A 127,037-nucleotide genomic window follows, 5' to 3' on the forward strand; every position below is an offset into this window, starting at 1 on the left:
CTGAGATCAAAGAAAAGCCATATGAACTACAAGCAGATATAGGAAATGAACAATAACTTTTAAAGTGTTGTAAAATGAACTTGAAATGACATAATGTTCAGTGCATTAGGATGAAGAGAGAAAATATTGAAAGCCCTCTCAGAAAACAGCAGAATGAGAAAAATATCAAGAAAAAGAAAATAATAGATAAAAATAATCACAAAAAAATCAAATAAAACCAGTTACAAAATACAGGCAATTTGTGTTTCTTAAAAAGAATTGGAAGCAATAGAATAGAGAGCCACATTTAGTAATATCATAAACTAAGACACAGGGTTGGCTAAGTGCCAGGAAAATGTGATGAAAAACAACTTTTAAAACATCCTCGTTGAAATCTCAAAAGGTTTATGTTCACAGGTGGGATTTTGGACAGTACGTGGATCGAGGGAGTGTTAAACTCGTCAGTGGATTAACCCCACTGGTGAGTTAATACCTGAATGCACTATCAGGAGCTGGGGCCTGCTCGAAGAAGGTGTTGCATGGGGCATGTGACCCAGAAGGGTGTATTCTTATCCTGGTCCTTTCTTTCTGCCTCATTGGTCCCTCTCAACAAGCCAAGACTATTTAATGCTATTGCAAAAAGGGAGAGAGATTGAACTCAACTACACTAAAATGAAGAGCAGGAATTTTAAACATTTGTAATGAGCAGAAAGAAAAGTACTGGAGGATTTTAGGGAAGAGGCTTGTGTGCTTAGGACATCTGTATTTGGTAATTGACATCTGTCTAAATTAGCCTCTTAAATTACCACAAAGACTGGAATATAGGAACCCTATTTTTCTTGATAATTCTGTTTCAAACAAACGGCCCCCAGGTCCTTGAGAAAAACTACTAGATTGCGATACTGGCAAGAGGCTGGGAAAATATTTACATCTCAGAAGGGCAGAAAAAGAATTTTCAATTGAAAGTTTTCTAAAGTAATGTTCTAAGACAGAAGTCAGACGAGTCAGGAAGAAACCAATCTAGAGTTTAGCCAAGCAAATTGGAACTTGAAGACCAACTTAAATATAAAATGCTTAAAATTTCAGATTTCCACCCATAAAGTATAGGAAAATTGAAGTTTGTGTAGCCTTGTGTCTAATAACAAAAGATGAGAATCTTGAATTCATAATATGTCCCCATAGATTCTTGCCTGTCACTTCTGCAATGTGGCCAGTTTGAATCACTCCCTGTTGATGATCACAAAATTCTGATTTGCTCTCTTTGACTTTTTCAAAGACATCAAGTTGTCACCTCCAATTGGAGTCTTGGTTTGCTTCCAACCTTGAAGTCTGTGAATTGTTTCTTCCTTGTTGTACACCAGTATTCTGCCTTTCTTTTGTTCCCTGTATGTACAAGCAAACACAAACTCCTGTCTTCATTGCATGCTTTAATCCTTAGAATCAAGGCATCATCCACCATCCACTATACTTCTGCACGCTGCTCAGCTTGTGTTAGACATGGCAAAAAGTGAATACATGAAACTAAGGTTTAGCAATCCATGAAACTCAGGCATCTTTGTTTCTAGCAGTAAATACCATTTTCTTCCCAGGGGCAAAGTGCCTTGAAATAGAACTTGGAGTGAAACGCTGTGAATTTAAGGGAGAAATATAATTCTCCAATTTAATGTCTGCAAAATCTTCCCCGTCACATGCTTGTAAGAGATGAGGCAAACACATGGAACAGTCACCTGGCTATAAAAACATTTCGGAAGTAACTGACAGAAAAACAAATGTCTTACAGCTAGACTGAAATTCTGTCTAGCAATCTGTGCCTTCAACTTCCATAAAGGCATGAATGCTGCTACTTTTTAAATTCCCAGAAATGGAATCTATGGCTGTTTATTCAGTTATATAATAAATATTGTATCATAAGCATGTTACCTTTTTTTTTTTTTTGGTACTGGGGATCGAACTCCGGTCCTTGCGCTTGCGCAGCAGGCGGTGAAACCACTGAGCTAAATCCCCGGCCCAGCATGTTACCTTTTTGAAAATGGCATTTATCACTTACACACCTGTATATGATACAACTGTCACTAGTTCCAAATAAAACACAACAGCTTTAACAATTATTGCTATGGGGCCAGGGATTTAGCTCAGTGGTTTCGTCGCCTGCTGTGCAAGCACAAGGACCCGACTTCAATCCCTGGTACCAAAAAACAAACAATTATTGCTATGTTTGATCTTTAAAACTGTTAAATTACCACACACATATATATACATATATTCACACAGGGAGGGAAACAAGTGGTGACTGGCTCAAGTGCCTTCACTGTCAAACACAATTCATCTCGTTATAGAGAAAAAAGTAGTTGTCATTAATATGTTTTGAAAATCATAAATGGTAATATAATCACTTAAATCAATTTATAATTTATTTTGTTCTCGAGGGTATTTTTCCTGTGTAACACTTTGCTTTAACTTCTGATACCATTAAATTGATGTTAACATTGGGATTGCTGTTACATGTATATTGCTCAGAGTAGGTCACTAGAAACAAACTTCAGTCAGTTAAAATCTTAGACCTGGGTCTGGATGCTGTTTATCCAGCTATCACACGTGGAGGCTGCCACCGCCATTTTCTCCTCGCCTGCTCTTGACACAGTCTGGTCCTGGTTTTAAGTATCTTCTGTCCTTACTGTTGCTAAGGGATGCTATCTCCTGTTTTAAACTCTTAGAATCTAGCAACATGATTTTTCTTTCAGGAGTTAATGCTCAAAGGGTTAACGTATACATACTACTGGCTCAAGGTTAACCCCATATTCACAGCTCTCCTTCTAGGGCATAATAAAGCGTAGAGACAATTCGCATTATTGGGGCAACGCTGCATATTTTGAAAATCTTACTCTTATAACAAGAGATGTGCACTTTTGGAGCCCACGTGCCTTGGAGACTCCGTAGGCTCTGCGCCACCAGCCAGGCCCCAAGCCTTACCCATGCAAGTAGCGGAGAGCTCTCCGTGCTTTAGGACGGCTTGGCCAAGTTAGCAAGGCCTTGTCTCAGAATAAGAAAAGAACATTTTAAAAGGCTGGGGCTGTAGCTCAGTGCAAAGGCCCTGGATTCAATCCCAAGTACCAGAGGAGAAAAAAACCAACGTACACCAACTCGAAGACCTAGAAAGCGACTCCTTCAGTCCGGGCACAACGTGAACAATCAGGAAATGTCTATGGGACATTGCTGAACGTCAGCAATCACTGTGGGGCTTTCTGAAGAAGACGAGCAATCAACAGACGTGATTTTAACACCCGGAGCCCATAGGTTTGTGCCCACCCTAATGCGGATTCTGCCAGCCCTGGTTTTGGAAACAGCCCAGGCCCAGCTTCGTCCCCGCATCCGGGCGCGGGCGGGCGCGAGCGGGCGCGAGCAACAACAGAGTCCGCACCCGCCCACGGTTCCGCGCAGAGCACGCCGGGAGCGGTGGAGCCTCCCCAGTCACAAGGGCAAACGGCCCACGCCGTCGCCATAGAGACCCGCGGGCGCCTCCGCAGGTGTCCGAGCGGGATGCTTCGCCGCAGTTGTAAGGCGTCCGGCGAAGACACCTGAGCGACAGCCTCAGCTGGCAGCAGGACCAGGCGCTGAGCGGCAGCATCTATCTCCTGCGGGAAATTGGCCCCACCAGCTTCCTGCTGAGGGAGGAAGAGCCGGAGAACGGGGATTTCCGAGTAAATATACCGGCCGCCCGCTCCCCCTCGGCCGAAGGCCACCCTGCCACTGCCCACACCAGCACCACGAATCACAAGAGAAATAGTGACTACTACCAACGCTTCTTTTTTGGAGAGTGGGACCTCCAGTTGTATCCAAACTCTTGGAAAACGACGGCCCCTTTGTGGGGAGCGGTGTCAGCCAAAAAGCTTCATTTTAATTTTACCCTTTGTTATAAATAGCCAGGAGACTATGTAATGGGGAACCGTGTCTCCCCTAACTCCGATGTTTCCCTTTAGAGTTTGCCCTAGCAACAAGGTGAACCTTCTGTAACCCCAGGAAACAAAGTAGCCCATGAGGGCGAGGAGTGTCTAGAAAACTAGCAAACAACGAAGCAGGTGTTTTGGATAAAGGTCATGGTTAATGACCTAATTCACTGAGTGTATAAAAGAGAGGTAAAAATAAACTTGCTTGCTTCGTCTTGGGAGCCCTCCCGACTCTGTCTCTTCTCTTGATTTTTCTCAGTCCTCCTTTCCCCCATTCAGGAACCTTTCGACTGGTGACGGCTGGTCCGTCACACCCCTTGATTTTAAGGGCTGTAGTTTGCATGTTGTGCATTCGATCCATTTCTAGCAGTCGCTAATCCGTAAATCAAACAGAAAGGAAAGCCTACAGATTTACAGACCGTAAATATCTGCTCGATAAACAAAATCAGTTTTGCTTCTTTCACTTTACAACATAGCAAGGCCCCATTAAAGGCTAGTTTAAATGGTGATGCCTTGGAAAGCTCTGAATAAAAAACCTTTTATTTTGCTGAAAGACTAGGGACAGTTTATGTTTATAAATTCCATTCTCAGCAAAAATCAGCCACTGCACCCACTTCCTATGAGTTGACTTGGAAATTTTTAATTTGACGCTATGTGTTTTACAGTTCTGAATACAGTTTACTTGTCTGTACCTTTTTAAAAGACTGTTTATCCCCTTGTTGCTTACAAAACTCGCTTTAATAAACTGTGTTAGCCATGCAGTCTTGGTGAATAAGGTTACTCCTCTTGAATTAGATTAAATTTTAAATCCAAAACAAACAAAAATCCAAAGTGAGCTACCTTACAAAAGTCCTTACAGTAAGACACGTCGTTTTGAGAGTTTGTTTCTTGTTTTTTCAGCTTTTAAACTTAGATATATTTGCATCTGCGTAAAGATCACTCAAAACTGTCTTAATTCATAATTCAAGTGGTTAACCAAGGCAAAGAATAAGGAAGTGAAAGTCTGAGGTGCAATGCCAGGTCAGATTTCCCAACAGGCTAGTCAGTACCAGGCTCTGCCTGCACTCACCTAAACCAGATGACCTCTCTAAGTCTCTTTTAATCAAATTATATAACAAGTTAGTTACATAATGTCAGTGCTCTAACATTCACGGGTATTTTTTTTTTCTTTTCAAGGTTTTCCTAGGAAACCCTCATGTTTGTAACTGTTCCACATTTCTGAAAGGAGGGGAGCTTTGTAAGCATATATGCTGGTATGTGATTTTTTATTAAATTTTTATTTTTATTAGTACTTTTTGCAGTACATAATGATTACATTCCTCATGGGGAGTTGGTGCAAAGTACATACCACGTCTTCATTCTCTTTTCATCCTTTTCCCTTCCTCTCCCACCCTCACCCTCCTTCTCTGGATCCTCTTCCCCTTTACAAAAGATCTAGCTTCTCACTTCTTATTATTTATCTTTTATTTTGCTCTTTATTTATACTTTGGGTTTCTCACACAAGAGAAACTATGCGATATCTAAGCTTCTGTGTCTGATTTATTTCCCTTAACGTTATGGTCTCAAGGTGCTCCATTTTTCTATAAATAACTCAAGTTTATAATGAAGATCTTTCACCAAAGAATGTCTTAATGGGTTATATATTTTACTTTTTCTTGGTTTGAGTGCAACAAGATCAAAGAAATTTAGTGTCGGAATGTAAAGTATAAATGCCCATAGTTTACCAATGTATTTTATTTTACTCTGGAAACAATTGAGGAACATTTTATAAAGTTAATGTTTTTAAATAAAAACATCCACCTTTAGATTCGTTCCCATTCTATGTACAAATGTGATTCGCATCAGTGATATTAACTTTGTGGTTCATTTTGAGACATTACTGTGCTTCAACAACTTTCTGTTGGGGCCAGGCCAACAGTGGCTCTGCCTCCTGCCTCGCAAGTGCAAGGTCCCGAGTTCAATCCCTGGTACCAAAAAAAAAAAAAAGAAAGAAAGAAACAACTTTCCGTCTCTAAAAATACATTTTCTTGCAATCTAGTGTTCTATTTTCCACATAAATACAATGGAATTGAAAATATTCACCTTATTATACTGGCGATGTTGGTCATTTCACAATTTTTTTCTTTTTGATGAACCCTTTGCTATGAATCTTTCAAGATAGAAATAGGACTCTATTGAAGATTACTTTTCTGAAATTTGAAATTATTCCTTTAGATCTTTTTTATTAATCCCCAGAAAGAGAAGAAAAAAAATCGCCATTCTGTTTAAAACCCCAACTCCATTCATTTTGTTTTGACTACTTATCTGTACAAATACCAGCAAATTCTTCATTATATTATTAATTTATAATTGATATTTGAGGGGAAATGAAAAATTTAGGAAAGACTATGTCATTTCTAATGCTGATCTTTATAGGTATAAACGAGTATAGTATATCTGTTATTTTCTAATGCCTTTACTTACCAAGTTTTTTATTATTTTGGTTGATTTTTATTAAGCATCTATTAACACAGGTTATTTGTTCTGTTCCCATAAAAATAAAAAGATGCTTCTTCCAAAATTTGTAATTTGTTCTCATTATACTTATTAGGCTTTTCCATTTTTATTGAATATCAGAGCAAGAGCAGTCAATTCTGATTTTAATGTGATGTAACTAAATTTGTATTTTAAACCAATTAAATGGAAATATAGTCCAAGCATTTAATATACTAAAGTATATTTAATATATTTAAATAGTAACTAAATATGTATTTATCACTTTTAAAATCACATTTTATTTTGATGAGATTTGAAAATATTTTTCTATTATACATTGAAGTTGTTATATCACTTGGTACTATATCTAGATGCTTACTTCATTTCCAGGAAAATCAAAAAGAGAGTACTACAAATACCTAAAACCCTCATTAGCCTCTCTCTGAAAGCTATATGCCATAAGAAATACATGGACTCTCTCTAATAAATTTCTTTCCTACAAATGTATTTTGTTTTCATTAATTATACTTTTACACATTTATTTGAAAATGTAAGTTTATTATAGAAAATTGATGTTTTAATTTTCTTCATAGCACTTAATAGTGCAAACTATATAATGCTATTTCTGTTGTAAAAATTTTTAGAAATATCTTTTGAGGTTATATAAAATGTAAATTTTTTTTTCTACTTGTGACTATTAGGATCTTATTGAAAAAAATTCAAGCTTCCAAGAAATCATGAATGTAAGTTTTACAGTTTTTATTTTGGTGTTTATTTTTACTAATTTGAAATTAACATTGTATTTGTTGAATTTTTAAATTTAAATTTAGTCTAAATTTAGGTGTTTATTTTTCAAAAGAATACAATAAGTGGGGTCAGGGATTTAGCTCAGTGGTTCCGCCACCTGCCTTGCAAGCACAAGGTCCTGAGTTCAATCCCTGGTACCAAAACAAAAACAAAAAAAGAATACAGTAACTATCTATAGCCCAGCTTCTTAAACTTAAAGTTTGAACATTTTTCTTCTTTGATTAAAAAAAAAACTTCTTTGATATGTCATTTTCAAACTCAAAGACACTTAAAAACAAGGATGAAACAATGGCCAGTTATTTGGTAGAAAACAATATCTCCTATCGTGAGCAAAACTTCACAGTGCTTACTGTATCTAAAATTGCTTTAATAGTGAGAAAATTTTTAAATGCAATTTTTTAGAACCCAGAAATATGATGGCACATAATTTTATCCAAAAGCATTTACTGACTGAAATTTTTTTGAAAATAAAAAATGTTCCTAGAGTAAAATGCAGTAGTTTTATGTCAGTACTTAAATTGAGTTTAGAGTCAGGCATTGTAATTGTAAGACTTTAAATTCCAGAGTCCTCAAAAATAAAGGGAAAAGATAAATAGTTCTATTATAGGTCATTTAAATGGGTACATTTTATAATAAAGATACTACCATTATTAAAGTGTTGCCTGCCACCAAAGAGTTGTTGGACCAATACAAGACCCATCAATGAGCTGTATTTTAAAATTTATTATAAATGTATGAATATTATGAATGTATGAATATTATAAATATTCATAAAAATTATAGTAATAATCAGTTTTCAATTCAAAGATTCTATTTAGGCAAGTTCATCCCCCCGAATGTTATACAAACATATTTAAAAGTTATACTACTGGATAAAGAAGATGTGGCTTTTTTATAAAATGGAGCACTACTCAGCCATAAAGAATGAGAAAGTAGAGTCATTTATAGCTAAATGGATGCATATTGAGGCCATACTCTTAAGTGAAATAAATAGGACACATATGTGTAAATACCGAGTAGTATCTCTAGTGTGAGAAACTGAAAGTATAAATAAGGATAAAAATGATTAAAATGAATAATTGACAATTTGAAATAGGAAAAGGTCCAAAGGGGTAGGGGTGGTGGGAGGGGAAGGGGAAAGGGAAGAAAGGAAAGGAAAAATTATGAGAAAAAAAAAATGGAAACAAAGTCTATGTAAATAGGGAAGGGCGCACAGGTAATGGGGAAAAAATAACAAAGATACATCATGTTCAGGTACAAACACCCAATGATAAATGTAAATGAACTGTATACCTAAAATGTACCAATTAATATATAAATTAAAAAATAAATTTAAAATAAAATAAATAAATAAAAGTTATACTAAAAAATAGGTTAGTTTTAGTGTTTCATGGGGATTTCCCTTTTGTTTTCTTCTCTCACTCTACATAATCTTTTGAAAACATCTCCTGTTGTTTGTATCTCCAGTGGTGAAATCTACACCATTGATTCTCACAGATCAGCAACAAGACAGAGTTGCTTTGGACAGCTCAGTTTTGAGGTCAGACAGCTCAATTTGGAGGTCCCACGGACAGAGTAAACACCAAATTCACACCTGCTTTTGTTTTTGTTCTTTTTAATTGTTGGTGGAGTTTTTTGTTGTTGTTTTGCATTTGTTTGTTTGTTTTGCAGTACTGAAGATGGAACCCAGGACCTTTGCTTGCACTGAGCTACTTCCCAGCCCTTCTTTTTCTTTCTTTCTTTAGACAGAGATCTCAGTAAATTGCTCAAGCTGGCCTTGAACTTGTGACCTCCTGCCTCAGCCTCCCAGAGTGCTGGGGTTACAGCCATGAACTACCTTGCCCAGCCTGGTTTCCTCTCTTTGAATCTCCGTGTCACATTTTGGCCTTCCTTTTCATTTCTGCTCCAAAGCTTGGAATTCTTTTTTGCTCACATCCTCTTCTCCTGTCTGTCTGTGTTTATTTCTACAATTTTAAAGAAATCATGCAAAATGAGAAAGATGTCACATACAAATTCAAACTAATCTATTCATGCCTAGTAAACTAAATAAGAAAATTGTTTCCATTATGCCATATATCTAATATTCATCTGCCATGAATCTAATATTTAAATTCTCCCCAAAACCTTTCTTAAGTACAAAAAGAAATAACACAAGGCAATAGTTCAACTCCAAGACACAAAGATGAGAAATGAATGACTCTTCGGTAGCCATTACTGATATAACTGGATAGCAATAAGGAACAAACTAATTCAGTTCCAACCTCCAACTTATACCACCAACCACACATGGATGACATAATGAAAAATAAAAACAACAGAAAAACCAGCAGAAAAGAGAGCTCTAAAAGACTACCACTACCATAAGAGACAATTTTGAATGGATTGATACACATGAAAGGAAGAATGTCAGTATTAACACAGAAAATTCATGTGTATACCAAAATTTAATAAAGCCATTGAAAAGATGATTATTATGGATAAGGAGAGCATCAGCAAAGGGGCAAGCTCTATAATATTTCAGAAGAATCCAGTTTTACTGCAATACATAACCTAAGTATAATTCACACATGAAGTTCAAATAGTAAAGAAGGCATGGGGGGAAGCCACACAGATTTCATTAGTGTCAACAGAAGTGAGATAAGAGGGAAATGAAGCACCATGCTGAAAGCCACCCACTAAACAAAGTTCCATTTGCCCATTCTCTGAGATGATGCTGTGTTTATTGTCTGTACAACACCTTGTCATGTCAGACACGGTTTGCTGCTTTGCTCTCCTCCTTCAGAACATTCTTGTTTAGTTCCATACATTCAATTTTTCCACACCAGTGTCAGAAGAGTCGTTCCTGCCTTTTATTTTCCAGTTCCTACTATGAACCACACAGAACAGCCTCTTTGCTGAAGCTGTATTCTTCAGCATTGCCGCTGCCCTCAGGCATCTTCATGCCCAGAAGCAGTCTTTGACTCTTCAGTCTCCCTTTTTCTGGAGAGCAGACATCTGCTGTATAAGAGGAATAGAATGTATGGGATGGATAGCCGTTAGATATGGGGAAGAGAGGGAAGAGGGGAAGGAGCCTAGGGGTAGGCCAGAAAATAAAGAATGTAGGGTGCTCTGGTCAAAACCACTGCCCCATAGAACGCAATTTCTTATAAAGACAGCAAGATGGAGAGAATTCAAAAACAAGAAGGGTGCAGGCAACAGAGTGCCGAGCAGAGCGTCCTGGGGAATGCAGACCGAGTCTGTGTAGAGCGCAGTTCCCGAGACACTTGGCAGGGACACAAAACTGAAACAGGAAAATAGGCCCCATGAATTAACTCTTGGTCCCCCACTGGACACTGGACACTCTTCATTTACTCATCTAACAAATATAAATTACGCTCCTCAGATGTTCTCGTTTCCCTTTTACGTACTTAGGCCCCTGTTTTTTAATACTCTTGTTTGTTGATAAAATATTTTCTTATGGACAAATGAACAAGTCAAAATGTAGAACCAACGTAGAACCAGAATTATGACACCAATCCAAAAATGAACACCATCATATCCAAGACCCTTACAATGCACTATCTGCACTTTTTTCAGTAATGAAAAAAAGAAAAGATAATTTCCATTCTTTTTGTGACTTTCTTCTGACCTTTTGGCTCTGAAAGGAATGCCAAGAAGTGGTCACCGTCGGTATATAATTCAACTAAAACTGTCCTGGTACTTGAAAGAAAATTCGAACTTGCAGCATAAATTTTTGCATGTCTATATTTCCAGTTTTGCCTCTGAATTTTAATGCTCTGGGGTTTTTCACTAGCTGCTTTCCAGTTAGGCCTTACGGAAGGAGAAATAAATGACTTGCTGCGGGGGTTACATAGAGCTCCAACCCTGCAGCCAGACACGCGGCCGGGGAAGGAGCCAGGTCTGTTCCACAGAAGGAAGTCGGTCCTGAGGACGTCTGCTCCATTTGTCAGGAGGGGCTCCTGGCGAAGAGGCTCCCTGTCACCTTCTGCAGATGATGGGTTTTGTCTTCAGATTCTAAAAACTTACGAAAAAGTGTAATTTAACTTGTTAATAACTGATTAGAGTAGGACACGTGTCAATAGAAAAAAAATAGAAAGTTGTAGCAATGGGCGATTTATATTTTAATGTTCTTTTGTTTCCCAACATGTATCTTGTGAGAGGTCCTGCTCTCACTCTGAATATTTCTAGGCTACATTTCAAGGATGAAAACTAAAACTATCACCCCACAATTATTTTCCCTCCAAGTTACATAATGAAAGTAAGATCGTTTTCATGTATTTGTATTTTACACATGAATAAATGACATAGCTTAGGGTAGTTACAGAGTTTTTTGAAAATAAAGATGATTTTACCTCGAAATGGAAACATTCTTTTCAGTTTTTAAAAAATATTATTTTTAGGGCAGGGATTTACCTCAGTAGTTTCGCCGCCTGCTGCGCAAGCACAAGGACCCCAGTTCCATCCCCGGTACAAAAAAAAAAAAAAAATCTTATTTTTAAACCTAAATAGTTCAAAATTTTACTTACACAAAAATGGGGAAGAGTTTCATATTCTTCGTGGCTCTTTAAAATTGGACTTCAGACCCTGCCGAGGTCCCCAGTCGCGAGGAACACATGCCGACTCAGCCCGCTGCAGACAGGCAGATCTGTGCACGCCCTACTGAGGTCCTGAGTCACGCAGAAGACGCTGACTCGGACCGCTACAGACAGGCAGGTCTGTGCATGCCCTACCGAGGTCCTGAGTCGCGTGGAAGACACCGAATCACCCCACTGCAGACAGGCAGCCACCTGATTCCACATTACAAAGACACAGAGGACACCAGACCACCAGACCAAGGTACTGAGTCCCACTGTTCCCGGCCCAGAGGTAGGGGCTTCTGAGCTGTCACCCCACTGCTCCTGGTCCAGAGGAAGGGGCTTCCCGGTCACCATCCCTCCCGCTGCTCCCAGCCCAGAGGAAAGGGCTTTTAGGCCTGCTTCTGTCCCGCTGCTCCTGGCCCAGAGGAAGGGGTTTTCCGGCCACCATCCCTCCAGATGCTCCCAGACCACAGGAAAGGGCTTTTGGGTCACCATCCCTACCGCTGTTCCTGGCCCCTGTCCCACCTCACACACCTCAGAGGAGGTAATCCATGCACGAGCTAACAGCCCCCCGCCCACCCTAGTCGAAATGAGAAAACACGTAAATAAGTCTCAAAACCAGACTTCCAGATCACCTACAGCAACCCCAAAGGGAAATGAGATGGAACACTCTGCTACTCAACCACCTGGACCCACTGAACTGGCAACAAAAAGGGATCTGGAAAAAATGAAATCAGAAATAATTTCTCAGATAACAGGAGAAATTGTGCCCCTAGTGCAAGACATGATTAATAAATCTACAGAGGAGCTCAGGAACATGATGGAATCCCAACATAAGAAACAAATGGAATCCATAAAACAGATGCAAATAGATTTCCAGGACATGAAAAATTCCATTGAAAGTCTACACAGCAGAATGAGCCAGTGTGAGGACAGAATTTCAGATATAGAATATAAGATTGCAATTAGTGACCAGGAAAAGAAAAACTGCTTCAAAATTATAAGGGAACATGAGAAATCAAACCAGCAGCTTCTAGATGATGCAAAAAAGAATAACGTAAGACTGATTGGGCTCAATGAAGAAAGAAGAGAGAGTGGAGATGACATAAAAAATCTCTTCACAGAAATAATGGCAGAAAACTTCCCAAGCAGGGGAAAAGAGCTTGAGATACAGATAAATGAGGCATATAGGACTCCAAATAGCCTTGATCAAGAAAAATCTACCCATAGGCTTATAATTGTTAAGATTCCAGAAACACAACAGAAGAAAAAAGTTCTCCAAGCAGTCAGAGAAAAGAAACAAATCACATACAAAGGAAAGCCCATCAGAATCACAGCAGACTTCTCAACACAAACCATCAAGGCAAGAAGAGCTTGGAGTGACATATTCCGAGCCCTAAAAGAAAACAGCCTCCAACCCAGATTGATATACCCTGCAAAACTATCTTTCAAAATGGATGGAGAAATAAGATACTTTCATGACAAAGAGCACCTTAGGAACTTCGTGAATACCAAACCAGCACTCCAAAGAATTTTACACAATACCCTAGGAACAGACGTTGAGGATCACAACCCCAGGAAGCAAAGGAGAATGAACCCATCTGGCATGACAAGAAATTAAATGTAAAGGGGGAGAACCCAACAAAAAGAAAAAGTCATGGCAATGACAAGTCAATACGTTTCAGTTATAACCATCAATGTTAATGGTCTCAATTCACCAATCAAAAGAAATAGACTGGCAGAATGGGTCAAGAAGCAAAATCCAACAATATGCTGCATACAAGAAACACACTTAATTCAAAAGGAAACTCATAGACTGAAAGTTAAAGGGTGGAAAACAATACTGCATGCAACAGGAACCCGAAAAAAGCAGGAGTAGCTATCCTCTTTGCAGATCAAGTAGATTTCAAACCAACACTGATTAAGAGAAATGAAGAAGGACACTACGTCCTTGTAAAGGGAAGAGTCCAAGAGGAAGAGATGACAATCATAAATATCTATGCACCAAACACTAGTGCACCCAACTATATAAAACAAATACTAACAGACATGAAAAGTCATATATGCACTAATACAATTGTAGTGGGGGACCTCAACACCCCACTGTCACAAATAGATAGATCAACTAGACTAAAAATAAGTAATGAAATACTAGAACTCAATTGAAATCTTGAACAAATGAGCTTAACAGATGTTTACAGAGTCTTCCACCCCACAAAATCAGAATACACATTCTTCTCAGCTGCACATGGGTCATTCTCCAAAATAGACCACATACTCACACATAGAACATGTTTAAGCAAGTGCAAAGGAATTGAAGTTATCCCCTGTATATTATCAGACCATAGTGTGATGAAATTGGAGATCCATAGCAAAAGAAACAAAAAATTTCATAAACACGTGGAAATTGAACAACACACTTCTGAATAACCAATGGGTCACAGAGGAAATTAAAGAAGAAATCAGACAGTTCCTTCAATTAAATGACAATGACAATACAACATATCAGAATCTATGGGACACAATGAAAGCAGTCTTACAAAGGAAGTTCATAGCAGTGAATACGCATATTAGGAAAACAGAACAAGCCCAATTAAACAACCTGATGCTGAACCTCAAGCTTCTAGAAAAAGAAGAGCAGGACAACCCCAAAGCTCATACAAGGGAGGAAATTATAAAGATCAGAGGAGAAATCAATGCAATGGAGATTAAGAGATCGATACAAAAAATCAATGAAGCCAAGAGTTGGTTCTTTGAAAGAATCAACAAAATTGACAAACCTTTAGTCAACCTTGTCAGAAAAAGGAAAGAAAAGGCCCAAATCCATGCAATTAGGAATGAAAAGGGTGAAATTACAACAGACCCAGCAGAAATCCAGAGGATCATCAATACCTACTTCCAGAACCTATACGCCAATAAGATGGACAACACAGAAGAAATGGACAGATTCCTAGATACATATGAATTACCAAAGTTGAATGAAGAAGACCTAAAAATTCTGAACAACCCAATATCAACCAATGAAATCAAAAATGTAATTAAAAACTTATCAACTAAGAGAAGCCCGGGCCCTGATGGCTTCACTGCTGAATTCTGCAAGACATTTAGAGAGGAACTGCTGCCACTACTGTTTAAACTCTTCAATGAAATTGAAAGGGAAGCAATACTCCCAAATTCATTCCTGGAAGCAAGCATCACCTTGATCCCCAAAGCAGAGAAGGACCCAACTGAAAAAGGGAACTATAGGCCAATCTCACTAATGAACATAGATGCAAAAATCCTTAATAAGATACTGGCAAACAGAATGCAGAAGATCATCAAGAAGATAATATACCCTGATCAAGTGGGATTCATCCCAGGGATGCAGGGATGGTTCAATATACACAAATCAATCAATGTAATACACTATATCAATAGAGCCAAGGACAAAAACCATATGATTATCTCCATAGATGCAGACAAAGCATTTGACAAAATCCAACATGCATTTATGATAAAAACCCTACAAAAAATTGGAATAGATGGTCTCTACCTCAAAGTGAGAGAAGCCATCTATGAAAAACCAACAGCCAATATCATACTAAATGGTCAAAAACTGAAATCCTTCACACTAAAATCAGGAACAAGACAAAGATGTCCACTATCACCACTCTTGTTCAATATAGTTCTGGAAACATTAGCCACAGCAATTAGACAAGAGAAAGAAATAAAAGGAATAAAGATAGGTAATGAAGAAGTCAAATTGTCATTATTTGCAGATGACATGATACTCTATATAGAAGACCCCAAGAACTCCACCAAAAATCTTCTAGACTTAATAACCAAATTCAGTCAAGTAGCTGGTTACAAGGTCAACACACAAAAATCAATAGCTTTCCTCTACACCAATGACAGACTCACTGAGAGAAAAACAGGGCAAATAATTCCTTTCACAATAGCATCCAAAAAACTGAAATACCTAGGAATCATCCTAATGAAAGAAATCAAAGACCTCTTCTCTGCAAACTATGGCACTCTGAAAAGAGAGATTGAAGATGATATCAGAAAATGGACAGACATCCCCTGCTCCTGGGTGGGAAGGATTAATATAGTGAAAATGGCCATACTTCCAAAACTGCTATATAGATTTAATGCAATTCCAATTGAGATCCCAGCAGCATACTTCATAGGCCTCAAGAAAACAATCCAAAAATTAATTTGGAGCAAGAAGAGACCCAGAATAGCAAAAGTAATTCTAGGTAGCAGAGACATGGCAGGGGGTATCACAATCCCCAACCTGCAACTCTACTACAAAGCTACTGTGATAAAAACAGCATGGTACTGGCAAAGAAACAGACCTGAGGACCAGTGGAACAGATTAGAAGATGCACAAACAATGCCAGACACACTCAGCCATCTCATCTTCGACAAAGGAGCCAAACACCCTCACTGCAGGAAAGATAGCCTCTTTAATAAATGGTGCTGGAAAAATTGGGCTTCAACTTGCCAAAGATTAAAACTAGACCTATATCTCTCACCATGCACTAAACTGAAATCAAAATGGATTAAAGATCTAAATATTAAAATAGAAACTCTGAACCAGTTGGAACAGAGGTTAGGTAGAACCCTTGAAGACATCGGTGTAGGAAAAGATTTTATGAACAAAACCTCAGTTGCCTGTGAACTAGCACAAACAATCAACAAATGGGATCTCTTCTTATTAAAAAGCTTCTGCACAGCAAGAGAAACCACCAGCAATGTGAAGAGACAACCCACAATGTGGGAAAAAATCTTCACCTGCTCTTCCTCAGACAAAGGTCTATTATCTCGAATCTATAAAGAACTTAAAAAGATCAGATCTCCCAAATTTAAAGACCCAATCCAAAAATGGGCATCTGAAATGAACAGACATTTCTCACACAAAGAAGTAGAAATAGCAAATAAATACATGAAAAAATGTTCAACATCACTGGTCATTCGAGAGATGCAAAGGAAAACAACGCTGAGATTCCACTTCACTCCAGAAAGAATGGCTGCTATCATGAAATCAACCAACAACAAATGCTGTCGGGGCTGTGGGGAAAGAGGAACCCTGCTCCACTGCTGGTGCAAGTGTAGACTGGTGCAACCACTGGGGAAATCAGTATGGAGATACCTCAAAGAACTAGGACTGGAAATCCCATTTGACCCCGCTATTCCACTGCTGGGGATCTTCCCCAAAGAATTAAAAGAATCATACCACAGTGATATATGTGTACTCATGTTCATAGCAGCACAGTTTGTAATAGCTAAAACTTGGAAACAGCCCAAATGCTCATCAACTGGAGACTGGATAAAGAAAATGTGGGGTTTTTATAAAATGGAGTACTACTCAGCCATAAAAAATGAGAAATTAGAGACATTTATAGCTAAGTGGATGCACATTGAGGCCATACTCTTAAGTGAAATAAATAGGACACACATGTGTAAATACCGAATAGTTTCTCTGGTGTGAGAAACTGAAAGTGTAAATAAGGACTGAATGTATAATAGGCAATGTGAAATAGAAAAGGGGCAAAGGGGAAGGAAGTGGGAAGGCTAGGGGAAAGGATAGAAGGGAATGGGATTAATATGAGAAAATGGAAAAATAGGAACAAAATCTTTGTAAATAGGGAGGAATGGAGGGGTTGAAGGGAGGGCTGGGCAAGGGTGAAAAATAAGAACCAAGAGAGACTATGTAAAGGTGCAAATTTCCAATGATGAATGTCATTATATTGTATACCTAAAATGTACCAATGATTAGAATGAATAATCGATAATGTAAAATAGGAATAAAAGGTCCAAAGGGGTAGGGGTAGTGGGAGGCACAGGGGAAAGGAAAGAAGGGAAAGGAAAAAATGCTGAGAAATGGAAAAAATGGAAATAAAGTCTTTGTAAATAGGGAAGGGTGGAGGGCGTGAATGGAGGGCTAGGAATGGGGAAAAAATAAGAACCAGGATGCATTATATAAAAGTACAATTCCCAATGAGAAATGTAATTGTGTTGTATACCTACAATGTAGCAATAAAAGAATTTAATACAAAAAAAAATAAAATAAAATAAAATTGGACTTCAGAAAACTTCAGCGGCAACTTGCTACATTTTCATTGTTATTTTTTCCTCCTGATTATTTGCCACAGTTTTGTACTTTTTCATATGGCTGCTTCTACTGCACACTGTAAGATTATTAACGACTTCCTGAAATATTCTTTCTCCCAGCAAATATTTCTTAGGTATTTATTTTAGCAGAGTGTGATTTCTGAGAAAATTCAGTGGCATCGTAATAATTTTTCTTTGTGTTGAGACTATATTCACTATCATTTTACAAATAAAAATATTTTATGGTCCAAAATCTTTCATCATTTCATTGGAATAGGAAAAAATTTATGTGTTGATTCTGAGATGCCAAATTAAATATGGTAAATTAGATTTGTGTGTGTGTGTGTAATCAAACCATATCCAGAAAATCAGTTCTAAGTTTTTTTATGGGAAATAAAGGTGTTAGAACAGAAATTCTTATTTGTAAAGGTGTTCATGATATATAAACAGTTACAAGGTGTATGTAAAACTTCTGTACAGGAATGGTAATCTTGAACTTTATTCCTGATAGATTTGGCTGTGGCAATAATGTTCACATAAAATGCATGAAGATCTTGGCTAACTATCAGAACATGATCTCCAGCTCTTCCATGGTGAAATGTCCTCTGTGCAGGAGAGAGTTCGCACCACTGAAAGTGATTTTGGAAGAATTCAAAAACTCTAGGAAACTTGTGGCTACCGCTGAGAAAGAACAACTGGACAAACACCTTGGAATTCCCTGTAATAACTGCAAACAGTTTCCAATAAAGGGAAAATGTTATAAGTAAGTGCCACCAGTAAGATTACAAGGTTTAGCCTGTGATTTAGCTCAGTGGTTCTGCCACCTGCCTTGAAAGTGCAAGGTGCTGAGTTTGATCCCCAGTACCAAAAAAAAAAAATTTACAAGTTTTTTTTAACTTTTCAATTTTTTTTTTTTTTTTTTTTTGGTACTGGGGATCGAACTCAGAAGGAAGGCACAGTGCCACTGAGCTAAATCCCAGCCCATTAACTTTTCCAAACTTTGACCATTAAAGTACCTGCCCTTCATTCAGGCACCTTCCTCCTGCATAAACTGTGATTGCTTCATTTGACCACAACTTCTGTGGGATTTCCACACCAGTGATCTGATTTTACTCTCTTCCCTTTTGCAAGAGAATCGGCCTTGCATTGGAATTCAGGTTCAGTCTCCAGGAGCACACCAGGCAAGAAGCCCTGGACACAGGCTTGTCCCATTGTCCTAGATGAGAACCAAGCTCGGAGTCTCCCTGGATTTCTCACTTTGAACAACCTGTCAGGTCACTGGCAAAATCCGTTAAGATTAAACCAATGGGATGTTGACTAGACTGTCTGAATTGCCCATCAGTTTCCAAAAAGTCTTCAATACAATAAATGCGAGTTTTGTTTTCTCTCATATTTTATAACTCTGCAATAACAACAAAAGGATATAATTAATAGAGCAGTTTCCACTGCTTTCCCACCATTGTCACAATTAAAAATCAGTTTACTGGGCTGGGGATTTAACTCAGTGGTGCCTCGAAAGTGCAAGGTCTTGAGTTCTATCCCCAGTACCCCCCCCCAAAGAAATCAGTTTATTGTCTGGGAAATTATGTTTTGTTAATTAAAATCTTAAGTAAGAGAATATTTTGTTTCAATTTTTTAAAATTCTTGTAAATACTACATCAGTTTACTTTTCAGTTTTTCTAGAAATACATTATGATGAGCACAATTTAAATTATGCATGTTAAACTTTCTCATAAGACCATAAAACTTTTCTATAATCCTCAACAGCAAATTGTACCTTTCACCTCTGAATTTAATTCTCCGTTTCCTGTATGTGTCACACAGAGGGAATTTAATCATTAATAAAAAGTCTTAATCCCTGGTAACAAAAAGAAAAAGTCTTAGGAAAATGGCTGTGGCTGGCCTGAAAAAGTTCCAAAGAAGCACATAACTTGAAGAGGAAGCGAGTTTTTGCAGATGTTCAGAGGGAAGTGATCAGCTGGTCTCAGGAAGATCGGGTGGAGAGAGTTCTAGGACAAAGAAGGACTTGGCCCTTGGCAGTAGCAGCCATCGTTCGGGTCCCACAGCTCTGGGGTACAAAGACACAGTACCAAGTTCTCACCCTTGTGGGCCTGTATTCCTCACACGTGGGTGAGGTGGATTGTACCAAAGATAGTAAGGCTTGCTTTAGGTATTTAATGCTAACAGTGCCCTCCCTCTTCTGTTAATAACAAATAAATTAGTACTTAACTGTAAAATGTCTGAAGGACATATTATTCCTAAATTCCCATTGGAAATAACCTTATAAATCTTTGATAATTTAAATTAGAAAAATAAGTTTATTTGACTGCTGCTCGGGTTATTGTTTGGTAAATTTTACAGCAAGTAAATTAAAATCCTATACTTATGGCAAATTTTTATAAGCGATATAAACCTGACATTGGAATTTTTAAGGAAAAATTAAATTTTAAAAATTGTATCCATTGTTTTTTATTGAAACTTTTTCAATCTTTACCTATTTTCATTCTGTGGGGAAAGAAAAGGAACTCCACTTTTTTTTTTTTAATTCCACTTTTAAGTCATAATCTGTTAAGCATAATTATAGCATTTGTGAAACAACTGGAAAGCAATGCTGGATAATCAAATGAGAGAATATTGTTGTTGATCCTTTAGGAATTTAGAGGAGAATGTTGTTGATCCTTTAGGAATTTAGAGAAGATGATGGCAAGCTTATTTAGTCTAGGGAGGCATCCAGGAAAGGGAATGGTGAGCAAAATAATGGTCTTGTGAGGACTGTACGTCTACACCCTTGTGTGCAGACCTGTGTCAGGCCACAGGTCATAGGGAAATGAGGTGGCAGATGGAATTAAGGTTCCTAATCAGACGACCTTGAAACAAGGAGGCGATTCTGGTCTGGATAAGCCCAGGATAATTGTTCTTAAAAGTGGAGGCCAGAAATTCAGAGGGAAATGTGGCAAGGGAAGAAAGGCAGGGAGACGCTACATAGCTCACTTTGAAGGAGAGCAGAGGACCACATGTTGAGAAAGAAATGCATCTCCTCTCTAGAAGGCAAGCAAGGAAATGGGTTCTCTCTTGGAGCCTCAAAAGACTACCACAGCCCTGCTAACCTCTTGTTTGTAGCCATAGGCACATGTAAAGCTTTTCTTTGCAGAACTGTAGGATAATAAGTTTGCATTGTTTAAGCAGATACATTTGTAAATTTTACAGCAACAATAGGAAACCAATGCACAATGGGACCTGAAATGGGCCATGTCATGTTTGGTTCATTCCCAGAAAGTTTGGGTCAGAACTTTTCATCTGAAAACACTACTGTAACTGGATTCTCTCTCACGGGTTATGGCGGTTTGCATTTTCAGGTGCACGGAATGTACAGAATACCACTTATGCCAGGAATGCTTCAATAGCTGCCGCCACGCTCCTCATACATTTGCATTTCGCGAGGTACAGTATCATCTTGACTCTAACAGAGCGTTTGGATTTGTCTTGTTGTAAACCTAAGAGTATGAAGAATAGATAATGCTTTGGAACAAAGTTGGTTGATTCTTTTGTTTGTTTGTTTGGTTGGGGTTTTTTTGGTACCGGGGATCGAACTCAGGTCCTTGTGCTTGCGCAGCAGGCAGCGAAACCACTGAGCTAAATCCCTGGCCCCAAGTTGGCTGATTCTTAATGAAAGCCTATAAGGATATTTTTAGAAGAACTCTTTTTTGTGTAGGTGCATAAGGCAAGCAGTTCTTTCACTGGTAATTTGTAAATCCAACACAGTAGCAACCATCTGATGATATTATAAATAAATCTTCCAAACAGGAATTATAGGTAAACTAGCAAATTAGTTATAAAAGACCTCAACTTTATAATTTGGCTTATCAGAACTAACAATCATTATGCTTTTCTCTTAAAATTTCTTCCACCAACAATAATTAAACATGGAACTTTATTGATATCATTTGAACTATACACTTAAAGTACCTTGTGGGCTGAAAAATAATGCTGTTTGTCTAACTATACAATAGAAAATAAAATATACACAACTATCATTAATAATTTTATTTTAAAAATAATATCATTATAGTAGCTATACAATAGTACATGAGACCTGATAATTATTTGATATTTTCAATGCAGTTAAAAAGGAATAGGGTGGGGGATTTAGCTCAGTGGCTCTGTGCCTACCTCACAAGCTCAAGGTCCTGAGTTCGATCCCTGGTACCAAAAAAAAAAAAAAAAGGAATAAGTATGTTTAAAAGTCATATTTTCACATTATTATATAATTGATAAGTAGATTATTATTTTTTTAATTCACAAAATAAAAATGTTCATGATTTTCAAAGTAACATCTACTTTCTACCTGTTATAGAAGAGAAAACAAAGATGGAGATCACTAGAAAAAGAATCACATGAAGATGTAAAATATTTAGATATTAAAAGTCAGATAGAAGAAAAGATGCCATGGTATCAAGAAAAGCAAGGGTGAGGTTCTAGGTAAAATTTACATTTCTTGTTTAACTTGGGATCTTAGAATAATTGTTCAGTTTGAATACATTATTTTATTCTTTGATTTAATACATACTACATAAGGTTATAGAACAGAATCAGACTGCTTAGATCCAATCTAGTCCAAACACATGCTGTGTGTGTGTAACTTTGGGCCATTTACATCACTTCTCTCTGCCACATTTGTTCATCTTAAGCATGAAGATAACTGTAAAACCAACCTCATATGAACTTTTTGAGTATGAAATGAGTTACTACATATAGCAAATATTCAAATAATCTCCATTATAATTTATTCCATTAGAGATAGTAGTAGGTATTGGGGATTCGGTATTTTCTTCAGTAATCAGTTATCTAAATAATATCAAGTTAGAATTAACATAAGTTAGATAAACAAGAGATACAGGGGGTTTTGAGACTCACCTTTGCGATAATTGGCCTCTAGCAGAAGGAAGTATTTACTGCTTCATTTACCCCTCTTAAGCTACTGTCCATTTCACACCCATGGAATAAGAATACTGAGTAGATTGGTCACATTTCAGAGCCTTGATTGGGTTGTTCATAGAACTTCAGTCTTACTCCTTGTCAATTACAGAAAATTAAATGTGTGTTAATAGATTATATGCATTATAAAACATGCAAAAGAGACCATTTTAAGAGGATGAGATAAAACTGAAGGTTTTTTTTAAAGTTTTAATGAATTAGCCAAACAAAAACTGCTTGTGCTCAATAAATGTATAGACCTGCATGCAATACACCTCCATACCACACATATATAGGTTTCTATCCAATCCTAGTGGATGTATAGCCCATCCCCCATGGTACCTACACATTTTGGAGATGGGACATGAAATGAGTCTCTTCAAAGGCTCTCCACTTCCATTTTTCCTGATGAGGAATCATACTGCTTTCTATTAAAATAAACTGCATAACGAAGAGCCGAATTAGGAGACCTTGACAGGTGGAGAGTTGGGAGAGAAACATCAAGGGAAGAAGGAAATAAAGAAAATGAAAGAAACAAGGCAAGAATTTTAAGATAAAAAAGAATGGATAGTAACCTTAAAAGTACTAAAAATGCACATCTAATTGAAATTACATGACTTTAATGAAAGCAAAATTTGTGTAGCCTGAGGATATATTTGTAGAGCAATGAGAAATACAAACGTTTCTGAAGAGTATCTGTGAACTTTGTTCTTGAGTAACCTTTGAATATAGAAATGCATCTGATCTTTTAATCAACTTTGCTTTTGATACTTTTTTAACCAGTTGCTGATGGCATCAAATATGAGTCCGTTCACACTGTAACATCCTTGCTTTGCTGGTCAGTACTTCCAAGGTTACAGTGAGGTCATCTAACAGTGTTGTGGTGAGCACATACCCCAGGGAAAATGGATTTCCTTAAGATTATGATTTGCCAGCCGCTACCATAGCCTGAAATAGTCAACGTGGCTTACCATGACCTCACCTTCTACCAGTTGACAAAGGGAATTGGATTGTGTTTTTCTAAACACTAGCTTAGAAGTTTGACCCAGACTGAAATAATTTGAGAATATAGCTCTCATCAAAATTTTGTTCTGGCTTTATTGACATTAAAATACAAAAAAATATACACTAGTATTTTCATTTGATGTGACCAAATTAATATTTACTGTCTGTGAAGCTGGATCTATCCTATGCACGGTCGATACCATAGTTTCGCTTTGTAGTGAATGACATGGATTATCTTTGGTTCAGGAAAGCTGTACCTTCAGCTGCTTTACATAGAAGACCATGCTGTGGTTTCTTCTAAATCTGTCATCACGCGTGAACACTCATGTCTCTGTCACTGTCTTTCAGCCAGGTTACACACCGAAACACGTGGTGAGCTCCCTCCCTCTCCTCCTGGTTACGAAGAACAGCAAGCTGCTTGCTCCAGGCTGCCAGTGTCGGCTCTGTCTGAAGTCATTTCATCCTGGTCAACATTCAATACTGCTGCCATGTTCCCACAAGGTACAAGTCACAACGCTTTAGTGTGAATTTCCCTAAACGGCCAGTTTCCAGAAATGAAGTAACAACTTCAGTTTCTCCTTCCACTTTGTAGTTGTGCCCTGTACAGAGTTCAGATTATGCAGCAGATGTGAACAAGCAGCTGTCAAGTTTAGGGCCCCAGCTCCGCCCCATGTCTGTTCCCATTGGTTAGGGCTCTTTTCTATACATAGAAAAGACAGATCCTTTATGTATTTCTCTACAAAAGAAAAGGTTTGTAGAACACTTTTTGGTATGTATTTTTAGATGAAAGAGAAATGCCTAAATTGCCATAATTATTTCATATGAACTTACTAGAATCAAAGTCTAACATTGCTTGATTACTGTATACTTGATAACTAAGCTTTTGCAGAAATAAAGCTTTCAATAAATATTTTGTAGCATTAGTGTCACCCTTATTTGTAGTAGCTGATAGTTCCTTTTATTACCAAAACTATGATTTATTTTATATCTCACTGTCATCAGATCCATTTTCAACTTTAGTGTTTAATTTTTTAATAATTTTTAACCCCAGTTTTTAGAAAGCTAAGACAGGAGGATCTCAAGTCCAAGGCCAGCCTAGGCCACTCAGAAAGACCCTGTTTCAAAATAAAAAGGGGTAGGGATGTGGCTCAGAGAAAGGGTGCCCCGGGCTTCAGTACCCAGTACTACAAATAATGATAATAATTTTCATTTGTTAGAAGCAATTAGCATGAAATTAATACCTTGACTACGTAGTGAATGTTTAATAAAATTACAAAGGTGATATTAACATACATGTCTTTGCATTTTAATGTTGAAAATGGTGATTAGTCCATAAATCTATTATATTTATAAGTGAACTTCAAGATATTTTCGTAGGACTTGATAGATCAGAATTACCTTCTATTTTACTAAATAGTTCTAATACACAGTTTTGAGGCTGGGAAAATTTCTGTAAATAACACAGATGAAAACACGATCACTGTATCTCTGATTAACTTGTAAAATTTTCTCCAGTTTCATAGGAAATGCATTGATAATTGGTTGTTCCACAAGAGCAACTCATGCCCTATTGATGGATTGGTCATTTATAGCCCTTTAATCTGGAAAAGTACAGCACTGGATGGGCAAGCACACCCGCCAGCTTCAAACATGGACATCACACATCTGTCAAAGCAGGAAGAACCAAAACTTCTTATTCCTGGTACTGGATTAATTTTAAAACAAAATAGACCTGGAATTTTACCAAGCATTTCTCAGAGTAATTCTGAAAAACTGAACACACTTCAAAGTCCAACAAATACCTATCAGGATATAACTATAGATGACCTGTGCTCTGTCAAGTTAGATGATTCAAAGTCAAGAAAATTACTCTATGAATATAAAATCAGCCAGCATTTCCCCAGGTATCTTCAAGATCTGCCCACTGGATCACTTCGGAAAATACCATCGCAAACATTTCTCCCTTCCCTTGCTCCTAAGAATATGAAATGTCAGACTGAAATGGAAAGCCCACGTAGTGGTCAAAAAGACCACAGTGGTCTGGATCAGAAGGTGACAAAAGGCTTTAAACATGTTAACCACAATTGAAAGAGGACTCATGGTACTAAAGTAAGAGAAGACAATAGGAGATCAAATATTTTACTCCCAGAGGATTTAAATCTTGTTGTTAATGGGAATATGACTAATCTTAGTGTGTCTGAAAGATGTCCTAATTATATGGGGAAAATTAGACAAAAACGTAGTCATCTATCAAGACAACCTGTGTCTGATTCTTCAAATACAAAAAGAACTGCACCATCTTTAATAATGGAAGGAGTGCAACTGTGAAAAAGTATTTTTGATTACTATCAAAATATTTGGATATTGAATATAAAAATGATTTATTTTTAGAACATAAAAACATAAACACTCTTGATAAATGCATATGAAATTCTGTTGTTATTTTGCCTACTTGTCTACGAATAATTACTGCACTTAAAATTACCCTATTACTTCCACAACAAAGCAGCTTATTAGAGCTTCCATAGCCTATTTTACACTTAATTAAATTTTTTCATAAAGATATAGATTTTTCCTGCTTCAACTCTCTGCGTTCAAATATTTCACTTAATAACATATAATGTAGAGCTGGGCACGGTGGCTCACCTCTGAAAACCCAGCATTTGAGAAGCTGAGGCAAGAAGATTGCTGCAAGTTCAAGGCCAAGAACCTGTCTTAAAAAAACAAAATAAATATGTATATGTGTGTGTATACACACACATATACATATATGTGTGTATGGATTATTTCCAGATAACTGTATAGTTTTGCTTTTTTTTTTTTTTCCACAAATAATCACCACAAGCCTATAGGAAAATCCAGATGGTGGATTTCTTTTATTTCTTTAAAAGGACTTTTCTTATACAGGAAATGAAAACAAAATACAGTGCCATAAAGTTTGACACATTTATGATGGTTTTACCTTTTTATTTTCCAGGCATTTTTATTTTATAAGTCCTACCAAATTTCTTTTTTTTTTATTAAGTTTATTGGTACATTTTAGGTATAAAATACAGTTACATTCCTCTTTGGGATCTTGTGCCTTTACATAAGTATCTTAGTTCTTATTTTTTTCCCCATTTCCCTGCCCTCCCTTCCCTATTTACAAAGACTTTGTTTCCATTTTTTCTTTTTCTCATATTTTTTCTTTTCCCTTCTTTCCTTTCCCATACCTAAATTTCTTGAAAGAATCACTCTTAAAGGACTTGTTTTTTACAATTTGCTGTTTCCAAAGTAACCATTACTTCAAAATGTTTGTTTGAAAATTGTAACCATTAGATGCTTGTTTATTTTAAAATTCTGTACTATTTCATATATTATTTTTAAACATCATTTATTTTTATTATTTTTAACAAAGATAAAAACCACATGAATTATATTTTTGACACGATGGTAATAGAATACATAGTTCTGTGAAACAAATTTTGAAGACATCAGGTAAAAACTTGCAAAAGCATTTGAACTTAAATGATTAATTAAATTGAGGTTAATCACAAACTGAAAGTAATTACAAAAATGTAGTTCAGAAGTAGTAACCTTCAGTTAATTAGAACATGAGCTGTGTTATAAAATTGAATGGAAGTTTGGCTGATTTCTGATGTACAAATGGATGACAAATACATCTGTCATCAATCCAGGATTTTATCAGCCTGATTGTTTTGAAAAGTAATAATTTTTAAACCAACCAAATGTTATTTATTTTGTAATAGGTATTGCAGCCTTCTTTTTAAAATCATCTTTCACAAAGGATTTAAAAATGTTTTAGAAAGCAGAACTATGAAAGAGCTATGAAAGAATAATAATTAGGGCGCCAGCCAAGAAAAACAATGCTGTAAAGTTTATTTTAGAAGAAAGATACAACAAGGACTCTATACTAGTCAACTTTCAGCTTTGTTAATGATGATTCTCCAATTATTTTATTATTTCCGTAATATACTATCTAAAATATACTATATAAAAATAAAATGCTACAAAGGAGAGTAGAAATTATGAGCAAGCTTTGTCTAGTGTTAGGCATGTGATTAGGTGACTCAAAGAGGGAAACTTAACCAGTTTTTTGTTTTTTCTTAGACTAAATTTCACAAACGGTGTCTTTCCATTATCAAGGAATAAGAAATGGCCTGAGATTAACATAAGAGAGGCCCAGTGGCAGCAGCAAAAGACCTCAGCCGGGCAGGGCTGGGAGGGTCAGACTGCGGACCAGGGGAAAGGGCTGTGGATGATGTCCAGCCGAGCACACGCGGAAAGCGCTGCTCTTTGGGTAGGGCTTCTATCGCCACTGTTTAAGGTGAAGAGCAGTTGCCGTCCATTTCCAGTCTGCACGCACATCCCCAGCTGACCCGCCCAGAACCCAAACCTCCGGTTCTGCCCGGGCTGTCTAGCCTCGGATGTGAGCCTGAACCACTGGCTTGAGGGACTGAGCGCCTGCTCTCGGAGCGCGCATGCGCAAAACCCAACGCGCGGCGCCTGCGTGGGAACGGGTTGCTGCGGCGCCACCCAACGGGGCTGCTGCTCCTCCACTGCCACCTACCAGAGCAATTCCATGCCCTGGATTTTGGCAGTTAAATGCCGCCAGCTGGCTTTTTGGAACTACATCCCATCATCCCTGAAGCTATCAGTGAGCCTTGCACCAAGAGCTCTCTGTCAGCCTTGGCTTTCTCCACCGCGCGTGTGGCATCAGGTACCCCACACCAGCACATGCCCACGGCCTTGCTAGATGTGTTTTATAAGCCGCCGTGGAACAGAAGTCCTGCAAAGTATGAGCCAGCACCAGTTCGCATGGGTTTTTTTAAATCCATCTGCCATTTGCTATAGGACGCTGGCGTTTTGACCTCCCCTAGCATTGGGCAGCCTTTTCTCATGCTTCTAGGAATCACAGTGACTGTGCGCCATAACCTGGAGTCTTGACCTCCTTGCTAAATCCTGCATCACGCGAATGCTCTGGAGTCCGTACACTCTCCTCTGTCCAGTGTTACACTCAGGGCTCGTTGCGTGAGCACTCTCAGAATTCGGACTCGCAAGTCCTCTTCTGGTACCTGCCAATGCACAGTGGCCGGTATTTGCACCTTCTTCAGGGCGTTAGACGCTGTTAGATCCAGCACGTCCCTGGCGGGGCTATGCTATGAGCTTTAACTCTATGCTACTGGCCATAGCAAGGGGTAAGGGCAAATCCTCAGGGTGAGAGCATGATTTTTTGTGAGGAAGAGGACTCAGCATCCCTTCAAGCAAAGAAGATGGCCTGCATTTTCAGTGATCAGAAGATTCTGGAGCTCAGAATTTTTAGAGACATTCACCCAGATGTTCTCTTTCCAAATGTCCAGTTCCCTTCTTTATTTCCTGACAGGCTCTTACCTTGGTATAACTGCCAGTGTTGATTGAGTGGGTACCCTTATCTGGAGTTCTGTTAAATCCTGGCGCTCAGCTTCCTCTGCCTGCCTCATATGCCATAGTGTTTCTATAAGCTATCAGGAAATCTGTTACTTTCCCACTTAGTGCTTTAATGGCTAACAGCTGTTCATCATCTCCTTTCTAGGTCAGCTGTGGGTTTAACAGCCATCCATTCTCTTTGCTGTTATGATTACTCTTTGCCCAATTTATCTCAAAGATCTGCTACTTCACAACAAATAATCTATATCCTCCTTGCCCCAAGGCATTCCTTTCATGACTCACCAATGGATTGTCAATATTAGACATCTCCTTATGGCCAGAGATGTCTGTGTGCCATGTCCGGTGACAGGACCCTCACTGTCACTATGCTGAATGTGACCCAGCTCCCAACCCCAAGCATCAGCTGCTTCCCCAGCCCTCTCCCTTTAGCAGCTGGCCTAAATTGTTTCTTCCACATTCAAGGCTTAGACAGAATCTGGTGGTCAGGCTCTGTTTTAAGCATTAACATCTTTAAAACTGGTATTTTGTTCATCTATCTTTACCTTATTCCATTCTCTGGAGAAAGCAAACAGGATTTGGTAGAAGGAGAAGGAAAAGGTCAAGCCTTGGTCATCTCCCCACTGCAGTCGATGAGAGGACATCGGCCATCTCCGCCAGGGTGTGCACTGGGGTTCAGTGCTCAACAAAGGAGCAGAAGCGGAAGCTGACCCCTCTGTAGCACCCTCCTCACTGACAGTGCCCTCAGCAACTGAGGCACCAGCCTTCCTTGGAACCATGTGGCAGTGCAGCTGCCATCTACCCTAAATAGAGGTGGAGAGCATTAGACAAATCAAGGGAATATTCAGGAGGGAATTGCTAAGGCCAAAGGGGAAAAGGAAGCCTAAAAAGCACTTTTTGTGAGATAATATTTGTGCTCACTAATACCTGGTTCCTTTCCTGGCATTTGAGAAACTGAGCTTCCAGCCCTGATGGAGTCAGGCAGAGCCTTAAGACCAACTCTGACCAATGACATGTGGGACAAAGTGCAGATGCTTGCTGCTGGCCAGAGATAGGGACAGTCTCCAGCACATTCCAGTCTCTCCTCCCAGCCACAGTTACTGGGGAGCCACATATTCCAGACAGCGGGGCCCCTGTCCACATGCATCCTTGGGGTAAACAGTTAAATACGAGGTGAAGAGTGATTGTAAACTATGGTGAATGTTTAAATTTTAGAAATGTATTACAGTAAAAGACATAGTGCACTGCCATTAATCCTCCTTAAAATACTCCCCCTTGCTTCAAGTACACTTACCCCATCATTCTTGGCACTTTCTGAAGCACTTCTAGAAGTCTTCTTTTGTGTCTTTCGTTGTGCTGTCATGGCTGGTTCAATGTCCTCAGTCAGTTCAAAGCGTTGACCTTTCATGGTCATTTTGCCTTTGGGGAAGAGCCAGAAGTCACACGGTGCCAGATCTGGTGAATAAAGTAGAAGAAGACCCAGTGTCATGTTTTTACAAGCCTGCGTTCACATTGGATGGTGCTCAGCAGCATTCACTGTGTTTTTTATTAACACCTCATAAAGATACTGATGGAAGAGGACTTCCAGAACTGCTTCAGAAAGTGATAAGGATGATGAGATAAGTGTGTGCAAAGCCAGGGGAAGAATTCTAAGGGGAATATGCCTTTTACTGTAAGAGACTCCTTTTATTTTAAACACTTGCCATATATTTTAATCACCTCTGTTTAAGTTTAGAGTTCAGGGTGGAGGTTTGAGGTGCAAATATAAATTTAGCAGTCATAGGCATGTAGGTAAAAGCTGTGGAAATAGGTGATGTTAATCAAAGAGTGAATATTGAATAAACAGGGCTTTGGACAGAGCTCCCAAGAACTCCAACGTTTAAAACTCAAGCTTGTGTGCTAGCAAAGAAGGCTGAGTAAGAATGAGAAGTGTTCCAATTTGGAACTGAAGAGTGCAGTTTTGCTTGAGCAATATAGGAAGGCATCAGTGATTCTAGCTAGGACATTTCAATGAACAGATGCAAGTGTTAGCCAGATTGAGTTGAAGAAAAAAACCAGGGTAGAAAATTTGAAATGGGCTGTGTATATAGTCAAGATGGGAGGTTATTACTGAAAGGAGATAAAAAATTAGAAGGGGAAATATTTGTTTAAATTTTTTTGTTGTTTTTTTTTGGTACTGGGGATCGAACTCGGGACCTTCTGCTTTGAAGGCAGGCGGCAGCACCACTGAGCTAAATCCCTGGCCCATTTGTTTAATATTTTTAAAGCTGTGACTTGCCCTTGTTTATATGTAATCGAAGATACAGTTGATGTGTGCGGTAGGATGCACTGACATTCATGGCACAGGAAGCTTCCACAGCACGGGCAGCGGTGTTGTCTGCTCCCTTGATTTGACCTAGCCGCCCATCATACCTGGTGTGAACTGCAAGAGGCTTCGGAGATCACTTTATCTTTCCAAGGAAGATGAGGATTCGTGTGTTTTGAAGTCTCACTCAGGGTCACAGCAAGTTGAGCAAAGCTACAAGAAAAAAAATGAACATTTTCTTGCTCATAGTGTGACGTGCTTAAGAATTCTTGGCCTATTTATTTTAATCCAATACATGTAGATATTAATAACAAAAATGTTAAAAATCACTTCTTATTTCTATGAAAAAAATAAAACAAAATTTCATAACTTAATCATTAGAGAATAATTGAGGGAGTACTATCCCATTTTATTGTTGTTGGGGTTTTTTTGGTACTGGGGATCGAACTCCGGTCCTTCTGCTTACGAGGCAGGTGCCGAAACCACTGAGCTAAATCCCTAGTCCTACTATCCCATTTTAGACTAATCCTTTTGACAAAAATTTTACCAGAGAAGGTTTTCTGGAGCTCACAAAGGCAAAACACTGTTTTGAACAATGGAGCGCAGTTAGGCCATATTTTTAGTCAAAATGACACTGAGCGAATATCTTCATAACTATTATTATGATTGCTACCTCATCTATAATGTGTGTTGCTTGTACATATGGTAATAAATATTTTATTCAGAGAAACCAATATAATGAAATATTCAGAAGTACATGCTTACAAGAGGAGTCCTAAATGCAGCTAGAGGATTAAAAACTAAAGGAACTGCTTTTTTTCTAAGTGACAAGGCCTATGAAACAAGTTCTACTCTTAATGTTTTATTTGCCATTTTCCTTAAGGTTAAAATGCCATCATAAGAGGGTAAATGATTTTTCAAGGTGAAGAGAGCGTTTTATTTTTTTTTTGCTAGCTGATTTATGTACCTTATCTTTTCTTTAATCATTACAACTCTAGGAGACTGAGTTCTCTCCTATCATTTTATAGATGAGGAACTTGTGTTTCAAGCAGATAAGAGAGCGTTTTTCAAGCTACACGTAGCATTGATTCATATAAAAGGCAGTTTGGCCTATCACGGCCTTCATCGTTGAAGAGCTCAGTATTCGAAAGTATCGCTTGCGTTCGGAAACAGACTTCGCTGTTTTGTGGGCTTCTGTCCTGTCATTGAAACGCACGTCCAGTATGTTGGCTTCCTCAAACTTGTGAGACTCTGAAAGCGAGAATGGGAGAAGTGGCTTCCGCCTTGGGTGCAGCCTAGGTAGTGATGACTGGCTGGTGCAGGACATTCTTACAGGGAGGGGAGCAGAGAAGATGTAAATATTCCCAGTTGCTGATTCAACTTGCAAACTGTTAATAATAGACAGGATGAATGTTTCTGTGATATTTCAATCATACCTAAACAAGATCATCAAGGTACAATGACAAAAACATCTCCCTTTCTCTGAGTTTTAACTGAGTCACAACTCTAGGACAAACACCCAAGCGAGAATTAAAGGAGCTTCCTTTTACATTTTTTTTTTTTTAGCATTTAATTCTCATTTATATTCTCAGGGATACTGGTATAATTGTGCCCACTTACACATGAACACAAATGTTAAGTCAATTTCCCAAGTTCATATAACTGGTAAATGACAAAGCAACATGTTTAACTTACACTCTCTAATAACAAACCTATTTTTGAAAGAGCCATACTAATTCTTAATTTTACTTCCATTTCCATTTAAAAAATAATTTAAAATTTTTCTACATGCACTAATATTCTTTTAATCAATAATATTATTATTTATTGTTTGAGAATAAATACATAATGCTCTATTTACCACAAATTAACTTTACAGAGGGCTGGGGATTTAGCTCAGTGGTTCCGCCACCTGCCTCACTATTGCAAGGTCCCAAGTTTGATCCCCGGTACCAAAAAAAAATTAACTTTATAGAGCATATTTCCTCCATAAAAATTATGAGTCATAGTTTTTTGTAAAATACAATTAAACATCCTATTTCCTTTGAACTGATATTTTGTAGTGTCCCTACACTCATCATATCACTGTAGTATTTTCTTCTTCTACAATTTATTACCAGTGGGTATTTGAATCATTAACATTTTCATCTTCATCTTTTAATTCAGTGACTATAAATTTCCCCCTTAAGACAGATTTCATTGTGTCCCATAGATTCCAATATGTTGTATTGTCATTGTTATTTAATTGAAGGAACTGGCTGATTTCTTCTTTAATTTCCTCTGTGACCCATTGGTTATTCAGAAGTGTGTTGTTCAATTTCCACGTGCTTATAAAATTCTTGCAGTTTCTTTTGCTACTGATCTCCAATTTCATCACATTATGGTCTGATAATATACAGGGGATAAGTTCAATTCCTTTGAACTTATTTAAACATCTTCTATGAGCGAGTATGTGGTCTATTTTGGAGAACGACCCATGTGCAGCTGAAAAGAATGTGTATTCTGATTTTATGGGGTGGAAGACTCTGTAAACATCTGTTAAGTTCATTTGTTCAAGAGTTCGATTGAGTTCTAGTATTTCATTACTTAGTTTTAGTCTAGTTGATCTATCTATTTGTGACAGTGGGGTATTGAGGTCCCCAACTACAATTATATTAGTGCATATATGACTTTTCATGTCTGTTAGTATTTTTTTTATATAGTTGGGTGCACTAGCATTTGGTGCATATACATTTAGGATTGTCATCTCTTCCTCTTGGACTGTTCCCTTTACAAGGCTGTAGTGTCCTTTTTTGTCTCCCTTAATCAGTGTCGCTTTGAAATCCACTTGATCTACAAAGAGGATAGCTACTCCTGCTTTTTTTTTTTGGTTCCCAACATATGGAGTATTGTTTTCCACCCTTTAACTTTCAGTCTACGAGTTTCTTTTTGAATTAAGTGTGTTTCTTGTATGCAGCATATTGTTGGATTTTGCTTCTTGACCCATTCTGCTTGTCTATTTCTTTTGATTGGTGAATTGAGACCATTAACGTTGATGGTTATAACTGATATGTATTGACTTATCATTGTCATGACTTTTTCTTTTTGTTGGATTCTCTTCCTTTATATTTAATTTCTTCTCACGTCCGATGGATTCATTCTGCTGTGCTTCCTAGGTTGTGATCCTCATTGTCTTTTCCTAGGATATTGTCTAAAATTTTTTGGAGTGCTGGTTTGGTATTCATGAAGTTCCTAAGGTGCTCTTTGTCATGAAAGTATCTTATTTCTCCATCAATTTTGAAAGATAGTTTTGCAGGGTACATCAATCTGGGTTGGAGGCTGTTTTCCTTTAGGGCTTGGAATACATCACTCCAACCTCTTCTCTTTTTTTTTTCCAGTTTTACTAATAATTTTATTTAAATAAGACACAGGAACTTCTATACTGAAAAAATACAAAACAGAAGCCACACTTTCCTTGTGTAAAGCCATATTGTATGATAACTCAAACACTGTTCAGTGCAGTGGCTAAAATTAAATAGTACAATTATATACAAAATTTAAACAATTTTTGACAAATTTCTACAGCTGAATGTAGGATACATTTGATCTCAACAACTTCTGGGAAATTTACATGGCAAAGCATAAGCTTTAACACATTTGGTTCAAAACTTTTAATATATGCTAAGAACAAATGTACAACAGAATATTTAGTTTCTCATGAGAAAATAAAAGCACATCACTATAAATATCGTACATCAGATTTCATCACCACAAAAGCATACTCAGTCCATCTTTCTGAAATTGATATTGATACTATTGCATCTTATTTGGACAAAAGCACAGTGTCAGATCAACATACCATGTAATGTTAAACAAGATATCAGAAGTTAAATGGAGCTCATATTTATCTTACAGAACTATGAATTCTCTCCCTTTAACCATAATCTACAAAACATAGTATTTTCATCAAGGCCTGAGATTATTAGAGTTAAAGGTGTCTGCTGCTGAAAAGGTTGTTTTAAAAGGTTCCCCTGTGCAAATAGCAAAAGTAAACTGAGTCCTTTTCTCCATGACAGTCTCCTATAATATAACACTGACTAATTTAAAGGAGCTAGAGTGCACCTTCAGGAGAGAATATTACTGCAAACTTTGGTGGAAAGAAGAGATTAGGATCATGACAAAATATTACACTGAATGCACGCACGCACACACACATATACATATATATATATATAAAATATTTCTTTAAAAAAACACTGGTGCTGCATTCTTCTATATTACTTCATCCTTCTTCAACCTTCTCAAAACAACAACAACAATAACAACAACAACAACAAAAATCCCAGGAATGACTGAAGGGAACTGAAACATTCTTTTAACTGTAGGCACCTTGTTCCATGAATTCTTAAAAAAAAAAACTTGTGCCATACATTTCAGGTGCAGATGAAGACAATTCTAGGTTTATTGAGCTGAAACAATTGAATAAAAATACAAAAGCTTCTCTTTACTTTTGGATACCCTGCACTACAGATACTCTGTCCCACTAACCAATTAAGAATATCTAGGGCTCTCTTCACACTTTGTGGGGAACTTATGTCAAGTCTGCAAGTTCAAGGCTACTTGGGTTTATGCTCTACTTCGTACATCCAAAATTTTAACAAAACTATTCATGATAGTATTATGTGAGGCTTAAATGAGTTTGTAAGTGACTAAATAACCTACTTATGTTGCATCAATTCTGAGACCATGTGTTCTATGTGAATGTAACTCATGCACCCAAACTGCACAAGGAAAATAAAAGTGTGTCATGCCTTAACCTGCAAATTTCCAAAACAAAAACTAAACATAAACGTGTCTTTAGAGAAAAATGGTAGCAATTACGATCCTGATGGCCAACAAAAAAACAAAACAGGGCCAGGGATTTAGCTCAGTGGTGCTGCACCTGCCTCGAAAGCACAAGGTCCAGAGTCTGATCCCTGGTACAAAACAAAACAAACAACCCTCAACCATCCCCTGTGAAATTTTGCTTGTTTTGAAATTAAACCTAGACATTCTTGTTTTTAAATTTCATCACACATGATGTGGAATGTTTTATGTACAATCTAGTACTGAACACTTTATTTGCATCATTGTACAGTCATTAACTGAATGCCTGAACTTTTAAAAATGCCACATTTACATGTGTTGAAACAGGGAATGCAACAGCTGTTTGACTCGTAACCACATGACGAAAGTGATGTCACACACCACAGATTGCCGGTTCTCCTCAAGTTCACCATGTCCAGGGCTATCATTCACATACGGTTGAACACACTTCTTATTCTAAGAATATGGAATGTAATGAGGAAAGGGAAATCCACAAAATAAGAAAAGGCAAAAGAGTGATGTTCCCTCTTTAGCTTTGTAGCTGTGAAATATTTAATATTCCAATATGATATACATTCCAAATTACCTGAGTTAGACTTCAACTGAAGTACCTGAAGCTAGGCCATAGGGTGGGCACTGTGCAACTGTTGTGGTCTTTTTTTTTTTTTTTTTTTTGCATTGTATGTATTATAGAAATTAGAAACAAACACCTGGATTGATTGTAAACACAATTCTGAAGTACAGTATTTTCCACAGGAAAGACATTTTCTATTTAGACAGGCAACTTTTTGATATTAGAGCTTACTTATACTGAAGAATTTGGAACAAAACACAGGACACAGTACTAATCTCTCAAACATACTATGAAATGCATAGTCTCCACTTAAAATGCTGAATGACACATACATTTTGCAAGCATTACTGCTTTCCACAAAAACTGCTGGATGGGAGTTCCGTCCCTGCCAAAGGTCAGTGTCAAGAGATACTTTATGATGCTGATAAGTATTTTGTTGTCGGTGGTGGTACTCAGAAAGTTTGTCACCATGCAGATAGGTGTCTGAGATCTTGTTCCCAGCGCTTAGAACATGGGGTGGAGGCCAGCTCCGCCCCTCCCCGCCCCGCTTTAGATGACAACATAGTTCTGAGCAGAGATGAGCTCCTCACCCTGCAGTTCCTGCAGGAGCTGCTGTTGCTGGGATGGCTGCCGGACAGAGGCCTCTATGGAGCCTGTTGTGCTGGCATCATCAGACAGAGACGTGAAGGAAACCTGGGTTGAGAGCTACTCCACCGTCAAGAGTTGCCAGAGCTGAGCTCTGGCCAGAGTTAGGAGAGTTCTTGAGCATCAGGTCAGAGGCGGGTAAGAGAGGGCCTAGAAGTTTCACAGGACAGAAAGCTGATCCAGTTGGGATGAAATTAACCTTGTTTTTGTCAGGACATGAAAAGAGAGGGGCCGAGATAGGCTGACGAGACTCCATTTCCTCAAAGACCTTCACTCGCTCACATCCCTTTGCGGGTTCCCGTTTGAACATGTAGCTGTTGTTTGGTTTGGGAAATGAAGCATACTTGGGTAACGGTGAGCTACTCCCACTGTCTTTATCACGATCATAGAGTAAATCTTCTGTTGAGCAAGGGCTACCATCCTGGGACTCCGGAGGACAAAGTGGAGACACACGAGGTGAATGACAGCTGCAGCTACTGCTGTGCTCCTGAACAGAAGGAGTCTGGGTGTCAATGCTGCGAGTGCTGCTGCTCCGGTAGTGCGCAGAGAGTGGAGCTCTTCTACCATCTGGTATGTCCAAAGGCTTGGACACTTCCTCCTTCCCATTATTTTCTTTAATGAATACCTTTTCCAACTCAGGACTTATTCCTTCTACATTGCAGGGCACACGTGAAACCGATGATTTTGGTACTGATATATTTGACAGTGGCATAGGGACTGACCTCGATCCAGTAGCCTCAGTGTGACTGACTGTTACATGGTTGCCATGGAGAGGTGACTGTCTATCTTTCTCCTTACTGTGCCGACTACTCTGTTTACTGCGTTGTAGCTGCTGCCTCAGTTTGGCAATCTGCTCTTTGAGTTGATCAGCACTGCCCCATGATGCAGAACACTGACGGGACCTCTTCTCTCTTCCCTCTCTGCCCAACAGTTAGGTGTCTGAGTAGCTTTATCTTTCATGCATGAAGGGTACTGAACATGAGGGTCTTGAGGCCACTGTCCTGTTATCGTATCCAAAGAAGAAGTTCGCCTTACTGTACTAGAAGTTTGAACTTGCTGAGATTTTGGCCTCTCCACTGTGCACACGGGTGAGCGGGGGTTCCATCTCTCAGGTGAGCTGCTCTGGCGGTGGCTCTCGGGGGGAGCAGCGCGGGCGGGGGCTGTGTCGGGCTGGGCCCTGGGAGGCTACCCAGCACGGCTCTGGTGGGCAGGCACGTGGGGCTGTGCTGGCCGCACAGGAGCCCCCCCCCCCCCCGCCCAGCCAGCACCGCCTCCTAGGGCTCCGACCCCGCAGCTGCCACAGCGAGCATCCCCCCAAGCTCTTCTTGACTTGAGGGTTTGCACTGAGAAGTCTGCTGTGATTCTGATGGTCTTTCCTTTGTATGTGATTTGTTTCTTTTCTCTCACTGCTTGTAGAATTTTGTTCTTCTGTTGGATTTCTGGAATCCTAACTATTATATGCCTATGTGAAGATTTTTTTTTTATCAAGGCTAGTTGGAGTCCTACATGAGCCTCACTTATCTTTATGTCAAGTTCTTCTCCCCTCCTTGGGAAGTTTTCTGCCATCACTTCTGTGAACAGTTATTTTATGTCATTTGCACTCTCTCCTGTTTCTTCATTGACTCCAATCAGTCTTATGTTATTCTTCTTTGCATCATCTAGCAGCTGCTGGATTGATTTCTCATGGTCCCTTACAATTTTGAAGCAATTTTTCTTCTCCTGGTCACTAATTGCAATCTTAAGCTGTTTCTTTTTCTTTCTTTCTTTTTTTTTTTTTTTTTTTTGGTACTGGGGATCGAACTCAGGTCCTTGCACTTACAAGATAGGCGGCGGAACCACTGAGGTAAATCCCCAGCCCTACTAATTGCAATCTTATCTTCTATATCTGAAATTCTGTCCTCACATTGGCTCATTCTGCTGTGACTTTCAGTGGAGTTTTTAATCTCCTGGAAATCTGTTTGCATCTGTTTTATGGATTCCATTTGTTTCCTATGTTAGGATTCCATTATGTTCCTCAGCTCCTCCCTAGATTTATTAATCATGTCTTGCACTACAAGCGCAATCTCTGCTGTTATGCAAGAAATTATTTCTGATTTCATTTTTCCCAGATCCTCTTTTGTTGCCAGTTCAGGGAGTCCAGGTGGTTGAGTATCAAAGTGTCCCATCTCATTTCCCTTTGGGGTTGCTGTAGGTGATCTGGAAGTCTGGTTTTGAGACTTGTTTTTGTGTCTTCTCATTTCAACAGGGAGGCAGTGCAGGGCGGGCAGGGCAGGGGATGTCTGTGCTGTTGGCACCTGTGCAGCTCACCTCCTCTGTGCTGGAAGTGGTGGCATGGCGGCCCAGAAACCCCTTCCTCTGCGCTGGGAGCAGTTACATGCAATTTCTTGAAAAAAAGTCGATCAGTTCCCGAGGGCTGGTTGTAACTTCAAGGTAGCTTTGATTAAAAACCATGTTATTGAGGAGGAGGAGGAGATTGGAGTGTGGCATGGTGGGGCGAAGAGTCTCACGAAGGGAAATTAACCCCATCACCAACCCAGACACTGGCTCCAGCGGCAGCCACAGAGGCAAAATCCCCACTTCCTTTTACATTTGATAAAACCACCAAAGTATGATAATTGTCCTGTGTTTCACACACCCGATTCTTTAAATAAAAATTTGATTCTTCTGAGTTTTATTTTCTCATTAGAGATAATGAAGCTAATGACTTAGAAGATGTTAAAACTGTGAAGTTTCATTATGAAAGAAAAACAGAATAAAAATATAATGATTACAGCTCTCAAATGTAAAATTTCACAGAATCAGTTATTTTAGAGAAAATGAAAATTATTAAAACATTTTGATCCAGATTATTTTTAATAAATTTTGTGGTACTAATTATGTAATTACCTTAAAATAAGGACACCATTATGAACCTTAAACTAATGAATTTAATATAATGACATTCATCATTGGGATCTTGTACCTTTACATAATCTCTCTTGGTTCTTATTTTTTCCCCCTTCCCCTGCCCTCCCTTCAACCCCTCCATCCCTCCCTATTTACAAAGACTTTGTTTCCATTTTTTCATTTTCTCGTATTAATTCCATTCCCTTCTTTCCTTCCCCCCTCCCCTCCCCTTTGCCCCTTTCCTTCCTATTTCACATTATCTATTATTATGTTTTCATATCTTATGTTTAAGTCTTCACTCCATTTTGAGTTGAATTATATAATTGGCTTAAGAATAAAGACTAATTTCATTCTTTTGCATGTAGATATCCAGTTTTCCTAACACCATTCATTGAAGAAACTGTGCTTTCTCACTGTGTAGTGTGCCTTTGTCAAATATCAGTTGATTATAAATGCCTCAGTGTATTTCAGAGCTCTCTACCCTGTCTTATGGGTCTACTTGTCTGTTTTTATGCCAGCACCATGTTCTCTTATTAATATACTTTTGTAGAGCACTATGACATCAGCTAATATAATGAATCCAATTTTGTCCCTTTTGCTATGAATCACTTTGGCTATTCAGGGTTTAGAATTTTGCTTTATTGAAGTGAAAAAAAATGTCACTGAACTTTTGATAGGGATTACATTGAATTTGTGATTGCTGTGAGCAGTATGGATATGACAGCAATATTAGTATTTCCAATCCATTAATATCTTTCCATTTATTTGTATCTTTAGTTTCTTCATTATCTTATATAGTTTCAGCACAGAAGTCTTTCACCTTTGGCTAATTGTATTCTACATATTGTCCTCTTTTGTAGACATTGCAGTTGCAATTAATTTCTTGGTTTCTTTTTCAGAGAGTTCAGTGTTAGTATATGAAAGGCAAGTGATTTTTCTATGTTGATAATATATCCTACAACTTTTCTGAATTTATTCTCTTATTTGGCAGACTCTTTAGAGTCTTCTATATATGAGATCATGTCATCTGTCCCATTTAGTATAATGTTGGCTACTTGCTTATTACAAATGACCTTCCTTATGGTAAGGTACATTCCTTCTGTACCTAATTTTTTCAGCATTTTTTATCCTTAAGCAATGCTGAATTTTATCAAATTCCTTTTCTAAATCTACTAAGATGACCATATGGTTCCATTCTCTTGGTGTGGTATACTGTGCTTATTGATTTGTTTATACAGAACCATCCTGGTATGCCTAGGGTGGATCCACTTGATCATGATGAACAATCTTTTCAATGTACTGTTGAATTTGGTTTGCTAGGATTTTGTTTCAGATTTTTGCATCTATGGTCATCAAGAGTATTGATTGGCCTGTAGTTCTGCAGGATATTTGCTTGTTTGTTTGCAGTATCCTTATTAGTTTGGGTATCAGGGTAGTGCTGGGCTCCTAGGATGTGTTTGGAAGAACGCCTTTCTTTTCTATTTTTCAAAATAACTCAGAGAAGCTTTAGTAGAATTCAGCTGTGAAACCATCTGATCACCTTTTCTTTGATGGAGGATTTTTATTACTGACTCAACCTCATTAATTATCAGTCTGTTCAGATTTCTATCTCTATGACTTCATTTTCATAAAGTGTAAGTATCTAGGAAATTTGTCCATTTCTTGTAGATTATCAAATTTTTTGGCATAGTTTTTCATAATAATCTCTAGTGATCATTAGTGTTTCTGTTTTAATGTCTCCATTCTCACTTCTGGTTTTACTGAGTCTTTTCCCTAATTTTCTTTGTGAGTCTAGATACAAGTATGTCTATATAGATACCTTTTTTGAAGAATCAGCTCTTTGTTTCATTGATTTTTTTTGAATTGTGTCATTTTCCATCTCACTGATTTCTGATCTGATCTTTACTATTTCTTTCCATTAATTTCAGGATTGGTTTGTCCTTGTTTTTATAGTTCCTCCAGATGCAGCAATGGGTTATTTATTTGAAATAATTTTACTTTTATAATATGGGCATACATTTCCCCCTTAGTACTGTTCTTTGCTATATCCCATAGGTTTTTCCATGTTTCTTCATTTTCAAGAAATTTCCTGTTTTATTTCTTCTTCAACCCATTGGTTGTTCAAAAGTGAGTTGTTCATTGCCATGTACTTGTATCATTTCCAAAGTTTTTTGTGTTATTGAATTCTAGTTTGATCACACTGTGGTCAGAGAAGGTACTTAATGTGGTTTCAGTGATTTTAATTTGTTGAGAATTGTTTTGTGACCCATCATCTGACCAGTCCTGGAGAATGATCCATGTGCTGATAAGAAAAATGTAAATTCTACAGCTGATGGATACAATCTCAGTGAGGTCAATTTAGTTTAGGGTTCAACTTAACTCCATTCTTTCTGTGTTGACTTTTTGTCTGAATGCTCTGTCCACTGCTGAAAGTGGGTAGTAAAGTCTCCAAGTTGATAACATTAAGATTGTGTCTCTCTCTTAGGTCTATTAATATTTGCTTTATACAATAACTTTCCTTACCTCTTTTACTGCTTTTGAAGTCTATTTTATCTGGTAGTAGTGTGACTACTCATTTGCTTTGGCTTCCATTTGCATCACATATCTTATCTCATCCCTTCTCTTCCAGTGCACATGTGTCCTTAGAGGTCAAGTGAGTTTCTTGTATACAAATGTAGTTGGTCTCACATTTTAATCCATTTAGTCACTCTATGACTTTTAATTGAATAATCCATTTACATTCAGGGTAATTATTGATAGGTAAAGTTTTACTGCAGCCTTTTTATAACTTGTTTTCTAGTTTTGTCATAGTTCCTTTCTCTTTCTCCCTCTTGTACAGTCTTCCCTTATGGTTAAGTGATTTACTCTAGTAGTGTATTTTGATTGTTTATTATTGTTTCTCTATTTCAGATTTATTTTTCCTTTGTGATTACTTTGAGATTTATAAAAAAACAATACATGTTTTTTCTCATATGTGGAAACTAAACAAAACAGAGGGTCTACTTTAGGGTCCCCAGACAACACACCTGTCCCCAGGGGCACAGAGTAGTGTGACAGCTCTGAATGCCAGGGGGGTCCCAGGTATCACCAGGCAGGTCCTGGCCAGGTCGTATTGGCCCCGTCCACCAGTGAGACAGGCTGGAACCAACTTGCGGGACTGTATCAGTCTGCACAGCCAAGACCAAGGCCTGCAGGCCTCCTGTTGGGGACAGACAAGTGCGTCCTCCCCTCTAGGTCTATCATTAGGGGCAGGCGTGCTCTGGGTCTATAGCTAGTCCAAGTCTCAGGGCCATCTCAGGTTTCACAACTAAGAACAAACTTAGCAGGCCTGTCATCTGAGGTACGTGTGCACATAACTGCCTCTGGGTCCCCACGTGGATGACTTTGGTAGTGAAGCAACAGCGGTGTGCACAGAGGAAAGAGCCACTTACAGGCCTGGAGTGGTTGTCAGTCTGCTGCCCTTCCACCTGGATGTCCATCCTCCCTCTCAAGCAGCTCCCTTAGGTCTTCAGCTCACCAGTGTTTTACAACCATCTTCATGGACCCCAGAGCTCCTGGGGGGCACCTGTTTGTGGGTGGCTGCTGAACTAGGGGTGCTGAGGGGGAACAGGAAAGGGGGCTCTTTTCCCACCACCGTGCTGACATCACTCTTCCTACTGCTCAAAACATAGCCAATGTTTTCCACTGAACAGGATCAACTGTCATTTCTTCAATCCATAAGTCCATTTATTGACATTTATAGAGCACATATTATTATATAACAAAAGTATTATTGGGAATTAGAGGGATTTTAAAACACAGTTCCTGTCCTTTCAGATCTTATGATCTGAGGAGAAACAAGCACGATGTGTCAGTTCAGTGTAAGTTTGGTACACACCACAAGGCAGTGCATATACAACATGCAGATTTTATTTTCTTTTGAAGTGAATTAAAGAGTCCATGTTGGCACAGATGAGCCTTCAGAAATTCTCTGATTCAGACTGGAGTTGTTTTACTAAGTGTAATTTTATTAGTATTAAATTCTACCTTGGCTTCTAAAAGAAGCAGAATAAACAGGCAGGTCTCTATCAATAAGAATAAACACAGTTCTGTTTTAACTAATTCTGTACAGCTTTTTCTTACATCTCATCACAGAAAAAGAAAATGATAGATTATTTTTTAAGAAAGCAGGGTTTCTCAAGAAATCAAACAATAGCAAATGCTGGTGGGGGTGTGGGGAGAACCCTTCTCCATTGCTGGTGGGAGTGCAGACTGGTGCAACCACTGTGGAAATCAGTATGGAGATACCTCAAAGAACTAGGACTAGAGGTCCCATTTGACCCAGCTATTCCTCTGCTGGGTATCTTCCCAAAAGAATTAAAAGAATTATACCACAGCAATATATGTGCACCCATCTTCATAGCGGCACAGTTTGTAATAGCTAAAGCTTGGAAACAGCCCAGATGCCCATCAACTGGAAACTGGATAAAGAAGATGTGGCTTTTTTAATAAAATGGAGTACTACTCAGCCATAAAGAATGAGAAACTATAGAGACATTTATAGCTAAATGGATGCATATTGAGGCCATACTCTTAAGTGAAATAAATAGGACACACGTGTGTAAATACCGAACAGTTTCTCTGGTGTGAGAAACTGAAAGCATAAATAAGGTTCAAATGGTATAACTGATAATGTGAAATAGAAAGAAAAGGTCTAAAGGAGTAGGGGAAGTGGGAAGGGTAGGGGAAAGGGAAAAAAGGACAAAGGAAAAATATGAGAAAAGGAAAAAATGGAAACAAAGTCTATGTAAATAGGGAAGGGTGGAGGGGGTGAAGAGAGGACAGGGAAATGGGGAAAAAATGAGAACTAAGACACATCATGTAAAGCTTCAGGATCCCAACAAGGAATGTAACTATATTTTATACCTAAAATGTACCAATAAACTTAATGAAAAAAGAAAAATAAATAAATATTAATTAGCAAAAATAATACTAGCTATATGAACTAGGCAATAAACTGGACAAATTAAAAAAAAAAGCAGGGTTTCAAAAAAATAGTATGTGTTAAAGATCATTAGCATAAAATTCCCTTTTAGAATTCTTTTATTTTTCCACTTTATTTGTACATGAAGAAAAAATAATACCAGGCTGGAGAAGGATAAATGTAAACTCTTCCTGAAAAAAGAAACTCCTGAATTTTAAACCTCATCTACTTGATGTTAGCATCTTCTTTTACTGTCAGTATTTAAATTAACAGTGTTTTGGTTAAATAATCTGTGGAAAACAGAGATGTAACTCATTTTTTAAAATTAGAAATAAAATAAACTCCAAATGTAAAACCAGTAACAATGAGAAAATACTTCTGTAAACATACATGTTAACAAACTCATCTGGTTTTAATAGATACAAATCTTTTTGAAGTTATCTAAATTAGAAATCAGGATTTCAAGAGTATATATTACAAAATATTGGGTAATGGAGATAAATTTAAACTAATTTTTTAATTTTAATAAGTAGTTTCTACATAAAACAAAAATATTTTCTGAACTGAAATGAAGTATATAAAATAAAAATTACTCTGAGATATTTATTCCACAGTGCTTAATAGTCACAATTATGCTTTTCTGTATAACATTCAAGAAAGATTTTTAATGAAGTCGTTTGCATATAAGCCCAGAGACTCCTGGGAATGTAATTACCTGATTTGTTTTGAATCAGACTGTCTGCAGTTAGTCTCGCATTTTAATAAGGCCTACAAGGATTAAAGCCAATCAACATATGAATTATGAAACCTCTAGTTAATCTGAACAGAAGGTGAAAAAAACAACTCATGTGGGAAATTGGAGTCTCCCTACAAAACTGAAATACTCTTCATAAGTAGAGCAAACGTTAGGTTTGAAAATTAGGAATTTCAGCGTTCAGTAAAGAAAGGTTTTGTCAGCATACTCACTGCTCCACATGTGAGCCTTCTCAACAGAAACAGAAAGGTATTCATATATGATGGATAATCTATCTTTGACAAACACCAGAGAGTAAAAACTGTGATCCTTAACATAGCTGTTTCAAAAAAGAAAATAGTTATTTTTTCCTAACAAATTCCTCATATGTATTGGGTGATGATTTTCCACCATTTGTGATTATGTTTGTCAGCCTTTTGGTATTTAACATTAAAAACTGTGACTTATTTCCAGGCTATTTTTCTGGCATCAAATTCTGAAGATGTTTTTATTTTTTTAATTTTTTATTTTTTTGGTACTGGGGATCAAACTCGGGACCTTTCACTTTCGAGGCTGGCAGCAAGATGTTTTTATTTTAAAAACTTAATTCAGTAGTCAGAAGTTTATAGTCCCAATATAAACTGAAGCTCAAAGTAAAGGGAAAAGATAAGAAAGAAAATAATGTTTATTTTGATGGAGAAGGCAAATCCAATGTTTCCTCAGAGAAATTAGTCCAGTTGATTTAGAGAGCTTACACAGGGACATAAGCTATCTCACCGTGCACCCTGATAAAAACATCTACCTATAAAAAGGTGGCTGCAAGGTGACTTTTATGGAGTCTGCACAAAGTAATACTACTGTGGTGAAGTTTAACATTTTCCAACATGCAGTCCAAGGGAAGGGTCCCTGTTTATCTGTCGCATTACTAAAGACTGGCAGGGGAATCGGTTTTGAAAGAACAATTCAAATCTCAACTCCACCTCCACCCAACTTCCTTCCCTATGGTTCTTACATTTCCTCTCATTCTTCCCACATTACTCTTCCTTTTGAGATGAGGACAGGATGACCTGCTCACGGACATCACTTGTCTGCAGTCTTGCTTCTGAGTGCAATTCAAAAAACCCATTTACTTGGGTCTCCCATGACTCCTTCATGAGACGGAGGATTTCTGAGACCTCAGGACCTTCCCAGGTGCAGAGCAGGCCCTGGGATGCAAGCAGCTGCTGCCTGGCACTTTCAGGACTGTCATCATGCCAGGCTGGGAGTCACACTGTCGTACTACTGTATTTGCACTCGATTCAGAGCCCAATCCCATCAGAACAGACCAAAGGTAATTACTGTAACACATTAATGTATAAAGATTATAGAAAATATCTAAAATCATGGCAGCCAGGATGATTCTAAAAACTATTCTATGAATAATCGATAATGTAAAATAGGAAGAAAAGGTCCAAAGGGGTAGGGGTAGTGGGACGGGCAGGGGAAAGGAAAGAAGGGAAAGGAAAAAATGATGAGAAATGGAAAAAATGGAAATAAAGTCTTTGTAAATACGGAAGGGTGGAGGGCGTGAAGGGAGGGCTAGGAATGGGGAAAAAATAAGAACCAAGATGCATTATGTAAAGGTACAATTCCCAATGAGAAATGTAATTGTGTTGTATACCTACAATTACCAATAAAAGAATTTAATACAAAAAAAATAAAAATAAAAAAATAAAAAATAAAAACTATTCTAAGCCAGGCATGACAGTGCACGTCTGTAATGCCAGCACTCAGGAGGCTGAGGCAGGAAGACTGCTGGGAGTTCAAGGCCAACCTGGGTTACACAGTGAGTTCAAGGAAAGATTAGAATAGGTAAGACCTTGTCGAAAAAAAAAAAAACTATTCTAAACCTCCCAAAAATAAACTTCTTGGACTTAAATGCTGTTCAATTGGTTAAACAAAGGCCCTTAACATTGCAAGAGTGAGCAGCCTTTGATTTTAGATCATTTAGTCTTAGATCTAAAATCCAGAGAATGTTTTAAAAATGGAATATGTGATTTCATTTAGTTTTCACTTTAGTGTTTTAGGAATTATACATTGTTTTACATTCTATCAGACTAATCTTGTTGGATGGAAAACTACATCTAGATTCAGCTTTGATAGTAAAAATGTGGACTCTGGGGCCATGATATTAAAAAGATACCAAGTTCCTTACATAAACAAAGGGTCTTACTGTGCACAGTGTAATCAGTAAAAAGCAACTGACTGTTTACTAAATTAAATGACACTGATGGAGGCAGCTTTTGTATTTTTCCCAAAATCAAACAATGCATAAGTCCTCTTTCAGATGTCTTATCTTTAATGAACTATGTTTAACATTTTACAAATCTTTAGACTGTTACAGTTTTCAGCAGTAAATACAGAAAGAGTGGCAATAAATACACTAAGATATGAGATTTCACCCAAGAAAGAATACAAAGGATAGAAACACTTGGAAACAAGAGGGCAAAATGTAAACTCTAGATCTGAAATGGAAATTAATACAGTCAAATTCCTTTATGATGTCAATGTATGGAGAAATGAGTAACTCATACTTTATAAACGAATGTGTAACTTTGAGGTTCACCTTTCTGGGAAGTTTTGTGGGGCATTATGTGACCCACAGATCCGTAAAAGCTTATACTATGTATAGATAACCGGAGGATTCGAACACATGGAAAGAGATCTGAAAGTGACTGCCAAAGAAAGTTCTTTTCTTCAACATTTGTGATCTTCGTGGTACACTGTGTATTATAAAAGGGCATCATCCCCATACAACTGCATAAAGTCATAAAAATTGATTTTATAAAGTCTCAAGATCATATGTATTCAAAAATACATACAGCTGTGTTTTAGTAAATGAATCCATCAGTTACATGAGCGATATTTCGCCTGTAAGATATATCCAGAGTATGTTCAAAGATCCACAAATGTTAACAATTTGTAACCAAAATTGTCTAGATTTATACTTGCAGAAAAACTGTTGGTTTTCAATTTAAAAATTTAAGAAAGTAGTGACTATCATTGGTTTATTATCATCGAGTTAAGAAAAAGTAGATGGCTTCAGCGTTTATTAACAGGAAATTTGTGGACTGTTCACAAATGAGAAGTCACACTCTTTTGATCATTAGAAAAGTTAAAGTGCCTAAAATTCCCAATCTCAAACAGCATGTGCAGTGACAAAGGAGGAGGACAAAGATGAAGAGAGGGAGGAATAATAAAAGTCAGGGGAGAAATAATAAACTTTTTTTTTTTCTGAAACCAAACAAGAAGTTCTAGAAAAGCCCTTGGAGACTATCATCTCTTTCCCTTGCACCAGAGTGAAAAAGTAAGCTACACATCTGGAAGGTACAGCTACATACCAATATGTGTATTTCATTTCCAAGCTGAGAGATGAAACATTTTTAAAGGTGAGAAATACACTTAAAATATTGTGGAGGTGCAACATTTTGCTATATACTTTCTAACCTCATTCCAATTTATCAATATGTGCTGAATTTACAAAAAAGATTAAACACAAAAAGAACAGTTACTTACATGCAGAATTCTTTGTTCCAACATGAAACACTGGGGTCCATATTTTTTAATAAAAACTGCACATCTATTTAATTTGACTAAGAGAGAAAATGTACACTTAAGAAAGATGTTATTGTATCTATCCTTCTAATAATGCAAACTGTATCAAAGGCACTTCCATAGAGCACTTAACTCCTCAACCTTTTCCAAATCATCTTTATTCCTCCTGTTTTTAATATATTTCTGTATAAGACCAACAAAAAGCCTCCTCTAAATGTAAACCTTAACACTACTTAAAAAAATAAAAAAGCAGGGACCGGGGATTTAGCTCAGTGGTTCCGCGGCCTGCCTCAGAAGTGCAAGCACTGGAGTTCGATCCCGGTACCAAAAAAAAAAAAAAAAAGCAAGTCCATGTTGACCCAAAATGTTTATTTCTTCTGTGGGTTAGGGTAATCATAGCAAATTATGCAAATGCCTGTCTTTAAGTTCTTTGGGTTAACACAAAAAGGTAGGAGTTATCTGACCAATTAGATGTTTCAGAAGTGATTACAAGGAAATATTGGCAGAAGTCTACTATCTCAAGGGGAAAAGATGCTTTCTTCCATTGTACAGCTATCTACAATTTGACTAAAGCTAATTTTGGTTGTTTCAACTTGTTTAGGTGGCTTGAGTTTCTATGTTGCTCCTGTGTTGAATAGTAGGGGATGATTAAAAAGAAAAGCAATTTAGTTTCATTACTTTCCCACCAAGGGAAAGGGAAAGATGTTTCAGACATGTCTTCTCGGAAATTTTTAGGAAAAATGGAGTGGATTAATTTTAATTTACAAGAGCTTTTATTTTTAGGACATATGAATGATACTTCAGAGTTGAAGATATAATTGAAAACAAATATTGAATGTGTTCACATTAAATTCTTCGCTATGATTAAAAAGATTTTGATGTAATGCTTCTAAAACCAAGCAGAAAAAGTTGCAGAGGCTACAAGTGATATAAGGAAAAATTTATTCTTCTCCTGAAATTGAACCCCTTTTCCTCAAAAATGTCTTTTCCTTTAAAAATGTCAACATTTCTAATTAGTATCCCGAAAAATGGCTTTTTTCTTCTCATTGAGGTGAAACATTTATTTCCTTTATCTTTACATATTTTGTTAACTTTTCAACATTCAAAAACAACTCTCATATCATCTTTAAAATCAAGTTTTCTGGGCCGGGGATTTAGCTCAGTAGTTTCGCCACCTGCTGTGCAAACGCAAGGACCCGAGTTCGATCCCCAGTACCAAAAAAAAAATCAAGTTTGCTGGCCTTTAAGTGACTAAGGTTGGGTTTTTGGAGTATGTCAAAACTGATTTTAACTTACACATATCATAGTTTCATCTTGTGCTGTTTTGTTTTTTGAATTGGTAAAAAAAGAAAACTTCCTTGATAGCTAAGGTCACTTAATCTTTGATGGGAGGAAAAAGAAAAGTTTAAAAATAAAAATCCAGTATCAGAGTATTCACTTCTCAAATTTCTATATAACAACTTGATTCCTTATTTATTCTACAAAGTTATAGCCAAAAACAACCCAAGAGCTGATGTCTCTCTGTCTAATGACCAAAAAGCCTCTTGCCCACCTTGTATGAGTGTAGGGTTTACTTTAGGGTGATACAACACACATGCTATTTATCTCAAACAAAGAAAGTGTTACTTGGTCTTTAAACTGTAGGATAACACCAGTCCAAACTTTGATCAGGTTATTTTTAAGCATAGGCAGAGGAGGACGTAACAGTAACATTTCACGTGGATGAGGCCCAGAGAAGAGTTTCATTTCTCAATGTCCCTGGGGGTAATCATCAAGGCAGAGACAGCATCTGGGGGAGCAGCTTTGGGAGCACACATTTCACTGTCTCACTCGTAGAAGAGTCAGTACCAAATTGCCAAATGGGTAATGCACATCTCAACACTATTTTACATTTTGAAAATTTAGATACTTTAAATTCATCACTCAAAACATAAATGAAAAGAATAGGCCAGAAAAAGCATCTGCCTGAGACATGTCCTGGGACCCTAAGATGGCTCAGTCCCAATTTCTTAAGAAGTTCATACTGAGATTCACAACAAGAAGCAAGAATACACAACACAAGAGGCAGGGACACAGCCAGCCCTGGAACTAATTCATGGGGATCAGTGGGCGTTCCTCTCGCTTCTTCCAGATGTTAGTCTTGCTGTCTCTTTTGGCTAAGGGCGGTCTGGCCCTCTTTCTCGTGGGGGAAGTATTGGCTTCAAAATCTTCAACAGTGCTTTTTCTTCCAGGGGACTCTTCCCCGGGGTGCTCCATGATAACTCCACTCCCTCCTTCCAAGACGTGCCTTAAAGTAGGGTCCTCAGGAGAACAGACAGTGGTCCCACTCTCGCTGCTGCTCAGGTCTAAATCTTCTAAGTACAGGATCTTGGGCTGATGCATGCTTTTGATGAATGTTTTCTCCCTCTCAAGCTTCCGGCTTGAGTGATGCTCATTCATGTCCACCCCAGAGTCTAGACTTGTGTCATTGCTCTGGGTTCTCTTGCCCTTTTTCAGGTCTATGAAGGAGTGCCTCACCTGTGCGACTGGCTTTCCATCAAGAGACACAAACCAAGCTCTGGGGTGAGGGGAGGGCTTTCCTTTGGACAGCTCCAGGAGGGTCTGTTCTGAAATTCCTTGAAGTTCTGATGAAAATGGAGTCATTACGACGGCTTCATTCAGTGTCCCGGGAACAGAGACGGATTCCAGTAAGCTGTTGGAATACCGGCTCCAATCTGAAGTCTGGGATGGCAAGCTCTGCTGACCTTCCAGGACGATGTCCTCCTCCCTGGCATCTGGGGGCTGGGCATGAGAATGCATTGGCATTTTGGGCAGTGTCTGTGTAAAGTTCTCTCTGTTCACTGGCTCCATCAGCTGGCCATAGACTAACTGTCCTTTTCTTGGCAAAGTAGCTGACTTTGCAGTGTGTAATTGCTCCGGAGTGGAGAAAAGGTTGGATGTCTGAAGGATGGCTATGGGCTGGCTGTAGATATGCATAAGCTGCTCTGGAATCTGGGAACACCCAAACCCCTCCTCATTCCCTGTGAAATACCGCTTCTCCTCAAGAGCATCTCCTGATGAGGAAGACAGGTTGCTGTTGATGTGCTTAGGTTGTTTGGTCCCCATATTGGGCTCCAAAGACTGTGTTGGTCTTCTTGAGTAACTATTCGGACTGACTGGTAGAAATGAAACATCTTCATTGTAGATTTTAAAATTATCCCGAGTTTTTACCATGGAAACTCTTTCTTCTGGTTGTCCCTTTGATAGCTCCTTCTTTTGAGGGCTGTATGAGGAGTTATGGGCATTGAATAACTGTGACTCGTCCTCAGACTTTAGTGCAACTTTGACTGAACTAATGTGATTAATGTGTGTTGTTGAAGTTGTCTGGTCTCTCTTGAGGACTTCAAGTTTAGTGATATTTCTTTCTCTTTTTGGTGGAGTACCACACTTGCCCCTATAATTGAAGAGAATACAAAGCTATTTCAGAGTGAAGATCTAGAAGGCTCAGCTTTGACAATTGCATATCATCTATGCAATGCTACTATTAGGATACATTGGTTTTGATCTCTAATCTACATATCTTAAAGACTACATTCACCTCTATAAACTTTGCAATACACAGAATGTACTAAAATGATACTATAATTTGATATTTTCTGTATTTATACACGTTAATCGATGTTCTTACCTGCAATAACAAAGGAGTACAGCAAAAAATCCAATGATGATGACTATTGTTCCTCCTAATATGGCTGTAAGAAACACTGTGTGGTAGGCTGTTATGTCCTTGGAATCTTCACTTAGATTTGAACCTACAGAGTTCAATATAAACAAAGGAAAAAAGAGAAAACACTATTCTAAGTCAAACCCTGGATGAGGCAGCCCAGGTGTACACAGTTTTGTCTGTTTCCCTCCCCGGGCAGCCTTCCCTGTGGATGGAGCACAGCTCCCTACCCTTTGGGATTAATCAAATGCAGTGTAAAGGAGGCTGCACAGAGTGGCTCTGTCCTCTTGCTAAGGCCTACGGGAAAAGGGTACCACAGAGGGTCACTCCCCTTTCAGCCTGGGTTCTGGAATGAGAAAATAAGTTGGACTGAACCAAGCGACATCCACAGTACAGCAGCCAGCTCAAAACACTCGTCCAACACAAAGCAAATCAATGTTTACTAGTATCAGCTGCCGAGGCAGCAGTGCAGCCACTCCAGAAATGGCTTTTTATTTTTTCTTTATTAATGCACATTAACTACCCTACTGGGCTTCCCGGTGGAATATTCATACATGCACATAACATACTTTGATCATACCATCCCATGTTACGCTCCCTTGTCTTCCCCTCCACCCAATCCCCTTCCACTTCCTTAACAGTGTCCAATAACTGCGCATTACAGAAATTACTACGTGGATACTGAGGTGCTACTATAAATCTAAAATCTACTAAAACTCTAAAATATGTGACAACAGCTTCCAAATCAGGCACCGTGCAGTGAGGCAACTGTTTCAGGAGGCACTGAAAACGGTGGCCCAAACTGTCACTGCAAAATATTGATAAACTGGGAGAAATACATCTAATTGGACCTTTATGTAAAGAGGTTTTGAGTTAGATTGTTGGTAGTGAGTATTACTAGTTGCATTTCATTAGAAAAAAGAGAAACATTAAAATCAAAAAGAATTTGCCAATGCAGGCAGGAATGTAAAGATTAGAGAGAATCCAAAAAGTCTGAGGCTTGAAGGATTAAGAGGTGGAACCCCTTCTGCCTGGGTTACACAGTTCGGGGACACCATGATTTCAGATAGACCGAGCCCAGCAAGAGCACAGAGGACTCAATGTCCTATGATGAGAGGCTACGAGGGTCACGTGCACATGCAGGCACACACACACACACACACACACACACACACACATACACACACGCATGCTTGTGGTCAGCTTCACTGCAGTACAAGCTGCCCAGTACAGCAGGATGATCAGTGTAAGCTATTAAGAGTCTGTATAAAAATGAAAGCTGCCTGGCCACCAATCTTGAGGTAATCTGCTTTAATATCACTAAGACTTCGTTTTCCTCAGAACAGTATGTAGTCCACTCGCCACTCACAACTAGACTCGAATGTACATGAGAGACAACTGATTTTCTGTCCATCTCCAGCTGGAGAAAATGTCCACAATTAGGATCCTAACTGCACCGAGGACCTTGGAAGAGAATGGAGTGTCATCAGGTCCTAAGTGTGTCCTTTAAACTTTTCATCATCTAATTGAATAAAAGTAACATAATAATGGTAATATTAACAGATCTGGAGAAGCAGCATTGCGGTTATGCACACAGACTGGAGTTTTGGGGCGGCTTCATGTCTTCATATCTCAGTTCCTCTACTTGTAAAGCAGCAATAAAACTGTCATACATAGCCCATGTGGACCACTGCAGATTATATAAACTAACAATAGTGAGGCATTCATAACTGTCTGGCCTTAATAAGCACTTACAAGTGTTAACAGATGTTGTTACTGAAAGTTTAGGCTTATACATAGGCACTTTTGTATTGGCCATTTTCACAGATGGTGACTGATAATAAGGTGTGCTCTTGGGCCGGGGATTTAGCTCAGTGGTTTCGGTGCCTGCCTTGCAAGTGCAAGGTCCTGATTTCGATCCCTGGTACCAAAAACAAAATAAAAAATAAAGTGTGCACCACATCTCACAGACAAATAAACCTAGTACTATGTAATATCCAATTTCTTTAAGTAAATTAAAAAATACTACAAGTAACTTAATCCTAGCTGGACAATCTCTTGCTGGACCAAGTGCTGCAATAAAGTCTGATTATACAAGGAATGACTGAAAAATGCAGGGGATGTTTAAAAATTTTTTCAAAAAAACTTTATTATAGTAAAAGACACACTTCCAAGAAGGGTGGAATAAATGTGTTCAAAGTGAGGAGGAATATTTTGAGTATTGTGAGGGGAATTAATGGCAATGTGTCTTTACTGCAGAAATCTTTGGTGTGAGGAACCGCCCCCCCACATACATATACATTGTTATCAGAAGTGTTCTGTGATGAATAGAATAGTTTTTTTCCCTGCCCCTAAAATTCATGTGTTGAAGTCCTAGCCCCCAGTGACACTGTGTTTGACTCAGGACCCATAGGAGGTGACATAGGTTCAGTGAAGTCATGAGGGTTGAGCCCTAGTCAAATAGAAGAGAGCTCACTGTATGAAGAGAGGACTCCACAGCTGTCTCTCTTTCCACATGGTCTCGGGAGAACACAACACACAGAGCACACTGCAAGAAGACCACCAAGAGACACCTCTTCAGCCCTGATCTGGGACTTCCCAACTGAGAGAACAGAATTTCTGCCACTTATGCTACCCAGCCTGTGGTATTTTGCTATGGCAACCTGAACTGATGAATACAATAGGCGAGCCCAAGGTTAAAAGCGAGAAAACTAACACTCAGATGGGTACGTACCTATTCAAGCGCACCCCATTAATTACAAGCAAAGCCAGAGCTGCTTGCAAGTTATCTGTACCTCTAGTAGCTCAGTGCTGCTTCAGGATCTGCTCGCAGAATACACTGCTCAAAAGCATCTCTAGAAGGTGTCTAATTCAAGCCAAGCGAAAAATCCCACAGTTCTGTCTGAGTACTGTGGCCCACACAAAATCTTTTCCAACAGATAAGCTGGAAGAGAACTTCTACTTCTTTTAGAAAATGATTTTGGCTTTTGCAATTCATAAAATCATCTTATACAAACTGATTGTTTCAGGTATATTTTTACTGCAAGTATTTTTCTCTAGGGAACCCAAATGCTCCTTAGGTTATTTTTATTAATAAGATTTAGTTGAGTTGAAGTATTAATAAATATTAATTGTGTTTTTTCATGAATATTTCATTATAGTTGCAAATCTAAAATAGAATAAGGCAGGCAGCTGGCAAGACTGTGTGATATTTTGCATTATAAAGAACAAAGGTAACCACCTTCTGGTTTCTGAATAAATAATCCTGTAAGAACTAACTTCAAACAGAAATAAAAAGAATTATTCTTCTTGATTGCATTGGTTAATGGCTCATATTTCTTTTAATGGAATTCTAAATGTTAGTTTCAGTGAAAAAAAACCCTTATTTGGTTGCATGGTTTACAATTTAAAATGAAAATCGAAAACAAACTGGATTGTTAAAAAATTGCTTGGTGAAAACTAAGTCTTCAAAATAGAAAACAGTTAAAGGCGGATGACAGAATACCACAGAGAAATGCATGTAAAATGTCATCTACATCCTGGATCCGGGTGCATACTGGGGCCACCATTGACCAGCATGGAACAGTCAGGTGGCAGCTGACCCTCAGCTGGGAGACAAAGCACTTAAAAAAACAAAAGAGGGCCGGGGATTTAGCTCAGTGGTTCTGCCACCTGCCTTGCAAGCGCAAGGTCCCAAGTTTGATCCACGGTACAAAAAAAAAGAATCAGCTCTGACACATGAGTGAAGACGGAAGAATGATATGGCCCTTAACTGACAATCCCAAATCCTCACTAAATTGACACTAAAAGTTTTGCTTTCTTTTCATTGTAAATACCCAAACCTACAAAGATAAAAGACAATGAGCAAAAAAAATGCTGAAGGCAAGAAAGTTAACTTAGCATAGCTGGTGGGTAGGGAAAGCCAAGAAGCTACTCCATTTATGCCAGAAGACACTCAAAGGGCCCACAAAGTGACAGTTCAGTCAGTTTAGATGACAGCCAGCAGGAGGCTTTCTCTTTACTCATGAAGATTTAATGGATTAAAAATGCAATGTTTGATATTTTTGAGAAATATACTGAATGAGAGTTTCCTTAGGTTCAAATTATCTTAATAATGTCATGCTATTAAATGTAAGTAAATGAGACACTCATTTCTCCTAGAGTATGGGTGGATCATCCCTAATGGACAGTTCTTCGGTTCTGGCCACCTGCTCCCATCCACCTTCTTGTTCCAAATGTCAGGTCAGTTTTCATTTGGTTTATCAACTTCCTTCTCTTCAAAGCAGTCTGGAAACAGTTAATCAAGAGTCTTCCACCCTCTGACCCCGCAAGCAGACCAAGGCATGCGCTCACAATGCAAGGACAAGTCAACCAGACTCAGGTCCCCAGAGGGATCAGAAGAGGATGATGGGAAGACTAGAAAAAGCTGCTGTCAGCCACACCCAGCGGCACCTGGCGAAGCAGCCAAGCCGGCCTGCTCACCTGGCCCTCGGGAGCCGCAGGGATTGTGGCCTCTTTCCATCCAGTTCTTAAGCCTCCCCTAGGATCCTGTAAACTCCCCATGCATTTTTCACCTTTCCAGAAATTACCCAAAACCTGTTTCTACTGCTTGTAAACAAAAAAACTCCAATTGATCTGGACAGAATTCATTTGCATTAAAAGTACACTGTTACGGCTTAGATCTAAAGTGGCCCCAAAGTCTCATGTGTTTGAAAGGTGACTGGATTATGGGGGCTTATAGCTGACTTGCTGTCAGGGGGTGGGGTCTGGTCAGAAGAGGGGGTCACTGTGGGTGTGGCTTGCAAAGGTCTATCTCCCTTCCCACCTCCTTCCTTGACTCTCCCTGCTTCCTGGCTCCCATGAGGTGAGCAGCTTTTCCTCTGCTATGCCCCTCTGCCATGCTGTCCTGCCTTGCCACAGGCTGAGGACTGCAATTGTGGGCCAAAATAAACCTCTCCTCCTTTCAGTTGTGGGTGTTGGGTACTGCATCCCAGCAACAAAAAAAGGACTGAGACATACTCTGAGCAAACATGTGCATGAACAAACTTCATTCTTCATGGACTCATCAGATATTATAGCTACGGGTCCTTAGAGTTCATGGACCTTAGTGGTTTCATATATACATTTTTTGAAAATGAATAAAGAAAATGCAATATATATACACACCACAACATCAACCAACCATCAATAAAAGTGAAATCATGTTATATGCAGAAAAATAGGCAGAACTCAGGTCCATGATGCCAAGAGAAGTATGTCAGATGCAGAAAGTTAAATATCACATGGTTTGTCTTATCTGAGAAACCTAAAAGAAAGATGGTAGGAAACAATACCTTGCTGGAGATGGGGAAGAGTGGGGCTGATAAGAGGGTGGGTAAGTGAATCAAAAATGATCAAGATGTCATATGCATGTACAAGTCCCCAAAATGAGCATCATGCTCTGGGTGCAAACATACACTAATCAAAAAGAAAGCTGGGATTAGAGCAGGGGATTTAGCTCAGTGGTTTTGCTGCCTGCTGTGCAAGCGCAAGGAGTCGAGTTCAATCCCTGGTACCAAAACAAAAAGAAAGCTGGGATTAAATGCCTTCTCCAGTGTCATACTGCCAGTAAGTGACAATGCCTTGAATAAAATAGAGGCTGGATGATATAAACTCCAGCACGATATCTGTATTTATTTTGAAAATAATTTTTTCATTGTTAAAGTACCTCTAGTTCCTGGAAGTGGAGCTGCAACCCAGTAGCCCAAATGCGGGGCATCGTAAGTCCAAATTAAATGATTATTATGTTCTTTGATCACTCCTCGGCCAGAATTCACCCAAGCACCTAAAAAGGAAGGTGATTAAAAATTACTAGTCATAATTATTGACAGAATACTTTATGAAGAACTCTTTGCAGGACTTTTTGAAAGACTATGAAAACCATAACAATATATGTCATAGAATAATGTATGTGAACTATTACACCATTATTTATAGTATAGTACGTAGTATACAACATAGAACAATTGGAATGATTTGTTATGACCAAAAGAAATAAAATCATTATAAATGAACTAAGGATGTGACATGCTTAGAAAAATCATTTCTGTCTAATTCATGTTTAAATTGTGTATACTGAAACATCTCCTAAGGATGTGAATAGTGAAATTCTAGTTCACCTCAGGTGGTTATCACCTGTTCTGGAATTTTAATTAAATTTCTACAGTGTTTATTTTTATAGCATTATTAGTTTATTGAACATTGTTTTCATTCTAGTGCTGCTGATGTAGTTTATTAGAATTAAACTTTTTTAAACTGCAAAAACTGCTATCTGGTTCAATAAAATCTTGCCCCTCACAGAGAAAAGAATTCAGTAAAACCCACGTATTTTATGAAGTTTTTTTTTTTTTGGTACCAGGGATTGAACTCAGATCCTTGAGCTTGTGCAGCAGGTGCCGAAACCACTGAGCTAAATCCCCGGCCCCTTATGAAGTTTTATAAGCAAATAACAACAGCTATTTATAAGTTTGGTATATATTTGTATTTTGGCTTATTGTTGTAATAAATTATTTACAGCATGTAAAACTGGCTTTTATTTTTATTTAACACATTTGTATACGTATTTTGGGGTAAAATATAATTTGACATGCATATGCAAGATATAATGATTAAGTCAGAGTAATTTGCATTTCCGTCTCAAACATTTATCATTTCCATATGTTAGGAATCCTTGGATTCCTCCCCTTTCTACTTATTTTGGAATATTTTATATATTGTTGCAGACAATATTACCCTAATAATTACGGTGCTACACAACACTAAAACTAATCCTTTCTATATTTCCACTCTCTTCACCACATAATGTTTCTATTTTTATGAAATTAGTCTACATTATTTAATTGCTTTAACTAAGCTTTTAGATAAGGGTATGTTGCCTATCAAAACAAAAACTCTTAAAAGGGTAGATTTTTAAAATTTTTTCTGCCTTAAAATGTTGGCAGTATAAAAAATGCAAGACACTGTGACTCAAAAACACTATTTTTTGACATAATGTATAGGTATCATATCTGCCCATAATTATTTTTTTGCTTGTTTGTTTGGTTTTTGGCACTGAGGATCGAACTTGGGACCTTGAGCTTGCAAGACAGGTGGCGGCAACACTGAGCTAAATTCCCGGCCCCATATTAATCAAAATCGGGTCCATTTTGGTTACTAACAAAGTGTGTGAAGTCGTGTCACTGGAAGGCTAGAGCTATATCAAATTCTAAAGTGGAATCTTCAATTACTCAGAGATGTCTGCCCAGCCAACTCACCCATGTTCATGTCGAATGTCCAAGCAGGAATGCGATCCCCGGCACTTAGATGATTCGCGCTCAGAAGAGGGAGAGACACTTGGACGGAACCATCCACTTTTAATTCTTTTCCTCCAGAATATATTTTCACACATATCGCAGCGAGAGGAGTCAATTCAGTGTTTTCAAAACCTAAAATAGAGGACAATATATTAAAATGATACATAAACTATAATTACATAAAAATTATATGGGTCTAAAATATCTAGCTTCTCTATTTTCCACCCATTGTTATCCATTTTAATATCAAATAGTTACTGACTTCCCATTAAAGATTTTTTCCAAAGTAATTTCAAAATATTGCATAAATAAATAAAAACCATCTAATGTAACACTGAAAAATCAGTCTAAGCTTGAGTTATCTAAATCTCACACAGTTAATGATTAAGGACACTGGAATCCAATTAAATGTTTTTAAAAACTTAAAAACACATCTCACTACTATTCCCAAATAAAGGCTCTACCATCTCACTTGGTCCATGCAGATATGGACCTGAAACACCTACCTTGTTTCCCACAACCCATGGACTCAGCTGCACTCCGAATGGAAAAAGTTTTCTTATTAAAAATGGAAATCTGGGCTGGGGATTTAGCTCAGTGGTTTCGCCACATGCTGCGCAAGCACAAGGACCCAAGTTCAATCCCCGGTACGAAAAAAAAACCAAACAAACAAATAAAATGAATGAAAACATGGCTAGACTGTTTAAATTATGGTATTTATTCCTATGAATTGATAATTTTAAATTTTCTAAGTAATTTGCTCACATTAGAAACAGAGAAAGTATACTTTCCACATTATTATTTGCATTTGTCCAAAAGTAATTTTTGAATCTTTGGTTTCAAAGCTAGAGCTTTATTCACTCATTTAACAAATATTTACAAAACTCCTACTGGCCCCACATCCTCATATGGCCTCCAACGATACACTGAATGCACACATATAAAATTACTTATGCTAACAAAAGTCCCTGTTTGCTGGGTGTGGAGGTGGAGACCTGTAATCCCGCACTCCGGGAAGCTGACTCAGGAGGATGGCAAGTTCAAGTCTAGCTTGGGCAGCTTAAATCAGCGATCTTAATATCAGTATTTGTTTAAAATTATGTCTTGAAATACACTTATTCGTAATATAATTGAGAAAAAATAACCAAGATACATGATGTAAAGGTACAAGATCCCAAAGATGAATGTAACTGTATTATATACCTAGAGTGTACCAATAAACTAAATGGGAAAAAAAATACTAAAATTGAAATTAAAATATAAAAAAGGCTAGGGATGTAGCTTAGTGCAGAGGCTCTGGGTTCAATCCCCAGGACTAAAAAATAAAGAGAGAGAGAGAGAGAGAAGGGGAGAGGGAGAGGGAGAGGGAGAGGGAGAGGGAGAGGGAGAGGGAGAGGGAGAGGGAGAGGGAGAGGGAGAGGGAGAGGGAGAGGGAGAGGGAGAGAGGGAGAGGGAGAGAGGGAGAGGGAGAGAGGGAGAGAGGGAGAGAGTATCAGCCAGTCCCTTCCCATTTTTCTTCCATTTCTTCCTGCACCTTAGCCCATGATCATCTAGAAAGACAGTGGAACCAGGCAGGGTCAATAGAGTGTCCTCTCTGAAGGACATCTGAGCTGTGTCCAAATGGGAAGGGGCTGCCCTTGCCAAGACTGCAGGCAAGAGCCTTCCAGGTAGAACAAACCAGTACAAAGCCTCCAATCGGATGTGATCTTAGGGTTGCCAGCAAGAAAAGTGGCCATGGGCCAGACAGCAGCGGAAGGGAAGAGCTGTCGTGCAGGGCCCGGGTGGCTGTGGACAGCTCCTGATAGTGCCACTATGGCCACCGGCCCTGCATCTTCAGCCACCAGTCAGGGTCACAACTGGCTCTCACTGAAATCTTTCATGAAATCTAAGAGAACTCCCTATAGTTTGCTGCAGCAGTCACAGGTATGTGCAGAAGAGAAAAGCTCTGTACTCAGGGAGTGGGGGTCACTGGGGGAATCGCCACAGCAGGCTAGAGAAGATGCCTGCCTCACCAGAAAGACTAGTTTGTCCTTACTGCTCTCATTTCTGGCTGTTCCCCAAATGAAATGTTAAAAAAAAATTTCAATTTATAGATCAACAAAAGAGAGAAATGTCCAAAATCTTGACACAACCGAGACCATCAAAATTACACACTGTGTGAGATGATTTTAAACAGTGGACTTGCAGTTATGTTGCATTGAGTAATAGAAATGGTAGAACAATGTGGATGTGTTCTGAAATAAGTGTAAAATCCCATCCTTCCCTTCAATTTTAAATCACAGCTTAAAAATCACAACTCTGTTGGTGTAAGGAAAGACATATAGATCAATGGAACAAAACAGAGAATCTAGAAATAGAACCACACATATATGGTCCACTGATTTAAGGGGGTGGATTTTCCAATGCTGAACCAACACTGCCATCCCTATAATAAAACCACTTTCTACATCCTGCCAGATCTGACTTCTAACAGTTTGTTTTGTTAAACAAATTTTTATTTATGTTCATACTTTTCTCTTCTATTGTCTTTATCTAGTTTTAAGATTAGCACAATGTTGATTTCCTAAAATGAGGGGAGAAGTGTTCCTTGCTTTTTCTGCTTTAAATGTTTGATTTAATTTATCAGTTAAAATGTATATGGGCCTGTTGTTGTCATATGGGTAGGTTTTCAAGCTAGGAATATACTTTCTTTAATAGGTGCTATTCAAATTTTATTTCTTCCAGAGTCAATTTCACTAATTTGTCTTCCAAGGTACTTCATAGGCATTGTCAAATTTATTTCAAAATAGATTTTTGTAATATGCTTTCTATATCCTTTTAAATTCTGAAAAATCTGTGGGAATGTCCTCTAAATCTTGATATTGTAATTTTTTTAAAAAAATGTATAATTGATATTGTGTAACAGGAAGAAAAGGTCTAAAGGGGTAGGGGAAGTGGGAGGGGTAGGGGAAAGGAAAGAAGGGAAAAGAAAAAATGTGAGAAAAGGAAAAATGGAAACAAAGTCTTTGTAAATAGGGAAGGGCGGAGGGGATGAAGGGCGGGCAGGGGAAGGGGGAAAAACAAGATATGTCATGTAAAGGTACAAGATCCCAATGATGAATGTAACTGTATTTTAATGTACCAATAAACTTAATGGAAAAAAAATCACAACTCTGGACAGCCAGACATCATGCAGCATGCCAGTAATCCCAGCACTCCAGAGCCTGAGGCAGGAAGATCCCCCAAGAGATCATGGCGAGCCTGAGCTACATAGTGAGAACTTGTCTCAAAAAAACAAAAAACAAGGGCCAGGGATTTAGCTCAGTGGTTCCACCTCCTGCCTCGAAAGTGCAAGGTCCCGAGTTCGATCCCCAGTACCAAAAACAAACAAACAAAAAAAGCTGCTGACTCTGGAAAGCATATATTTACAATATTTACTGAAAATAGCTAATATACATAAAAAAGAAAAATTACAATATCTTACGCCAATCTATATGCTTGATTCTTTTTAATATCTCTATAATCACTGACCTCGCTCATGAGTTTGGCAACACTGAACAGGAACCCAAATTATGAAAAGACATGTATAAGGTCTGGTGATTTAGCTCAGTGGCACTGTGCCTACCTCGCAAGTGCAAGGTTCTGAGTTCAATCCCCCGTGCCAAGAAAAAAAAAAGACATGTATAAATGTCTTCAAAGCCAATTCCCATTTTTAAGTGTATTTTTTATTTCCAAAGTTTATAATAACCATAACTATTTTCTATACTTTACTTACTTGTTTTAGATCAAATGAAATGAATTAAATAAATCAAATGAATTTAAATGAAACGAAATTTTCATTAATTTGAGATAATGCAGGCCAAAGACTCTGGTGTAATCATTCTTTCATTGGATAAGAGAATTGCTTAGAAACATTTTTTTAAAACTTCATAGATTTATGTTTTAAAAGTGACATGTGGCCGGGGATTTAGCTCAGTGGTTCCAGTGCCTGCTTCACAAGCGCAAGGTCCCGAGTTCAATCCCCAGTACCAAAAAAAAAAAAAAAAAGTGATATGTGTCCTCCAAAGCTTAAATGAATATCAAATTTCTAATAACTATCTAAATCCCTTAATAAATTCCATTTGATAGAAGATTTATGTAGTAATGTTTCTTATAGATATGGTTATATTATGTAAAAACTAGGAAGTACCTGGATTATTGAGAGTGATTCCGGTTGTATACTGAAAATTGTTCACTTTCAGAAACTGCTGCAGCACTGTAAGGTAGCCAGTGACATTGCTAATGTGATGGTTGTCCGGAAGTTTAATTAAAGCTTTTGAAAACTGGACACTTGGTTGAGATTTGGCATCTGCAGAAGGGAAACCTCATTAACAAATACAAAAAACCAATGTATATTAAGCATTGCACCATTGGAGAGGACATTTTAACAAAAGCGGATGTAATTATTTCTAAAAGACCCTAACATCTTTAATAATTATTACTTTAAATCCAGAACTGGCTAAGAAATTTCCCTTTCTTTAGACCACACAAAGCACCTTTGCAGTAAAGACTGCTTGAGTCTGCTGCCCAGAATCTCTGCAGGCTTTTTTGGGTTTCACTTTAGGGACCTCTTACTGGCCACTTGTAAGCCATGTGGGTCGCTTGAGTTTTCATCTCTGTAACAGGGACTGCACCTTGGTGGTGGAGGCCAGGACAGCCTGAAGCCAACAAAACCATCTCATTCTCCTCTTGGCCCAGTTTGCCCCACAATGGGCTCCTCTCCAGTCACTTAATGAGAATGATGTGAGTTTTGCATGGACTTGAAGAGAAGGCTTGTTCCCACCCCCCATGGGATTTTCCGTGAGCAGGCATATGTCTGTGATAACCCTTCTGTGACCAAATTGAGACCCTGTTTGAAAATCGAGCCAATATTCAAAGAGTGGAAAAATTTAAAAATGGAGAGAGAGAAAAACTAGTTTTCCACTACTGCAAAGTGTAAAGCTGATCCTACCACTTTAAAAAAAAAAATCTCTGGGCCAGGGATTTAGCTCAGAGGTTCAAGCTCCTGCCACACAACCACAAGGCCCCGAGTTTGATCCCTGGTACCAAAAAAAAAAAAAATCTCCTTTTGGCTCCAGCTGTTTATCACCATATTTTCAGCAACTTGCAAGAGGTGTCTGATTACAGACAGCCACATAACACAGTAGATATGCATTCAAAGTTTTCCAAATGTTAAGTATTCGATTTATAAATATTATCTAATTTCAGTAATTTTTGATTGATTATATAGCATTTATCAAATGAGAACTCAGTGACGATATGGATATATCTGTAACCAGTAGATTTTATGTAACAACTCATTTTTAAATCATTAAAATTAAAATTATCAGAAACATCAGCTTTTGCTTTGGCTCTTACTAATATCACTCATAAAGGCAGAAGAAATCATTTAAATTATTAGGATAAACAGAGTATCAATTTTTTTGAGGGGGGGGGCGTACTGGAGATCGAACTCAGGACCTTGTGTTTGCCAGGCAAGCACAGTGCCACTGAGCTAAATCCCAGGCCCTAGAGTATCAATTTTTACAGTTTCTTTATACTAAATGATAGAATAATGTAAGATATCAACTTCTAGTTTATTATGTGTTAATCCAGAAAAATAATACCTGAAAAACAAACAGCTCTTTAAGAGCACAACTATAATATACATTCTTGTTTGGTTAAGTTATCAGAAGGTACAGTTCGATACCTTAGATCACTTTAAGTACTATGTACAACTTACACTTCTAAAGTATGTGAATTAATTATATACAAAGTTCTGAAAACATGCACTCTATACAAAATATCTAGTTAGGGCTGGAGATTTAGCTCAGTGGTTTCGCCGCCTGCTGAGCAAGTGCAAGGACCTAAGTTCGATCCTCAGTACCGAAATAAATAAATAAAGATAAAAACAACTTCTATAAACAGGTGTTTCTCCATGACTGTAAAAGATGGTTAGCCTTGATCACCAACTTGGTTGGCCTGAGATGAGGGAAGCACACCTCTGGATTCATCTAGGTGGGTCAGTGGGCAGTGACTTTAGGGTCTAACCTGATCTCTGGCCACTTTCTCACTCTCTGGCTCTCCCTGCTCTCTGCTTCCTTGCTGTCACAGGTTGAGTAGCTTTCCTATGTCATGTGCCTCCACCATGATGTTTCCCCCTTGGAGCCAGTCAACCATGGACTGAAATCTCTGAAACCATGAGCCAAACTACACATGCCTCCTTTAAGGTGTGTATGTTAGATATTTTGTTCCCACAAAAGGAAAATGTCATATGATGACTCTCTCATTGGACTCTACCTTGAGAGTTTTCTACCCTTACCAGTCATTTCACCCATACAGAATAAACAAACAAGAAAATTGTTGTCTATGGTAAAGGCATTGTATAATATGTAGCAAAGAGTCACAGAATGCCTGAGTTTCTCCTAAGCACTAATTAAGGGGTGCAGGCAGGCAACATAAGGATCAAATTCTCATCTTAAAGGTTCGTCTGATTTAGAGGACATAGCTGGAATCTGCACCTAAAGTAGAGTTTTACATCTTTCTCTTCGGATACGCAAGTAGGGAAAAATCAAGTCTACCTAGCACATACAAAAATTAGCCAGTCTCAGGCCTTTCCCACACAAGCCGAAAGATCACCAAGGAGGTAGGAATGGAAAGAACCTGCAACTAGAAAGCCTTGCAAGTCTGGGTGACATGATTTCTGTCCCTTCTCCTATTTCACTGACCACTAAAGCCCCAGTGAGGGATGTAATTTAGGAAGAAGGACATACAGAAGCTCTTTCCAATATTTCCTAAACTTGAACATTCTCAATTGGGAAGCCAAAGTGGTAAAAGAGAAAATGATTCCCACTACATGAGAAACACATATTATAGTTTTATAATACGATTAGTTTTGATTGAGGTCAACTTAAAGTCAATGCTAATTATCGCTGATCACTTTAGATTTTTTTCAAGTTATATGCATTACTGATTTACTTAAACAATGATGACTTTCTTTCCTCACTAGGAAAGAAACAATGTACTTACCAGCTAATTTTCCAGTAATCAAAACAGTGTCTTCAAATAGCCATATATTTGCTTGGCTTTGCGGGAACAGTGAAAGTGTAACTGATGAATATACTGTGAAACATAGCGCAATTAAAATAGTTAATGTAGGGGAAAGGCAGGGATAAGTTCTGATATAGCAAATCCTAAAAATTGAAAAGAAAAAAAAAAGCAAATTGCTTATTGGAAAGAACAACTGAAAACAAAGGAAGAATGAATGTGAAATATGATGGAGGAAAAAAGAACACAATAAAGTCAGAAGAAACTGCTGGGCATCATTATTTTAATTTACTCATATCTTCTATTCCAAAGAGTAATTTTTATCAAGCTGACTAATGATGTTCTACAAGTGGACCCTGATATAAATGATCGAGCTAAGTGCTTAAATAATTTCCTGCTATTTTCTCTATATAATTATTACTTGTTATTTAGTTCTTGGAAACTTTACAAAAAGTTTTTCTTGGCTCTGTGAGTCAAGGTTCTCTGCCCACATAAGATGAGATGCTCTTCTGCATGCGATATCTGCAGACCACCTCAGAGCAGGCAGAGGAGATTGCAGCATGCAGCAGTGCCCCGCAAGCAACCTGCAGCAGCAGTGCAGTGTGGGCTGAACCTGTCTGCAAAGGCGGGCATGTGGAATAGCCACGAGGAGTAGGTGGGTGCAGATCACCTGGAATATGGCTACACTGTTTCAAATTCTGGGTTAAGAAGTTGGCACAAAAGACAATTTTGGGGCTGGGGATTTAGCTCAGTGGTTCCACTGCTTGCTTCGCAAGCACAAGGTCCCAAGTTTGATCCCCGGTACCAAAAAAAGACAATTTTATGAGCAAGAACAAACCAAATTAACCAATCATACAAAAGGAGGGTAAGTTTTGAGGAGTTACCAAAACACAAACTCTCATTTTGTATCCCTCTGCGACATATGAGTACACAAAATGAACAGAAATAACACAGTCTCCTCAAACCTCTTAGAGGATTAAACACATTTGCCCAGCAATGCTTTTAATACTTTGATGCTTAAAGATCTTTAAAGGAAGTATGAGAAAAGGGGAGCATGGAACAAGTATACGGTGACGGATGGACATGAAAGGGACTGTCCTTTGTTCCTTCCACAGGAAATGAGAATCACCAAAGGAAAGTGTCATTCCAATCTCAGGATACATCAACACTTCGGCTGGTTAATGGATTTATTACACTGGAGAGGGGTGGTGAGGTAGGAATTTGGACCTCACAGTGATTCCAAGCAGGGAACGGTCCTACATTTGAACGCTTTTCAGTCACAGGTTGCTGAAAGGAAAGGGCCTTGACAGCTGCTTACAGCTGTGAAACCTGAGGGGAATCTTTGTGAACATGACTACATCCTACAGTTCAGATCGTTTTTCATGTAAACACTTTTTTCTTACTAAAAAGGGGTAAATATCTATGGTGAACAAGAAGAGGACATAGCAAGGAATAAGAACAAAATGATGGTCATTTCAAAATTTCCTCAGAGGAAGTAATTAATAATATTTTAGTTGGCTTTTCCTATGAGTTCTTTTCCAATCAGGAGAATGATATTGTATGCAGAATAATTTTACCCTGCCGCTTTCATTTAATAACGTCAGTTTCCCTGTCTCTCTATGGCCCTTTCCTGGAACATGTGTAAGGGCATACAGTTCTTTTGCTGCAGTATGCAACTCACTCCCTCACCACATTGACCCTGCAGGCTTAGGTTATTCCCACTTTGCTATTTTTACCAAAATAACGGAACCAACAAAGTGGTGCACAAATATCTGTCCCCTCTGTTTCTTTGTATGTTTTTAAGAGAATACAGTGGTGTACTACTGAGTTAAAGTTGATGAAGATTTTGAAGTTTCTAACACGTACTTTAAAAGTTGCAAATTTTACAACCTCTGAGCCAATGAGCACCACCCCGACTAATGAATGAGAATGTTGACCCATCTTGCTTTGTCAATACTGAGAATAATCACTTTTTATGAACTTGCGTAAGGAGAAAAATCTAAGAAGTGTTATTTCTTCAGTGTACAGAGCTCAGACTATTAGGAAGATGAAGTATGTTGTCGTGCTTACTCATCATTTATATTTCATTTCTTTGACAATTGCCTATTTACCTTATTCAAGTATGATTTTTAATATGTATGAATTCTTTGCATATCAAAGACATCATCCTTTATTGTTTCAAATATATTTCCAACCTCGGTTGCTATTTTTGTAGCTATATCTGCCTAATATTTTAGTTGTGTGGAATGACAAACTACCTCTAATGAATCTTTTCATTTAAAAAAAAAATGACCAGGTATCTTTACACATTTATTCCTGAAGGATTGAAGTTTTGCCAAAATTTTTTTTCTTTTTAAATGAATTAAGTATATAAACCAATGAGGCAAAAATTGAAATCTTAACAATAGTCAGGCTTCCATAGAAGAAATATGTTTGTCCAGTTATTCAGGATTTTAGTTTACTTCGGTGTTTTCTAGATATATTAGTCATATTTGGTAATTTGTTTCTCCACACATAGAGTTGTTTTACCTTTTTTTCTGTATATGTTGTTTGTTCTCATTGTTCTGAGAGGGACTTGTCATCATTTTTCCTAATTACTTACTACTGTCAGTATATAACAGCATGTACTGATATTTGTATCGATGCCAATTTTGTAATCAGTATCTGTTGAAAGTCTATGAATTGTAAGAGTTGTAAGGCTGATGCTCTGGAGCTGAGATTGAGGCTTAGCGTGGTGAGGACCTCAGTCCTGTGCCCAGAACTTAGAAAGGGAATTGATGATCTATAGTTTTCCAGGATAAAATCACTTCAGGAAACATTTGCTTGATCCTCTTTTCCTCCCTTTTTTCTATTAATACCTTTCCTATTCCAAGAACTGCTGTGATGTGAAATAATAATGAACATCTGAGCTTACTCTCTTATTTTAGGAGAATTGCCTCTAACATTTTATTTAAGTATGAGAAGGAGGTCCTTATATGTTAGGGATGTCTTGATTATCATGGTTTTTTAAAGATTTGTTAAAATTAGGCATAGATACAGACAACTACTGATATAAGATGGTAGCTATGTTTTGTTTTATTAGTTTTCCATATAAAGTTAATAGAGTTTCATTTGACACTCTCATAGTCCTGCAATGTATAAAAATCCTACCTGGTCTTGACTGGATGTTATATTTGAATAATGGCAAACTTCTTTTCACCCTTCTGTTTTAGAATCGTTGCATTTAGTTACAGGTAAGATTAATCTGTAGAAATGTGTGTGTGTGCGTGCGTGTGTGTGTGTTTTGTTGTGTGTGTGAAAGAGCAAATACAGGGCCATCTAAAGTTTGTATTACCTTTGTTAGGTCTTGAGATAAGGGTATATTATTTTCATAAAAGCTCTGGAATACTTTTTAAAATAATCTTTACATTGGGTTTTTTGTACCTGGAATATAAGGATTATTGGTTTTTATACCTAGAATACAATGATGATTAAACATCATCCGAAATCAAAGTAGTTATTTACAGATCAGAAAATTATTCAATTGGGCTGGGGATTTAGCTCAGTGGTTCCGCCACCTGCCTCACAAGCACAAGGTCCCAAGTTCGATCCCCGGTACCAAAAAAAGAAAAAAAAGAAAAATTCAATTGTACGATGCTTTTATAAATTCTTAAACGCTTGTATGTATTCCTTTTCATTTCTTGCCTTCTCTTATTTCCTTGGGGCTTATTATCTGGATTAGCCGGAGGTATCCATGATGCTATTTTCCAATATTCTGTCAACTATTTCATCTTTATATTTTCCAATCTATGCCAATCCACTTTAATCTTTATTATTTCCTTTTCTCATTTTATCTGGCTTCCTTAATTATTTTTCTATCTTTATTAAATGACTAATTGTGTTTAATTCATTTGTTCTTTGACAAAAAGAGAGAGGACTGACAGCCTAACGTAGCACCCTTCTGATCAGCCTCACTGTAGTCTGGCATCTTCTGTGCCACACCCTTCCCACTGCCCGCTCCTCGGCACCCAGCCCTCCCAGTGCTGCCTTCTCAATGGCTCTTGTGCTAGCCCTGTCCTCCTCGCGGTGGAAAGGAGCGTGTCAGTTGTCCCTGTCCACCATTAGCACTGCCACAGCACACTCTGAGTCTGCTTTCGTCTTGCTGCATCATACACTGTTGAGTAGACCCGGCTTCCACTCAACTCACCTCAATGCACTCAAGAACCTATAGTAACCGCCTTGCTGGTGAGCACCTCCTTAGAAGCCCCTTCATCACCACTCCCGCTTCACCCGGCCCCACCCCTTCTTCCCAATCCTTCAGGCACACCAGTCCCCCATGCCACTGCAGACAAGCTTCGTATGGAGCACAGCTCATGCTCACAATTCCTCTTTAGAAGGAAAAAGTGCCTTTATACTTGCTACGGTCTGCTGTTTGTGACCCTTAAAATTCATGTTGAAATCCCAAGCCCCAAGCTGACAGCATTACGAGATGGGGCCTTTGCATGATAATTAGGTTAAGAGGGCAAAGCTTTCATGAACGGAGTTAGTCCCCTTAAAACAGGCCCCAGGGAGCTCCTTTACCCCTTCCACAACAGGGAACAGAGAGGACGTGTCACCTGTAAGCAGAAAGTACACTGAGCCTGGTGGCACTGTGACCTTGGACCTCCCAACCTCCAGAACTGTGAGAAACAAATCTCTGCTGTGTTTAAGCCACCCAGTGTTTTTTTGGTATTTTATTATAGCAGCCAGAGAGACTGAGAGGACGTTTCCTCCAAGCTGACCCTCCTTCCAACTTCCTTAGGTGGCCTTCTCTCTCACATTCTCATTTCCAGCTGCCAAGAGCAAGATATTCCTAAAACGGGCTGGGGGATCATTTACATTTAGCAAATCCAAAACACTGTCTGGGCACTTACTGGGCATTCTCCTGGTCCTCCACGGCAGTGAGGTCAACACGTAGCCGTCTTTATAAGCAACAATGGTTAAGCCGAGTCCTAACTTGTAGGGTACTTTTATCAACACTGCGCCATTGCTCTTAGTCACCGTGGAATTTGTCTTCGTGTAGTTTACAAATACTTCTACAATTGCCTGACTCAGGTACTGACGACTGATGATGTCATTCACCTGGACTTTCAGTACAAATACAGACACTAGAAGAGAAGGGGGACAGAAATCACAGCACGTTAGAGCCTAGAAAGCATGGCACTATAGGTTAGGACATTGTTCAACACACCTGAATAACAAGAAAAAACTGTTGTTACATTTGGGAAACACCCATTGGTGGATGGATAAAGAAAAGGTAAGAACATTTCAATTTGAATATTTATTATTAAAACAGCACAGAATTATTACTCCATAGTTTTCTGTTAAAAGGGGAGGAGTGGAAAAATTGAAAGACAGGATTTCTTTCTTTGGAAAAGTACATTTATGCACTGTCTCACTAGATCACGGGGGTGAGGACCTCGCTGATGGCTTAATCTGCTGATGGGCTCAGGTGGTAGAAGAAAGTGGGTCACTGGAGCTAGGACCTGGAAGGATACATTCCTTCCTGTCACCAGCCTCTGCCTCTCTCTCTCTCTCTCTCCCTCCCTCCCTCCTTCCCTTGGCTCTCCTGTTCTCTCTGCTTCAGCCCCCACCAGGTGAACAGCTTTCCTCTCTTACGCCCCTTTGCCATAATATCTTCTCCTCAGAGCCAGTCAACCATGGGCTGAAACTTCTCAAACCGTGAGCCACAGTAAACCTTTTCTTCTTTAAACTGTGTATGTCAGGGTTATACAGATTTAATACTAATTCTGAAATAGCACATGTTTTTAGATTAAAATGCCATATAAAAGAACCCATTAATGCACGACTAGCTCCTTTAATTTGTGGTCTGGAAAGCAATGGTTGCTTTTCTGTTCTAGACACACAAAATATCAAACAGAAATCTTTCTCTAAAATATCAAAAATCATTATGTATTGACTATATAAAAAGTATACTAACATCAATTGAAAAAAATGAGACTCAAAGCTGGTTTCTGCCTAAACCTCTGGTCTTACTACTCAATGACAGATCTTGACAATGTGTTCACTAGATTTACTAATGACAATACCTGACTAAAAAAGAGCTCCCACACCATGAACGTGCCTCTGCCAAAGATGTTTTCTCTCCCGTGTAAGTGGGCTCTATAACCCGTCCAGGTCCGACTTTGCCACTCCTTAGACTTGGGACTTCGGGTAAGCTACTCACCTAAGTCCGAAAACTAGAAGACTGAAACTACTTTAAAATAATAAAACCAAATAATGCAAACAATATGCTTGCCTATGAACATGATAATGTGTAATAGAAGCTATTATTGCACAGTTGGAGATCACTGCACAACCTCACAGAACACTGCCAGGAAATGTGTCCTGAGGACTGGTCATGCTGCTCTACATTTGCATAAACAGAACCATTTTTACTTTACATATTTTTTTATTGAGACGAGCACGTCAAAAAGTCCGAGTCAATGTTCATTAAGCCACAATATTACCAACAGAGTGTCATTATGCCTCGACCCCTCTAACTTTGTTAAAATAAACCTTAATTTGCCTTAGGATCAGAGAGACATTTTAAATAAAATGGTACCAATTAGCGACTCAGTCCTAGGAAAGGTACAGTCCAGCAAGCTAAAAAGTAACAGCCTAAAAATAAGGTTAAATGTTATACAAAAGCTATCCTCTATGTAGTCAAACACAAACATATTTCAGTGTATGTCCTCTTATATGATAATTAAGCCTACTAAGAGCTAAACTGTGCTGAAGGTGAATGAGCCAGCGACTGCGTTAATTTTTAAGTGCATAAATTTCTTGACTCATCGGACAACTCTCATTAGAGAGATCATTCTGTTTTCTTTCTGCCACACACACTGTAACTAACGGAGAGGGAGCCACGGCCAGCTCACAGAGGATGGAGGGGACAGGAGGCCAACCAGGGCCAGCCCTTCCTCCCCACTGGGTGCCGCCTCATTATACTCTCAAAAGCAGCCCTCATCCCAGACTGAAGGGTACGGGGGAAGAACTGAGGAAGGAGAAGAGAATTGTATCTGGAAAATCACAGATTAAAAACACTGTTACACAAAACACTGTTGATTTCCAGGACATTATACTGCTGTCACATATACCACGTAACACCTTGGTCATGACAGACCACACGAAGGGCACTGGTCCTACCACTTGGTGACATCAAACCCATCACGCTGCGCACAATGCATGCCTCCCAAGTGTGTCAGAACGCCGGCATAAACAGACCTACTGTGCTGCCAATAGCACAAGGCACAGCACACACAATTACGAACAGTAATATTGCTTGAGAGTGACAATAAACTATGTTTCTGGTTGGTGTGTTTATACGTTATGCTTTTATCGTTACTTTGGAGTGTACTTCTACTTATACAACAATGGCAACTACGAAACAGATGCCACATTACCTGGTAGCAGCACCCTGACTGTACACAGAGACCACGCCTACTGACTGATCTCTACCCTCTAGGTATGTCTAAGTCTGCTCTGTGGGGTTCACACAACTACTGAATCGCCTAATGTTTTCAGAACATAGTCTCACTACGAGTATGTTCCTTAAGAGACACAAGGCCACATCCAAACCAACTATGAGGAAGAGACTCAGAGACAAAATGTAGATAACTGAAGTGTATCCACGCCTATGTTTCCTCAGCATTTCTAAGAGCCTGTGGGAGGTGAAATTATTTGTGAGTATTCATCAGTGTCATTACTTTTATACATAAAGTTAGGAACATCAGGTACTAAGCGATCAGTTAAGCTTAATGCTTCAACTTCAACTGTTCCTCAACTATTGCAATATTTTTTCCATCATATGATAAATTCACCCCATTTGTATCATCTCACTCTAAAATAAATAAAATTGTGTTTCTACTGGTTTAAAACCAAAATATCTTATTGAGCTGGGAATGAATATTGTCCCTAGTGCCAAGCTCTGCATGCATATTATCACAAAAATCTCAGTATACCTTTGCAAAATATATATTATCAAGTCCATTTTACCAATGAAGAAATGAAGAAATTGTCCAACAATATCTTTGCACCTTACAGCAGTGAGTCTTGGGGTCAAACTATTAAAATTAACTCAATATATGATTGCAATCATCATTGGGAGTTTAAATTCTTACCTAACAGAAATTTTAAAAGAAACAATAAAAGCATCTCCTGGCCACACACACATATGCTTAACCATGACCACAAAATTAAGTGGAAAGTATAAATCTTGGGTAAAATAATAAAAGGTTGCAATATATATAACATGATGGCCTAAGCCAAATGTAGTTGAGTGCATCCATCTAGTACTAACAACTATGCTTATAAAGGATAAGCAGCTGCTGCTCAATTCAAAATAATTCCCTCAGCCATTCAGCCCCTCATCAAAATATATTCATTTATTGAGCCATTGGCCTAAAGGGCTCACTAATGCATGGCAGAGATCAATTAGGACATAAAAATGTAAATAAAGATACACTGAAGCCAATAATTGCTAAGCGCTGAATTTCCTAGAAAGTCTATGAGCTCATTCCCATTAGGTTTTCAGAGCTAAAACCTTCAGTCTTGATCTCTCTTCCCGAAAGCGCTGGCTGGTCTGTGAGTATATCATAACCCTTTCTGTGAAGTCTGTTTGCTGTGGCCAGGGTCACTGTTTGTTGTTTGCCCCTAAAGCAATCACCTTAAATGATACAGAGTATAACTGTAGATATAGGATATTTTCTTTCTTTTCTTTTCTTTTCTCTTCTCTTTTCTTTTCTTTCCTTCCTTTCTTTTTCTTTCCTTTCTTTCTTTCTTTTTTTTTTTGTACCAGGGATTGAACTCGGGACCTTGCACTTGCAAAGCAGGCAGTGGCACCACTGAGATAAATCCCACACCCTAGGATATTTTCTTAATAGGCCATTCTATCTTGTATAAGAGAAAATACAAGGCCAGGGATTTAGCTCAGTGCTTCTGCTGCCTGCCTCGCAAGTGCACGGTCCCGAGTTCGATCCCCAGTACCAAAAAAAAAAAACAAAAAAAAGAGAAAATACAGGAAGGAAAAAAAATTTTTTTGGTACCGGGAATAGAAGTCGGGATCTTGAGCTTGTGAGGAAGGCAGCGGAACCACTGAGCTAAATCCCCAGTGAGGAAGGATAATGTTAAATATGAGAGGAGAGAGAGAGGCTGGATATAAGTAAAAGCCGAGGGAATTAGGATTCCCTGTTTAAATTTGGTAATTGGTTTATTGAAACCAAATGCGCCTAAAATGGCTCCTTCGATAACATATTAGAAAATAAGATTCAACAGGGAAGTTTTATTAATTCATTTGCTTTAAACATCAATTTCAGAAATTCTGAGAGCCCTTGCATTTAAAAATTCCAATCTGTGGTAACATCTTAAGTTAAATTCACAAAATAACTGTAGATTCCATCTGTTTCGTCCTTGTAAAAGAACAGACGCCAAAATAAGACACGATAACCTGACAACCTGAAGCTGGGTTTGATTCACAAAATGTTTTTTAAAATATTTCCTAATCCAGAATGTATGGTTTCATTCTTCACATATAATGCTGCAAATCCAATGAGAAAATATATTTATAGGAAAAAAAGCTTTGTGAGGGTCCAATCTTGATCCTCAAAACCACAGCCTTCCTCGCTGATGAGACTCCTACCGGAATCTTCTGTCTCTTTGTAGACTTAAAAAATAAGGACGTAATGAAGCCTGACCAGCAGGCTCCTCTCCAGTTTGACTTAGAAAACAACTAGCCAGCTTTTTTTCTTACAATGGTCTCCTCCCAGGTCCCACTTAGTAAAAGTCGACGTCATAAAACACAAGTTTTAGAAATGCATACGTTTTCATGTGATACACATACCAGGCCCATTGCTGGAAATTTCACCTCACTCAACTCCGTCCTAATGAACTGCGAGACATTTATCTCCCCGTATGAAAACAAGGAACAGTGAGCAAGTTCCTGACCCCACCGCCTACACTCTGCTCGCTCACCATCCCGTTGACCTGTTTGTGAAGGAGGCACTCGTCATATTTACTCCTGTGCTTTTTCTCTCCAGCCAACGCTGAGAGGGAAATGCTCATTTCTTGTCCTTCAGCCTCTTTTTTCCATCCTTGAACTGTTTTTTCTTTCACTCCGCACATACCCCAGCAAAAGTATGAGAATAAAAATTAATAATAATAATAACCTGGCTGAGAGCTTGGTTAAAGCAATTCAAAAGGCAAGAAAAGCTTATTTCCATTCAAATAAAAACATATAAAGAATTACCTGCTCAGAACTTAACCACAATACTTCTGACTTCCGTTGTATGAACTATTTGATCAAGCAAACGGCACCGGCAGCCAGAAGCAATACATAGGCACAACCCCCTTTACCAGTTCTGCCCTCCAACAAAACTCCTTGGCACTTAGACCAGGCAGATTTCGTGATTAAACGGGTAATTTTCACCCAGAGGTGCAATTGTCTCCATAATCTACCTACTCTTCCCCATTGTGTTGTTCAGCTTCCTAGGAACATAACATTTTCTCCGTCGCTTAATTATAATCATTATGTCTTGCCCACATAATCTTCTTTTCAGTATGTCACCATTGGTTGTAAATTGGTTCAATTTCAACTCGTTTCAACTGTGCTCTTAGAAAACATATAGTTTAAATGTTGAGAGAAACAAGTAAAAATAAAATACGTATCAGTGAGCTGGGTCCTGAGGTTGCTGGTTATCTTGTGGCAGGTTATTAAAAGAAGCTTCGTGAAGTAGTCAGAAACGCTACAATTCGAAGAATAAGAGGGATAAAGAAATGTTCTTTCAAAAGGCATTAGAACCAACACTACATTATGGCTTTGTTGTAGATGGGTAGCTCAAAGTCTGGAAGGGTTTTTAAAAATATATTTGGGTGATACAGATCATACGGGATGGGTTGATGAAAAGTACAATCCCACTTCCTAACAAGAGAATCAGACATCATCCCTTTATGTTGTTGCCCCTACATGGGCTACAACTGTGCATATGGAGAAACCCACTCCTTTGCAGATTTCTCTCATACAAAACTAGCCATTATTCACAAGCATCTACAATGACTTCATTCAATATATTACAACCTTGTTTTCTCTACAGGAATATGGTGCGACAATGGAAGCTTCTATAAACAAATCACAGGTCAAAAATTTTTTTAATTAAATATTTTCATGGAATAAATTTAGAAGACTTTATTCTGATAAGAACTAGGAAAAATAAAGAGCACAAAAATATAGAATAAAATTGTTCTGGACAATCAGAAATGGTCACTTGCATAAATTCACTCAACAAATGTTTAATGACTGCCTGCTTTCAGTCAGATCGGCGCTAGATAGGTACTGGGGACAGAAACATTAATAAAACACAGTCTTCCATTGAGAAGGTGTATTCGTAGGGAAACCATGAAAAAAATGTACTGCAGAATTTCTGATAATAAAGATGGTAACAAAGCAATATTGAAACAAAATAACTTTCTATAGTATAAAACAATCTATGAAATTATATAGAATTAAGATGCATAGCAATTCCTATAAGCATCCAAAAATATGGGTCTAATATGTACTTTGGAATCAGTTCACACTGATTTTTTGAACAATGTGTCAGAACATCGAAGTTTTGAGTTCAGATCTCCTAAGGGCCAACCCAGGCATTTTCTCTCCTTTCCCATGCTCTGACTTTCTGATCCATCCTACAGAGACTCCATGGTGAGAGTCCAAAGGAAGCCAAATTTCTGCTTAGGACCCAAGTCAGACTTTACCGGGTACATTCAGAGACTTGGTTTGCTCATTATGCAAAATGTTCAGTCACAGAGAAATCTTTAATTTACAGCTACATATACAAATATCTTCAGGTGATAAAAAAAAAAATCAGGTACTAAATTTAAGTGCCAGTAGAGTAAAGAGAGAACAATCGTGGCTTGATTAAAGGGAATCTCAGTGAATTCCCAAGCCTGAACCTGGCATTCAGAACCCTCTGAAGTCTGGCCACCACCCCGCACCTGATTCTTCACGGACCACGCTCTTCCATCCGGGACCCACACACTGCAGCCTGCAGACCCAGTCTGAGCACTGCCCAACCTTCCGAATGAAAGTTCTCCTGAGACACAACCATGCCCAGCCACGCTCAGCCACTCACATTCCCTGTGGCTGCCATGGCTACAGCAGCAAAGCCTTTTGATGCTTGAGTCCAACGTCACCTAGCCTGAGAATACTGAAGCACTTACTACCTGACACGTTGCAGAAAAGGTGTGCTGAGCCCTGGTCAATGCTGCCACATAAATGGCTCACCGGTCACTACCCAAGGCCAACCCACTTTATTACTGTGTAACTACTCGTTTATTTTGTCCATCAGGAGGCCCTTTTTCAGACACCCATGGTGTTGCATGCACTCTGGGAAGCTGAGGCAGGAGGATCTCAAGTTTGAACCTGGACAATTTAATGTCTTAATGAGACCCTGTCTCAAAATTTTAAAAGTGAAAAAAAAAGGCTGGGGATGTAACTGATTGTGAAGGTTCTGGGTTTAACCCCCAGTAGCACACACAAAAATAGATAAATAAATCAATAAATGTCCTTTTCTCATCTCTACCTGTCAAAATCCTAACCCAGCCTCAGTTTAAGTCGTGGCTCTTTGTCCAGCAGATCTGTCCTCCTCCCGTGAAGAGGGCCCCGTGCCACTGTGCATTTGGCTTTTCTGTGTCTGTCTTCTCTTTCAGCCAGGGTAGACGTCTTGACAGCAGTACCAGTTCCAGCTCAGCCCTGTGCTTTCCCAGAGCGAGGTGAGGGAGGGCTGCCTGACCCCTGGAAAGGGCCGTTAACTTCAGGGTTCTGACCGTGGCCACTGCAGATCACAGCGAGCTTTCTAAGAACCCCCGAATTAGGTGCAAAATCTGTATGTGAAGCCCACAGTTGCTAGTGAAAACTATTTTCCATTACTGCAACAATCACAACAATAAAATACTAAGATCTCTTTTTGGTTTTGGAAATGAACCCTAACTTTTCCTTCTTTTTCATGAGAGTATTTAACCTGGCGATTTTGGCTAAATAGTATATCATGGTAAAGCTTCCTAAATAAGTGCAAGAAAATGGTTCATAACAAAGAGTAAAGGTAAAATTGTATTCTTGACGTCACAAAACAATACCAACAAAGCAGGTGTACTAGTCTTTCTCCCAGGATCCCAGCGTGATTTCCCTATTTAATTGGAGAGCAGAGAGTTTAGAAAGGAGCAAGGACAGCAAAGGAGCTAATGAGGAGAAAAGGCCTCACGACGATGCATTCTGCACTGTGACGTGCAGCGCTTACACAGTTCAGTCTACAGCTTTTCAGATACTGACACACAAGCTTTATTTTACAGTGACTAAAGGGCACTGAATTAAACAAAAAGGAAAGAAAGAAAAAGGAAAGTTTTTTTAAAACTCAGTAAAATAGAAAAGCCTCTTTTACACTGCTTAAGCTCCAGAATTGGTCCAAAAATTTCTTATTGGCTTTGGAGTGTAAAACCAAAGCAAAAAAAAGTTTTTAAGTTTCCGTGTTTGAAGTCAAAGCCAAAACAAATTTATTTATGGTAAACACATATTCCTCATACACTGTCAAATCTAAGAATAACATGATATCCACAGATAAACATGTTAAGGAGCAAATAAAACACATTTTTTTCCCATGAGAGCTGCAGGCTTGAATAAGTGTGCTTTACAAAACTAATGAAATGGATAACATGAAAAAGAGCCTTTATAATTTAAGAACCCACACAATGACAGACAACTGAATAGGGAAAGAACAGTGCTGAGCCTTTCGAATTTGGACTCTGATCCTTTTTGCTACCCAAAGGCCCCTTTCTCCCCAGTGGAAATAAATCAGACCTGATTTCCTAAAACTTATTGTCCTAGCTCACCCAGCCATTTCTCCTCCTGCTTTGCCGTTCACCCCAATTTTTCACCCTGCTTTAGAATCACTTTTTTTAAAAAGCCACTCACTTGTAAACGCATTCAATCCAGGTTTATTAACCACCTGTATGTGAAGGCACAAGGTGTGGGGAGAAAAACCATGCCCAGTGGAGGGCACTTTGCTAATTCAGGTGTTGGAAAAGCGCTGGCTGTAGCTGCCATGAAGTACTGGGCTCCTAACTCAGAGAAAGGCGTGCCTCAGGGTTCCTCGGCTGAGGTCAAGTTGGAACCCAGTTTTGGAGGGGTCGGAGAGAAGTGAAGAGTGCAGCCCCGACGCGGAGAGTCACCGGCCTTGCTCCGGCCTCGCTCCGGCATCGCCGGCCTCTGCGCTGGGCGCCCACCAGGAAAGGGTTTCCTCCTCCTGGAGTGACAGAGCTCAGCTCACCCACGTGACCACCATTGCAGATGAAAATGAGAAAGAAGTGAAATTTCTCTTTGCAGCAACTCAGTAAAAATGTAGAAAGACTGAGGAAAGAAGGATGAAGTGAAGAAGGATATGTGAAGATTGAAAGGGGAAAAAAGAAATAACTGATCTCCAGAGAACGTGAGAAGCAGGTATTCAGGAAAGCCGGGAGGGGACATTTCCCCCTTCCGTGTGGGGGCCCACGTCACCTTCCACCTTGAAGACTGATTTCGATGCCCACTGCACCGGTGGGCTCATTTCTTCCTTTGTCCACAACACGCCAACCCATTACCGCCTCTTACACTTCCTGACTTGGAGGGCTTGTTCCCAGGTCTTTGCACACACGGTTCCTTCTAGAATTCTCTCGTCCCAGATATGCACACGGCCTATGCCCGCATCTCCTCCTCTCATCATCCTTTGTCAGGATGATGCCTCAGGACTCCCATCTTCTCCTGCCCCCAGCCTGTTTCAGAAGGCCTAAGATCACTTTCAAGTCTGGTTATGCACCAAAAAGCCTCAGTGACAGGTTACACCGCAGCAAAGGTTGAAGAATAAAACAGGAAAAATAGGGCTGGGGATTTAGCTCAGTGGTTCTGCCACCTGCCTTGCAGGTGCAAGGTCCCAAGTTCGATCCCTGGCACCAAAAACAAAAAAACCCAGGAAAAATATATTCTTAGAAGTCAGCGTGGGAGTCTGAGCTCTTTCCTCCCTGGGACTACAGACCATGCGTGTCCTCTAGCTGTGTGCAAAGTGTGTGTGCAAGGAAGGCCACGTGAGCTGCAGTCCAAGGCTGTCACAGAGGCCTGGCCACATGGACAGTCCTGTTATAGGAAGCATCAGGTGGCAGACCCACGGGGCCCCAGCAGAAATGCCTGATGCGTATCTTGAACTTGCTAAACAATCCCGCGAAGTCCTGACGAGCTGGAGCAGCCTGCCTCACTACTCCGGACATGTAAGTCATCATCACCAAACATGAACACGACAGCATTTCAGGCACATTCCCAGAAGCTGGCCAAGGACAACCACATCCCCATGCTGTGCGACACCAAAAGACGTGGAGCAACCAGACCTGCTCTGCACACGCTCTTCCCACACCGATCTACTTCACTCCATCATCTTTTCCACATGACCCTCTTCACCTATGAGGTGTGACGCAAACTTGAGTTGAATGTTTACATTTTTTAAAAATTCTTACCGAAAAAGACACAGAGCAATTAATCCCCTCAAAATACTCCCTCTTGTTTCTCCACCTTCTCATACCCTCTTGCCCTCTCTGAAGCAGTTCTGGAGTCCTGAGTCTTTGGTTGCTCTGTCATGGCTGCCTTGATGTTCTGAAGAGACTCCAAACACCTATTTTTCATGGTCATGATGACTCTGGGGAAGAGCTGGAAGTCACGAGGTGGACAGGCCCCATGACTAGGCGGATGAAGACACACTGCGCTGTTTTTCTGCCTTTCCACTGGATGGTGCGCAGCAGCCACGTTCACCAGGTTTTTTCAGTCACACCTGATAAAGAACCTCATGAAAGAGGACTTGCAGAACTGCTTCAGAAAATGGCAAGAATGATGAGGCAAGTGTGTTGGAAGTAAGGGGAACAAATTTGAGGGGGATTAATGCCCATGTGTCTTTTACTGTTAAGATTTTTTTTTTTTTTTGGTACCACAGATTGAACTCGGGTCCCTGCGCTTGCGCAGCAGGTGGCGAAACCACTGAGGTAAATCCCCGGCCCTACTGTTATGATTTTTTAAACATTTACTTTATTTTGGTACACCTCATATTTAATTTTATTATGTTCACTTTCTGTCACAACTAGAAGTCCATGAAATCATGGACTTTCCATTTCACTTGCTGCTATATCCTCAAATAGCGATACTTATTTTTGAATAAATAATTGAATTAATGAATGTATTCCTTACTCTGGTGCCACGAGGTCAGACCACAGGTTCAAAAACACCTGTAACTGCAAGGGAGATGCAAATATGTGAAATTAAGTAACTATGCTAAGTGGAGGGCGGGACAGGAGGAAGACGTGTAGGCCACTATTTCTGAGCACAGAACATTTGTAAGCTGTGTATTTTAAGCAAAGTACAAATTGTTTACTGCTTCCTTCAGTCACTTCTGTAGCAGAGATGTTAATTTCTTTTGATGTGAGAAAATACAAGATTGTTGCTTTTCCTCAGGAAATCAAACATAGATTAAGTTCCAAGAGCCGGGGAGGGAGGGGGTAGCTGCAGCTTGGTGACCCTAGAACTGATCATGATCAGAGGGACCTGCAGTAAAAAGAGGCCAAGGGATTCGAAGTTGCCAGCACAGACAGGACAAGGCTTCCCAGTAGGCGTGCTGCGGCTCCCAGCATAGAGGAAGCTTCTGGGTAGGCGTGCCATGGCTCCAATCCCAGAGGAGGTGAGCCACAAGGGCGCCAGGAACACACACACACCCTACCCCCCACCCCCATCCCCTATCCCCCAGCGTCAAAATGAGAAGACAGGTAAACAAGCCACAGAACCAGACTTTCAGATCACCTACAGCAACCCCAAAGGGAGACGAGATGAAACACTCTGATACTCAACCACCTGGACTCCCTGAACTGGGACTGAAAGACGATCTGGAAAAAATGAAATCAGAGATAATTTCTCACATAACAGCAAAGATTGTGCCCATAGTGCAGGACATGATTAATAAATCTAGAGAGGATACAGATGAAAAAATAGAGGAGCTGAGGAACATGATGGAATGCCAACATAGGAAACAAATGGAATCCATAAAACAGATGCAAACAGAATTCCAGGAGATTAAAAACTCCATTGAAAGTCTACGCAGCAGAATGAGCCAATGTGAAGACAGAATTTCAGATATAGAACATAAGCTTGCAATTAGAGACCAGGAAAATAAAAAATTCTTTAAAATTTTATGAGACCATGAGAAATCAATCCAGCAGCTGCTAGATGATGCAAAGAAGAATGACATAAGACTCACTGGAGTCAATGAAGAAAAAGGAGAGAGTGCAGATGACATAAAAAAAACTGTTTACAGAAGTGATGGCAGAAAACTTCCCAAGCAGGGGAAAAGAATTTGACATACAGATAACTAAGGCATATAGGACTCCAACTACCCTTAATGAAAAAAATCTACACATAGGCATATAATTGTTAATATTCCAGAAACCAAACAGAAGAATAAAATTCTACAAGTAGATAGAGAAAAAGAAAAATCACATACAAAGGAAAGCCCATCAGAATCACAGCAGACTTCTCAATGTAAACCCTCAAGGCAAGAAGAGCTTGGAGTGATGTGTTTCAAGCCCTAAAAGAAAACAGCCTCCAACCTAGATTGATGTACCTTGCAAAACTATCTTTCAAAATTGATGGTGAAATAAGATACTGTCATGAAAAAGAGCACATTAGGAACCTCATGAATACCAAACTAGCACTCCAAAAAAATTTTAGACAAAATCCTAGGAAAAGACAACAAGGATCACAACCCCAGGAAGCCCATCAGAATTAATCTGCTGGGCAGGACAAGAAATTTAAAGCAAAGGGGGATAATCAAACAAAAAGAAAAAGTCACGACAATGACAACTCAATACATATCAGTTATAACCATCAATGTTAATGGTCTCACCAATCAAAAGAAATAGACTGCCAGAATGGGTCAAGAAGCAAGATCCAACAATATGTTGCATACAAGAAACACACTTAATTCAAAAAGAAACTCATAGACTGAAAATTAAAGGGTGGAATGCGATGAGAACCCGAAAAAAAGCAGGAATAGCTATCCTCTTTGCAGACCAAGTGGATTTCAAACTCACACTGATTAAGAGAGACAAAGAAGAACACTATATCCTTGTAAAGGGAACAATCCAAGAGGAAGAAGAGATGACAATCATAAATATCTATGCACCAAACACTTGTGCACCCAACTATACAAAACAAATACTAATGGACATGAAAAACCACATAAGCACTAATACAACAGTAGTAGGGGACCTCAAAACCCCATTGTCACAAATAGATAGATCAACCAGACAAAAAACAAGCAAGGAAATACTAGAACTCAAACTATTGAAGATATGAACCTAACAGATGTTTACAGAGTGTTTCACCCCACAAAATCAGAATACACATTCTTTTCAGCTGCACACGAGTCATTCTCCAAATATGTGAGACCACATACTCACTCATAGAACATATTTAGGAAGTGCAAAGGAATTGAAGTTATCCCCTATATATTATCAGACCACAGTGCGATGAAATTGGAAATCAACAGCAAAAGAAACTGCAAAAACTCCATAAACACATGGAAATTGAACAACACACTTTTGAATAACCAATGCGTCACAGATGAAATTAAAGAACTCAGACAGTTCCTTCAATTAAATGACAATGACAGTACAACATATCGCAATCTATGGGACACAATGAAAGCGGTCTTATGAGGGAAATTCATAGCAGTGAATAATCATATCAGGAAAACAGAGAAAGCCCAATTAAACAACCTGATGCTGAGCCTCAAGCTTCTAGAAAAAGAGCAGGACAAACTCAAAGCTCATACAAGGGAGGAAATTATAAAGATCAGAGGAGAAATCAATGCAATGGAGACTAAGAATGACACAAAAAAACAATGAAGCCAAGAGTTGGTTCTTCGAAAGAATCAACAAAATTGACAAACCCTTAGCCAACCTTATCAGAAAAAGGAAAGAAAAGGCCCAAATCCATGCAATTAGGAATGAAAAGGGTGAAATTACAACAGACCCAGCAGAAATCCAGAGAATCATCAATACCTACTTCCAGAACCTATATGCCAATAAGATGGAAAACACAGAAGAAATGAACAGATTGCTAGGTACGTATGAATTACCAAAGTTGAACAAAGAAGACCTAAACATTCTAAATAACCCAATATCAATCAATGAAATTGAAAACGTAATAAAAAACTTACCAACTAAGAAAAGCCTGGGTCCTGATGGCTTCACTGCTGAATTCTACAAGACATTTAGAGAGGAACTACTGCTACTACTGTTTAAACTCTTCAATGAAATTGAAAAGGAAGCAATACTCCCAAATTCATTCCTGGAAGCAAGCATCACTTTGATCCCCAAAGCAGAGAAAGACCCAACCAAAAAAGAGAATTATAAGCCAGTCTCACTAATGAACATAGATGCAAAAATCCTTAATAAGATACTGGCAAACAGAATGCAGAAGATCATCAAGCAGATCATACACCCTGACCAAGTGGGATTCATCCCAAGGATGCAGGGAATGGTTCAATATATGCAAATCAATCAGTGTAATACACTGTATCAATAGAGCCAGGGACAAAAACCGTATGATCATCTCAATAGATGCAGAAAAAGCATTTGACAAAATCCAACATGCATTTATGATAAAAAAAAAACCTACAAAAAATTGGAATAGACAGTCTCTACCTCAATCTGATAAAAGCCATCTATGAAAAACCAACAGCCAATATCATACTAAATGGTCAAAAACTGAAATCCTTTACACTAAAATCAGGAACAAGACAAGGATGTCCACTATCACCACTCCTGTTCAATATAGTTTTGGAAACGTTAGCCACAGCAATTAGACAAGAGAAAGAAATAAAAGGAATAAAGATAGGAAATGAAGAAGTCAAATTGTCATTATTTGCAGATGACATGATACTCTACATAGAAGACCCCAAGAACTCCACCAAAAGTCTTCTAGACTTAATAACCAAATTCAGTCAAGTAGCTGGTTACAAGGTCAACACACAAAAATCAATAGCTTTCCTCTACACAAACAACAGACTCACTGAGAGAGAAATAGGGCAAATAATTCCTTTCAAAATAGCATCCAAAAAACTGAAATACCTAGGAATCAACCTAACAAAAGAAATCAAAGACCTCTTCTCTGAAAACTATGGCACTCTGAAAAGAGAGATTGAAGATGATATCAGAAAATGGACAGACATCCCCTGCTCCTGGGTTGGAAGGATTAATATAGTGAAAATGGCTATACTTCCAAAACTGCTATATAGATACAATGCAATCCCAATTGAAATCCCAGCAGCATCCTTCATAGACCTTGAGAAAACAATCCAAAAATTCATTTGGAACAAGAAGAGACCTAGAATAGCAAAAGCAATTCTAGGTAACAGACCCATGCCTGGGAGTATTACAACCCCCAACTTGAAACTATACTACAAAGCTACTGTGATAAAAACAGCATGGTACTGGCAAAGAAACAGACCTGAAGACCAGTGGAACAGATTAGAAGATGCAGAAACAACTCCAGACACACTCAGCCACCTCATCTTTGACAAAGGAGCCAAACACCCTCTCTGGAGGAAAGATAGTCTCTTAATAAATGGTGCTGGAAAAATTGGGTTTCAACTTGCCAAAGACTAAAACTAGACCTATATCTCTCACCATGCACTAATCTAAAATTGAAATGGATTAAAGATCTAAATATAAAAACAGAAACGCTGAACCGGCTGGAACAGAGGTCAGGTAGAACTCTTCAAGACATTGGGGTAGAAAAAGACTTTATGAACAAAACCTCAGTTGCCCGTGAACTAGCACAAACAATCAACAAGTGGGATCTCTTTATACTAAAAAGCTTCTGCACAGCAAGAGAAACCACCATCAGTGTGAAGAGACAACCCACAATGTGGGAAAAAATTTTCACCAGTGGTCCCTCAGACAAAGGTCTACTATCTCGAATCTATAAAGAACTTTAAAAAATCAGACCTCCCACATTTAAAGGCCCAATCCAAAAATGGGCATCTGAAATGAACAGACATTTCCCACACAAAGAAATAGAAATGGCAAATAAATGTATGAAAAAATGTTCAACATCACTGGTCATTCGAGAGATGCAAATGAAAACAACGCTGAGATTCCATCTCACTCCAGAAAGAATGGGTGCTATCATGAAATCAACCAACTACAAATGCTGGCAGGACTGTGGGGAAAGAGGAACCCTGCTCCACTGCTGGTGGGAGTGTAGACTGGTGCAACCACTGTGGAATTCAGTATGGAGATACCTCAAAGAACTAGGACTGGAAGTCCCATTTGACCCAGCTATTCCCCTGCTGGGTATCTTCCCCAAAGAAGTAAAAGAATCATACCACAGGGCTGGGGATTTAGCTCAGTGGTTCTGCCACCTGCCTCGCAAGCACAAGGTCCTGAGTTCAATTCCCAGTACCAAAAAGAAAAAAAAGAAAAAAAAGGAGTCATACCACAGTGATATATGCACACCCATGTTCATAGCACAGTTTGTAATAGCTAACTTGGAAACAGCCCAAATGCCCATCAACTGGAGACTGGATCAAGAAAATGTGTTTTTTTTTATAAAATGGAGTAGTACTCAGTCATCAAAAATGAGAAATTAGAGACATTTATTGCTAAATGGATGCACATTGAGATGATACTCTTAAGTGAAATAAACAGGACACACGTGTAAATACCAAATAGTTTCTCTAGTGTGAGAAACTGAACGTGTAAATAAGGACTAAAAGGTATAACAGATAATGTGAAATAGGAAGACAAAGGGCAAAGGGGAGGGGGAAGTGGGAGGGGAAGGGGAAAGGAAGGGAATGGAATTAATAGGAGAAAATGGAAAAATGGAAACAAAGTCTGTGTAAATAGGGAGGGATGGAGGGGTTGAAGGGAGGTCAGGGGAAGGGGGAAAAAATAAGAACCAAGAGAGACTATGTAAAGGTGCATATCTCCAATGATGAATGTCATTATATTGTACACCTAAAATGTACCAATAAAAGGATATACAAAAAATAAAAATTAAAAAATAAAAAACTAATTTCCATCAGTTACCTACTACACAACTTTTAAATAATTGGAAAAAATACTGGAGCCAACACTGAAGCTGGCGAGATAAATGGGAACAAGTAACACCAGTAGGAAAAAATTGATACCAAGGGGAAAACTCCATCTGGGAAAATCATTTCAATTTTTTCTAAATAACGTTGTTGCTAAATATTTCACATAGACTTGAGTATCTTAACAAACTGCCACATAAAATGGCTCATCCAGCAGGAATCTATGACTTGTAGGTGTTTGTCCCCTAGGGATTTCAAATTTATTGTCAGTAGCTGTGTGAGAAAGACAGGATTACCTTCTGGGAACCAAAGTGTAGTGACTGTTCCCTCTCAGGAATGTAACAGTGGAAACGGGGTAAGGTAGTTCACTAGTGGAACCTCTAGGGAGTGAGCAGAGTTGGAGACCTGGAATTGGACAGAGCGCTCAGCGCCCTGGGCAGCTCACTGACACAAGGGTCCTAAATATTCCTCATTTAGCACAATCGGTGGGTAAATACTAGAGAGCACTCTATCCTCTCCAGGCTAAAAGAAGAATCAAGCAATTGCTATCTATGTAATCAATATCCTGAAAAGGGTATAGCATCTAGAATTGAAAATGGGCCCGCAAGATTACCCACCCTCCAAAACAAGATGCTAAAAAGGATGCAGCATCCCCCAAAAGGCCGGAAAGCACAACTCCTGTGTTGAGCTTTGCAGTCTGAAGGCAGGGTACCCGGGTGAGGGGGACTGGGGGCTGGAGTCCCAGAACCGCAGGGCACTGTGGGCACCAGCCCCGCCTCTGGGCCTCTCCCTCCAGTCCCAGGGACCCCCTGTCCTGTGCACAGCAATGTTTGCATTGCCCATGATGTACATACACTGCGTTCATATTTCAAGTACATCTAATGTTTCAAAAACTTTATGTAAAAAAAAAACAATTTGACCTTAGAACCAAAGAACGTCATGCTTACAAAATACATGTTAGCAGTGTGTTGAATCTAGTGAAATGCTTTTTTTACATTTCATTTTATTAGTACATGTTTGTAATTCATGCAGTTTACAATCATCTTGGGGAGTGGTTACATGGACATATTTCCACGGCCCCTTCTCTCTTCCCCCTCTGGTTCCCGATCACCTTTCTCCTACCTGTTGATGCTATTTGTTTAGCACAAGCTATGGCTTGTAATGTCTACAGTGATTGGGGTTTCCAGGTTCCTGTACTGCGCACATCTTCATTCTTCTCACTTCCCCTTCGTCTCCCCTTACCCCTTTTCTTCTTCCCTTGGACCCCTTCCTTCCCTATGGGACCAGATCTGAGATCTGTCCAGCCGACAGGTGAAATGCTTTTTTAAAAAAATACCTGTTTTTAGTGGTTCTACATCTTAATGCTGAAAAAAAATAGTGCGACCATTCTTTCTTCTTAGACTGTATACAGAAACTTGGCAAATGGATACCTAAGGAGAATTACTTGGACACAAACTTACTAAATAAATCCTGTACAGCATCTAAAACAACAACTGCCAAAAAAATCAAAAGCCAGAAAGCTAAGGCCACGGTTCCCAAACTATGCTCAGAGTCACCAAAAGGACGGAACAAATTTACACAGGTGCCAGAAGGTCATTTTAAATTTTCCATCCAGCACTGGACACCATACAGACAGGAGTTTCCAGTCTCAGCCTCAGCACCGTCATTCTCAGCTCCAAGACCTTCTGTCTTGGCGAGGTGGCTTCAATCTCATTTCAAGGTTGGTGAAGTCACGCAGCACCAACAGACACGACCCACTCAGTAATTAGCAAATATCTAGCATTTTCTGCAACTAGTAAGTTTCTAGAAATTAACCACGTTTAGTGGTGCACATTTGAAATCCCCGTACTCCAGAGGCTGAACCAGGAGGTTTTCCATGAGTTCAAGGGCAGGCCAGCCTGGACTATATAGTGAGACCCTGTCTTTAAATATAAAGCAGAAAATAAGTTGCTTGGCCCCCAAAAAACTTACTAAGACACTACGGAAGCTGTGAGCCAAGGAAGTTTAGGAGCCTCTGTGTTTGTACACTCTTTACGGTCCACACTTTCATTAAGCACCTACTACGTGCAAGATCTGTATAGTCCCTGTGAGAAAAAACAAAAGTCAAATAGAGAAAATCATAGTACCATGAAAAAAGTACAGATAAAGCATTTAAAAGTTCAGAGAAATGCACATTTAATTATTCTGGTTAAAATGTTAAGCCAAAAAGCAGTCACGTATGAATTCTTAGCGCACATCTTTCAAAAACTGCCTGTTCACTTTACTGTCTTAGTAAGAACATTCTGAAAACATGCTTTTTCCTTGAACTAAACATTTAGTTTTATGTATGTATTTCTGAATGCATGGCTGGCTAAGTAAAGATCTGAATGAGAATCTTATGGAACCTCAGGATAGGAGTTTGCATAACGTGTTGCCCTTAGCTTTTCCACCATCCGCAGCTAACTCTCCTGGCCCAGGACGGCACTTCCACACTTGGCTGCACAGGAGTCTCACCCAGGGAACTGTCACTGACTCCCTGGCCCCGCCCCAGCCCAATTAGGTGAGAGTCACTGCAGAGGGGTCCAGGAAATCATATTTTTCAAAGTTCCCAAATGATTTCGGTGCACAGCCAGGGTTGAAAACCACTGACCCAGCATGGGAATGATGTAAAGCCGAGGCCTAACCATCCTCTTCAGTTTATATTTAATTGTCCTTTTAATGTTTCAATAAAAGTTTTAGCTGCACGTCTTTGATATTGTTGACATCCCCTGGGTAGCTCGGGTCCCTCTGTGTGTGCCTAGGGGCACAAGCAAGATGTCAGATGCTGGGCCGGGGATTTAGCTCAGTGGTTCCGCCGCCTGCCTCAAAAGCGCAAGGACCCAAGTTCGGTCCCTGGTACCAACAAAAAAAAAGTCAGATGCTGACCTAAATGACAAGTGAGCTGGCTCAGTGGTTACTATGTCCATTAATAATGCTATTCCTGTAATCACCTGCATCTGCCATTTTCCACTCATGTATTTGTGTCCTTTCTACATTAAAAATACCTGACTTTTCAATACTTTTTACCCTATACTTCTAGGGCTTTTTCAAAACAGCAGTCTATACAGAAAAATCTGGAAAACACAGGAAAATGTAAAGGAAAATAAAAATATTTCTTCATCCTATTTCTCAGAAGTAACTTGGTTTGCATCCAGCACTTTTTAGAACATACTCAAAAATTACAGATCAAGGACCACACAATGCTGGTATACAGCGGCAGCCCAGAAAAACAATAGCTGGATGGATTGCCGGGGCACAGTGCTGCCTTTGTCCTCATCTACTGTTCACCATGACAGTGCAGCGGCTGCTTTCATGCAACAGAAGCAAATGGTAACTGGACAACTGCACAATGGACTTGGACTTTAACCTCCGTCTTCCCGTGACACTAACCAGCATGTCTTTCTCTGATATGGAAACCTCTTTACCCCCAGCCAAAGCAACCTTAGCATGGTTACTGCAGGTACTGACCACCGGCAGAGGTGCAGCCTGCTCGCTGTGTCGTGCCACATCTGCTGTTCTTGGTACTGATGCGGTAGGATTTGGTGGCAGCGTACATCCCGGTGTGCCACCTGAGGGACATCGTGGAAGAAGGCGTGGTAAAATGGAAAGGCATTCAGGCATACGGGAATGGGGGTGCAGTACAGCTTCCCTAAGAAAAACTAGGCCGTTTGGAACCACGTCCCTGAAACAGACTTCCGTCCCCAAGAGCCCTTCTGCTCCAGGGTATTCTAAGTGGGCAGGAGCTGGAATGGCCGGGAAGTGGTTCCTGAAGAACGCTGGCAGCTGAGCAAGCTCGTGCTACCTGCGAGAGCTCCTTCCTGGCCGATGCTAAGGTGACCGGTCCCTGGAGTGCCGGCCATGGAGTTACACAGAGACCTAAGGGTGTCGATGCTGCGTAACCCTCTCCGCAGGACCTGGAGAGCTACCGAGCTATGCTTCTGAGAGGGCACCACAAGCTCAGGACGCTGCTGACAGCGTGCCTCCCTCACGGACTGAGGAGCTGTACACCTCCCAAGGAACTAGGCCAGGAAGCGCTACTGAGCCCAATGGCTTCTTGGGCATTGCGTTGATGCTGAGTCTCACATACTCTGCGCTTCCCTGATAATGCCTGTTAGCCTTAATACACCTTATCGTTGAGACATTTTTTTAAAAAATTAAATATACTTCGGGGCGGGGATTTAGCTCAGTGGTTTCGCTGCCTGCCTCGCAAGCGCAAGGACCCGAATGCGATCCCCGGTACCAAAAAAAAAATTTAAAAAAAAAAAAGAAACATACTTGAAAAATAGATCTATGCAAAATTAAGATTACATTGTTGTTTAAGCATAGAATAAGGCATGAAAGAAACTCATCAAATTGTTAACTATCAACAGGTTCGTGGGAGGAAGGGGATGAAGTGAGACTCATTACAAGAAAGGAAAAAGGACTGCTCCCTTCGGCAGCACATATACTAGAAAGGAAAAAGGAAAATAAATCAACAATGTTGTTATGCTGTGTTTTCAGTGAAGACTGTATTGCAAACATGGATCTGTGGTATTAAATATTTTTCAAATTAACTGACTTCATTATTCAAGAAAATTCTATAGTTGTAATTTATTTAAATATTCTCCAATTGCTGTATTTTTAGTCACTTCGAATTTCCACATTTGCAAATAATGCTTTAATTAAAATCCAGACATACATACATCTTTGAACCTTTATTTCCAGGGAAGGAGAAATAATAGGTCGAAGGATGAGCTATTCAAAGCCTCCTGACACGGTCTGCTAAATGCTCCCCAGTATGTGATACCAATTTATCCCGTAAACAGGCCATTATTCCCGTTTTATTTCACTATGCTCAATATATCAGTGTGATTGTTCCTGTCTCCCCAGGGAGCAAGTATGAAAAAGAAGGTTCAGTAAAGCTTTGAAATTACTCTTTTTTCACTTATCTTGCAGTCCCCACATTGTTATTTTTTCCCATAACACCTGCTTGATAGATTGAGAGCCCTTACAAAGAAAATTAAATCCAAAACCAGCCTGACAAAAACCAATAAGAGCCCAATAGGTATTCTTTTGTTGTTTTGCAATTCCGTTCATGAATTCACATGCTTTATTCACACTGAAGTAAAGTGGAAAGGACTTAATAAAACATCCATTTTCCCACTTACAGAAGGCTTCCTTTTCTTGTTCTATCTACATGCAAAGTATGTTGAAATCAATGAAGAGAAAATGGAACTTCCTTCAAAACTGCCAGACACACGCTTCAGCGTCTTTCTGAAAGCGCTCATCAGCATTTTATTTAAGTGTCTGAGACCCTTGTGCTATAAGGTGGTTAGATTTAAACAGAATGAGTCACAGCATTTTCTACTGTTTCTCAAACATCTCAGTAAAAGGTAGCCTCTTTTCTGTCATTTAACATTGGAAAGGAATACTGATAAGTAAATAGAAATTTGGGTGCCATGGCATAAATGGGTGCAGTCCATGGTACTGGAAGAGACAGTCAGGCCTGGAAATTTTAAGCAAAATAAGCAGTCATTAATTTATTCTTCGGTGAAAAATATTAAATTGAAAGATCTCAAAGACAGCAAATATGACAATGCATACACAGTACACATTTTATACACATTTTATATGAAAGTCTACATGTAGCTTCTATTTTCAAAAAGAAAGGTATCAATAAAATACACTTAATCAAACATTTATTAAGTTAACCAGGCATTAAGAAAGCACTAAGTCCAAAAAGTCAAAATAAACCCCAAAAAACAACAAAAAAAGAAAGCAGTAAGTCCAGAGTGAGACCATGTGTTACAATAGCTTCTGTTTGTTCAGTAGCTTCTTTATCAGTAACTATGTTACAATTCTAAGTATGTTGTTATATTTAATATTCCAAAATTTCAAGCCTGAAGAAATTCAAATTCTAGTGGGAAGGGCATATAAAAAAATGGCACAGACAAAGTATTATGGGTCTACAGAAATGGGAAACATGAATTCTGAGTGAGGGAGTTTGGGATTTTTTCAGGTAGGAATTGAGACCAAAGTTGAAAGAGTAGATAAATTGTAAGATCTAGAATTGAGGCAAAGACACATCAAGAAGAAGGAAGATGGGCCGGGGATTTAGCTCAGTGGTTTCGCTGCCTGCTACGCAAGCACAAGGACCCGAGTTCAATCCCCGGTACCAAAAAAAAAAGAAGAAGGAAGACCACGAAGAAGGTCACCAAGGCTTTAAAAAAAAGGAAATAAATGCAGTTTTAAGAGAATAACAGTTGCAGCAATGAAGAAATCTGAATCTGGGAAAAGGAGAGTTGACTGAATTTCACTCCACCGTCCACGAAAAGAGGGTCCAGCGGTGTCTAGCAAGAACGTTTTTGTACAAAAAGACCTGTGTGAGAGCCATTTGTAAAACAGAAACGAGAAGTAGCTATTGAACTGGGTTAGGGTCAAAAAAAGAAGGTCAAAATTAGAGCAAAAGAGAAAGATCAGAAGCAACAATATGTAGGATCTGTCAGCTGATGTGATACTGAGATTTTAAATATGCAGAGATTTTTGTGCTTCAACAGCCAAGAGAACAAAAAGAATATTTATTTAATAATTATTTATTGAGAAACTAATAAGTGCCAATCAAGGTGATCGGCTGGCATTGAGGGTCAGGCAAACAGAACACAACATCAGTTCCTACTCTGTGAGCTTGAGTCTGCTGGGGAGCCACACAATCAATAGAACATTTCGACTGCATGCACAGAGTCCAGGGCCATACGTTCCACAGCAAAGCCAGGCTGCAGGGTCCAGGGTGACTCCTGACTCCAGTGAAAGCTGAGGCCACGCAGTCTCTGCTGCCCTTCACGAGCAGAGCTCTCCAGAGAAGAGAGAGATCGAGGGAGGCAAACAGAGGCACTGGGGCCTCAAAGAGCAGAGGGCAGGGACTACAGATAGGGAAGCCTAACCGGGTGTGGGCTGGAGCCCAAGCAGACCAAGAACACTGGATGGAAGCGCCAGCCTCAGCAGACCCAGCCATGTCCTCCTGTCAAGAAACACAAGTGAGCTGGCCAAGTCCGCTCATCCCGGTCATTCTGTGATGTAACTCCATTTAAAGTCTCTCCTCTTGATACCAAAACAGTAATTCTTTGATCTTTCATCCCTTTGAGACTCTGATGAAGCTATGAATCTCTCCTTACCCCTACCACAGCCAAAAACTAAAAATAAAAAAGCACATACTCACAAAGACCAAATTCTGTATGCAATCTCCCTGGGCTCAGAGGTTCCCGTGGACGAAGGTTCTAAACACTGCTACGAACATCTTCACGTTTCATAGTCCACAGCTTTAAAAAGAGGAATGGTTGGGCCAGGGATTTAGCTCAGTGGTTCTGGCTTCTGGCACCTGCCTTGCAAGTGCAAGGACCCGAGTTCGATCCCCAGTACCAAAAACAAAAAAAAAAAAGGGGGAATGGATGTTTTAACAACCACTGCTAATTTCAAAATAGCTCTACTTTCCCGGATAACGATGGCCGTGTGCTCAGAGAGGCTATGAGGCGAGCATATGAGCCACACGGCCAGGGTTCTGCCCCAGAACTGTGTCTCAGTACCCAGGACATCAAGGCTAGCTGCCTGAACTCCACAATAACAACACCTGACTCTCAGACACCTCATAGCATTAGCAGACTACAGGAAACACAGTCCGAACCACCTTAGCCCCCAAGTGAGTTTGGTATTACCCATACTTGTATTAACTTCCACACATAAAAATCTCCTGATGTTTTTTAAGTGATGTTGTGGCTTTACTAAGACCTCCTTCAGAAAAATCTGCACATATTTTAGTATGGATAAATTGGCCCTTCTGGAAATTTTTCTTTCACTTAAAGTTTAAAAGGTGGCCATTTATTTCTATGAAACTAAACAACCTCAGTGAAATATGCTGCATAAAAATCAATGTCTATGATACCACAGAGTGGGAATATTGACACTGACTAAAAATTTTTCAAGCAAAGTTTTAGTTACCAAAATACTTAATTTCTTTGTATTATTTCTGTTAAAAAGACATTAGTCGTGCATTTACACACCCATTCTACTGATCTGGGGAGAATGGAACACAAAAAGAAAGTCTAATTCAAGTCAGAAATGTTATGTTTTCAACAAACATTTACTGAGCTAAAAATACTAACACTGGATGGACAATGATACTCTCGCCTGATGGATCAGCGTTCTAGGTATGGAGTGCATTGTTTCAAGTCTCTCAAACACTTCAGGTATTCTTCTCAATTGACACATGACACAGGATTTGAAAAGTTAACTGTCTCAACATTTCACTGCTGGACAGTAGTGAACAGTGCAGTGTACAATTAAAAAGCCCATTCTTCCTCAAGCAGAAAAACTGAGGTCAAATGACGTGATCATCAGCCACTGGGTAGATTCCAGAATATTCAATGAACTTACATACAGTTCTCTTCCCCAAAATTGAGCAATGCCAAAAGCTGCGTAAGGGCAAACTTATTGCAAAGCCAGGTGTTTTGTCTTCTTCTATCCCAAATTTGAACACAAGTTGCTATGAAGAAGCTATATAATTATGAAACAATCAACTCTAAAAATAAATTAAATAAAAATAAAAGAAATCCTTTCATTCTTAAGATGAATCGTAGCTATGGTAATAGAAAATTCTCTCAATAAATGTGCCTTTGTAAGGCAGCCAATCAACGACCAACACTCCTAAGCATCGGCCAATCAAGAATGGACTCACTCCAATGACCAGCCTGTGCAGGCCAACCCAAACAGCCGAAGTCTAGAAGTCTCGGCAGAAAAGGCAGCCGCTACTGCTAATGTCATACCAGCGCCACCACTGACAGTCCCTCAGTCTCACAAGTTCCCCCCAAAAAGCCCTCTGCAAAGTCCATTTCCTAATCTTTGAGAAAGACCAGTTGGGGAGCATAGCTCTCCCTATCAGAAAATAAGCAATAAATTCAGAGTTTTGTTCAGGTAGGAATGATGGTCTCATCCTCTGACACACACCATGTAGTTGAGGGCTTAGAAGATTCTCAACACAGTATTTCCTACATTAATAAATAATTACAATTACGCTAACATTCTTCCGAGCCTTGCTCTGCATCCTCCACATCAATACTATGTATGACATGAAATCATTTGCCTTATAGATGATTTTCATTTTGAAGGCTTCTAAGCAATATTTCTTCCTTAATAATTGAAAAGATGAGAATACATTCTTAAATAAAAATGATGTACCACATACACATAACTAAATACTAAAGAATAAAATGGGTGCTAATGTTTTCTAATATTTCTTGAAACTCATTGAAAACCAGAAAAACAATGTAATATGGAAAAGGTTTAAAGAATTTTTTAATTTAAATTATTTCATCTTGTGAAAATACCTTATACACAAATAAATACCAGGTAGGTTAAAGATTTTTACAAATAGAAACATTTTTAGAATTAAGTAGAGGTTTTTGTTGTTGTTAAATGAATTAGGTAAGGAATCATAAAACTAGGTAGATGAATGTGATGATTAATAAATGTTACTAATACTGTATGAAAAAACAAAACAGGGCTGGGGATTTAGCTCAGTGGTTTCGCCGCCTGCTGCGCAAGTGCAAGGACCTGAGTTCGATCCCCAGTACCAAAAAAAAAGACCTCAAAAGAGGGATGGATGAACACGATCACTGCATTGTGCATGCAAGCTACATATGTATGGAAATATCAGTGAATCCCACACTTAATTAATGTGCACAATTAATATGTATTAATAATTATAATTTTAAAAGGGAAGGAAAATATGAAACATATAAAAAGCTAATATTTAATCTGTGGTGAGAACATGAGTGTCAATCACACAGACTGTATTTCTGTATGTTTAAAATATTTCATAATTAAAATGAAATTTAAAAAAAAATACAATATGAGCGGAGGAATTTATTACGACAACCAACATATGAGTAAATACAGAAATGCAAACCAAAAACTTCTTGGTTCTGCTTCATGCCTTAAGTCGTGCCAATGACCCTTCTGCCTTAGTCTCGTTTGCTGAGAAAAAATTCCTGCCTCGAGGAAAGGAATAAATATGAGAAAAGGCAAAAATGGAAACAAAGTCTTTGTAAATAGGGAAGGGTGGAGGGGTGAAGGGAGGGCTAGAAATGGGGAAAAAATAAGAACAAAGATGCATCATGTACAGGTACAAGGTCCCAATGATGAATGCCAGCATGTTGTATACCTAAAATGTACCAACAAAATTAATGAATGAAAAAAAAAATTCCTGCCATGAGGAGAGGTTTATTTTGGCTCACAGTTTAGTTTAGTCCACAGTCAGCCAGCTCCAAAGCGGAACTGCATGGCAGAGAGGCACGGGAGGTGAGAGCTGCTCACCTTCTGGTGCCCAGGAAGTAGAGAGAGAGAACTCCTTCCAGGTCACCCCAGCCTCTTCCGACCAGGCCTCACCTCCTTAGGGCAACCTCAGCTCAGAACTCCTTCCTGGGTGAATCCACTGAAGAGTGCGGCACCCCGTTGTCCACTTCCACAAGCCCCATCTCTGAACGCACCAGGCTTTGGGGGGTAAATCCCAGATCTAAACCATACACCTTCTATTAAGAGAGGAACAGAAACAAAACCCTCCTTAGTCCTTTCCAGCCATCACTATTTTTATAGATTATAAAACTCTAGTGCTGAAAAAGCAAGTAATTAAGCAATAAAGAGCTTATTATGGGAGCTTATTATTATTATGGGAAACCAGACCCTTAACAATCAAAAGTTTGTTTCTACCCTTGTTCCTCTACACAGAAATGCTAACAGAGCACTGCCCCAGTCAGCCTGGCCAGGTCAACTTGGTTGGATTAAGAGACCCTAGAAAAGTGGGGGATTGTGAGGACATTCACCCCATCAGTGGATTAATTTGTTGATTAGAAGGAAGGAGGCCACTGGGTGTATCTTCTGATGGGTAACCTTTTCCAAGGCTCTTTGCCTTTAACTTTGCTTCCAGCCTGCCCTAAGGTGATCTCCTCCACCGAGTGAGCCCAGGGCATTGCTGTTTCTGCCTCACCACAGGCCTAAGGTAAAGGATCCAGCTGACCATGGACTCAAACTTCTGAGCCAAAAAAAGACTTTTGTGCCTTTAATTTGTATACGTCAGATATTTTTTCTCAGCAGCAGCAAGTTGACTAATACAAGCATATTGTGACACCCTGTCTTACATTCATATGTATTTATGCCTTCTCCATCTATAAATGCTACACACCACAAGAGAAAAAACTTGCTCTTCAAACTCTTCAAAATCCCAGAGATTCTGTGCATAGAGAATGTTCAGCTGCATTTGCTGTGTTGAATTTGACTGCTGTATTACAAATCTGTTTCTTTGTTTGGATAATTTCCCATTTTAGTAGTTCAAAATATCATATTTAATTTTTAATTATGGGAATTTGCAAGCTTCAAGAAATTACTACTTCTAAAGTAAACTCTTCTAATTCTTTCCCTTATGACAAAGCCTCCGAGAACAACAAAACCTGAGTGACAGAGTTCAGATCTTTCATTTAGCAGGCCATCAATTTAGAAACAGCTGCCTTATTGGCCTTTACCATAGCCATCAACCAATCAAGAAGCAAACATTTATCCATCAATCTAACCACTGAGAAAAGGTGCTCTGAACCTAACCCAAATTCAGAGTTGATACTGACTTCCTGCTATTTGCTGGGTTCTGGAAGTACAAAGAAAAAAATCAGTTTAACATAGCTGACTCCTTTGTTTTCAGTTTTACCCAAAACAGACTAACAATAATTCCTAAATAATGCTCCCATTTATTTCTGTCCCACCAACTTTCTAAACCTTCACCTGATTTCTTATATTAATTGGGACACACCTCACATCCTGTGTGAGAATTTTTAATAAACTCCTGATGAATCCTTTTTTGGCCTTTATCAGTCATGATTCTCTCTTGTTTTCTATTTCTAGGATACCATGAATTCCAAATAATCTCTGAACACTTTTTGTTTGTTTGTTTGTTTTGGTACTGGGGATTGAACTTGGGTCCTTGCGCTTTTGAGGCAAGTGGTGGAACCACTGAGCTAAATCCCCGGCCCTCTGAACACTTTTTGATAGGTCTCCCACTACCTCAGCAGCTATTATGTATAGTAGCTGCCCTCTTCCTATGTGTCTTGCCCCCTCCCCTGTGTGACGTCATGCCAAGATAGTTGCTCCCACCAAAGAACAAACCCTTCTTCCCAGCGTGACCCTGTTCCCCCCAGAGAGTAACCTAACACTCGCTCACCTCCTACCACCTAGTGACGTCACCGGCTCCTCCATTCCCTAGTCACTACCTCACTCAACGCCACCTCAGCCCCTACAAACCACCCCAATCTCTATAAAAGACACTCCCTGCCCCGGCCATATTGCCTTTGTCTCTCCTTTGTTCAGAGACAGCCTGGCAGATCTGTTCTCCTAATAAAGGCTTGTTGTGGCCTGGTCTGGTCTTGGTTTTCAGCCCTTTTACCTGACACTTTTCTCATATTACGTAGCTCTAATATTAATGAAGACCCCTTGAAGTGTGAATACTTACTTGTGAATATTTATATTCACAATTTTTAACTATTTAGATGCAACTGGCATTCCAATTTGAAAATTCAGTCAGCCTCAGATTTCACAGAACTCAATCTTCTTGAACCAATCAATATATTAATCCATTGGCTGCCCCCATTGGGATGTTAATGCCCTTCCCTGCAGTGGAGTTGCAAGTACAGCATTACAGAAAAAGATACCTTAGCATTCCTTTGAGGTAAGCATTTTAAAAAGAAAAGGCTTTACCTGTTTTGCAGAATTCCTTCCTAAAGAGATTGTTCCAAGACACACCATTTTAATGGACAAATGATACCACCCAACACAGTGCCAAAGCTAGCAAAGACAAAGGAGAGCTGTAAAATATTCCTGGTTTCCCCATAAAGAGAAAACACTATCTTCTCAATACAAAGTTTTCCAAAATATAAAAGGCAGCATTTGTTGGCTTATTTGTATGCTGAGGAATATTCTAGTTCAAGTTAAGATTGTTCTAGGGCCGGGGATTTAGCTCAGTGGTTTCACCGCCTGCTGCGCAAGCGCAAGGACCCGAGTTCAACCCCCGGTACCAAAAAAAAAGATTGTTCTAAACAAAAAATAAAAGAAAAAGAAGAAAAGCTACTGTCTGGACTGAGCCTTTCTTAAGAGTCAATTTATCTTCTCAGCCAAAGAAAAGGAATCAATAAAATGATTAAAAATTGAGGCTCACAGATGAATACATTACTAATTTTTGGCTTTCAAAAAATATTTCTTGTTTGCTTGCTGTACGGGATGTTTCAAACACAGTATTGTTTCTACTTTGTTTTAAAAGAAAAGCAGTAATTCTACAACCTGTTTTAACACTTACTACAGAAACATATATGACTTTTAAAGTAAATTTGAGAGACGTACAATTAAACCATGAAAATAAATCCAGCTTCTTTTACTAGAAATTTGTACAACAGCTATGTTATCTTTCTCTTAGTCAACCCTTCCTAATATAATAAAAGTCAATATGATGTTTATACTTCTGAAATACATCATTTACAATAAGACATTCTTAATAAAAGTAGTTGGTAGTATCTGTTGAGTTCGAGGTATTTTAGAGGCGTCATCTCTAATCCGATTCTGCATGTCATTATCTCCATCTCAGAGGAGTTTTAGTAGTTCAGAGTTTAAGAGTACCACTAAGAAGGGGCAGGGCAGACGCAGAGCTCCAGATGTTTTAACACCAAAGCCTGCGCTCTGGACACCTTACCACGTGGCTCTGGAGTGAGTCCTCTGCCAGCTGTGACACTACAGGGCAGAAGTGTGCACAGAGTGCGAGGCCCTGCCAAGACCCCCAGCGAGTCTGGCCTCCATTCCAGGCCCAGCCCAGAACCCACACCCACTCGGTCCTTGGGCAGCCACCCAGGATTTGAATTCTCCAGATCACAGGCTTCATTCCTGCCCAACTTACAGCTTTCAACTGACATTTTGCCAGCCATCAAGTTTGGATGCCAAGAAAATAACTTCATAACTGCCCTCATTTGTTAAGCTTTTTGTGACACACAACTTTTATTTGCTAACTATTGAGGACCAATTATTTAAATGGACTGATTTGCAATGTAGATTTAGAAATGTGTTTTCCTAAGTCTGAGGCGTTCAGCAGTATAAAGAAGAGTAAAACAAAGATCCCTGTTTGGAAGCAAAATTCCTAAGGACATCTAAATAAGTCCTCTGAAGTGAGGAAAAATGCAGGTGCCAAGAAGGAGTGAGAAGGCAGGAGGTTAACATCTTCATGGGCCAAAATGTGACACACTGAGTGCTAATGAGAGGCTAAAAAATAGAGGTAGAAATGTGGAGAAGTAAAAATATAGGATAGGGGAAGAAAATTACCCTGTTAATATTATTCACCACCTTTCAATTAATTTTCATACCTCAGGATTTACACAATACTGAGAAAAACATTTATTACATAAAAAGAATTTTGGGATACTTCAGTATATGTGTAGCACTGTGAAGGGGATGAAGATAAAAGGCCAAAGACACCCAGTAATTATTAATTAATCCCATTTAAATATGTTTTGCACTTACGGTGTTAGACATTCTGGGCTATAAAATGGGTGAATAAATATATCTGTGCTCTGAAAGAATTCAGAAACTCAAGAGAGAGCAAATAAACACTAGAAAACAATGAATTTAAGCAAATCACCAAGAACTGAATCATCAAGTGATATGTGATCCAGTAAGTGGAAGATAATCGTGGACCACAAAAGCTTCCTTGAGAAAGCAGGGCTAAGTAGGTTTCTGCTGGAGTTGGGAATACAAAGATACAGAATGTGGCAGAGGGAAGATAACTGTCAACAGGTTTGAGGTAGGATTTAGTGTAGGAATTCACACACGGAGCTAAGGGAAGACTTTAGTTGAGAGACAGAAATCCAATCAAGAACTTGCTGAAGCAACGCTGAGAATTTATCAGCTCCGGGGAATACAAGAAAGGACTATACAAGCAAACCCGAGGGAATAACAGTTACCCAGCTGGATATGGGGAATGACCGGAAGCAGGAACTCCACTTCCGGTACTGGCTTCACCCCTTCTGTTCATGGCACGGCTGGTTTTCTGTGTGGTGGGATTGTGGCTGATAACAGCTCAAGGGTTTTATGTCCCACCATTTCCGTCGTCAGCGAGGGTGTGAGAGATTGGCACAAGCAGGAGAAAGGGAAGAGAAGTGCTAGGCAGACAATTCTGTGTACATCCACCCTAAAAATCACACGGAGAAGTCCAGCCTGGTGCCACACATCTGTAATCCCAGCAAGAGGATCAAAAGTTCAAGCCCAGCTTGGCCAACTTAGCCAGGCTCTTTCTCCAAGTAAAAAATACAAAGGGCTGGGGATGTAGCTCAGTACAAAAGGCCTTCAATCCAACCCCCTTTGCGAATAAAAGAAAGAAAAAAAAATTTTAATTACACATAGAACAGAGATGACCAAGAGGAAATGAGCCTAGATTGGTAAAAAAATATAACCAGAGAACACAACAATTTAGAAACTTGTCAAAGACAGATGTAGCCAAAATGGTGCCTTTATACACCACTCAGTCTTACACAACCTGGCGGCCAGGTAATGCAAATATGTTATTTGGACAAATATGTCAAACCAATCAAAATGAACTTGCTTCACAATCTCCCATATGCAGTTAATCTCTGATTCATTTATTCATTCATTACCTGAATTTCTCTGTCATTGATTTTTTTTTTTTTTTTGGTACTGGGGATCCAACTTGGGTCCTTGCGCTAGTGAGGCAGGTGGCGGAACCACTGAGCTAAATCTCCAGCCCTTGTCACTGATTTTAAATAGTTCATTTTAAGTTTTTTATAATTGTTTTATTTTTATAAAAAATATCATTTGGGCACTAAAAGTCACCCAGATATTAAGAAAGGCATGCTGAAGATAAACAAGGTAACATCTGAAGAACTGTAACTCGGAAGAGGGTGTATGGGTACCCATTACTCTAGTTCAGTTTCCATTATAAACAGTTGGAGGCAGGTGGGAGCTTGATGGAGACTTCAAATTTCGTAGCAATATAATGAAATATATTTTAGGTTAAAGATTGTATTTTACAGGAACAGAGGGCAGTGTTTCAGCAAGGCTGCTGTCTGAGTGAGAACGACTATTTGAGTAAGAATGGGGAGACCTAATAGGTGCCACCCTCATCCCAACAGATGGAGTGGGGGCCTAGACAGGGAAGCGCCTGTGAAAACAACAGCAGGAAAAGACAGAAAAACACTGCCCCTAGGGTCTTCCAAGAGTGGGAGATGACAGAGGCCACACTGCTTCCTGGTTCCCTGGCTGGACAGCAGGGAAGAGAACCTGAGAAGGAGAAGGGCTGAAGGGGGAGCAGAGCTGTGGGGTGATGACAGCGCCTTCCATGAAATACATTTACAAACTGCCCCTTCCCATCAATGCAGTCCCCTCTCCCTGGGGTGGGACCTCCCACTTTGTCACCCAGTGCCTGAAAAGACAACACAGCACACCAGGACCCCAGACACCCAGGGTCAGAGCCCTGGGGACAGCAGCCTAAGCGCCATATGCTTCCCTGTGAAGCCACCTGTCTCCTGTCTCGGCTCTCCCAGCATGGGAGATTTACAGTTTCCGAGACTTTTTTTAAAATGAGAAACTACATACAGGGAGCTTCAAGTGACAAGAGCAACCTATGCATCCTCAAAAATATGTACATCAACATACATAGTTTAAAATAATTGTGACACCCTTTCTTCTGCACTGGAAATGTCCACCTAAATGATCTCTTACGATGGGTACACCTGTAAGCTAATCTGAAAAAGAGAAAAACTTCATGAATATGTAAAATTCTTGATACCTATTACTTTTTATGAGCATCCTGATCTAGCAAAAAGCCAGGCAACTGCTATGTGCAATTCTATTTTTCAAGTCTCCATTTAGATCATGCAACCACAGTCACTGACAGAATACATTTTAAATCACCCACTGCCTGGTGGAAGGGTGTGGAAAGAAAACTTGGCTTGTTTCAGTGGAAATAAGAGAAGCCAAAGGTGTTTTCATGGGAGACTGGGGAAGGGTCAGCAGGCCGGCCCAGGTGGGAATGGAAGGGGGGTCTGAGGAGCCACTGAGACACCAGTGGGCTGTGTCACACTCTGTGAAGAGTGGGCATGTTTTGAAAACAGCTCAGTTACAGTTTCAATGGCAACGAGTCTCTCCTGTCCTATAAAGGCAGAAAGTCTTCCTAGCTCACAGTAGATCCCAATGAGTGGATCGAGAGGAGGCTCACATTTGGGTCCTGAACGCAACTGCCTTACTGAACGACGGAAAAGGCATCACCAGTCCAACTTCTTCAGGAAACGTGGGCACTGGGGGAGATGTCACATTATTTTTTTCTTTTTTTTTTTTTGGTACCAGGGATCAAACTTGGGTCCTTGCGCTTGTGCAGCAGGCGACGAAACTACTGAGCTAAATCCCCCGCCCAATTTTTTTTTTTTCTTTTCTAACAAAGTGGAATGACAAGCCATGGACATGGGAAATAAGAATTCTAGAGCTTAAAGATATCATAGAAATAGTTATCATAGAAACTATGTTGTTATCATAGAAATAGAATAGATGTAAATCAAAATAAGAAAATAAAATAGGTCTGGGGATTTAGCTCAGTGGTTCCGCCACCTTCCTCACAAGCACAAGGACCCAAGTTCGATCCCTGGTACCAAAAAAAAAAAAAAAAAGAACATAAACTCTATCTTTTTTCTGCGTTTCTACCTAATTTTGAAATTCACTTTAATTGTGCTTTTCTAAAGGAAACACAGGCAGCTTCCTTTACTGAATTCGGGGAAGCTCAGGGTCCAAATCAATGTTTCCACGGCATCCCATCCACCCCTGCAACACACTTATCACCATCTTCCATCATTCGTGGTCTCTTCTATGTCTTTACCAGGTGTTCTTCGCCAGTGGGGAAAATGTGTTTTATTTGTATATATTTGGCATCATGCATTAAGCCTGACAAATAGTAGAAACTCAGTGAGTTTTTTTTTTAAAGAAAAAAATTCAAAACCACTGTGGAAATCAGTATGGAGATACCTCAAAGAACTAGCATTGGAAGTCTCATTTGACCCAGCTATTCCCCTGCTGGGTATCTTCCCCGAAGAATTAAAAGAATCATACCACAGTGATATATGTGTGCCCATGTTCATAGCAGCACAGTTTGTAATAGCTAAAACTTGGAAACAGCCCAAATGCCCATCAACTGAAGACTGGATCAAGAAAATGTGGGGGTTTTTTATAAAATGGAGTACAACTCAGCCATAAAAAATGAGAAATTAGAGACATTTATAGCTAAGTGGATGCACATTGAGGCAATACTCTTAAGTGAAATAAATAGGACACTCATGTGTAAATACCGAATACTTTCTCTAGTGTGAGAAACAAAAAGTGTAAATAAGGACTAAAAGGTACAATAGATAATGTGAAATAGGAAGAAAAGGGGCAAAGGCAAGGGGGAAGTGGGAGGGGAAGGGGAAAGGAAAGAAGGGAATGGAATTAATATGAGAAAATGAAAAAATGGAAACAAAGTCTTTGTAAATAGGGAAGGGTACAGGGGTTGAAGGGAGGGCAGGGGAAGGGGGAAAAAATAAGAACCAAGAGAGTATGCAAAGGTGCATATCTCCAATGATGAATGTCATTATGTTGTACACCTAAAATGTACCAATAAAAGGAGATACAAAAAAAAAAAAAGAGCAATAGTAGGAACACCTACCTCCTGCAGTATGTTGAAAACTGTGATAGTGTATGTTAAAATGCCTGGCACTGCTAATGATTCCAAAGTCTGCTATGACAGTGGCTGTGCCTGGCTGTGGTCAGGGAATGGGATTAGAGGCAAGCTGACTTTCAACCCCAGCTCTCCTACTTAGTTTTTGAGCTGTGTGATTTTGAGGTCACTTATCCAGTCGATGCTTCTTTTTACTCATTCATAAAGAAGGTAATAATAGTACCCTGTTCATAGGCTGTTAACAACGCTAAGGGCACAGATACAGGTACAATCGTTTAACCAATTCCTGTCACATAAGTGTTCAATAAACATAGACAGCTCCTGCTGGTATTGACTGCCCCAGGCCTCTGTCTGACCAGGCTTCCTAAGGCAGCAGCACTGGCTGAGCCCCAGAGGGATGGCACCCACATGAAAAGGGGAAAAAAAAAAAGAAAAAAATTCAAAATGAGTGAAATCAGTCACCGGAGAAATCTAGAATGTTATCACCAATATAAACAGCATATAATATGAGCTGAGTTCAAGCAAGTAATCAGTTTCTCTTCCTGTGAATTTCTTTCAAAGGAAGGAATCTCTCTCAATCCAAAGTTGGTATACTTTGACCCCTTCTGTCCTAAACTCCTATGCTTTTTCCTCATATAAGATTGTTTTCTGCCTTGAGAAGCTAACTCAAGTGTGGGAATGAATGAAAATATTCAATTACCCAAATATTTATCTCTATGGAGGCATTCAGTGTTTAAAGGAATACGCACCCCCCAGCATAGGAATTCTTGTACCTGGCCTCGTCTGTCTTACAATCTAGAGGAAAAGCAAACACAGACACAGGAACAGGTGCACCCCCAGATGAATTGCAGCCTCTGAGCAAGTGGGAGGTGTTTATGAAGCCCGTGACAGAGGAGTCTTGCTCAGATTGGAAAGTTTTTTATGTTTTGTTTTGTTTTTGGTAGTGGGGATCGAACTTGGGTCCTTAAGCTTGCGCAGCAGGCGGCGAAACCACTAAGCTAAATCCCAGGCCTTGGAAAGTTTTTTTTAAAAAGCAGCAGCACTGAAGGTAATATCTGGAGTCGGAATAACATCAGCCAGGTTATTGGGGTGCGCATGTGGTGCTTGTGTTCTGGACAGCAAAAGAGCTGCAGGCAGAGAAGCAACAAGCAGCACAGGGCCTGGAGGTCCTGAAGTTGTTACTCGGTGGACAGGAATGTGCCTGAGATGGGCTGGTGAGTCACACAGGCCAGCAGGTCAGGCGAGGTGTTAAGACTTCCTTCCGGTCTCATCAGATCTGTGTGCGTGACAGGGGAGGTCCAGGGAATGATTGCCAGGGCTTCTCTGGGGAGTGCAGAGGTTGGGGACAGATGAGGACACTGCCGTGCAGGAAAGGCACCTGAGCTGCAGCAGGGTCAGTGAGGATGGAGAGGCCAGGGTGGAGTCAGGGACAAGGACAGGCTCATGACTTTCCCTTGGCCAGTGAGACACATTACTGGCTTTTAATGATAAGGGAGGAAAGACATGCTCGGTATGGTGTTGAGAGAAAGCTCGAGTGCACATGAGGACCCCGGACCAAGACCCCAGGAGTCTATTAAAGCCACTGAGCGATGAAGTCGCAGAGAAGAAAGCTGAGTCAGAGAATGCCAAATGAAATGTACAAATGCTACTTTTTCTACTTCTATGCTTCAGAATATAGATGTTTTTATGACCCATACATTCCAGGGAAAAACATCTCATGGTTTTCATATGAAGTGTAATTTTTCACTGGAAAGTGATTATTAGCAAATTATTCAAGAGCCATAGACCTCATATCATACAACTGATAAGGAATAGGGATAGAAAAAGGGGTCAACTGAGTCAACATACTTTCACCCGCCTTGGGCAAGCCCATCTCTAACTCTGGGATCCACGTCCCGCCCCACAGAGTCCCTGCAAGCATGACTTCCGGCAGGCCTGCTGCAGGGGCCCCAGGAAGTCTGAGATTTGTCAGGGCCGCCTATATCTTTTTATTTTTTATGTATGTGCCCTATGCTTTGCTCTGAAGATGCTTTTCAACCCTCAAACACATGCTTTTATTTATCTTTGGAACATCATAATGTGCTGAAATACAAGTTTCTCCATTTGGTGAAAGAAAAATTCTGCAAGACAGACAGCTAATCATCAAAACAAAAAACTCTTCACTTTGCAGCCGGAGATTTAGCTCAGTGGTTCCACCACCTACTCCCAAGCCCAAGGTGTGGAGTTGGATCCCTGGTACCAAAAAAACAAAAAAAACAAAAAAAACAAAAAAACTCTTCACTCTGCATCTGCTCTTCATAGCATCAAGCTTTTCTGATGAGATTAGTTATTACTGAAACCAGGAAAGGTGCAAATCAAAAAACGTTAAGAAAAATATAGGCTTCCCTGAGTTTAAAGACAACATTAATTACAAAGCCTGGAATAGTGCTGGTGGCGAAAAGAAGTTAAATCACAGATTTAAATTGCTGGAGGCTGAAATTACTATTCTGACCCACAAACTGTTTAAGGAACCAAAGTTTAATATTTGTTCAGGGGGTGGGGAAAGGCTTGCATTTTTATAAATGCCTTCCTTGGGAAATGCTAACAATCAGGTGTGGCCCTCATCTGCTAAAACTCCTTGAGAATTACAATCAGGCCTAGAGGAGTCCGATGACTGGAAACATCATCAGAGCCCATATTAAGATCCTTAACTTTATCTCAAGGACCCTGCTCTTCAGCAGAATAGCCAGGTGCTGAGATGCAGAGTTTCTGGATTGACTGCCAAAAATTCTTAACAGAAATTCAGATTTAAGATATCTGCCAATCTATTACATAATGAAAGCTGGGTATAAATCAGAATCATTGTGATTTCTCAAAACATACTTGTTTCATATTGGTAGCCATTATGCACACAGGATGGAAAAACCAAAGGCCAAGCTGGGTATGGTGCTGCACTTCTGCAATCCCAGGACTTTGGGTTTGATCCCCAGAATCTACCAGAAGGGGGGGTGGGGCGCTGAAAGATTTGGCCAAGGTACCAAGAGCACTAAGCAACCACTGCTCATGAGGGTTAAAGCTTTCTGGCAGGACTGGCTGTACTGCTATTGCATTTACTAATTTTACCCAGCACATTTGTATGGTAACAGAAAAACCTCACAGGTTAAGAAAACACAAAAATGTTATTACAGTCTAAATGTTACTTGAGTTTGAATGTTACTTTTGCTGTCTTATTACTGAGTGCACTTTCAAAGGCTGAAGTAACCAGGGCAGGTTTTCTTAATCTTTTGCAGGGTCAGGAATTCCTTTGGAAATCTCACATATACTGGACACAGGGCATCTTCAGATTGTATAATTAATGTCAGGGCTCTCCTTTGGGCTCTCTGGGACATTTACCATGTAAGGTGTAAGGACAGTGAGTACCTTCACATGCAGGAGGAAGTTTCACCACTCACACGTACATACTTTCCTCCCCCGGAGACTGGACTCTCCCCACTCCCTCTCAGAACTGGCTCAGTGACCCCAAAATCTTCACTTCCTACACTGGTGAAGCTTTATTAAGCTACAAGACTCCTTAACCATGTGAAAGTCTACGGGACAGAAGCAATTTGAAAACACACATCCCTGATTCTTTTGATTCATAAACTTGAATCGGGAGGTAATGAAAGTTCTAGGTTATGAAAAAGCTCGGCCCTTGTCCTATTTGCTTTGAAGGAAACCATCAAATTATCCTCAATAGTTTAATCATACTTTGTCAGACTGCCACATGACACTGCAGTTTCTCTATGGGACAGGTTGTATTTTACGTCACTCACTTCTCTAGCATTGGCAGAGCAAAGCACCTAAGAGAAGGCCATTTCCATTTCCTTCTAGTTCTAAGAGCCTAGGATTTCAAGAAGGGGTATTGTAAAGCACAGAACCTGGTATAATCTGCCAAGTGAATCCTTTTTTCTTAATGTTATAATTTAAACATTGCTTCTTTGTTATCAGCTTTAGAAGAACATTAGTTATTTCATCCATTGCTACACAAATATTTTTTCTCATATAATTATAATGAGTTACACTTTTTATTACATTAATGAAATACATTAGAGAAACATTTAATTTTGGAAAACACAAACTATAGCTTTTCTGCTAAACCTCCATAATCTAACAGCAGAAGTGCCGTATATATTACAAAATATATTTTGTAGGACCTATTTTAGGAAAAGAATTTGTCTTCAATGTAAATATTTTGAAAAAACTAGTTCATTTAAATATAAATAAGTAGGCTTTTTTTTTTAGTGTGGGGGGGGATCAAACTCGGGTCCTTGCACTTGTGAGGCAGGCGGCGGAACCACTGAGCTAAATCCCCGGCCCTACAACACACTTATTGATTTGTACATGATTCATTTTATTTAGTTAAATAGTGAAATAAATTCTACAATCTCATTATTGTTGGTGGCATTTTTTCCCACTACACAAAAACGTGGTCTCCATTTATTTCTCGTTTACAGTAATTAAATATTCTTTTGGTAGCCTTGTCTCAGTCACCCAGACGTTTATAAACACTGCTAGTGCAAATGTGAAAAAGAGTGGCAGTGTGTTAAGCTTTGAAGAACATAATGCAGTGAACTAGCCAGAGCAATGTCCTGACAGCTTTAATTTCTACCCTTTCCCAAAACATGAGTGACCAGACAATCATCTACTAACCATCCTGTTCCTGTTTCTGGCACATTCTTATTACCAAAAAAACAAAAGCAGTGGGTAGAGGAGAGTACCATTTTAGAAAAGACAAAGGATGTGGAGTTCTGAAATTCCCCTAGAGCAGCAATGGAGAACCTGTGGCATGTGTGCCACAGCCAGCTGTTGGTTATCACTGAAAGCTCCAAAAGGTTCGCCATCACCACCCTAGCTTAACTACTCAGGGACGAACAACGGACCTCCCAGCCCGAGCCCTGAGCTAGGGGTGGACATGGCCACCAGCTTCCAACTGGTCAAACGGTTATCTAAAAACCCAGCTAGTATTGGGTCCATAGACAGGAAACTGTCATTGGCTTAGCCGGATAAGCCCTCTCGATTTCAATAGGGCTAATATATGAATTTACCAATAGTATCTTTCAAGTATGAAACTGAACTAAGTACAATAACTGATAATACTTGCAACTATTGATTTAAATTTCAAATTATTCCCTAAATGTTTGTGATATAAAAACCTCCTTGAGGAAAAATAAAAACACATTAAATAGAAATTAAAACATTATCTATAATGGAAATTAATTTTATTTTTTATTTTTATTTATTTCTTCATTTATTTTTTTGGTACCAGGGATTGAACTTGGGACCTTGCGCTTTCAAGGCAGGCGGCAGAACCACTGAGCCAAATCCCCGCCCCAATGGAAATTAATTTTAAATCGTAATGTTTCTGCGAGACACAGAACCTTGCTGTGGAGAACTCTGACACTGCTGACGCATTATACTGTGCAGGTGGCTGGGTCACCTGGCACAACTGGCGAGTTAGTGATGATGGGAAGCGATGGCCATTTATTTCCTCGACACTCTGCCCTGCCTGAAATGGCACCTGGAATTACACACTCATTTTATGCCTGAGAGTCAGCTTTTATATTCACGGCTTTAACCCACAAGTATTTAAGAACGAGCCCAGCCGTTATGATAGGGACAATCATAAAAGAAAAAGAATTTAAAAGGCACAGAAATCTGGTATGTCTTGAATATGTGGATTATGCTCACACAGAGGCCAATTAAAAAGGCATCTCCAGGCAAACAGAAGCTGTTTACTTAAGCTTGTATTTCACTACCACACATAAACACAATAGGATTCACAGTGCTAGCATCTTCCAGGTAACTATTTGAAAGCACACCCTTTACCAATTGCAGGTAGAAAATGTTGCATCCTTTTCCCAGCTAAAGCAGGTTAGATAAAAAGAAATTAAGAATCATGACAACTGAGCCAAGTAAATGATGACAACAATCCTGCAGCTAACCTCGGAAGACAGAACTTTGAATGGGAGTCAAGTTCAATATTTACATACTTGGGGGAAGAGTTTTATTTCAGAAAAATATTTGGTACAGTGTCTGTTCAGTCACATTAAGAACATTGTAAAACCACCACTAAAACAAACCAGGCTCAAATGCAACACAATGCCATGTGTTGTTTCCAACCTGTAATCAACACCAAGAAAGAGCTCCCCTTGGTTATGAAAATCCTAGAAAGAAATCATAATTACCCACTCTGGGAATATGGCCTGTAGAACATGAGTACTTTTAAAAAGAACAGCCAGTTTCCACTCCCACTTTTCCTATGGATTTTCAGATTCCTTGACTGAAAAAAGTAAATGTTTGCAGTACCTAATGATCACATGTACATAACACAACTTAATTCTTTTTGTCCCCTTCCACTCCCTTCCCTCCCCCTCTATCTCTTGGTCATCTGCATTTTCTAAAATAGCAAGTTTAAAAATATATATATCCCTGAAATACACTGAAAGTTTTTCATACCACAAAAATAAAATATACTCAGGGCCAGAGATTTAGCTCAGTGGTTCTGGCACCTGCCTCGCAAGCACAAGTTCCCAAGTTTGATCCCCAGTACCAAAAAACCAAAACAAAACAAAAAAATAAAATATCCTCCTCAAGACTTTCTCTGCATGCAGAAGTTGTCTCTAAAGACCCACAGGGGACCTGTGTCTGGGCTTCACGTGGAGGACTTAACTGTAGCTCATGTCAAGGACCATAGGAGGGAATATGGTACGACTGTCTTGATGACCACCAGCCCCTGGAAGTCATCCTTCTCCAGCCCCCAACTATTCCTTCCTAGTAGATTTCTCCACAGATGGAGAAATTAGAGCTCCTGCAACCACTGGCGAAAACAACACATCTGACAGATTTTAACCTCAGCCTCTCTCTCTTTTCCCTAATCTGGGAAAGCACTGCTTTTGTAAGTCAATGAGGAAATGCAAACATACTCTTCTTATATATATTTTTTTTTTGGTACCGGGGATGGAACTCAGGTCCTTGAGCTTTGGAGGCAGGTGGCAGAACCACTGAGCTAAATCCCTGGCCCATACGTACTCTTTTTAAATTCCAATTTTTAAAAAGTTTTATATTCAAGGATTTGGAACCTCAATTTCTTATTTCTCAGCAATATTGAGACATAAACTTTTAGACGCAGAGCACAACCCAGGTCGATTTCTCTACTACACATCTGCATGCTTAAGTCTTGAACCAGGCCCTGAATGTGTCTTAGTTTTCTAAACTGTTCCTAAGAAAAGTCCTACCATGTTCTCAGGACATTTCCCAAGAACCAGAAGCACCAGACACGGGCAAAGGAGAAACTCAGACTCTACATCAGCTATTTGAAGGTGTAATACACTAATGCCCTCCTGGGTCATAAGAGGTAAAGGACATTCCTGACAAAGCCCAGTAGGTAGGCTCAAGTTTCATTATCAATTAGCTCTCTGCAGATAGCACAAGATAATATGGAAACTACCTAATAGTAAAGATCCGACATTTACATACTTTATACCTACACTCGAATCTTTCTCCATAACACTTCTTTATCTTTATACACCTTCTGCTCAATTCCCAAGATGTTTAACAGCAAACAGTCCACAGGTAAAACGTTCACTGATCCCTGGCACGGTGCTTCACTCATTCATTCTCGGTGTCCACACCTACAGAGTGCTCCTCAACAGAAAAACCGAAGTGAACAAAACCAAGTCCTAGAGCTTTGTGCTAGCAAGAGACAGAGGGTTAAGACGCGCTGAGGACAGAAAGGGCAGGGAGCAGTCTAAGTGAGGGCAGAGGCGGAAGAATTTGCAGGTCGCCATCTGTTACACCTATCGGGAGAGGCTTCTTGGGTACAGAGATACTGAGGCGCCCGAGGAATCCCGGGAGAGGAAAGAGCTCCCGAGTTCCCTTGGAAACCAAGACACAGGGACCAGGGTGGCGGGGAGCTGGGGTCACAGCTGCTGAAGGTGGGAAGGGCGTCCAAGAATGCAGCCCTCTGGGCCTCGTTCAGCACCTGAGCAGCCATCAGGAGGGAGATGGACCGGAAGCCCAGGAGGACGGAGCTGAAATGACCCTACTAAATGGCTGTTGGACGACTAGCTGTGTGGGAGGACAGACAGTACTGACCAAGTCTGGAACAAGAAAACCAGTTCTGTGTAGAGACCGCAGCGCGTTCCGAGAACCGGTCAGCATCCTTTTCAGCACACTCCACACAAATAACAGAAAGCAATTATTTTAATCTCCCTGCTACGCATAAAGGTTTCAGATCAACGCAGTCACCCACAACTCTCATCACAACACACATAGGTCGTGGTGGTCAAAACCCACTTAACGACTGTTCGGGAAAGACGAATGCAAACCAAAAGGCCCATCAACACGCGCCCAGATTTGTTCCTTGGCTAATGTGTGAGATCCCCTCTCGCAGGGCGGACTCGATCGCAGGCTCCCCGCAATTTCCAGCAGCTACCGCGCCCACCCACGCCCGCTGCCCTCGCCTCCAAGTGTCCAGAGCTGGGCAGGGCGAGCAGGCACCCTGCCCGTCTCGCGGGACCCGGGGCCACGCCGGGGCACCCTAATCGGTTTAAGGGGGTGTGGGGCGCGTGCTCCAAGCGCGGGCTGAAGGAAATGAAGTCACCGCAGCCGCGTCGCGAACCGCAGCTGGCGCGGGTCTGCTCCCAGGGTGAGCGGGGACGCGTCCCACACAGCGTTACGGGCGGGGCTTAAAGCAGAAATAGTGTCCTCATCGGAGGCCCTGGAAAATCGATCGCTTTTTTCCTCCCAAAAAGCAGGCAGCCAGGCAGCGGCCCCGAAACGCAGAAGGGGCTCCGGGAGTGGGGCGGCTCGCCAGCCCGGGACCCCACCCGATGCAGAGCCGGCCTGGCCGGGCCTCCCTCGCCTCTGCCCTTCCCCACGACCAAGCCCCGGCTCCCGGTACCGAGGCCCCGCCCCAAACCGCCGGAAACCGCTCCCGGGTACGGGGAGAGCGGGGAAGAACTAAGGAATCCCGATTCCTCCTCCCGAGCCAAATTTAAACCCAGCCGCCAGCAGAAGCGGTGAACGGGCTGCGGGGTCGAAGGGGAAGTGGCTGGGCCTGGGAGAAAGGAGTGGAGAGGGCCCGGGCGGGGTGTGCGTGAATGTGCGCGCGTGAGTGCTCGCGTGTGTTAGTGAGTGCAGGTGAGTATGCGGGTGAGTGCGCGCGTGTGCGCAGTCGTTCCCAGGCCTGCGAGACCGTTCGGGTAGCAGGAAAGGCGGAAGACTGGTCCATCCCCGTCCAGCCGGCGCCCACCCGCCCCGACCCTCGCCCTGGGGCGCAGACCCGGCTCGGCGCGAGGCGCCGGGAGCGGCGGGGACCGAGGAGCCGGCGGGGCACGGGGATCGGGCGGGACGAGGCCGGCGCGCACCTACCTGGCCCTGGCGGGGTGGCGGACGCCCCGGGCGACCCCGGCCGCTCGGCCTCGGCCTCCGCGCGCTGCTTCTGCTGCTGCTGCCGGATGAGGCTGAGGTCGGAGCGGCCGAACTCGGCGGCCGCACCCGCGGCCGCGGGGAGCAGCGGCGCCCGCAGCAGCGCCAGGACCAGGCCGAGCCGCAGGGCGCAGGGCGCGCGCGCGCCGGGCCTCGCCATGGCCGAGCGCCGCAGGGCTGCGCGGCATATTGCGGGCCGGGCTCCCGGCCGCGCCGTGCGCCTCGCCCTCGCTCCGCGCCGGGAGGGGGAGGCCGAGGCGGGAGGGTGCATCCGCGCTCACGTGACGCGCCGGGCGGGCGGGGCGAGCAGTCCCCGTGCCCAGCTCCCCGCGAGGACGCCGAGCGGGAGGGGGTCGCGGCGCGGGGCGGAGGCCCAGACTGAAGAAGGGCCGGAATCCCCGCTGGGGCTGGGACCTGAGAGCCTGATGTCCGTAAGAGGCGGCGGGAAAATCTGCAATAAAATTCCCCCCGCCTGACCCTAAAGTGGAAAAGAAAGTCGTACATTAGTTACCCACGTACAACACCCGCCACTTCCCCCCGGGCCTTCACACCGAGCTATATCCCCAACCCTTTTATCATGAACTCATTCATTCATTCATCCATTCATTTTCTTACAAGGTTTTGCTAAATTGTCAAGGCGGGGCCGCCTGCTACGCAAGCTCAAGGACCCGAGTTCAATCCCCGGTACCAAAAAAATAAAAACTAAAAATAATAATAATAAAAAAAAATTGTCAAGGCCGTCCTCAGACTTGCGATGCTCCTGCCTCAGCCTTCCAAAGTGCTGGGATCACAGGCGTGTGCCACCGCGCGCAACTCATATAATGAGGTGACATCAACGCATCCAAAAGCCAGAGATCCAACCAAATAGGTTGTGTTGCATCACAGCCATCATTGCTTAACTAGAACTTAGATTGAGGCTTTTCAGATTTTGAACAAATTTCCTTTTTCTGCCTGAGTGGGTATTCCTTGTTGCATCATAAAACAGGCACAAGTATATTTTTCCTAATTGTAGCCTGCCTACACTTTTCATCTGTACATACATAACTTCCTGGACACTAGGCACTTTCTATGTGCCACCCTTTACTCGGGTGATTGGAATAAGCAAAATACAACCCCGTATTCTAAGCGCGCACCACCTTTTAGAGAGGAGGAATAAACAAAATATCCAATCTGGCGGTCACGAATGGAAAAGAATTGAAAGAAACTATCTGGTGTGTGCCATACTGGGGAAGGTAGCCTATAAAGAATCTCAGCGATTGGAGAACCGGGTCATCTCAAAAGTACATGTGTGTGCGTGTGTGTAAAGCCCAGATGTGTGCACTGTACTAGCACGATGTACTTGGAAAGGGGATTTAATGGAGGATGGGCAGTTTTAAATTGAGAGGGAGATAGGGGACCAGGTCCTTAAAGCTAATAATAGCACACACTTCCACGGTGCACTGTTCCCCTGGCCAGCTTGCCCATGAGCTTTAGTGCCTTGTGGGGACTAGAGGCGGAGGGGCTCAAGGAACTGCGGACCCCCTGAGTCTTCACAGCTCTTCTGCAGCATTGTCTTCCCAGCCACCTGTGCTCCTGCAGAGAAGAAAGGAGGACAGGGGAATGGCTCCAAAACCTGACTTGTGGGTCAGGAGGAAGGATCGTTGCTTGGATTTCTGTCCGCTTGCTTGTGATGGAAGACTGCTGTACCAGATCATTCAATTTGTTTTCATAGAAACAATCATTTTTCTCTGACACTCATTTTATTCATTTCCTATAACCTATAGAACCGGCAAAAAGACAAATTTTGGGTAAAACATTACTGCTGTTGGGACACACACAAACCATCTTGTGGAGGTAAAAACTCAAAGATGAATCCTGCTGACTACATGTCCTGTAAAGTCAGTCTGTGTGTTACAGAGAGATGGAAAACGTCAGTTAATCCCAGAAGTTAATTTCAGGTGCATAATCCATGAAAATGTTCATGCTCAATACAGTGTCATCGTTAATGTTAGCAATTTTCCAGTTTTACAAGAATACTGTGAGAGCTATCAGAACGCAGAGTGGGTTACTGCACACATACAGCTCGTCCCTGCCTAGGACCCACTGGTGCTGCCTCAGGGCTCTTCTGTAAAGTCCAGTCTTCCCTCTCGTGAGCTAGGCGCATTGCTTTATTTCTCACATAAACACACGGATTGCAGGAGCGTTCCGTCCCTTTCACTAGACTTAACTCGAGTTGTCCCAGACTTTGCTTTCGTGACTTCCTCTGCCTGAATCTTCACCCCTTACCCCTTTTCCTGGGAACCTCCTGTAAAGCTGAAGATGTAGTTTAGATACTACTTTCCCAGGACCCTTTTCCTGAAACCCTTGGGCTCTGATGCCCTGCCGTGAGCTGGGTGAGCTGATGATACAGCCTGGTTTCCTCCCAGCCCCCTCATATCTACTTGCTTGTGTCCCTGCTAGTTTAGGCTCCACAAGGCCAGGGCCAGCGTGTCTCCTGCCGTGTCTCCAGCTCCTCCTGTAATGCCTGACCCCGAGTGTTCAACTACTCACTCAAGCTTCAAGAATGGGATTATCGATAAAGAGTGGAAGGCTCCAAAATCAATGATTATCCACTGATGACTTACATAAGATCCTAGGCTTCAGTTTCCTCATCTGTATCATTCAAGAAACAGTAGAGCTGAAAAAGATAACAAAATGAGGCAACATGTAAAATACTTGGAGTTTCTGCTCATAGGAACTCTTCAGTAAATGGCCCCAGTTATTTATTTATTTTGGTACTGGGGATCGAACTCTGGTCCTTTCATTTGCAGGGCAGGCAGCAGAACCACTGAGCTAAATCCCCGGCCCACCACCAGTTATTATTTTGTGCAGGTGGAATGTATTTGTTCTGTTTCATGTATGTATTTATATGTACATAAAGTATCTATATTATATATTACTCATGTAACAAGAAATATTTTGCAGATATGGTTGAGCATGGAGACTTCATCCTGGATTGTACAGGTGGGCCCCTTTCGAATAACAAAATCAACTGTATTTCCATATACTTGCAGTGAACAATTCAAAAATTAAACTAAGAAAACCAATTTGCAATAGCATCAGAAAGAATAAATTTAACAAAATGAGTGCAAAACTCTGGGAATTATAAAACTTATTCATAAACATGAAGAAAGATTTCATGGAAAAATATCCCATATCCATGGATTGGAAAATTTGAGATTGATAAAATGACTGCACTCCCTAAATTGGTCTGTATCATCCACGCTGTACTTATTGGAATCCCAGGTTACTCCTCTGTGACAATTGCAATCTGATTCTAAAATTCATATGGAATTCCATGGGATTCTAGATTGCAAAAACAATCTTGAATAAAAAGAACAAAGTGGGCCGGGGATTTAGCTCAGTGGTTCTGCTGCCTGCCTCGCAAGCACAAGGTCCCGAGTTCAATCCCTGGTACCAAAAAAAAAAAAAAGATTAAAAGAACAAAATGGGCCAGGGATTTAGCTCAGTGGTTCCACAGCCTGCCTCGCAAGCAGAAGGACCCAACTTCGATTCCTGGTACCAAAAAAGAAAGAAAGCAGAGCCAGGTGTGGTGGCTCACACCTGGAATCCTAGTACGCAGGAGGCTGAGGCAGGAGGAGGACTGCTGTGAGTTCAAGGCCAGCTTGGGCTACACAAGGAACTCAAGCCCAGCTTAAAACTACACAACAAGACCCTGTCTCCCCAAGAAAGAAAACTAGAAAGACAGACAAGGCACACAATGGGTGAAAGTATTTATAAATCATATATCTGAAAAGGGTCCTGGAATCCCGGAACCAGAGAAAAGGACTCTTAGAGTTCAGCAACAAAAATACAACCCAATTTTTTTTTTTTTTTTGGTACTAGGGATCGAACTCAGGTCCTTGAGCTTTTGAGGCAGGCACCGGAACCACTGAGCTAAATCCCCAGCCCTTAACCCAATTTTTTAAAAAGAGCAAAGGCTTTGAGTAGTCATTTTTCAGAGGAGTACAAGTGGCCAAAAAGCACATGCAGGGATGGAAGCTTTATCAGCTATGAGGAAAAGCAAGTCAAAAGCATAATGCCTTGCCTCTTCACATCCTCTAGGATAACTGAGAATTAAAAGTCATAAAAGACAATGACAAGCATTGATTGATGAGCATATTGCGAAAGCTGAGCCCTCGTCCATTGGTGGTTTGAAATGTAAAATGATACATCCACTTTTGAAAGCTGGCAGTTCCTCAGAAGGGAAAAACAGAATCAACAAATGACCTAACAATTCTGCTTCTGCATGTACACCTCAAAGAACTGCAAACAGGTGTTCAAACAAAAGCTTGTGCGCACGTGGCCAGAGCAGCAATACTCACAACAGCCTAAGCCAAAATGACACAGTTGTCCAGCAGCAGAGCGATGGATAAACAAACCGTGGACTCTCCTGACGCTGGAGTAGTCCTCAGCCACAGAAGTAGGACAAGTGCGACGTGGACTGCAACCTGGGTAAATGCTGAAAATGTTCACTAAGAGGAAGAAGCCAGGTGCAAAAGATCATGTATTGTATGACTCTGTTTATATTAAATACCCAGAATAGGCAAAAGTATGGAAACTGACAATAGATCAGTGACTGTTCAGGACTGAGAAGTGGCAGTGATTGGATAGGAAGATGATGGACAACCGGGGATTTAGCTCAGCAGTTCTGCCACCTGCCTCGAAAGTGCAAGGTCCTGAGTTCAATCCCTGGTACAAAAAAAAAAAACAAACAGGAAGATGATGGACAGAGTGTGGATCTCTGTGGGGATGACAATGTTCTAAACTTGACCAGTAGTAGTTGTGCATAGCCATAAATATACAAAAAATTTGAATTATAAACTTTAAGAGTACTTTGAGTGAAATATGAATTATCACACAATAAAACTGTTTTAAAACAAAAAGGAATCAAGAAGCAAGGATTTTGAAAATTCCCCATATATCCAAATTTCAGAAGACGGTAAAATTAAGAGATGCACCATTAAGAAAATTTGCCGTAGAGAAAACAAAAACAGAATCTGTCCAAAATCATATCTCAGGAAGTTTTGTTTTTTTTCAGGAGGCTAAGTATGCGACTCAGACATCAAAGAGAAGTCAAAAACTCGAGGTGGATTATAGGAAAAATCAGGGGACAGGCCTCTTGTCTAACCGATTAAGTACCTATGACACACCCCTCGATTTGATTTCTAGCCTAGGAGGCCACCCCATCTTTCCAAGAAAGTCTATACACACAGCGGGGAGCAGCCTCAAGGGGGAAGTGCCTGCCTTCTGCCTTCAAAGGATTTCTGTCTTGTTCTCCCACTGTGTTCAGAATTTACCATTGTCACCTGAGCCAAGGATTCTGCCACTACTGGAATCTGAAACCCCCTTTAAAATTTAAATGACCAGGATTTTACTCTTGGGCCCAAAATTTATATAATCTTTCTTTATCAAATCAGGGCAGTCAATCATGTTAAAGTATTAGAGTATCTGGGATCAACATGCCTTGTTTTCAGATCTCACTTGCATGCAAACGATCAAATAGAGAGGATATTTTGGATGAAACCTGGCCAGAGTGTTGGCTGCAGCAGATGGATCAGGTAATTCTCATCTCACTACAGCTTGGATGCTGAATGTCCCGCAAGGACAAAAATGTTAAAGGCTTCGTCTCCAGGGGCCTCCCTTGGGGCCGGGCTCAGGGCCCTGAAGGGAACCCTGGGCCCTGCCTCCTCCTTTTTCTTTTGTTTGCTGTTCACGGGGTCACTCCCTTTGCCTCACCACAGGCCGGAAGAAACTGCGACAATCATGGGCTGAAACTTCTAAAACCAGGACTCCAAATAACCCTTTTCTAAGTTCATCGTCTTAGGTATTTTGTGGATGGAAAGCTAACATGGACTCATTTATCATTTCAGGAAGAGCTGCTTCGTCCACTTCCTAGAGTGGTCAGGCAAATTAGGCAAATGAGCAGTGAGGACCTAGAAGTCCCTCTGGGGTTTGTGGTCACCTAAAACTTGCTGGCCGTCTCAGAGCAAGCGAGACTAAGCTCCAGGTCTGTATCCGTGCAAGAACGGGCCCTCCGGAAGTTGCAGTTTTTTAGAAGCTGCAATCTTGGTCTTTTGAGTAAACTTCTCTAATTCATTAATGTTGCCAGGTTATGTATTTTAAAATACTTTGTAGGCCAAACAAAACACAGAAGGCCATTGGTTGCCAATTTATGACTCTGCTCCTAATCCAAATCGTTCCTTGGGCCTGTTCTATGCGGTCTCTTGGTGCTAATCCTGCTGCTTCTTCCTTCTGCCTAAAATGTCCTGGGTCTGCTCTGGAATTTCGCCTTCATTCCTATCAACAACTTGGCCTTTTAAAATGCTTTTGCCCCTCAAAATATAAAACCGCTCAGTTCTTTTTCCAAAAAATAAACTTTTCTATTATTTCTTACCAACATGGCTATAGGTGATTGAATTTTGTGTTATTCCAAGCCTCCTTGGAAATAATTCTAATTAATGGCTTGGCTTATTCATGATTTATCACCATTGTAAATTTCAGAAATGTTTTTAAATTAACCTGGGAAAAGAGAAGTTCACTGCTCATAATTCTCAAACTAATAAAGAGGATGGTGGCAAGACTGAATGGCGTGGATTTGGTAAGCACTTACTACTACAAGGCTTTGATAGCCTTCTCTCTTGTGTTTTGTCATAAAATCCTAACAACCTTTAAGATCAATACTTCTTAAGAGGTAAGGCTTGTGATAGGGCAGACTTTTGAACCCAAGTGATTGCAACACTTTTAAAATTATTTCATGTACAGTGGACCCCTGACTTACTAACCCTATGGGTTCCTGAGGGCTGGTTGCAACTCAGGTTGGTTGTAAGTCAATACACATGAGATATGGATGTTTGTCTGGGTATACCCTATAGATAACAAGAGGCAGATGAATCTTCCATTAACCTAATTAACCTAATTGTTCATATGTCAGGCCGGTCTTAACTTGAGGGTCCACTATATTTTACATCATGTGATCCTAAAGAACAACTAGCTAATTCAGCCTGGACAGAAAAGTCTCTACCCATTTTATAGTTTTCATATTGATAGCACCTGCATCCTTACCCTGTGTAGGTACTATACATTTTACACTTAATTAGAACCCAAATGTCAAGAATAGTGGTCAGGGCCGGGGATTTAGCTCAGTGGTTCCAGCGCCTGCCTTGTTCAATCCCCGGTACCAAAAAAAAAAAAAAAAAGAACAAATTGGAATCTAAGCAAATGGCAAATTTTGGGCCACTGGATCTGACTGATTAGCTATTTTCATAATTGGGGGGGGAAATAGCAAAATTAAAGAACTAGGAAATGCTGCTACTGTAACAGTGTTTAAAACTTCTAAAAGGTGTGGAATAATAAAAGATACTACATTTTAAATTCAGAAATGGAATGTTTATATATTTGGGGGCTCCTTAAAAAAAGAAGAGGAGCCCCAAACCACACATTGTTTGTGGCAAGAAGTTTTATTTGCTAATGGCGTTGATGAAGCAAGTCCAAGCTCTAGCTGTATCCATTTATCAACACTGGTCACTTCTGTTTTCCTGTGGAGGCCTTGTGCATCACTGTGGAAAGTATTCTGATTTCTTCACCAACTAAGGATAGGTGAGGACAGTTACAGGCCTGGCTGGTGTAAAAGCGACAGTAAAGGACAGGGCCTAAGCAACACCTCTGGACATGGAGGCCAATCACAGACGCATGAGAAGGGAACCTCTGGCCAGCAGTGGGCCACCTCCATGCACCAGGGAGGGCACCAGAAAGAGGACAGGCAGTGCCCCATTGGACAGAGAGATTTGACTTCTGGAGAACATTAGAGTCGTTAGAAACAATGTGTTAAATTTAAAGAAGCTGTATGAAAATGTTAAAATACAAGTTTGTTGGAGAAGGGAGTTAAGTGAATTGTTTATCATACAACAAAATGCCTTTTTTTTTCCTTCTGGTACTGGGGATGGAACTCAGGACCTTGTGCTTGTGAGGCAAGCGGCAGCACGATTGAGCTAAATCCCTGGCCAAAATGCCTATTTTTATAAATGAGATGCACAGAGAAAAAGATTAAGCAGTGTTGAGATGTGCGAGAAATTGCACGGAAGTAACAACATGGTGTCACTGATTTCTACTGAAATAAAAGGAGTTCAGAAAATAGACTGTTGATGGCATTGAGAAGCTGCCTTTCCAGTCCTCTCATGCTCTTTTACAAATGCGACCCTGTCCTCAGTCCCAAGATTGCATTTAATTCGATGTGCAGTTTCCCTCTTCCCCTGTCCTGACCACTGTTCCTTTTTTGTTGTTGTTGTTGTTGTTGTTTTCTTTGGTACCAGGGATCAAACTCGCATCCTTGCGCTTGGGCAGCAGGCTGCGAAACCACTGAGCTAAATCCCTGGCCCTCCAATCTGTTCTTGTCACTACACTTATTTTTATATTTTCCTTCCATTTTTTTAAATGACCAAAAAAGTCAATTAAAAAATTAACAGAACAACTACTATTACACAAAGATGCAGCAGTTGGAAAAAATTGACTGTTGCTTTCTCTCTGAGGGGCCCACTCTGTCATGCAAAGTAAGCATAGTCATCAAAGGCAACATAAAGTTGTTACTTTGTACCTAAGTGTTCCACAGCAAAGTAGTTGTTTTAAAGTAGCAGCAAGGGCTGGTAAACCTACAGAGTGTGGTAGAGAGGCACAGTGCATAAACAAAACCCTCAAAAGACCAATGGATAATGACTG

At 40.0% G+C, this 127,037-nt stretch overlaps 2 protein-coding genes and 1 pseudogene across 3 annotated transcripts; 1 reads left to right on the forward strand and 2 right to left on the reverse strand.

Annotated features, from left to right (window-relative positions):
- The first annotated feature begins 3,418 nt into the window (after positions 1 to 3,418).
- Positions 3,419 to 25,647, forward strand: Zswim2 (zinc finger SWIM-type containing 2). Its single transcript, XM_087209635.1, is given in 10 exon segments — positions 3,419 to 3,541; positions 3,544 to 3,677; positions 5,100 to 5,185; positions 7,110 to 7,141; positions 10,999 to 11,103; positions 11,106 to 11,208; positions 18,390 to 18,641; positions 21,235 to 21,319; positions 22,233 to 22,345; positions 25,373 to 25,647. Coding segments are annotated over 10 exon segments (1,020 nt in total). The 5' UTR covers positions 3,419 to 3,516; the 3' UTR covers positions 25,458 to 25,647.
- Positions 25,648 to 37,325: 11,678 nt separating this feature from the next.
- Positions 37,326 to 38,731, reverse strand: LOC101716984 (glucocorticoid-induced transcript 1 protein-like; annotated as a pseudogene).
- Positions 38,732 to 48,547: 9,816 nt separating this feature from the next.
- Positions 48,548 to 118,479, reverse strand: Fam171b (family with sequence similarity 171 member B). Of its 2 annotated transcripts, none has more exons than XM_087209636.1 (8): positions 118,248 to 118,479; positions 72,797 to 73,030; positions 67,887 to 67,979; positions 65,029 to 65,187; positions 60,822 to 60,992; positions 59,237 to 59,353; positions 53,494 to 53,617; positions 48,548 to 53,259 (listed from the first exon to the last, which is right to left on the reverse strand). In XM_087209636.1, the coding sequence occupies exons 1-8, from the start codon at positions 118,462 to 118,464 to the stop codon at positions 51,915 to 51,917; spliced, it is 2,460 nt and encodes an 819-aa protein (XP_087065762.1). In that variant the 5' UTR covers positions 118,465 to 118,479; the 3' UTR covers positions 48,548 to 51,914. The 2 variants fall into 2 exon arrangements, with proteins under 2 accessions (XP_087065762.1, XP_087065763.1); XM_087209637.1 differs by lacking the exon at positions 118,248 to 118,479 and adding an exon at positions 92,045 to 92,060.
- Between the last annotated feature and the right edge of the window lie 8,558 nt (positions 118,480 to 127,037).

Source organism: Heterocephalus glaber, unplaced genomic scaffold (assembly GCF_053883595.1).
Source record: "Heterocephalus glaber isolate CG9 unplaced genomic scaffold, H.glaber_assembly_v1.0 deba00001058, whole genome shotgun sequence".
Taxonomy (NCBI): Eukaryota; Metazoa; Chordata; class Mammalia; order Rodentia; family Bathyergidae; genus Heterocephalus; species Heterocephalus glaber.

Bases quoted from the DNA above. Each gene is read 5' to 3' on its own strand.
- Fam171b (XM_087209636.1), bottom strand. From the start codon at position 118,464: ATGGCGAGGCCCGGCGCGCGCGCGCCCTGCGCCCTGCGGCTCGGCCTG. The intron at 73,031-118,247 runs GTAGGTGCGCGC...CTTCTCTTCTAG, and splicing joins CGCCACCCCGCCAGGGCCAG to TGTCTGTATTTGTACTGAAA. The intron at 53,260-53,493 runs GTAAGAACATCG...CTTCAATTATAG, and splicing joins GTACTCCTTTGTTATTGCAG to GGGCAAGTGTGGTACTCCAC.